At 40.4% G+C, this 136003-nt stretch overlaps 3 protein-coding genes and 1 long non-coding RNA gene across 37 annotated transcripts; 1 reads left to right on the forward strand and 3 right to left on the reverse strand.

Moving 5' to 3' along the window:
• Positions 1 to 4966: 4966 nt before the first annotated feature.
• Positions 4967 to 10926, reverse strand: LOC116723867 (uncharacterized). Its single transcript, XR_004340061.1, has 2 exons — positions 10630 to 10926; positions 4967 to 7055 (listed from the first exon to the last, which is right to left on the reverse strand). It is a non-coding gene; the product is annotated as an uncharacterized LOC116723867 (long non-coding RNA).
• Positions 10927 to 13166: 2240 nt separating this feature from the next.
• fnbp1b (formin binding protein 1b) lies at positions 13167 to 80248 on the reverse strand. Of its 31 annotated transcripts, XM_032568918.1 has the most exons (21): positions 59260 to 59423; positions 58066 to 58181; positions 51608 to 51664; positions 50547 to 50694; positions 44440 to 44502; positions 42077 to 42181; positions 39711 to 39725; positions 37596 to 37724; positions 37371 to 37517; positions 34473 to 34664; positions 31608 to 31796; positions 27826 to 27918; positions 25426 to 25440; positions 25100 to 25135; positions 20851 to 20960; positions 20622 to 20754; positions 20029 to 20150; positions 19719 to 19912; positions 17886 to 18044; positions 17013 to 17064; positions 13167 to 15831 (listed from the first exon to the last, which is right to left on the reverse strand). In XM_032568918.1, the coding sequence occupies exons 1-20, from the start codon at positions 59299 to 59301 to the stop codon at positions 17054 to 17056; spliced, it is 2076 nt and encodes a 691-aa protein (XP_032424809.1). In that variant the 5' UTR covers positions 59302 to 59423; the 3' UTR covers positions 13167 to 15831; positions 17013 to 17053. The 31 variants fall into 31 exon arrangements, with proteins under 31 accessions (XP_032424809.1, XP_032424807.1, XP_032424810.1 ...); XM_032568916.1 differs by having other exon boundaries at positions 13167 to 17064; XM_032568919.1 differs by lacking the exon at positions 17013 to 17064 and having other exon boundaries at positions 13281 to 15831; positions 59260 to 59421.
• Positions 80249 to 83849: 3601 nt separating this feature from the next.
• On the forward strand, positions 83850 to 100524 carry agpat2 (1-acylglycerol-3-phosphate O-acyltransferase 2 (lysophosphatidic acid acyltransferase, beta)). Of its 2 annotated transcripts, none has more exons than XM_032570631.1 (6): positions 83850 to 84277; positions 91740 to 91912; positions 95976 to 96151; positions 96275 to 96370; positions 97576 to 97648; positions 98006 to 100524. In XM_032570631.1, exons 1-6 carry the CDS (start codon positions 84105 to 84107, stop codon positions 98161 to 98163), a joined length of 849 nt encoding a protein of 282 aa, XP_032426522.1. In that variant the 5' UTR covers positions 83850 to 84104; the 3' UTR covers positions 98164 to 100524. The 2 variants fall into 2 exon arrangements, with proteins under 2 accessions (XP_032426522.1, XP_032426523.1); XM_032570632.1 differs by having other exon boundaries at positions 83853 to 84277; positions 91740 to 91873.
• Positions 100525 to 103940: 3416 nt separating this feature from the next.
• Positions 103941 to 118073, reverse strand: egfl7 (EGF-like-domain, multiple 7). 3 transcript variants are annotated; one of them, XM_032570409.1, is made up of 9 exons: positions 117833 to 118072; positions 113033 to 113211; positions 112436 to 112558; positions 111140 to 111252; positions 109862 to 109957; positions 109548 to 109736; positions 105866 to 105942; positions 105133 to 105295; positions 103941 to 104397 (listed from the first exon to the last, which is right to left on the reverse strand). In XM_032570409.1, the coding sequence occupies exons 2-9, from the start codon at positions 113110 to 113112 to the stop codon at positions 104378 to 104380; spliced, it is 861 nt and encodes a 286-aa protein (XP_032426300.1). In that variant the 5' UTR covers positions 113113 to 113211; positions 117833 to 118072; the 3' UTR covers positions 103941 to 104377. The 3 variants fall into 3 exon arrangements, with proteins under 3 accessions (XP_032426300.1, XP_032426298.1, XP_032426299.1); XM_032570407.1 differs by having other exon boundaries at positions 103941 to 105295; positions 117833 to 118073; XM_032570408.1 differs by lacking the exon at positions 117833 to 118072 and adding an exon at positions 116188 to 116345 and having other exon boundaries at positions 103941 to 105295.
• Positions 118074 to 136003: the final 17930 nt, after the last annotated feature.

Consider the following 136003-nt stretch of genomic DNA (forward strand, 5'->3'; position numbering starts at 1 on the left):
AACTGACTTTACATGTGAATGTTCCTATGGTGTGAATACTTTCGTGTATACTGTAGCTTTGTATTTACTAAAGAGGCTATAGCAATACAAGCCGTGAAATGTGTCTGATCGTCGGAAAAGAAATAGCTGCAAACCGGTTCAGAACTTAGCAGCTCTTTCCCTCATAAACTTTTAGCAGAGGGCCAGGATGTGTTTTGAAGCACATGGTGTTCAACAACTTCACCTCATTAGATGATGTCAGTGTTGCGCACTCAACATGTTTCCACTGCACATTAGCTTTTTTTTTTTTTTAAATAACAAACGTAGGTTTTAAGCATGTGACCTACATAATGCAGAAATGAAACTAGAGAGCTCCTGGCAGCTGAAAAACAAGGCAAACAGAGCTTTGAGTGGGAATTTAAAAAAAAAAAATTATCTCTGTCTCTCTGTGGGAATTTAATTTGTGATTTCACTGAAGCTGAACTTGCAAATGTTAGCGAGAAAATAGAAGAGAGCAAAAAAAAAAAAATGTTTTTAGCTCATTAAGTCGAACCAGGGCAAAGAGAGAGAGAGAGAGATGTTTTTCATGGCGGGCACTTAATGCCAAGTGATGTGACTGATGATATTAGAAACCACTACAGTATATTCAGGTGTTCTAGTTCCAGTGTGTAATTTTTTCTAAACAACCACCGTGCCCTTATAAAGTAGCAGATTACTACTGAATGAATATGTGCTCATAATGTCAAGAAAGGAAAATCCATCTTCAAATCCCCCCCCAAAAAATAAAAATAAAAAATACAAGTAGAAATGTTCCCAAATCCAAGACTTAAGAACATTAGAATAGATAGATAGATAGATAGATAGATAGCATTTATTGTCATTGAACAGAATTCAACGAAATTTCCATTGCAGCTCCCGTGCAAAAGGTCAAATATATACAGTATAAATAAGCAAACACACAATAATAATAATAACAATATATACAACTAAATTAACTAAAGGCACTCAACCACACCAAAGAAGTAGCAGCAGGTCCGATTATGGCAAAGTACAGATGATGTGACAGTGCAAAGTGCAGAACAATATGGCTGTGTGGGGGTGGGGGATATGTATGTGTGACTGCGAGGTTATGATATGTGTGGGAGGGGGGGGCGGCAGGGAGTAATGGCTCTGACGGCTGTGGGGAAGAAACTGTTTCTCAGTCTATTTGTTGTAGTCCGTATATTCCTGTACCGCTTGCCTGATGGCAGCGGCACAAACAGTCTGTGGCCCGGGTGGCTGGAATCCATGGCTATGGATCCAGCTCTCTTCTTGACCCGGTCTGTGTAAATGGAGTCCAGGTCTGGGAGGGGGCATCCCACAATGCCTTGTGCTGTTCTCACCACCCGTGTCAGTTGTTTCCTCTCCAGTGCTGTGCAGCTGCCATACCACACAGTCATGTTGAGGCAGAGGATGCTCTCCATCATCGCCCTGTAAAAGTTCACAAGCAGCCGTGAGGAAAGTCCAGCCCGTCTCAGTTTCCTGAGGAAGAAGAGCCTTTGTTGTGCTTTCTTCACCAGCACAACAAAGCGGGTCAGTTTGGGAATGTGTTGTTGGTTCTAAATAGATCGCGTCACTGTAGCCATTAAGCTAAGAACAACAACGGCTTACACACATAAAACAAATTACTTTGTGTCTCAGGCTGTCCTCGTCTCATTGTATAAGAATAAAATTATTTTGTAAGAATTCCTCATGTTGGAGTCGCTCTGTTACGTAAGTCCTGATTTGGTGTTTCTACAGACTTCTGTTCATCCTTTTTTTTCGGTTGAGGTGTTACATGTTTGGGAAAATGAATCCCTCTGGTTTTGGACGCCGTGCAGCCGGGAGGATTTTTGCTGTTACTTTTAGTGCTATTAGACAGTTGCTATGATGTGTAACTATGGTAACAAGGTATTTGGATTTTTATTGATTTATTTATTTACAACTGGGAGCAACTAATTGGTGTCTCAAAAGCTCACATAATACCTGAACAACGACCCAAAATCACAGAAGAGTTGAAAAAGAGGATTCATGCTTCACACATGCAAAAGCAGGACCAAATTGCAGAGAGAGAGGAAGAAGTTAAAACTATCTCTTTCATCGAACGCAACTGTGTAGGGTGACATCACAGACTCCAACGACTCTCGACTTTCCAATCATACAGCCAGATAGAGTTAAAGAAAGATAGAGAGAAGCGGCAAAAGCAAAAGAGGTGGATTTGCCAATAAATGATGGTGTCGTCTAGAGAACGGCACAATGGGGTATCGACTTGGCTTCCTGGTTATTGAGCTGTTAGCATGGCATTCCAATCATGCTAACAGCTCATACAGAAGCATTCTTCAGTCAGAGGCCTGTTTAGACTTCTTGCAAGACTGACTGCTACCAGGGATTCCTCCTACCCATTCACAAATACTCTTTGAAGATACTTAGATGATTTGAGTTACAATATTTAATTTCCCTTTGTGAGTAATAAAGATTTTTAGGATAGAATTTGAAATATATTTGTAAGGATATGAAACTCTGAGCAGATAGCTCTCCCAGAATATATATATATATAAAAAGCGTGATCCTCAGCTTTAGAAAATGAGCAGAGCTTGATTCTTCCTAATTCACCTTGATGATTGTGTTCCTACCGCAGTGAAATCACTAAAGATTCTTACTTGATGCTTCATGGTTACCTTTTAAGAGGAACAAACTATTAAGCAAAGCCAAAATAATTTTAAATCTGCTGCAGAAAAATGGTGAGAATCTCCCACACGGCTTTGGTTTTTTTTAAAACGCTGGAACATGAGGTCAAGAGCTTCCCAAAGTCTGCCTTTGAACTTCAAAGCTTATAGACTGGAGCTGTGAGAAATCCCTTCTACACTGGCTGTTGCATCACCCGCCAGGCCCTCCTTACAGCAGCGACATCAAATAACAGATTTCAAAATGTTTATTTATTTATTTTTATTCTCAAACTACGAGATTTCCTGAATTTCAGAGCAGAAAAAAAACGTGACGGAAGTTTGCACAGAAAGATTTAAACTCTTAATTACAGTCGTTCAGCGCGGTAACTATTAGCGTAACAATTGAAACCTGTCAGATGAAATCATACCAGTTTTGGACCGCTGCGATATCTGCACTCCTCCGGGTAACAAAGTCTGCCTTGTGGGACGGCAACGCTTTTACGGTCGTGTTTGTTCTCCTGGCGGAAATAACAAAAACGACAACAGCAGTTATTATCTAGAGCACGTGTTGTCAAACTCGAGGCCCGGGGGCCAAATCCGGCCCGCCACAGCTTTTTATGTGGACTTCTAAACCTTCAGGATAACAGTTGTGTGTTTAACATGTAGACTAAAATATATAAAGGCAATCCAACTGATCAGCATTAATGTAGGCTTATTAGCCCTGAGTAGCTTGTATTGTGTAATGTGCCAACTTTCAACTTCTTATGTGATAGCAACAACTAATGCTTCTTTCTGAGCATATCTCTGTGAAAACAGCAGAATATTAGTGTTTTTACTATACTTTTGTCAGAAGCTTTTTGCTTTTTAAACTCAAGAAATAATTCATAATAAACTTTTTTTTTTTTTTTAAACCCAAATGACCTTTTCACCCTGCATGCTCAAATACACAAAGTATTCCATTAACTTCGCCCGCAAAAACCTCTAAATATTTCTCCGGTCTCCTAATGTTTGCGTGAACATGTATGCTCATGTATGTTTGCCCACGTCTCAGCTGCTGAAACAGCGCAACGAGGCGGCCGAGCGAAGACGCTTCGCAGCCAGACGAAGGAGTAGCGCTGGCACGTGAGGTGGAGAAAAGTTGTTTTTTTTCTGATCCAGTGATGAAACGCGTCTTCGGTTCGGCAGTGGAAAAAATCTGTTTCAGCGCTTCCTGCTCTGGTAGCGTATCAAGGCAAGTAAATCTTGATGTTTCTGACGCAGAGGAGAGCTTAAGCCAGACGCCAGGATTATCCTGGAGGAAACAGAAATATAAATTCGGGGTTTTTTTGTTGTTTTTTTTTTTTCTGTGTGAGTGAAAAGGAGAGAAAATCCTCGAGATGCTTCCCTGGAAACACTTTATGCTGTTGGGTGGTTGGGCTTGCTGGTATACCACCTCTTATTGCAATGTGAGATTGAATTAAAGAGCCAGGGGAACCTGTGGGGAACAGACAAATTACTTGCCAACCAACGTTTGAATCTACTGACTTCCTTCATTTCTGAAACCGGTTCTTGCAGCGCTTGGTCTACTTGTGCAGCTAATATTGTTTCCGCGCTGATGTTTTCTGCACACAATTACTGACTATCAAACGCATATGGGCATCTTTAAAGCTAATGCATCAGGGGCCTGACAAGTAGCAGATGACTCACATAATGACCAACTGGTGAACAGGAATTTAAACAACCTGTTAAATTGAGGCTAGAAACGTGCACTGAAATATCTGATTTTCTTAAATGTTAATAAAACCTGCACCATACATTTTGATTCCTATAGTCTGGTTTGGGAGTATTTTGTTTATGTAATATAAAATACCCCCAAACACATTCTGATTTAATTAATTTTCTGTTGCATCTTAAGTAAACATCAATTTAACATATTCTTTTAGTTATTTGGTGGAAATACATATGAAGGAATCCTTTAAGTAATAAATCACTTGTAAATTAAATATTTCAAAATTCCTAATAAACCACATTTTGGCTAGAATCCATTTGGCTAGCATCTATTTAGCTCTTTAGCTAGTCCATGATGAAGTGACTTCCTTTACTTGGTCTGAAATCAGTCAAATTACAGTACCTTTTTGTAGAAGCACAGCCAATTCAATTTCAGTCAGCTGTGCAAGGAAAGAGACACTTTAAAGAAAGAAACAGAAACACTGGGCTGGCAGTACTTTCAGTGGTAAGACATATAGAGAGAGTACAGAAAGTTAAAAGGCTACAATCGTCTAGCCATATCTTGATCCAGGAAAGAAACACGGCTAAACAAGGAGCAGTGAGCCATGACTACATTTTATGGAAGGATTACAGCAATATCTTTATTCTTGCTAATCCAGAAAAAGAAAAAAAACATATGTCTCAGTCGAAGCTAATCAAATCTGATTCAGTTCAGTTTGCTTATGCTGTTCCAGTTCACTGCAATCAAAAGAAAGACAGGTCCAATTTTATTCCTATTATATAGCTATATGTAAATATTCTCTAAGCTAATCCTACATGTAACACAGAAGGTCATTTAAGATTCTACTGTCAATTGGTCAATGAAGGTCATTTATTTAAGACATTGAGTCAATGGCTTTGCAGCGATCCCTTTTCCTGAGCAAGAATGGGGGCAACAATGGGAGGGAACAGAAGAAAAAATAAATCAGAATAGGCTCAGTGTGAGCGGCCACCTTCCTTGGACAACTGAGGTTTGAGAGGATAGAAAACAAACATAGAATCACATAAAACACAGGTCTGGGTGCACTTTCTATGGAAAAGAAGATCTCAGTAGAGTTAAGTGCGACAATGACTCTGTCTTTGTCTTGGAAACAGAAAAGATAAACACAGAAGAAAGGAGCAAGGGATGCTTTCTGTGGAAAATAACTCACAACTTCAAACTCAATGATTCAAATCAAATAATGTTGTTAATGTTTATGTTATTGATCTGTGTGTCAACTGAACATAGAAAAAAAACCAAAAAACTTTGGCTCCATTTTATAGCTTTTGCTTTTTTTTTTTTTTTGCCAAGGCTGCAGATCAATATTATAGATATTTCACTTGAAATAAAGTTTGCTATTGGGATTTTACCTGATAAAAATGCTGCCCTGAGGAAAAGGGGAAAAAAGTGACCAAAACCTATAAATCAAGTCGAATCTGGCATGATAACTGACACGTTGTAGTTAGCATGATCTGTCTTTTGGCTGACATCGCAAAAAAAACTTGGGAGACTGTTTGTAGATTTAAGGACATTTTCATTAGTGAAGCCAAGAGACTTTTTCTTCTGATATCGTTGACTCCTAGAGCCGTTTAAGGAACTAGCTGAATAAATTAGATCCGCTCTCCTGTAGGCACCTGGAGATTTCTCCGGTAACGAGACCTTTCACTGAAAACACATTGTTGGGTGATTTAAGTTTCTTTCATTCACTCAGTTGTGGATGGATGCTTCCTGAGAAGATGGAAGTGAATCCTGATTTAGTGCATGTAGTATTCATTAGCAGTACTCATCCTCAAAATCACCTAATCAGACAGCCTTCTGTTTCCCTCTTATGCCCACAAACGTTTCCACATTTGGATATAATTGACGAATTAGCCTCGACCCCATTAACTTTCAGGGATTTTACTACCCCCTCTATATGACTGGTTTCAGCATCTCCGCTTGCTAGATGACTTCTCTGTGGTATCGCTGCTCGGAGTGAGAGTTGGCCTGGAGGTTTGCCACAGCTGCAGTCATAGCGGGTAAGAAAAAGACCTCATGAAATCGTCCAAAGATTACAAAGAGTGGCTGGAGCAACAGAAGTTCCTTTGTGCTGCGGTGGAGGCCCGTGGTATTCCCTGTGAGGACTCACCGTTTCTTTCCAAATGCCATTTTCTGCAACTGTACATGAGTGCACATGTGACTCACGATGGGATCGAAGAGAGGGGTGATGATCGAAGCGAGCCCAAAGGTAAAAATGAATTTTAAAAAAAGTCACTCTGCAATTTTAAGCGTGTGGCCCATGGCCACTGTGGAAACCAAATTACAACTCAGGGTGGAGAGGTCGGCGAAGGAATGTCATTGTTAGGGTTCTCATCAAAACCGCGCAGAAGGAAGATTTCAGCAACAATTAAAATGAAATATATAGAGGTAGGAATAGAAATCTGTGCATTTACTTGAGAGACTTTGTTTTCTGTCAGTGATATGATGCTGCTAAATTTTCAGAATTTTCAGAGATAAAAAATTTATGTGAGCACAACTGTAACAGGGCTGAACTTGCTCCCCCACCCCCACCAACCCTCTTTGCCTTGGGAGCTTTCCTTCACTCAACTTTTCCCCGACTCAATGCCAGCACATTTTCCACTTCTGTGCCAAAGAATAAACGGGATCCATCAGAATTCTGCTGATGCCTGGGGAGGAAAAGAAAGGGGTAAGAGAGAAAGGGGAAAAGGAAAGGAAATGAAAAAAGTAGTGTGCATGGGAAGCATAAGAGAGAAATCCTCCCAGACTGAGAGGTGTTTTATGTTCTTTGACCTGCAGTCGCATGTCTTTCTCTCTAATTAGCAGCAAGTAATTAGAGAGCGAAGCGGCAAGTGGGTCTTGCAGGCGGAGAAAGTGAAACGTATCTGCCGACACGCCCTCAGGTCTCGTGTAAACACGTAGGGCAGATCAATGGCGGACTAACCAACCCAGCTCCAGAAGCGATGACGGGACAAATTGTTCTGAATGTTTTTGAGAGCACGTTCGGAGCTAACTTTAGGCCAAGCGGTTTTTGCATGCACATTGTCTTAGAGGAGCATTAAAACCCCTCAACTCCATTTAAATGACTTCTAGCAGCATCTATAAATCTGGCGTTTTTGGTAAAGTGGCAAGAGCAGATACGATAGCGGAGGAATTCCCACTTGTGTTTTGCTTCAAGCCGTGTAAGGAACCCACCAAACATGTGGAAGATGGCGGTCTGATCAGACGAGATCAAATTTTAGGTTTGTGGCCAGCATGAAAAGATTGAGATCTGTTAGATCTGTGGATCATTACAAATTTCTTCTGAGTTGAAGCTGGTTTTATTTTAGGTTTAGATCTTAACCGCCTTGAAATTGTCATAAAATATGTCTGTAATGTCCACCAGCTGTCGGCTGTAATCTCTTTTTTTTCCTCCTTCCTTCCCCAGTCAGGAGTTGGAATCCGGTGGAGTTGATTAAAAATCCGTAGCTATTGGAGCACAGTTTGGACGTAGCCTGCCACCACGAATGATAAGGCTGGCAATGACAGCGGATAAGCTTTTACTTTTAAATTTTCATCTGTAAAATTTCACTCATAAAGAAGAAATCCGAACTGCTCAGCTAAATGTGGAGTCAAATCTTATACCTGTGCAATGCGAGACAGTCGGGTGTGATTAACTCCTGTATTCCCTAGCTATTTTTGGTTTGAAGCTGCACTATATATTTTTTTATATATATTTTCCATATTTTTTTTATCTGCTTATCAGAAGACAGTAGCCAAGTATTGGGTTGCTGTTATTGTAAAACAGAAAAGGTTGGCCAGCTGGAGCTTTGTAGAAAGGACACACCGAGTAGCTCCTGTAACCTGCTGTTTGCTCTGCTTTGTGTTTTTTTTTTTTTTTTGCAAAAATAAATATGTTGCACCGGAGATGAGTTGGCCCATCATTTTCAGCAGCGGAACATTTAGCAAAGCCAATCCATCTGTGGTTGTTGACAAAAACATAAAAAAGTTAACGGGGCATGAATAATTCTGCTAGGCTGAGGGACGCACAGCCATCAGGAGAATACTCAGCGCCGATTTAATCCTCATGAGAAAAATCCTGAGCATCAAAATGTGAACTCTTAACAATTTCCACTGCTCAGAACGTAACTTTTCCAGATGGAGGAACCAGTGGTTTTTCTCGCCTTTTACCAAATATTTCTTTTTGGGTGCAAAAAAATAAAATAAAATCTGATACTCTTACGTTGGTGAAATACCTGAGCTGGATGGTATTAATCTCACCCAGTTGCTGAAATCGTTTTCACATTCATTTGGCTTTTGGTCACAGGAGGAACCATTTGTAGAACGCTGATGTATTTTTCAGGGACGTTTTTCTTCTTCTCTTTTTCTCTCCCTACTCTATCCACACCAGCATGTGACTCAAACACCTATCAGGCACGAGGTGAGGAGCTTGATGTGTTTTGCAGACCAGTGCTTGGCAAACCCAACCCAACACCAGCGGCGGCTCAGACTGGACCACGTCTCCAGAGGTGTGCTTTCCTCATCAGGCGGCCAGCTCCTGTCGCCCCGGCCCAGACAGGAACTGCAGCCGTCACGGAACGGGCTGAAAGCAGCAGCAGGGTGAGATCACAGCCGGGGCAACCAGACAAAAATCTTTACAAAAATCTCTGCAAAGCAGAGGAGGCAAATTTAAACCACTGAAGGACCGTAAAATTCATTAGATTAAAAATGCAAAAAAAAAATCTGTTTTAGTGTCATTTCTTGTTTGTTTGTTTGTTTGTTACTTCTACCTGCTCAACAATAAACAAGATTTTTTTTAAAAGTTTGTATAAATTAAAGACCCAAAACATAAAAAATGACTTTGGACTGTTGCATAGATAAAAAAATAAAAAAATAAAATAAAATATTTTGGTTCATCAATTATTTTGACCATCCTTGGCTTATATTCATGGGCCGAACAAAATCAGTTCAAGGGCCACAAATGGCCCCGTGGCCACACTTTGAACACCCCTAATATAAAGCAAAAAGCAGCCCTGGACAGCAATGTTAAGTGTGGAGGATCACAACTGTTATTATTGAGGACACTGAGGTATTTTACCAAGGAAGATTAAACGTAAAAAAGTAATCTGGATATTTTTTCTAAAGCCGTTATTAGCATAAGTTCCCTTACCTCTAGCAGACAGATGTCATATTGCTCTGCGTTTGTAGAGAAGGTAAAATCCATCCTCACAGTGTGGAAGGCTATTGGTCAAAAGGATCAATTTAAACCATCTTCATGACTCAGTACCATTAAGATGCAACCTGTGCTCTTCTACTGCACCATGCTCGTCACAAGACTTTTTTTTTACTCTGTTAGACCACCGTGGATCTCAGTTTGACATTTTTATTTTTTGTAGATGTTATAGTTTCCTTGTGTACTAATTTTTCCATACATATTTGCATACTGTCTCATTTTACTAAGAGATCTTATTTCTTGTAAGGTTTCTATTTCTCTTTTTTTTTTCTGCACACTGGTCTAACTGCATCCTGTTGGGCCTAAAGTGATGCAGAGGCCGTCGTTAAAATCTGACCATGAAATCAGATGATGATGTCAGCTGGCTGAGCTGCTGTAGGTGTAACAATTCCTGTCTTTGTCATTTTTAACAAATTTTCAAACCTGACATGACAAACGCAGCCAAAGCTGAAGCTTGGTGAATAAAAACAATAGCGGTAACTTCACTAAAATTGTGATTTCACTTGATGTGTAAACAGCCTAAAATGACATTACTGCATCAGCAACACTTCCTAAAAAAAATTTAACCAAGCTAACTTTTTCAAATTTTTCCACCTTTCTAAGTTGATCAGTGTCTAGGAACTTTAATTTATAGGTCAAGAATTTCTTTCTTCCCTCTGGTATAAATGCAACGTGACACGGAGGATTAGTTCTTCTTACCGCTCCTCAAAATGGGCAAGACAGGTCAGGCATTTCAGTGGCACAGCTGGGTATTGATCAGCTACAAGGGCACAGCTACTCATCTGAGCTTGATTGTATAATCAGAGTAATAATTACAAACTAGGCTGAGTGAGACCCAGAGCTAAAGAAATGATCTCTACAGCTCGCTGACAGAAAACGACCGCCTCAGCCAGTTATTTCATTATGTTTTTATGCATAATTATAGCTGAGAAAACAACAACTCATCAATCTTAGCAATAATTCATCACTGTCCAGGGGATTTAGTTTAATTATAAAGTGGAAATGCGGCAGGAAAATCAGCATCGTCTGACCTGCTGAGGTTTTGATGTGTGCAGCAGTCGCTCCGTGCGCTCAGTCCAGTTCCTGACGCCCCGCGCCGCTCAACTGTGAGTGGAAATTGTTGTGCTGTCTCAGATGGGGCTCCTTCCTCTCACTGCGGGCAGGCCAGACTCCACAGACCTCTTTAACCCAACCGCTCACATCACCAGAAGCCCTCGGCCGTCCACTTCTGCACCGTCCGCTCAGACAAAACGGAGAGGTGACGGTGAGGTCAAGGTTCCCTGCTCATCGGTTTGCCCAAGTGTCACAAAAAAACACTACAATAAGAAGTCATTATATACAGTATATATATATATATATATATATATATATATATATATATATATATATATATATATATATATATATAAAAGCATGCAAAATTTAACAACGTAAACTTTAACAAGATGGATGTGATCAGAATCCAAGTGGCACAGATTGGCCCGTTGCAGTGATGTATTGTGAAATTATCCGTCTTTTGTGTGTTTTATCTGATTTGGGTTTCTTTCGGCACTTTTAAACTAAAGCGGCGCTCTAAAGGAAAAACGATCTCGCAAAGTTTTGTGCTGTAAAGTTTAAACGGGGTCTTTTAATCAAGCTGGCCCGAGGAGCGTTGATGAAAAGCTATTCTAAGGCAACGCCTGCAAGTAATGTTAATTGATGAGCAGGGCTTTCGCTGCCAAATAGACCAATTATGAGTGCAGAGTGGAAGTAGCTCTGAATCACGTTGGAGAGGGGAAGCTCTGTTTTGCTCCAGAGGATTTATTGGGACAATTTTATTATTTTATTTCAGCCATTTTGAGCCACTTTTCTCAGGTTTCAAAGGCCTTGATGAGCGTGGTGGGGGTTGTCGTATGTTGTAGAGAATATGTCAGAAAACGCTACTTGTATGCAGTTTGGAGAAAATGAATCGCTCATGCCATGATATGCCATTAAAATGCCTATTTCGTTCTATAAAACAACCATATGAAGAAACCGACACATCTACGGGTCACATCGGATTCTTATTTTCTTTTATATCAGATTCATGTTTTACACTGACGTTTCTGAACATACAACTTAATTTTTTTTTTTTTTTCAAACAGTTTTGTGGAACAACGTGTACTTTTCCACAACCTGTTCTCAAGTTGTTCAAAGTTAAGAGGGGTTTCGGGTGGAACAAGCCTCCACCCTGCTGGTCGCTCCATGAACTGCAGCCGAGGTTTGCCATTACATGCATTTTTTTTCCACCAGCTGTAAAACAACAAAGCCTGCTTTGATACAATAAGACGCTTTTGTGCATTAAAGTGAAGCACACTACTGTCTGCAGTAGACCCAGTCAGTTTATATGGCTACTGTATTCTGTCACATATTATGGAGCTCTATTCATTAAAATAAAAATTAAGAAAATGAACTATCTAATCTGGAGTAACGACTCAATTCAAATATTTAAAATTGCCTGTAAATAAAGCTACCTCCTTGACTAATTTATTAATTAAATGACACTTATTCACATAAATTACCTTTATTTTCTCAGAGCAGCTTATCAATATAATTATTATTGGCTGTTTCTCTGTACTGTGTTTCACCTTAAACTCATTATTTCTGAGATATCATTCCATAAATGAAGTTTTAAAAGAAGAAGCAGGCTCCTTGGAATAATCCTAGTTTTTTGGGGTTTTTGACATCATAAAGCCTAATAATCAAACTTGATCTACATATAAAAAAATGTGATTTCTCAAACACACAGTTGTAGATGCACATTGGCGCAGTAATGACCGACGGACGTATTCGCATCGCCAAGAGAAAGGAAAAACACGCACATCGTTCTTTCTTTTCAGGCATATTTAATTGGCACATAAAATTAAACACAATACAAATTATTCAGTGCTCCAAAACAACAAGCATGGGGCCACCAAATGGAACACAAATGAAAAAGTGCAAAAAACACACCATTTGGTAGGTCTCATAAAGGAAAAAAAAAAAGAAGTCTTACTAGTCGAAGCAAATAAATCCGCGGTAAGACTCTCCATATAGTTAAAATAGATGTTTTCCTTTTAAAACTTTTTTTTTTTTTCCTTTTTAATAAATTCATATATACTCTCTCTGATTCCATCATGTCACATCCTCTGTACAGGCAGGTGATTCTGAGGACTAAAAGACTTGTGGTGAGGCAGATTGCTGCCGTAAATCCGCCGCTTCGCTCTCGACTTTTATCACAGACACAAAATAAACTCGGAAAAAATCTTGACGTGATGAGATGGGGGAGGGTGGGAGCCTATTTATAGGTCTGCTTAATCACTCCTCCACGTGGGAAGTGTTTATGAAAACCTGCGGTAGGTGGACGCTGAACAGAACGCAGAACAGTGGGACTGTTTGCTTTATCTTTGCTGTTGAGAGGAGTCTCATTTAGGTGGAATGAGAAACAGAATATTCTAACAAACAAAAAGACACAAAGAGGAAGAATCTCAAAGAATATAAACAAATAATAATAATAAAAAAGTTGAAATCTTGTACACTATGTGCCGTTGAATGTGGGGAAAAAGTTGTAGTCTTCCAGTCTGAGAGTTAGGCATGGGTCGGTCTGAGTTTCTGATAGGATGTAACCAAAATGTATGGCATGATCTAATTGCTTTTATAAAAAACTCTTTTGTGCTCTTGTGTCTTCCTAATGAGCTTTTATTTCAGTGGAGTAAAATATACCTTACTGTGTATTTGACACTGAAAACACAACGGAGCTCTTGTGTGTTTTGCATATCCCACGTGTGACGCAGCTAAAGAATCACCTCGCCATGTCGAGTGCTTAAAAAAGTGAAATGAATTCAGAAAATACTTCTACGGCCACTTGGTTAGGCTCTCAGAAATTTGGGGGGTCAGCTAACCTGCAAATATGAATAAACGATCCTGATCTAACGGCAAAAGTAACGTACCCAGTCCTAAACCAGCAGAACACTGAGAATACCACATTCTTGACCCCAATGCACATGTACTAAAAACAACCAAAACAAATGCACAAGCCTAGCGATAGCGGGAGAAATGGCTTTTGGTCTTTTAGCAAAAACAGAAATGAACTTCAACCACTAAAATATGACGCCATTCCATTTTTATTTACATTTTGTGAAGGAGGTTTTGTTTTGTGACGCTCACGTCTTCAGAAGTTTTCGTGTAATTTCCTTCAGTGACTCGTGATGCAGCACCACCAAAGGTGAGGAGGTAAACAGGTTTGCTTCTTTCGACAGTGCAGTGTGAAGGCGAACTGCACCAGCAGAAAATTTAACAAATGTTCCAATTTTTGTCCCCATTCGAACCGAATCTACTTGACAAGTATGAGAAAAACAGCAGTAAAATTCTCCCAGTCAGATGAGCGACAGCCTGGAGGATATGGTGAAGAAGAGATGCTCGTCATATTTGGAGAAAACTTCAGCCACCTCAGTCTTTAAAAGGAGTTTAAACCATTGAAATATTGCTAAATGTTTACAGATTTCAAAAACCACGGCATCCCTTGACACCAGTAATCCGGCCCATGCCTACAGACACTTTCATCGTATTAAACAAATCCAACTACATCTTTTTCGTCCCACCCGGTTAAGGCTCAATTCAGGTGATGATCTGTATGTTGTCACACTTCAGTCTCAAGAAAATGTTCATCACAGTACATCTTCGTATACAGTAGAAGCGGGGATTTATTATTTTTTTTTTCTAAGTTGCCTAAACCAAGCAGAGACATTTCCCACAGGGTATTGGACTGTAAACTAGCCACAAGTCGCATTACGTTTTTACAAACAAATAGAAAAAGACAGAAACTCACAAGACGTAACCTATCTATGTGTAAGATCAGTCAGAAAACAACATTATGGCTCCCTAACGTCCTCATCTGTGATTACACTTTGGAGCACTGGGAGAAGGAGGCGGGAAAGATCACATATTTGCGGTTAAAAACAAGGAAAACATGCTTTTTGAACAAACAAAAAGGAAATGTACATAAATATATATATAAAAAGAAACGTTTTAGAAAAACCACAGGCACTGAACCCAAACAGTAGCATTCAGGTTAATTTAAACAGTGTGACCAGGCAATGAGGGTTAAACTGAACAGAAAGGCTCGAGGCAGTGGCAGCAGGACGGAGTGGGTGGGTGGGGGCGTAAGCCGCCTCTCCGAGCCGCCAGCAGAGGGGGGCGAGGAGGAAGACAGGGCAAGCATGCACCGCACCACACCACACGCCCCGAGCCTTGGCAAATTATAAAAATAACATAAAAAAAAAAAGTGAGACGGGGGAGGCTCGAAGCAGCTGTGAGACAGGTAGTCTGAGCTGCCTGATTGAGGGTAGTGGGGGGCAGGAAGGAGAGTGGGAACGAAAGGGTGTGGTCAGAGAGAGGAACAGACACAGAAGTGACGAGACATGAGTACTGTGGGTGAGAGTGACGGGCCTCCAGCCGATCCCAGGAACCTGAACGTGGTTTGACACAAAAACAAAGAAAGAAAGCAGAAATACAAAAAAAAAAAAAAAGGTGATCAGCACCTCCTGTTTCTGCTTGGATGAAACCTGCAAAATGAGTGGTTGAATTTAAAAAAAAAAAAAAGAAGACGTTTTTAAGGAGTGAAGGGTGAAGGCGATGAGACTGGGATGAGTTGTTTTAGGAACTTTACGGCTTCGTGTGGCTGTGTTTTAACGTTCCGCTTCGGGCTCCTGCTGCTCTTCCGTCCTGTTTCTGACCACACGCTTTCCCGTATTTGTGAGCGTCACAAGAAATTAGGCAGAAGAGAGAGAGAGAGAGAGAAAGAGAAAAAAAAGAGCCAGGCAAGGGGCAGCGAGGGGCGTTAGGAGCGAGGATGCCAAAAAAAAGCCTCTTCATGGCCGCAAGCAGAGTTAGTGACATTAAGAAGCAAAGCTCTGCTGTAAAACAAGGATCAAATTGTGTACTGTCGTCTGAGTCGTGGTAGGGGGGAGTTAAAATAGAAAATGTTATGAGAGCTAAAACCGATCTCTTTTGTTCAGCTGAGGAAGCTCGACGCTGCCGATAATAAAAAAAAAAGATGTTTTTGTCAAAATGTTTGTGTTGTGAATTTCAGCGGCATTCTTATCATCCATCGCTCTCTCTTTCTCAGATATTTTTGTTCTTTAAAGATTGAGCCCATCTTTCACTTTTTCACACCGTGGTTTTGTCCGCGGCTGCTTGCCCTGCCATTCCTCTGCCAGCCTCTCACTTTTAGGAATCTGCAATTTGAAAGGAGAATACACACAAACAAACAAAGAAACAAACAAAAAAAAAGACGACAAAAAAAAGAAGAAAGTTAGTCTTAAAGGAAAAACTCGAAGATCCCAAATATTTAAATATGGATAGAAGAGGCGTTGTGGTATATGTGAAACTGCTAAAAGTAATAATAGTGAGTTATAAGGTGTGGTGCGTTGCAAAATTATTCATACCCATTCAGCTTTTCCACATTTTACCATTTTACCACCACAAAGTGTAATATATTTTATTAATATGCAGATTTTGTGAACTGGATGAAAAAAATGTTAAGATAAAAAATTGTGGGTGGCATCCATTTACGTTCATCCCCCTTTAAACTGTTACCTTAAATGAAAGGATTTTTGGATAACATTGATAAAGAAAAAGAACCAGGAAGATCAGACAGCGCACTGGGTGGACTAAAAACTAAAACTAAAGTTACACAGTTTTAACTCGAATTAGACTGAAAAAAAGTCCCAAACTCACTCTACAATCTAAAAATGGCAGTGACCCTTGATCTGCTTGAAACTGAGCTATTTGACAGAGGAGACTACCTAAAAACGTTACTAGACTAGTCCCCAAAATGATCCAAACTGACTGCAAAAGACGTGCCTCAAGTGTTGTCAAGGGAGGTTGGATATAAATGCAAAAGCAATTTTGTAAACCATCATTTTCCTTCCACTTTCCATTTTTTCACTACTTTGTGTTTAAGGTTTAAATTCCCTGGTGATAACGTGATAAAATGCGAAACAGGATGAAAAAGTATGACTTGATTTTGAACAAGGCACTGAATATCTGTAGATCGACCAAAGACATGTCCATAAAGCTACAATCATCACCTTATTTAGCTTTTGTCTGACGTGAGGTTACGCTAGTAAGCAGCCATCGCACTTTGTCACAACATGCCAACTCCAAGTCATGACAAAACACTCACAGATGCTGCAGCATGCAACACTCTTCAAAAACTCTCTGGTAAAAAAAAAATGCTATAACAAACCCTGTGAAAGCAAAACTGAGGCCTTTGCATCAATCTGAGAAGGAGTCAGTCTGTTATGTTGCGCGAAATATTATGTGGCAGTGAAGTGGAATGACAGAAGGTGTTGCTAGAGGACCCATGCAAGACACCACAGAGCTTTAAAAAGTCGCAACCTCAGCTCAGTCTCACCATAGAGCTGAGAGCGTCTGATCTCTTTTTCCTTTATTCCTTTACCACTGGCCTGGAGAGAAAGATCCAGAGCAGGCCAGCAATACGGTTATCAAAAAGTGAATCGAGAATGTGGAAAAAGAGCAATAAAAAAAAAATGCAGGAAACTGGATTATTATTCTTATAAAATCATCCCTCATTGGGAACAATAATTGGTTTTACATTTCCTGATGTGCCAGCATCTATAATATTAAAGGCATGCAACATTTTTAGAGTTGAGGTCACGGATTTTATTGTGTTTCTATTACTTATCGGCCTACAAAAAGTAACTGAAGACATCAAATTAATACAGCAGAGCTCGACAGCGGTTTGTCTGATTGCACATTGAGCATGTTTGTCGTTTGGGTGCAGCGAGTTACAAAAACACATGATTCAGACGGTCTTTCAGGTGGTGGATCAGACCCCTTGAATAATATTATGATAATTCAAGTCCACATTCTAACATTTAAGATTCTAGCTCAAGTGTAATCAAGAGGTTTGTGTTTGAAATGTATCAGTGATCATTGTCAGCAGCTGATTTTGTCCCACAACTTTGACTGGAGGTGTCATGACTCGTGTTGTACGACCACTGGGTGGCACTGCAGTGAAAATGTGTGCCTTGTCCTCAGAGTCTTCACAGAATTAAAAGGCACGCTCCCTGCATAAACTGTCATGAGGCACAGCAGACAAATCTGATTGGTCCTTCCCTCTACGGAGACGGGAAGTGCATCTTTCCGAGTGGCTATTAACAATCTCTAATCTTTGACCCAGTCAATAGAAAGATATTAATTAAAGTAACAACAACAAAAATCTGTCACAGGGTGAGCTTGCCGAGTTAGATGTACGTCATAGCACCTTTGGCATTCGGTTCCAGATTGACCTCAATGTAGGACGTTGGGACGTATCCTTCTTCATCCTGGTTCCTCCGAACCCGCGTCCAGCCGTCTCCTTTGTCTTCTTCTATGACGTACAGAAGTTCGCCCTCGGCCACGGCGATGGTGCCTTCGTTATGACCTGCGCAAGGAGAGAAACAAAGTGGACGTCAGTTCCTTTAAGCCTGAGGAAAACGGCAAACTGTTTAGTTGAAAAGGCGGCCGAAAACATTAATAAACTAATCAACACAAAACGGCTCTCTGTGCATGAGATAGAGGACAACAAAACTGGCAGCAGTTTGCAATGGAATGGCATAACATCCACCAGTTCAGTTATGCAAGAGCTTCTGATTTATCTAGCATTAACATCGTGTTCCTTAAGAGTGTTTAAATAAAACTTTTAGTGATGAGACGAAGATTGAACTTTTTGGTGTCAATTCTAAGCGGTACAGTATAACAGTATATGTGGAGAAAACGAGGCACTGCTCGTCACCTGCCCAATACAATCCCAACAGTGAAACATGGTGGTGGCAGCATCATGCTATGGGGGTGTTTTTCAGCTGGAGAGATAGGACGACTGGTTGCAATTGAAGGAAAGATGAATGCAGTCAAAAACAGAGATATCCTGGTAGAAAACCTCTCCAGAGTGCTGAGGACCTCAGATTGGGCAGAAGGTTCACTTCCCAATGACATTTCTCATTAATGAAAATCTGAAAAGTGTGGGAACATACTGTAGGTCTGGACTTTGACTGGACCATTTTGCCATTTTAAATCTTCAACCCCACTTCACGTTTTCTGCAACTTTTAATAGGAAAAGCAATTCCCAAAACCTTCTTGGTCACCTCTCCAATTAATAATTAATTGATAGAATGCTCACATTTCAAACTTCATTTTCTAATCAGTTGAGTTATAAAGGAAATGATTTTATTTAGCGTTATCACAATCAAAGGAGGGTGAAAGCAAATGAAAGCCGCACTTTTTAAGATTTATTTATAATGCACTTTTATGCTTATGTCTAATTTTCCTCGTAATTTGTGGTGGTCTACCACATAAAAGTCCTATAAATACATGTGCATTGCGGAGAGGTTTGAAAGTTAGTAAGAACAGCTTAGCTAACAGCATTTCAGGCTTTTATGGAACTAAAACAGACAGAATTGTTCCAAATTGACTTCAATGTCTTTGAAAATAGATATTTATGGAGAAAGTTAAGCTTTAGTAACTTTATGTTATACCCATAAAACCGCAAAAAAGGCAATTTACTGCTGAAACGCTGGACTTGAATAAGAGAACACAATGAGACTTTGCACCAAGGCATGAAGGGTTAGAATTGGTTGCCACACACAAATGCAGGACATTTGAAACATAAAATAAAGGTAACCAATAATATGAACAGCAAAAAGTTTCTTTTTGATCTTATGTCAGCAGTCTATAATACAGACCAACTACAAGTAGATGCATCATTTTTTTCAGATGACTTAAGCTTCTTTTTCACTCTTAGGAAGAATTTAAGATTTGTCGTGAAAGGAAGCCAATAAAATTTCACCTTTACCAAGTGAGATTTTTGTACCAAACAACTCAGGACGGTTTGAAAAAGAGGAAGAGAAAAGTGTCTGTACTTTTTTTTCACATCCCTCCTCCACACATTTCCACAGAAATATCACACCCTCCGCCTCCTCGGTCGAAGGAATCGTGTTTGTCCACATCCTTCAAACTTAGATCATTTCCACAAATGGCAGGCCTTTCCCAGCATCTAGCCAATACCGGTCATGTGTGTGTATCCCCAAACTATATCTCATACTTCACGGCGGCGTGTTACCTTCGAAAGGGTACAACGCTTTGCAGGTGCCGATGGTGGCCAGCGGCTCGTCGTCGTCGTCGAATTCCTCGTCGTCCGGCATGGTGGTGGGGATGGGATTGGGGTTGGGGGTGGGGTTGGGGTTGATGTTGGCTTTGACCTGAGTTTCTGTATTCTGCTCCTCTGTGTAGCTGCCATCCGGGCTGCTCAGGGGCCAACACACACATTAAACATACAGTGAAAACATTTGCAGTTTCCTACCACACACAAAAAAGAGCTTCATCTGATTTTTGTAGGGCACAGAACTCATGTTTGTCTGAATATGCCATACCTCTCTCTGTCTTGTGCACAGTTGTTGCTCACTGCTACGCTGCTCTGAGTCTCGTAAAGTCCGCTTCTACGGTGCGAGTCGCTCTTCGAAGGCATCCTCTCCTCTACTTCCGCTAACCACCCCTGAAAAACAGATGTATTGACTCAAGGGCGCTATCCAGAAATTTTACACAAGTAAGAGTAGCGATACTTCATAAAAATATTATGTAGGTAAAAGCAGCAAGTACAGCGGAGTAAAACTACTTCTAAAAGTACAAGTTATTCAAGCAAATGTAACTGAATAAACTAGTCACTACCCAACTCTGCTAAATGTATAAAAGTTTCTGTTGGCGCAATGACAAGAGGTTGAAACAGTTATGCATACTCCTGCAAGGCAGTATGGTGATTTAAAATAACGAGCTCCCTTTTTAAATAAAGCTGTTGCCGACCGCTCAGTCTGCATCCACATCTTGTCCTAATATGGACAGGGTTAGCATTTGGACCAAAACCAGCTTTAGCGCCTCATTTTTTTACTGCTCTGAATGTACAAACATCCCTGCTCCACCAACATTAACACTGAAGAGAGCTGAGAGCTGCATCTGGCTCTGGACTAACCTCAAACTTCTGCACTTCAGACTGCAGCTTCTCGATGTTCTGGCCTATTTCCGTCAGCCGGGGGTCGACGCTGGCCGGGTCGCCCATCTGGGGGTTCTTTATGTACACGTCTTTCATTTTGGTCAGTGCATCCCTGGGAAGGAGGAAGCAAATTTAAGTCATTGTCGCACGGGTAAAAGACTCAAAATTCAAATGTTTTTCTTTTTAAAAAAAAATTAAAAACAAAAACCTCTGGTCCATCTCTTTGTGAATATCTTTATTGAGGTCATCAATCTTGCCCTGCAGCTTCTTCCTCCTTTGCTCTGGTGGCAGATGACTGAAATCCTCTGGTCCAGATCCCTAAAAGACAAGAAGAAGAAGGAAAAAAAGGGGGACAAAAAGATAAGGGGACATAAAATCTCGTAAGAAATTTTTCGTAAGAAATACGACAAATTGACAGCCTGCTATTTGTGAGCTGCTGTTTCCAGAGTGACCTTGTCTAGACGGATGCAGTGTGTCCATTTACCAAACCCCAGAAAAGGCAACGCTTTTAAGTTCTGGTCCAGTTACACGTCTCGGTAAAAGGAGATACTGCAGCCGCTCTTTAACACATTGAGAACTAAAGATTAAATGTTTGCCTGTGAAAAGGCTTTTGAGGCCGTTCACCTGTTCAGTCGCCACTTCTAATCTACCACTCTCTGAGAATGTTCCGGAAGTGTGAGTTGGCTATTGGGTTTCAAACTGTGTGATTGCTCTCTGACGGGACCGAATGCTCCTGATGTGGAGGTTAAGGGAGTGTAGAAGGTTTTATGATGTTTTCCAGTCTGAATTATTATTTTATTTTATTTTATTTTTTTTGCTGCAGAATGAGTCACAGTGGAGAACATTCTGTCAAACTATCCTGGATAGATTCATTTTGATCCATATATGAAGCTAATAAAACATTTAAAAATTAAAATGATATAAATGCTGGGAAATTTTTTTTATAATGGCATGTTCTCTGCTTTAGATCACTTAACTTTTCATAAATTAAAAGACCTCGTTTTTTTAAAAACAACTTATATTTTTTGATAACTATTAATTTCAGAAAATTCGTCATAATTTTTTAAAGAACCAAATTTCTATCTGTTTTAAAAAAATAAAAACAAACTTGCAGAAAAGAATACTTATGTCGAATGTTGAAATTTATGAAAAATGAAAGAAAGCACAGTTTCCAACTTGATGAAAAACTAGATTTAAAATAAATATCACCAGTATTTGTAGTGTCATTCTGTCATGGAAAATCAATTTATTACTTTAAAAACAAATAAAATCAGCATTTGTTATTAAATCTATATTTTGCAACATTAATTTCATGAATTGATTCTGTATAAATTCAAGCTAAAGTTAAGAGCCATTGTGGAAGACCCAATGAGCCACTTGGGGCCCATGGAGCCACAGGTTGAAGACTAGTGGCTTAGACCAGGCAGACTAAGGGGAAGAGAAGATAAAGATGCAGGTGGATCAAACAATTTAACATCGTCTACAGAGGAATAGCTAAAGTTCTGTCCATCCATCCATCCATCCATCTTCTTCCGCTTATCCGAGGTCGGGTCGCGGGGGTAGCAGCTTCAGAAGGGAGGCCCAGACTTCCCTCTCCCCAGCCACTTCTTCTAGCTCCTCCGGGGGAATCCCGAGGCGTTCCCAGGCCAGCCGAGAGACATAGTCCCTCCAGCGTGTCCTGGGTCTTCCCCGGGGCCTCCTCCCGGTGGGACGTGCCCGGAACACCTCACCAGGGAGGCGTCTAGGAGGCATCCTGACCAGATGCCCGAGCCACCTCAACTGGCTCCTCTCGATGTGAAGGAGCAGCGGCTCTACTCTGAGTCCCTCCCGGATGACTGAGCTTCTCACCCTATCTCTAAGGGAGAGCCCAGCCACCCTACGGAGAAAACCCATTTCGGCCGCTTGTATCCGCGATCTCGTTCTTTCGGTCATGACCCAAAGCTCATGACCATAGATGAGGGTGGGAACGTAGATCGACCGGTAAATCGAGAGCTTCGCTTTTTGGCTCAGCTCTCTCTTCACCACGACGGACCGGTACAGCGCCCGCTTGACAGCAGACGCTGCGCCAATCCGCCTGTCGATCTCCCGCTCCCTTCTTCCCCCATTCGTGAACAAGATCCCGAGATACTTAAACTCCTCCACTTGGGGCAGGACACCCCCCCTGACCCGGAGAAGGCACTCTACCCTTTTCCGGCTCAAGACCATGGCCTCGGATTTGGAGGCACTGATCCTCATCCCGGCCGCGTCACACTCGGCTGCGAACCGCTCCAGCGAGAGCTGCAGATCACGATCTGATGAAGCCAAAAGGACCACATCGTCTGCAAAAAGCAGAGATGAGATCCTAAGGCCACCAAATCGGATCCCCTCAACACCTTGGCTGCGCCTAGAAATTCTGTCCATGAAAGTGATGAACAGAATCGGTGACAAAGGGCAGCCCTGGCGGAGTCCAACTCTCACCGGAAACGAGCCCGACTTACTGCCGGCAATGCGGACCAGACTCTGACACCGGTCATACAGGGACCTGACAGCCCGTATCAAAGGGCCCGGTACCCCATACTCCCGGAGAACCCCCCACAGGGCTCCCCGAGGGACACGGTCGAACGCCTTCTCCAGGTCCACAAAACACATGTAGACTGGTTGGGCGAACTCCCATGCACCCTCCAGGACCCTGCCGAGGGTGTAGAGCTGGTCCAGCGTTCCACGACCAGGACGAAAACCACACTGCTCTTCCTGAATCCGAGGTTCGACTATCCGACGGACCCTCCTCTCCAGGACCCCTGAATAGACCTTGCCAGGGAGGCTTAAGAGTGTGACCCCTCTATAATTGGAGCACACCCTCCGGTCCCCCTTTTTGAACAGGGGGACCACCACCCCAGTCTGCCAATCCAGGGGAACTGCCCCCGATGTCCATGCGACATTGCAGAGTCGCGTCAACCAACACAACCCTACAACATCCAGAGCCTTAAGAGCTAAAGTTCTGTTTCTCTGTAAAATGTTATATAAAACAAGACTCAGAAGTGTCCTATAAGCAAAGGTGGGTTGCACAAGTGCTAAATAGTTCTGTCACTGTTGATTCCGTGTGGACTGAAGAGGTGAAGGCTTGTGGTGGGTCTCTCTGAGGCAGCTGGAGCTACACACCGTAGCTAGATCAATACAGGAACCTTACCCTTCCTCCCCGTATCACCATGCAACACTTAACCCGGCATGCAACATAACAAACATCCGTCAGTCATCATGCAGGGACGCCATGCGTCTTCATGAATTAGAGCTCACAAATCTTAAGGATGAAAATGCTAAGATGTGGTTTAACTCTATGTGCTAATTCTAAAGAGAGATATTTGGTGATTTTACATTTTCTTTGGACTGAATCTGTTGATTTGATCATTTTGCATGAAATCAAACAACCCAAAGCATTCACAGAAACTGGATTCCCTTTTGAAGTCAGCCTAAAGGAAGAGGTAACATTTTTTGGGGAAATACATTTTCTTTTCAATAGTCTTGTTCAAAACACTCACAACTCCCCAGTGTCATTTTTAGCATTCAGGTGTCCTGAATTTGAATGGATGCCTGTATGCCCATAATTGCTAATGGAACAATTATGGGACTTGTCCCATTAACAAAATTGGGGAAGTCATTACATTAAAATGATAGTTGTGACATCGGGTGTAGTTCAAGTTTGCATAACCATTGATTGCTTCCACTTCTTGTCATGTTACAACTGCGTGAGAGACCCACACAAAGTATTTCATCACTGAGAAGCGATGCTCAAATATTTATACTAATAAAAATCTGAAAAGTGTGGTTTGTCTGTTACCCCTTAGTCAAAAGTTTGTGGAATCACTCTCGGGTTTTACCATTTTATTAGTTTTTGTGGGCATAACTCGACCACTTTAGTCCATCTAGAAAATAGCAGCATTACTGTCTTGTGAAATATTCCGGAATATCGGATTTACGTCTGGCCTTCAACTAGGTCTATTTAATATAAAAATGCTATTGTAGCAACTAGGTAACCCTCCGCCTCAGTTTAAGGTCTTTTGCGGCCTTGAATCGGGTTTTTCTTTCGGGTTTGCAATAAATTTAGTTCCATAAATTCCGACTAGCTTCCCTGTATCTGTGCTTCTTGTCTGGAGTGACTTGTCAAATGGGAAGCATTGTCCCGAAGACGTTAAAAGTGAAATGAAAAAGTATTTCCCAAAACTGTTTTATTAAGCCAAGAAAGTAGCATCTCATTCACAGAAATATTATAATTAAGTTGATTTTCTTCATAAGCATGCCCACCATTCTTGTGTTAGAAACGAAATACTACAAAAGTACCGGCATGCAGTGTGAGAACATGAGACGACACCTTCTAATTTCAGTCGGATTAGTACTTGTTACGGAGATCTAGCGATTTGCTCCAGACAGTGAGGATTACAGGGGCAGACTAACGGGTAAAAACACAGAGTAAATGTGATCACCTCAATGAGACTCCGGACGTGGGAATTGAGTGTGATCTGCACCACAGACACACGTTTCAGGAGAGACAGGACGAGAACACAACCACAACGTAAACAAAACAAAAAAGCACAAAAACGATAAAAAAAATAAAAAATAGCACACAGATGACATAAATTTCAGGTTCACGGTTATGTGCAAATTAATTTCACAATTTACTCGTATTCAAAGCAAAAACAAAAGGAGCACAACAAAACGTAAATTATTAAATTGTTACAGGGCCGGGGAGGTGACATGCGTGCTTCGTTCATGCCTCTAACGGGACGTGCAGTTATACGGTCATGCTTACCAGCTTGAGAGAAAGCTTCATGGGAAGGGACAGGAGAGAGAAAAAAAATGGCGACAGCAGGAAGGGAGAAAGAGACAACAGATAAACGTCAGCACCAAGTGAAACATCACAGCCATTTGTTCTCCCAAAACAAACAAGCAAAAAAAAAACACTTTACCTTCATGTCATAATAATGCTGTATTGTGCCAGACTGCACCACACGAGGGAAAGAGAGCACTGAACGATTTGACTTTACTAAAAACACACTTGTGACATAAATAAGCCCTTTCAGAAATGATTCCACTTATAAAGCCTGTCCTCTCTTTTCCAAAGTGATGAAGTTTAACATTGATGTATTAATGGAACATGAGAGGTACAACAGCAGGGGGGGAACCTCACCTACAGCATAAAGCATGCACAGTGAGATCAATTTAAAGTGATGACAGATGAATGCAAACGCAGAGACGAGAAGTAAACAGAGGTGAAGGGATTCGTGTTTTTTTTTTTCTTTTACTTGTCTGTCACGACAGACTGTTGATGTAGTGACACAGAGGGGACGGCAGAGGGCGCCAAAAAGCCAGTGTTCACATTAGCAGGTCTGCGTGTTGACATGGAGGCAGAAAATGAACACAGACAGGCTGGAGAGACTTGGTCAAATTCACAGTTGTTGGGAAGAAAAATTAAATTACACATGAGAATAATTATGAACTGAAATTAACAGAAAAAAAAGAGAAAGGGTTTGACTCAAAGTTGTTTTGCTTTAATATGTATATATGATTGACTGAGTGATCTTTGGAGCAGGTACTGTTGGGGTTTTGCGGGGTAACATTGGCTGGTAGAGCTGGAGCAGATGACTTGTAATCCTGTTACAGGTTCATGTACTGATGAGGTCCACTCTCATTAGTCCTCTAATCAAGTCATCCAGCTGGAATGGCTTGTTATGATCCTCACTGCAAAGCCCTGGAAGACTCGCCTCTACCTTCACACGCATCAACTGCTCTCACATACTCCAAGAGATTTCTGGATGTCGTTAAATCTACGTTGTGTATGTCATATTTACAGTTTTAAAACGCCTGCGGTTCTGGTGAAATGTTTCAATGTCGTCACCATCGGCATGAATATATTATTTTAAGGCCTTTAAAGGCGCATTTGAATTGCAAATGAAAAGATTCAGACACAGACTACATTTAAAACATTTGCATGCTCAGATTCAAATTTGTTAAGTCAAAATTGTACATGACAGGGTTTACTCTAGGGTTTATTTTCAATCATAGTGGTGGGCTGATTGGGGGAATAGGTGATTAATATTAAAATCAGGGAGCCTTCACAGTACATCAGAAACATTACGCATGATGGCCAAACTATATTAATTAACTATGTTACTGTCGTTGAAATGTAACACACATTACATTTAAATTCCTGATTTAAGCTGCAATTTATGCCCATGATGCACATGAAACTTTTCAACGGCAATTGCTGCAACAGTATGTGCAACCAGATAAATTATGACCTCATTGGAAATGCAAAAGGCAAGTTGTTGACAGGCATTTTAAAATTTGGATGGATTACATGGATAAAAAGTGAAATTTAGCTTTCAGAGTGCATCTGTCTTGATTCCCGTGTTCAGTGACAACCTATTACATCCTTAAGCTTTACCGTAACTGATTATATAATAAGTGTTGCTAATATTAGCAATCAATGTGCAACCTAGCATAAATTTTAATTTTTATGTTAAACTCCAGACAGACACATATATACAAGTGTATCATGGCTTTTGCAGACAGACAGCATCGCTGTAATATGGGACACCGGCACACAGAAAGCCCTGGAGGGGTGAATTCTTGGCACTGCGTGCTGAACCCAGATCCAAAGTGTGACTAACACCTCGTCCAAACATGCGTCTCCACCGGACGTTTATTTAGCACACAGTTGGTGAATCCTGAGCGGGATGGTGGTAGCCACACATCCCCACATCCACAATCTCCGCACATCCTCAGGTGCTTGCGACACTTTGTGAATTGACCCCTTTTTACAGATACGGAGCAGGGGGGAAGCCCCCCGAGACAGCTGCAGGACACTTCAACACCCCAAGCTGATAACATGTGATGAGGGATGAGATCACCATCTTCTCCGATCATTCGTCTCGATCCCGACACGTGACACAGCCATGTGATGAACACGGAGCCAGATGCAGACACTAGCCTCCTTTGTGAGGTGGTTTTGCCTCATTAATTGGGACCAACGGTCTCCTCACATCACTTAAGAAAAAGAAAAAAAGAGGCTACTGCCTGCTTTTCGTGTGGCCTTACTAATCACACACACGCTCGCTCTCGATACTCATTCGCTCTCTCTGCAAGCATGTATAAACGTGGTGGGATACTCACTGTCTCCTAACGTAAAACTCAAAACACGCACACTTACAATATATTGCCTTGCTTCGAAAGCATATGTGGGTTGACCCAGAGTCCTCTTCATGAGCTCTTTGTGATAAATGAGCGAGCGTGGGGACTGCTGCTGTAGTGGCAGTCAGAGAGAGTAAAGCTTAAAGTCAGGAAAACAAGACCTTAATGACTGCTTGCCTTATGAGATGGTTCCTAAAGCACAAACCTGCTCTTTCTACTTCCGTAACAACAAACATGCAGTGACAACGGATGGATTAGATAGCTTAATATGCAGCACACAGAAGACTCTCCTGCAGGGGGTGCACATCTTTCCACTGTGCACAACTAGCACACCTCCACAGGCGCTTTAATCTCCAGTGTGACACTGTGTTCTCCTTGCAGGAAGCGGGTAGAGAAGCCAAATCGTTCCTATTGACTTTCATATAAACACTGAATAACACTAGAATTGGGGGTTGAAGCTAGATCTGTCTTTGATAAATTTCTCCACACAGGTTTCTTTATGAAAAAGATGTTTCTAATGGCATTGAAGGCAAGAAAAATAATATTTCTTATTTCATATAAACACTTAAATAAATGCGACATGTACAAGGCAGCAGCCCACAAAAGTGATGAATGGATTGACAAATGGCAACTGGCATCAGTGCTTCACAAAGGTTTTGCATGGATCTACACTGTCCCATCACACGGCTTATATGAAAAGCTATTATATTCATAAAATCGTATTAGAAACAAATTGTGCTTCACAGGGCTACATTTTGTTATTCCTAAATGAAATAATTAACAAAGACCTTGCTGAACTACCCTTCTAACAAGAAACATCAAGAGAAACATCCAGCACCTTATAAAAGTATTTATACTTCTATAACTTTATTCCTCAATTTTGTCACCTTATACCACATACCTGATTTTGTTTTACATTCAATTTTATGGGAAAATTACAAAAAGTATATTTGTGGTTTGTTAGAACAAAACTGCGATTTTCAAAACAGAGAAAACAAGTTTTGATTTAGTGGCATAGCTTAGATTTCTGCTGGCATATCTTACTGCTAAACTAAGTAGCAGCATATTACGGACTCAACTGGAAATTGTTATTCTTGCATTTGTTTCTTCAAATTGGAAAACTGACTCATTATTCACCTGCATACACAAAGCATGTAGCACAGTGAACTGCTAGTTTTCTCACGACACTCCACTATTTATCCTGCTCCACTGGCTTCGCAGTGTCCAGACTACACTTTAAGGTTAAATTATGGTTTGACAATATATTGAACTTGTCATTAATTTAACTACATAGATATAATAATTATATATACTGATATTATAATGTTTAACAAAAGTTTTTCAATATTGTGATTTTCTAATATCGTGGAACCCCCACTCAACATATGTACTAGTTGTAAAAAACGAAAAGTGGTTTAGATCAAAGTATAAGAATATGCAAGAATGGCCCAGTCACAGTCTATAACTAAATTCGCAATTTAAGATTCAAGACTTGACAAATTGAGGGTCATGGATGCTCTTTATTCCTTTTGATTGAGCTGTTTTGTGGCGAGCTTGGCAAAACCTTCACTCTTTATATGTACAAGCTCATAGACACAGATGTCTCTAAATTTAGCATACTGAACGTACTGTATATTTATATGAAAGGAACTAAACATACAAAAGCAAGTCCCCATTTACTTCCATGTCACAATAACACACTAATTTGTTTTTGTAGATCATAGCAGATCTCACTGAAATAAGCAGTAAACTTTGGGTGTAAGGTGATGACATTTGAAGAAGTTGGAGTATGAACACTTTTGCAGGATGCTGCAGCTAATTCTAAGTTAAGCTTGGAACAAGTAGTGTGCTCGTAGCTGTAGCTATAAAGAAATGTTAGCACAGATTCTGCCACTGAAATTTGTAAGGTGTCCTTCAAGAGTTAGTTTACACCTTTCCTTAATAGCTAATTTTCTCCCAAACAGAAGATCTTTAAGTTACAAAAAAAAGTCTAAATTCAACATGTAGCTACATATTGAACCTTGCCACTAGACGAGAAAATCTGAAAAACGTATTTCCTTTAACCACTCCTAGCATCCCCAGGAACCTTCAGCCTTCTACTTCGATCACTTAGAGGTCCGAAAACAATGCCTGCAATTTATCTCTGATCTTTTTCTTTTAAAATCTCTCTTCTTGAAACTTGTTGCAGCACTTCCGCTTTCGGAAGAACGTGCGCTTCCTGCTACATGCGCCCAGTGTCAGAAAAACTACACACTTCCCTCTTCTCTGCGCTCCCTACCGTCATTTCCTCCTCAGTGATATTCACAAACCGGCCTGTTGCCCCACGTTTGTTCTTTTCCAGGTCATGTTTGCATTTAGGTTTTTACTGTGGGTACACGCTGTCCTTTAAAGTCACGAACACATGCAAAGGAAAAAAAAAAAGACAATTGTTTGCCCGGAAGGAACATTAAAAACGACAACCTTGTTCCTGAGATCAGGGAGAGCTGGATATGGGAGGGAGTGGTCGCATGACAGGAAAGTATGCTCTGACCTTCCCCAGTGACCGTCACCCAGTATCTCCACTGCAGCTCCAGCTAGGACTGTAGAACAGGAACTGGTGGCGACATAAACCAGGACACCGGGTTGGTGCTGATAAAAACCACCCACCTAACAGCCTTTCCAAACCCCCTCTCCTGGCCCTTTTCCATCACTCCACTCTTATCATAAACTCACGTTCTTTGTTTTCTGTCTTTCATATCGCGTGCATCAAAGCAAAACTAAAACAATCTGTCTCCAACGTAGACTGCAGAGTGAGTAGCACAGAGGAGGTGGGGGGGAACCACTTCTGTCTCCATGCTACTGCCAGGAACGGCTCAGGCGTTTTGCATCTTTCTGTCAGAGGAGAAGGAGGGGCAGCGGAAAGGTGAGAGGGTCTGTCGCTGTGAGAGCAGTTAATATGAAATGTGAAGGGGACAAGATGAAGAGACTGTCGGTGAGTCAGATGAGTAACGGGGACTCGTAACTATGCACCACAGAAGCACGCAAGTGAAGCTGAGCACTGCATGAGAGAAGCTACTTACTCGATCTAAGTTCTTGTCAGATAGTTTCAAAAGTTGTTTTCAAATTATACATATTCAGCTTGCATTGTTTTCAAACTGGCATAATAAAGCTTGGGAAACATATTCAAACCCTTGTAATTTTCCACACATGAAAGAAATTTCATGTTATAACTGTTATAACTGAAGGTAGGGCTTAACTGTGAAACAGATGGTGCAAAATGTTTTGTTATAAGTGAAATAATCCAGTGGAACTAGTACTTTCGAAAATCAATATTAAGGAATTAATTACTTGAAACAAGTTCCTATATCTTGCTGAAAAGATGCATGTAAGTTTGTTTTTTGCTAAGATAATTACAATAGAAACTAGACCAAAAATAAGGTAATTGGTAAGAATTTGTGTTTTTGCAGTTTACTAAGTAGTTGATTTCTGATTTGACTTAATTTTATTTAGGGGTATTAGTATAAAGGAGGCTGAATACAAATTAAAAGCAGATTTCAAGTTCGTGGAATTTTTTTTTTTGAAATTTTAGGAACATTTTACTTCAGAAGCATCCATAACTTTTGTTTTTTTTAGTTAATTACGATAAACAAGCAAACAAAAAAAAAGCTGTAACGCAACAAAATGGGAGAAAGTTCAGCGGGTTTGAAAAAGGTTTGCATTGCTTCGCTCATGCAGTGCAGCAGGTGCAGAGCTCAGGTACAGGTGTGGACACACAACCACTCATATAAACACATGCACAAAGCTCGCTGGACACACACTTACCCCTCGCCTCAGGCTCCGGAGGCAGTGCATTTTGGGTTTGGAGGCCATGAAGTCGTTGAGGCGATGGGAGAGGGGCTCCTTGTGCTGCTTGGGAGACTGGGGGTCGTTGGGAACAGCAGAGGGTGAGGGCAGGGATGAGGCTGGGGGGGCAGGTGGGGGCTGACGGGGGGACGTTAACAGGGACATAAGCTACCAGTGTGAGAGGGAGCCGTTTCGAAAAGGAGAAGGAAGAAAAACATGGAAGAAGAAGAAGAAGAAGAAGGGGACGAGAATCCAACGAAAAACAGACAAAGGAGGAAAAGGAGGGAACACAAAACGAAATAAATAAGCCTCCTACAAATATTAAAAAATAAACGCACAACAACAAAAAAAGCCAAACAGAATGTAAAAGACAACCAAAGGAATGCCAAACCCAGTGTATGAGTGCTTATGTTGTGGGAACAAATTAACAGTTAAAACATAGAAAACCAAAAAAAGACAAACTGTTAAAAAGAACAAAACGATCAGCGTGAGTTCAGGGTGCAAAGCAAGCAGCTGCGACAAAGCAAAGAATTTGAATCAAAGCGCATGCCGGAATCCATTTTAGAGATCCTTTCTCTGCTTTTTTTTTTTCTTCTTCTATCAAGAAGGAGTAAATTACTACATCCCAGAGGAAATTCATCACTGAATTCATCAGGTCATCAGGAGACAGAGCTAATTGCCTTTTTCCATCCTCAAACCTCAGAACAACTGGTTCAGATGTGAGACGATGAAGCAGTGACAAGGCTCTAGACACGATAATGCACATGCAAAGACAGATTACGCAGAAAGACTGCTTTTGTTTCTTTACAATTAGAAGAAATTACAGCTCTTTTTGTGTGTCTGTTATGCCTGCATGCAGATATTTGTTGTGTTTAAATTAGAGATGCACCAAGAAATTGGTTTGTGATCAGAAAAGACTGATTTCTAGCTTGACTCGACCTATCAAACTCCAAAAGTCTACATTTTTTTGGTCGGTGAACGCGCCGTTGCTAAGAGCTAATAGGCTAAAAGAAAAAATCCCGTTACTGAGTGAAGAACAACCGGTGAATTTTCAGCATTATCGAGATTGTAACAAGCTATTTAATGAAAAAATATTTTTTTAAATGAAAGTTGTGCTGACCATTCACTTTTGATAAAGCAGGACTTTCAGCAAATTACAGGAAGACTGGTTGGTCTTTTCAGATTTCGATCACTCCATTTATGATACTGGATACTAGATTTAGAAATTATGGAATTAAGGTAACAAAGAACATTGTCTAAGAAATGTACAAAGTTTAGAGATACTGATGCTGACCACAAATATTTTGGTAAATGCAACTGTTCATTACTTTTTCAGGCCAATGGTGAGAAATCACCTCTGTTTCTATAAACAGTCAGTGCCTCCAAAATTTTATGATTATTTGTGCTTTTTTTTTTGCAATCAAAATGTGATTTTGCGATGCTACTTTAGAAATATTTGCAATTATTTTTTTCCTCATTAATCCCCAAACATTACTATTTTTTAGAACACTTGAATAGCTTGATATCAGGAGACTTTGCCCTAATGTATGACAGCAAATGTCACTTTTGTTTCTTGCCAAGTCTATAAAGAACTAAGTTGAGATCAAGTAAGACTGAGGACTCAGTGGTAGAAGTAAGAAATACTGTCACCTGCAGGAGGGAGTTAGCAGGTTTCTTTTGTTTTGTATTTACTGTTTGTACTTTTTGTGTTTATTGATACATTTGTTGTAGCTAGGTCATTTTAACCTTGTTTTTGTACAACCTTTGTTTCTAGCAAGAGAAATTATTCATTGTCCAGGGACGACAGATGAAAAATAGCATTTTGGTCAATTCTGGTACATTTACAGAAATGTTAATTAATGTTTTAGTGCAATGTTCCCCCAGGATAAATTACATTTCCAAATTAGTACCAATGTTTTTGATCATTTTTGCACAAAATTTTCAAATAGTTACGTATCTGTTGCTGTTACATGAATTTCCACGATTGTGCAGTCGTGAAAAACTGGAGGGACTGAATAGTTAATGACCACTTACTTATAGCTAGCTGGATGGCTAGAAAAAAATAAGAATCATATCTAAATTCTTCATAAGCAGGTCAAAGCTTTACAAAAACCAGACATTGCCCACAAAAACTCAGACTGGTGCATCTCTAGTTTAAATGTCTTTCCATAAGGTTACATGGAGTAGATTACACTAGTGCCTGCTATGATTTTTTTGGCCAAACACACTCACACACATACACTCAATTACTCAATTACCTTCTTGGCTACTTTAATATTAACAGTGCTACCAGCCCATTAGACAGCCAAAGGTCAGATTTAGAGTTCATAAGCCATAACCAGAGGAAAACTTCATGAAACTGATGACCAGTGGAAACGAAAAGGGTAAAAAGGAGAGTGTTACTTAAGATTGGACAGCGGGTTATCATCTGCCAGTTGAGTCCGCCCATTAAGCAAAGATAGAAATCCATTAGTGTGTGTTATATTTAAAAAAAAGGTTGGCCCCAACATCGGTGAGGGTGATTGAGTGGGAGGAGGAGACGGGTGGCAAATAATAACAACCAAAAATGGCAATAGTAACAAAGAACTAGAAAAGAAAATTCATGAGCTTAACATAGTGAACAAATATCGAAGAGCACTAAAGAAAAAAATGCAAGAAAATGATGCACTGCAATTAGTGTAGAAAGTCTAACTTATACTAATTAATTTTCAGGTAATGACAAAAAAATCTGAGCTGCCTCCAGCTTTTTGTTCCACAGTATGCTCCAAAAAGAGCAGGCTGCCCTCCCGGAGAGAACAATGCATCGAAACGAGTGAGGCTTTTGAGTGCAGCTCCGTGCGTTACCTTGTTCTTGTTCTTAATGAAAGGCCACAGTTTGGGCTTGCTCTTGCCGGCAGGCTTCTCTTTGCTCTCTTTGGAGTTGGACAGGCTGTTCTCGGACACCGTCCTCTTCATGGCCTGACCGTAGTCTTCAAACTCCACGTCGCTCGGGGGCTCAAAGCCAGACTTGAAGGACTCCACCACCTGCTGAGAATCCTAGAGGGAGAAAGCGGCCGCACTGGTCAGTGCAAAATGTTTTTATTTATTTTTATCTTCAGAAATATTCAGACGTCGCCATAATAACTACATTTTAAATCAAATATGAGCATACTCATTGCATTTTCTCCCACTGTCTTTTGTTAAGTCAAGCTAAACTTTAATGAGAGACTATTTTGGATACTTGCCATGCTTCCTTGGAAATCAGATGTTTGCATACATTTCCTGACTATTTGGTAGAATTATAAATTGCATGGCTTAGGTCAAATGTTTGTGGTTTCCTTCCTGAAACATCTCACAGTAGTTTGCTTGACGTCTGGCCCATTCCTCCTGACAGAACTAGCATAACTGAGTCAGGTTTGTGGGCGACTTTGACACACACACACACACACATTTTCATTAGTTAAACCCTATTTTTTGATAATATTGTTGGTCTTAAGCCACTTAGTAGCTAATTTGGCATTATTTTTAGGATTGTTGTCCATTTGGAAGACCTATTTTGCCAAAGCATCCACTTCCTAGCTGATGTCTATGGATGCTGCTTCAATATTTCCATATATTGTTCTTTCTTCGTGAAGCCATCTAGAAATTGTTCTCAGTGGACTTGTGGAGATCCACAGTTTTCTTTCTGTCTTGTCAGATTTGTTTTGATGCTTTTTCCATGATGTCAGATGAAGCGGTGTGTCTGAAGTGCTATTTTACACTAAACAAACAGGCATGTTTGTGTAAAATGTTGTGAATTAAACTTGCAAAGTCATAACATCACCATCTGGACTTTCCCAAATTTGTATAGCATAGTAACCAAAGTAGATTTAAACCTCTAAATTTAAAGGAAGTAAAGACATCTCTTAAAGATTCTAACTCAAAAATATCTGAATTAAATTGTATTTTTCTTGCTTAAAAAAACACACACGTACTGAAAAGGTTTTGGTGTTGTTTGTAAAAAAAATTTTAAAAAAAAGAAAGACCTCCTGGAACACCATCACTGGGAACCACAAACACAGGAAGAAGCTTGTGAATCAGTTGCAACAGACAATGAACTGTTGGAGCTGATAAGACAGTCTGCCTGGAGTTCAACGGGATCAAGGTTTGAAAATCTGCTATCTCCTTATACAGTATGACAGAAGAATAAGACCAGAGTGGAGGAGGAACAGACGAGGAAGCATGTGATATGTCATCCTCAGCCGTTGTTTACTTTAGCAGAACAGTTTCAGGCTGGAGTCGTCTCCCTGGAGCGTACTCACGATGGGATCTCTGGGAACAGTCACCTTTGTTTCCGTCATACACCAAGCAACTAGTATATGACATCCTAATTTATGGCACAATTATTATTTTTTTCAATATCCAAGTTCTAGAGACCACGAATTAGTGACAGATCTTCAGCTAACAAATGTGCTTTGGCCTCAAAGAGATATTAGAGCTGCGACACTTTCCGACAAGACGTGGTGACCAGAAGACAACGATGGCCTTGAATTTGACGCAGAGCAGATTTTACAAACTCAGCTGTAACATAACATCCATCAACTTCAGGCTCTGTTAAAAAGTTCTTAAATCTAAAATAAAATGTTAAATATGTCCCTATAAAAGTGCCATCTACTGCGGCTCGATACTGACTACTCTGTTCATAGAATCCAGCTTTCAAAAGATCCAAAGAGAGTGACTTCTAGAAATAAAGTTGCATTTTGCTGCCTTTGAATACATCTATCACCATATCTCTTTGAATATAATTCTAATTAAATACTTTGGCAAAAACAGCAACCACCGCATCTGATTCGGCTTCCAAAATAATCTAGATATTTTGGAGCAGATCTGTTCCATAACTAGAATTATTTCAAAAGCCGATCAAAAATTATGTGAAGGTTTCTTAGTCTTAGCTTTGTAGCATTTAGTTTCATAAGACATCAATCCCTCCTCTAAACAACTAATGTGAATTTAGGGCTTTGTTAAAAATTCCAAATCTAAAAGCCAAACCCAAGATAATCCTTCTGACATCATAAAGTCCTTTTTTTCAGTTCTTGGAAAGCTCTCCCCCTAAAGGCACAGAGGATGTTCCCACAACTCTTCTGCTACGATGTGAATCTCTCTTAATCACAAGTTCAGTGAACTTTTTCTGCATAATAACAAGTGACCGTTTAGCTGAGACCACTGAGTATAATTTTTAACATAGAGAATCAGGCAAGTTTTACATATGCACTGCAAAAACACAAGTCTTTTTGGCCTATTTTCTAGTGCAAATGTCTCAGAACACATGAAATAAAACAAAACTAACTTACAAGTAACTTTTCAGCAAAAAAATAGGAGTTTGTTTTAAGTCAATAATTCCTTAATATTTATGAAAAGTTACTTGTAAGTTAGTTTTGCCTTATTTCAAGTGTACCAAGATATTTTCACTAGAAACTGGACCAAAAATACGTTGAAAGGTTTTGTGCACAATCTATTTAAGTTGTTAGTTTTCTTTTAATAAAAACAAGAGTGTTTGTGTTTGCTCACCCACAAAAACCCCTTGAAAAGTCCCTAGTTACCTTGTAATTCATATTTTATTTCATTCTAAAACACCACCCACAGTCCCATTCCACTTGCACACTTCTTGTTTTAGTGCTACCCTAACAGACAGTGTGTGGGTTGTAACCGGCAGCCTGGTTGAGCGAGTAATATGTCCCACATGGGGGCGTCTGTGTGCACAGACAGATAACACCGTATACTCACAGTCTTGGGCTCGATGGACTCGGCGGCTGTAGTCATGCCGTCTAAACACTTCCCCACGATGGGCAGCACTTGGCGGTCCACCTCTGCGAACGTCTTCATGCACGCTCCTACTCTCTCGATCCTTTTCTCCTCCATGTCTTGAAGTTTCTGCAATTCAATGCAGGTGTGAGGTGACTTGCGCTTGCACACGGATGCGCGTTTATGCAGCCATCATGTCGTATTTACCTGAAATATGTTGGGAATTATTGTGTGGTAATGATCGTTCTGCTCCTGGTTGAACTTTTGCAGGTAGGACGAGTAATCGCCCTTGCTGTCAGAAGCCATCTGGTGCCTCATTTGAGCTTGCTGTCGTGCCTGCAGGATGGAAAAGAAAACATTACACACAGACGTGAATAGTGTGAATATCTCTTTGCTAAACCTGTGTGTTGACATGGATGTGTGGGTTAAACACAAACCAAATTTTAAAAAAACAAACTACATTTCTATTTGTGAGGCTGGGTCACTGACAAACACATAAACAGGAAGCAAATGGACCCACAGAGACAGGTGGAAATCCATGTCAGGAAGAGGCAACGGCCTTAATCGTATGTAGGCCAGAACAAAAAAAATATATATATATATATATATATATATATATATATATATATATATATATATATAAAGAAAAGATGGCAGAATTGGAGGATTTGGATTGATTTGACTGCCTGCCCTATTTGGCCATGATGTTGATTATTTTAGGCTAGTATACAGTAAGGGAAGCAGGCAGACAGTCAGAAACTCAGCAGGAGCAGGTTATTACTGACCAATAGCGAGCAGATGGAGATGAGATAATCTCTGCTAGACTGTGTGTGTGTGTGTGTGTACATGCTGCTAAGTACTCATATCTGTTTCCTCTTTCCGTCAGCTCTGGAGCCCATCCACACATAAATAGTAGCTGGTAGTCCATAGGAAGAGTTACCTTAGGAGCCTGTGATTATGACTAAGCTTGTCACAATAAGTAATTAATCGCATGATTAATTGAAGTTAGTTTGATAGTTTACATCTGATAATGAATATTTTGTTATGGCTTCGATTTCAAGTTGTCTTTATCTCCATTTTATTTATTGTTTTTGGTTGTGGTGTCTTATTTTTGGATAGCTAAAATATACTCCAGTTCCAGTGTGAAGTGATCTTCACAAAATTAAAGTTTATTTGTCTCTCAGAGGGAAAACTTGCTTAACTATACAATGCAATACATGACTTGAAAATGGTCTCAAACCAACAATATTATCGTTTATCACAATAATTACTGGGACAATTTATCGTCCATTAAAATTTGTTAATGTGACCGGTATTTGGTCTGTTAAATACTTGCATATATTTATGAAAAAAGGCTAGAAAGGCAAAAAAAGAAAAAATGCGCAAGACAGCTGCGGATACAGACATCAGAGATTAATCTTTTCCAGATATCTATGAGGAAAACTAGACATAAAAAACTGAAAGGAAAGTTTTTTTTAGTAATTATTAAATAATTTGTTTTACTTATTTAGTTTGAAGCTTAGCTTAGTTTCAGACACTTTGTGAAATACAATTTAAGACACTCAAGAGAAAACCTAAGTTAATTCATTTAAACATTTAACATTTCAACTTTGTCGATAAGCAGGGTCATTTTTCATACAGCAGGAGGTTAAAGTTACAGTTACATCCACTTTAGAGGGATATGAATACCTAATTTAATTTCTTGGCCCACCCTTCTACCACGTTGTGCTGTATATGCTTCAGTTTTCTTTGTGTGTGCCTTTGTAAATGAACATAAAAGCATTAAAAACAGGAGGGTAGCATATAACACTTAAGAGGAAAAGTAGAATCACAGATAAGTGAAATCTACAGAATAGAATATGTGATTTAAAAAAAAAACTGGGTACGGTTGCTAACTGTATATGCATGTGAAGCTGAGCTGATGTAGGTGCATGCAAACAGTGTAGATTGTGCTTAGCAACGATATTGTCATCACGGTAACAAGGCAGGTAGCATAACTCTGAAACCGGCTGCTGTGCTGCAGCCGCATCACATCCTGTTGTCACGTTCCGGAAATGGCTCGCTTTGCTCTCGTCTGTGTGCAAGTAATGGTTGAAGCCTCCATCCATCCCAACAGTGTTACCTTACACTACTGATTCGCCAAGACTTTATTCTGCTTTGCACATATAAAAGGCTTGCACGGACACAAAGTTCAGCAGAGGACGGCGTTCAAAGCCACTGACAGGACAGGACAGACCTGGCTCAAGCTGTGTAGGCCACAAAGTCGAGACAGTGTGTTTGTGTATTCGCCACAAACAGAAGTTCTCCGCGCGCCGGACCTACCTTGTTCAAGCCTCGCTTCAAGGCGTGGCATAGAATAAATACACAAACACAAACAGAAGGGTCGTTAGCCGTCTCCAGCTTAAACAAGGTGTTGCCATAGATGCGCATCCTGAATCACAAAGCTTGCCATCACTTTAAAGGGGAAGTTGACATGCAGTCATAGCAACCGCTCACAGTAAATACTGGCTTTATTAAACACAGATATGGACTTTTGGGGACTTTTACTCATATGTAATAAGGAGTATAACATGCTTCTTTTTTTTTTTTTAGTTAATAATTTGGGGTACTGTGTAAGAGTGTGAGAGGGCCAGAGTTGGTGATTGGGGGCGTTCCTGACAGACATTCAACAATCTATTAAATTGTCTGCGGTAGAAAAGCAAACCCCAAATCGAGATATTTGCTTTCCAGAGGTTGGAAGAAAACAGCAAGAGCCTCTTTCTCCAGCTCTGAACAAAACCTCAAAAACCTCAACTCAACAAACAGCAGCTCTTTTGCACAGAAGAAACCACATCGGATTTCAGGAAAAAAAAAAGAAGCTACTTCTGGAACATTAACCATCCATCTGTTTCCTGAACCTGCTATATCCTGTCAATTACCACAGGAACTATATATGTGTGTAAAGTTACACACATTTTCTAAAGACAAAAGATTTTGCAAGAAACCTAAAGTTTATCAATTCCATACTGGATTTAAATTGTACTTGCAGTACGACACAAAAATATTCATGCCCCTTGACATGGTTTTGCAGGTTTTACCAACTCAAATTAAGGCTTTTAAAGACCTAAGCGGCAAATTAAATGTAAGACCAGTACAAATACGCTAAAGAAAATCACACTTTTTATTTGTATTGCCAGCCTCTTTTGACGCATGTAGCATCTAACAGGTTGACAACAGAAGTCGGTGGCAAAGACGAACACTGGCCAGCCAGATTTACTTTGGCCTGCTTTGTTTATTAATGTTCTTTATTACTTCCTTCCCATTTGGCAGTTTTTTCCTGTTTGTTGGTCTACCTTATCAAATCCTAGCACATTAAATTGAGGGTTGGGGTTGTTACATGAAAAATTGTGGAAACAGTTCAAAAACGCTACAAATATTTTCCCAAAATTAAGCAAAGGATGAAATTTTTACATATTCAGCTGCATAATATTGTTTCCCTCTTTGTCTCCTTGAAACAAATAGCTGTTCTTTTAACCACAGATGTGCTCAAACACAAACTTTGTGGCTAACATCCAAACCCAAACTAGTAGCACATTTTGACATGCATTCCCTCCAATTACTAGTACTCTGTCAGCTCTCTAAAAAATGAAAAATATGTCTTTCAAAAAACAACAACACAAGATGATCTGTTCTTCATCAGTGTTAATAACAGTTAAGCTACTTGGCTTTCAGACTGTGCAGATTGTGGGAGTGACATCAATATTGTTTTGCATGGATGCAAAACAATGTCAGGATTTCTTTTGGGTTGGGCCGAACAGCACTGAGAAATGTAGCGCATAATATAGGTGTCAGGTTAGGGTGATAAATGGTAATTAAATGAAATGAAAATTAAAAACATTTAACTGCAATTTTCTTGGAATCCAAAACTACCAGGGACAGATAAGGCCAGCTTCTTGATGTGCTTTGCTGCATCTCTCCAGAAGAGTTCAGACTTCCCCAGCGTGTCCTGAGTGCAGAAAGCCTCTTTCTTCCCAACTATATTTGCATAATAATCACGTCTGAACCGTGTCAGCTCGGAGCCTGAGCCCTGTCTCAGCAGCTGATGGAAGCAGCAGGAGCACGCGCCGCTGACCCATGATGCCTTGCGGGCGTGGGAGCTGAGTGGGTTACGGGCAGAGATTCTTGAGGGCTCTTTTAATTGGTCATGACAACAGGAAATGACATCAGCTACAAACCCACGGGGGCCAAAAGGAAGGGATGGATCTGTGAGAACTGGATAGTGACGTTTCATAATATATCTGATACCATCGAACAGCACGTCGATTCAGTGCGACGAAAAAGCAAGTGCACAGGAGGAATCGACAATTTACCTTGCAACACACACACACACACACAAGTGTGGCATTAACACAGTTTTCTTTGTGACTAGGGCTCATGCAGCGCTGCAGAGTGTTTGGCTGCTTCTCTGCAATGATAATGAGCGCTGAGTTGTGCTACCAGCTTTGTTCGGCAGCAAATCTCTGTGCCGCTGAGACAATGCCAGCTTTGACACAGCATCCCTGGCATCAAATACACAGTCACTCAATCTTTTCGTTTTTGTCTTTCAGGCATGGTGGTATGACAAATTAGGGTTGGGAGGTCAAAATTGGCCACAAAAAAAAAAAAAATGAAGGGATCAGAGGGACCCAGCTTGACTTGATGACACATACCTTTTCCACATCAGCTTTAGTCACGTTAATGTCAGCATCCATCTTCTCAAAGTATTGCTGTGCTCTGTCTGCCTCTTTGCAGTCCCTCTCAAACCTTCTTTTACACTGAAATGAAAAGAAATTAAATTGAATCATCGTTAACACATGCTATATTAATACGAGGTGACCTTTACATGGGTATACAACGGGCGTCATAACTTCTACGCGTACGTCATGCATGTTTTATGTACTGCATTGTGCGCCGCGAAGGCTAACGTCCGCAGGCTGAAGAATAAACAAATATTCATGGCGGTCATTTGTGGAGAGAAAAAAAAACACAAGCATTCATCCAACCCTCTGACCGAACAGTCACTGTTTGTAGGGCCAGTGTGCACTCTGAACTGTGCCTCTCCGCCAAACACACAATGGTATCATTGAGCGCAGAGACAAGTTTGAGGAGGGCAAGGCAAGTTATGCATTTCTCTCGCACTGTTCCTCTCCCTCGTCAAAGGGGCCAGGCGGACATAAAAAGTGGTGTTCTGGGATTTTTCTCTTGTAAGTCCTTCACTTAGGCTAGAAGGACTATTAAAAAAAACTTGATTTTTTTTTTTCTCTTAATAGACATTCGTGTTTTAAGGAGAATCTAAAACTCTAGCTAAAAGAGAGTTACTGCTACAGTCCTGTATGGTGATTTGTCTTTTTCTTTCCTCAGTTATTACATGTTATTTGCTTGATAAACAGATTTTGATTTTAATACAGTAAATTTAATTTTTAAAGTAAAATCAGATTGAGAGATCACTATGATAGGAAAAATACTGACATCAAGTTGCATATCAGATTATGTTTTCTCACTTCTTCCTAACTATTTTTGTCACACAGGTCTAGATAGCATTTGTGAGGTGACATGTGTCATATGGTTTTTGATTAGGAATGTCTTCATCTGATCTCAGATATAAAAAAAAAAATTCTTCAAATGATTGGTGTTGGAGTCCTTGAAAAAATTCAACTCCCTATGCATGTTTTTTGTGGTTTTTCAACAGCTGTACCCACAGCAAGCCATCTGGCTGATGTATAGATTTTGTGTCTTTTCGCCCTTTACAAAGATGCTTACAATGAAAAAGAGACTGTAATGACTGGTGCAGCTCCCAGCAGGATAATGTGTTTGGGCTCCACTCTGTGCTAAGTTTCCTCAGTTGTCCCTGGAGAGCTGCAGCTAAAACGCTTGTTAGCTAAATTTGAGCCATTCGAAGCAGGAGAGCAACCTTTACTGTAAGTTATATCTGCATGAAATGAACAGGAACCAAACTGAAATATCCTAAGATAAGTATTTTACAAAAGTTGAACATACTAACATTAGTTTAGCACTTTAGAAAACTGTTCTGGTTGAAAACGAGCAAAATATTGTTTTGAATGTTTTGCTCTTGATGTTTGATATATATTTAGAAACAAATGATAGAGCTAAGCTCACTTTAGTTGATACATTGTCAAAAATTTATAGTAACTGTATTAGCCAAGCTAACCTGTAAAAACTCCTGTTGAGACAAAATATATTTTGCTGTGAAGATAAACAGATAATGCAGCATCTGCAACTTCTGGAAAACTATTTGTCAAGTGGGACACAATATTAGGCCATGTGATACTGATTAATCATAGCAAGTTTAGTTTTTTGGAATTTTTTTAGGATTATACATGGCACGGATTTTATTAACTTTACGTTGGGAGATGCCTAATCCTAAATGACTCAGCTGAAAAATAAAAAAAATCCCAATCAAGATCTCAGTAAAAATGTTTTAGTCAGAGTTGACTGTGGCTGTTTTTAATGTTAATAAGTATAGCATGTTTTAAGGGTTACTGATTGTATCCAGGACTGATGTTCTTAGGTTTGTATGGTAGCACAAAGTATTAGGCTCATGATACCACTCTGGTTCATATCAAACTCTGGCTGTGAACAGGATTAAGGTTTATTCATAAAAGTAAAGCAGACTTGAATCAATAAGACATTTAGCATAAATTTCAAATGCATTTTTCATAGTTTTTTGTTACGTGGACACAGAAAGTCCCATGGGTTCCCTCTCTGCTTGTGGACCTCGCTTGATGTTGCATCACATTAAGGAATATCTAGTTTAAAGGGTGTGAGCGATATGTAACCTACTGGGAGGTATTAATAAAAGAAAAATGAAAGTATCACATCAAGACATCAAGAAACATAACTTTAAGAGTTCAAGTGGGTTATTTAAACCAGATGTTTTGAAGCAGGCTTTACATTTCCTATTGGAGATTTGACTTTGTTTCTATATTAATTTTGCCAATTATATTTCATTCAGCCTCTTGCAATTGATGTTAACTTGTAAAGTAGAAGCTTCTGTGTTTTGTGAGCCACTTACCGATTCCAGCTGCTTCCACGAGCTTTCAATGTACTGCTGTGCTTTGCGTCCATCATGGAAATGCTGCGGTGGGACGGGGGGAGGAATTTAAGGAAATGATTAATGACATCATTCTAATGAGACACTCAAAGGAATTTTAAAAAGCAGGTGAGCCTGACCTTGACATACTAAGAACTAGAAATAGGAAACCATACAATACCACTTTGAATATTACTCATGACAAATTCAACATTCCTTTACAGACTCTGTATGACAAATTTAGGTCAGTTTAAAGCAATCAATCCTTTATATTAGAAGACAGTAACCATTTCAGAGCTGAAATAATGACAGCAGGGAACCAATAATTTTGGGAGGAAAGAGAAAGTAGCCAGTGATATCATAAAGCTTCAAAGTCATATGTTTGTTACAATGCCTGAAGCAAGGATTTTGCTGCTGAGCTGTTGTCTCTTCTCCCTGTCGGGAGGCTATTCATACTTCACATTCACAATGATTATTATAAACCCAGTGAAAGGCATGGACACACTTTTTTTCCTTTCTTTGTATGATCAAAAAATTTATCCATGAATACTTTTAAAGGAGTTCTGCAGCAGTGTCACTATCCCAAATGTTGCTGCTCACTGCCAGACAGGCTGGCTAAAAAATGCTACTAATTTGCTACTGTCTGGCAAATTGATTTAAGTCAAACCAATGAGATCATTTTTTTTCCTGTCTGAAATTGTGTTATTAATACCATGACATTATGAAACTATAGTAGTTTTATTCAAAGTTGCCATTACAAATGGCAACTTTTTTTTAAGTTTCACTTCTCCACTCATGCAATTTGATAAAGTCACCTAACTTACTTGTTTAGCTCACAGTGAGGTTGACGTTTGGGGTTTAGAAATTTCTAGAGCACAAACGTCAAACATCGGAAGAGAAACCAGCAACAGACATTTAAGTTTCCCCGTCTGAATTTATTTGAATAACCCTGGTGATTCCCCCAGAATTTGTGTGGGAATTTTGGTGAGTTTATCTGACCAAATTCAAGCAGATCAAATAACTATTTTACTCTTTTTTTAAACAATCCCCTGCCTCGGTAAAAGTTGATATGAAAAAATCATTTAAATATGTTAGTGTATATTATTTAGTACAGGTTATTTACAAACAACTAGAGTAGTCTGCGTTATGTGTTGAACTTGCTTATGGTGCGGTTCAAGCAATAGGAAAGTAGTGCTTCTTAATGAGATATCAGAATGATGAATAAATGAAATCAATAGTGGAGGAACCGGGTGGAGTAACGGCGGTGGACTCCTGGTGGATCTTGGCACTGCTAAATGTTGCCACACAGAAGCAGCTGCTGGCTTAAACTCCCACAGAACATATGCTGTGTTTCTTCACAAAGCCTCGCTTGGCTTATCTCAGCCCTCTTGTCCCAAAGGCAAACCACAACTATCTCCAGCTTTCTGTGTACTCTAGGAAAAAAATAAAAATAAAAATATGGAAACACAGACCATCCAGATCCAAATCTCAAAGTACTTGCTTTCGGATCAGTTTGTGATTACTTCTAAAGCGTATAAATGTTTCCTTCTTGTCTTAAGTTTGGCAAAGAATTCAAAAGCCTACACAGGCTCTAGGTTGTCAATGGCGTGTCCCTTGGTTACACACGCTGCGGTCGCTGAGCTCAGTAGCTGAGCTGAATGTCGATGTCTCTATTCAATAACTTACTCTGAGCTTGTGGTTGGGCTTCAGAAGGAAGTTGGTAAGAAACATGAAATCAAGTGAGGTGGTGGGGCAGTAGGAGTTTGGATTCTCACCTGATAAAATACTGGACATGAGAGAGGTTTGTGAGTTATGGTTTACCTCTACTAGTTATACTTCTCATTTCCCAAAGAGTTTAAGGGAAGTTTTACAAAAATGGGAAGTGATCCTGTGTTTCAGAGGAAGTTTGTGAAGGTCTACCAGAAACGAGACTTTTAGGCGTGGTTGAAGTCGTGAAGTCTCTGACCTTCATTTGAAACACCTTAGATAAAGGTGGTGCTCTCGGTGCTTTGAATTGATGTCTTACAAACTGATGAGTAGATAAAGAGAAGACGCAAAGACGTTCCTGTTAATGTGGAGCATTCTTTTGACTAAATATTTGTCTCCATAACAATGTCTGTCTATAACCTTCCACCATCTTATTTTGCTAAACAAAAAAAACTGTTTGTAGAAGGTCAAACTACGATGACAAACAGCAGCATCAGATTTGAAAATGTTCACCACACGAAGAGCAAACCAAACCGTGGATGATTGAGCTTACTTTCAATCCCATAAAACAGACCATCAACCATCTGGGCTGCAGGTGTTTTTTTGCGAAGGAAACACTCACTTATCTTCCAGATGTTCCGGGATGTTGGCTTCCTACATTCATAGACTCCTGAGATAAATTTGTCCTAACCTCTTGTGGCGAGTCACCCACTCATCTTGGTCGGAAACAGCACAGGACTGCTATCAGCCCCGCTGCTTTGAGCTACGTCAAGTAGCGAAATAACTCAGTAGCTGGAAACTATTCGACAATTTGAACCGGCAGCTTTGATCATAGCAAAACCCTCAATAACACTATCCTTGTAGGTATCTCAGGAAATAACCATGTTGAGCAAAAACAAAAAAAAAATAGAAAAATCTGATTATTTGCTTTTATTTAATATGTGATATGTGGCTTACCACCCAGGGCAGCATGACAACAGAAAACATAAAAATGTTGTCAGGTGGAAGTTTTCTACTACTGATGTGCATGTATATTTTCATAAAGATTTGACATAAACACTGAAAATATTGTTGTTTGTGACGCTAATAGTGTTCATTTTTAATAAAAGAATATTTTGGTGTTATTTTTCAGGAGTATGGACTGCATTTGATTAAATGTAGTACAAATTCTTAAATATTTTCACTGGGTAGGTCTGAACAGAATGGTTTTACACAGTGAATCTTTTTAATTTTATGTATTAAATCACAAAATGTGCATTTTTGGGGGCATTTGGATTACCATAGAGATATAAAAGCATAATATACTATAAATATACTGGTCAAACTTTGACAGAATAATTTCAGATTGGGTTTTTATGTTGTTTTTTTGCTCTTTCTGATAAGTAACAGAGTTATAGGATATTTTTTATTTTTCTACTCTGATTGTGATTGTGTATTTGGGTGTGTGTGAAGGGTTCTAGAAGGCGGTGCTCGCTGCACCTATAAACTGTGGAATGCACTTTGATCCAAACAAAAAGGGATGAGTTCAGTGACTTGTTCTGCAATCTTATGCATCTGAAGGTAAGGAATGCTTTCCTGTTGCACCATTTCTGGGTTTGCTTCTGTCAAGAGGTGACCATGTTAGTCAGTCATTAACCTGACTTGGTTCACAAGAAGTTGGGAACATCGAGCTGTCTCCAATAATGTGAATGTAGAAACTAAACAACTGTGTTTTCATCAACCTCAGTCTAAATTAAGGAGTGAAAGCAGACCCTATGTTAAGATTCAGAACGTTATCAGAACGTTCTAGTCATTTCAAATTAACTAAATGCTGGAACAAAATATTAAGGAGGACTTAGAAAAACTCTAGTTGGAGCAAAATATCAATGCAACTGTTGGAAAAAAAATAGAGGAGAACTGTGAATCAGCACATTCCTAGTCTTAAATGATTCAGGTCGGTATTGGGTGGGCAAAAAATCTTGAATGATCATCATAAAATATCAGAACCAATGAGAAGTGTCCGACTGTTCAATGGTCTTTATATGTCCTTATTAGAGAAGACAACTAAGCCCCGGCCAGGACAGCAACCTGCTGACCGAACAACTTATTATGATTCCTCAGCACAACACAGTCCAGTGGGACTTATGTTCTTCATCCCATATTAACCTCTGCAATAGTATTCATTCAGTTATTAGCCAATGCATTCCAAAGGCATACTGTTGTTATTGTTTAAAGCTCTTAATTTGCACTGTAAGTCTGAAGCAGGCCAAGCTATAAAGTTTACGAAAATGTTTCTCTGACTCACGAAAATGTTTCTCTGACTCACCTCCACCCTGAGATTAGCAAAAGGTTAACTTTGCGAAACATTCAAAAGGAAGCGGGAACAGTTACACAACAACCCTGCATGGGAAATTAAGTAGGTAATTTTTCTCCTTGTATGCTTGAGGTGCAGATTCTACCTGACCAATAAGGAGCCTGTAGAGGCAGCAGTGGGCAGGCCCTTGGCCCACAAATCCGACTGTCTGGGGCCTGGGCTGCACAGCTGCGTCCGACATGTACACGGATGAAAATACCAGTAGGTGCTTCATCACACTTGAACATCAGTGGGAGGAGAAAAAGGAAACCAGTGAAATGAAGGGAAGCTGGCGATACAAAGCATGACTGTTTTACAGCCACCATTCAGGGTATCATTACCACTTTCTCTGCAGTACCATGAATGCACTTACTGTAAAGCCAATGTTTTCTTTATGACTTTTAATCAAGCAAGGCCTTTTACTAATAACAGCAACTTCCTATTCTAATAGACTTTTCTACATGATACCGTTCATTGGTGGTCTTTAAAATGCCAGGGCCTATGTTTTCTCTGTAAGGACACTGTTCTGAGTGTGACTGAGAAATTATGCGCTTAATGTCTCCAGATGGAACAACTCTGTATTCAGGGAAACACTGGCTAGCTGAATGGATACAGCTGAGACAAGACACATGACACTATCAACAGTATCAGCTGTGAGAAAACATGGTGTTCCGATTTTAGGAAAACAGGAAGTAGGACTGGTTTTGAAATGTTATAGTTTCAAAACTGTAAGAATCTTCCATCATCCCATTACAATTGTTCTCCTTTGTAAGGTCCTTTCAAATAGATTCCTGAGAATGAACTAAAGTGACCAAAGTTTTTTCTGGCTATATGCTGCATAGGGTAACTCTGCTAACTCTTCACCCAGTTACACATGTTGCTGAGCACTGCCAGTCAGTTGTTAATAAAAAAAAATAATTAAATTGTATACACAACTGCTCATGAGGTGGAAATTAAAGGTGCAAAACCCATTACCTTTAATATGCTAAGTTGTATGCTAACCAACCAATTGCAAGCTAACCTACAGCTTATATTCATAGTTTATTGCCGTATCAAGCTAATGATAGCTTGTTTAGCTACCAAAAAACACAAAGGCAAAAGGGCATAATATTTTGCGAGATAAGCACATAAAAAGTTTATTGAGAGTTTAAGATTAAGACTAAATTAATAAAGTTATAATTTCCAGAGAATATCATACAGGTCAATGCCTAGCTAGCTAGTAAGAAGAGAAGATCCCAAAAAAGAGTAAAATAAGATAAAAGAGCAGGAGAATCATCAGCAGAGATGAGGAGGAAAATTCCCAATAAAGTGACATCCTGCAGCGTGAGAGCATCAAAGCTCTATCAAAGGATTGTCTGTGATATGAATGTGAACACAGTATCAGATTATAGATGTGCCAGGCTAATCTAAGCCAGGAGGATTCCCCCCCATGTGCTGGAAATCCCCTTTTGCTTTTGCACCAGCTGCATCTAAAATGAATCTAAAAAAAAAGGGGGGTCTTCGTAGTTTTCCATATGAAGAAAGAGCAACTGCATCAGCCTTGATGCAAATTAGTGTGTATGCTAAAAAAAACCATCCACATCAACATGCCTTTGAGCAACATTCAGGTTTTCCACTCTAGTTCCCTGAACTGTTCCTCAAAGATAAAGAGCTTATGACAGATTGTTTTTAGAACTGACTTTTTCCACATGGCTGCCTCTCTATCTTACATAGTTCCACTATTAATCTGGCTGTTTTTAGTGGTTGTCTCAGTGTTGACTGTCCACCAATTGTAAAATGTATCTAATGGAGTATAAAAGAAGAGACACTTCCGTAAAAGTTGGTTTAAAAAAGCAAAATGTCGCTATATTGTTAGATAAAAGTCTGGTTCTATAAGAAGGACTATCAGTCACATTTCACGCTTCTGCTAAGCCCTTAGGTGCATCTATATTTACACAGCAATGACCTCAGCTCACAGAGAAGTAAGCATTGAGGGGGAGGGGCTGTTTAATTTCTCATCCCTGCAATGTCAACCTTCACGTCAAGAGAAACTAACTGCAAAAATTCTCACCGTTTTTCTCTCAGCCTTGAGCTCCTGCAGGTAGCGCGTAAGCTCAATGAAGATTTGGGAGGTCAAGTTCTCCGCTATGACCTCGTGCTGACCTGCATAGTCATTCAGCTCATTAAGGGTCGTGAAGAAGGCTCGACAGAAGGTGTACCTGGTGAGAAATAAGAAAGGATGTCAGAGGCAAAATGGTGGTCGAACACAGGAAAGTGGAGTAGGAGTTTGGATTTCATCAGAAAGACATTTCTGCTTTGAAAAAAAGGAACAGTTTAATATTAAAGGAAATGAGTTTAACTTTCTAGATGAGAACTCTACAGAGTAGTGAAATCAGGACTACCGTAAGAGTTTCCATGTCACAATCACGCTTTCACCATTCTACATGTAGCTCAAGAAACTGATATATCACCCTTATCTTTTCTCTTCATTTTACTAAACAGTGTTAACCAGCCGAGTGCTTTCATATCTCACAAAGGTTTGAGCTGATATGTTATTCACAGCGCCTTTAAAAAGCATTCAAGTCTCTCATAGTTTGTGACAAAGTTGAAGAACATAATTTTGAAGTGGGGAGTTTTTTTAGAGTCTGACGAGTCTGTGGTTTATAATATCTTTTGGATCGCTCTCATCTTTCCACACCTAGATATTGATTTTGCTCTTTCTTCTTTGAATTATCTATACCTGGATACAGAATGCTTGGGAACCTAAGACTAAATCATGCCACAGATTTAGATGTTTTGGTCATTCTAACACATATTGCTATACTTTCATCTAAACCCTTCAGTTGTCCTGTAGTGTCTAATAAGCTCTCTTTAGGGTTGCATTTAGCTTTATCTGTCTTCTATACACACACCACAATGTTTCAGTGAGGACAGTGAGTTTATGTTGATTTCTTAGTCATATTTTTCCACTAAGCATATCGCTTTACATTTAGGTCATAGAGTTCACATTTTGGCATCATTTGACCAGGGAACCCTCTTTCGAAGTATCCACGACTTGCATTGAGTCGGCACCGAGGGTGTCAATACGTCTCCGAGGTACAATGCTTTTTGTTCCACAATTCTTTGACTTACTTGCTCTCTTCTTCTTCCCTTGAGTTCTTCTTGGGTTGATATTTCTTTGAAAGATTCCTGCAAAGACAAACAGATCAGGCTTGTCAGATGTTTCTCACTATAGTGTGCAGACACCATTCCCAACGTGTTTCCCCGACACCGCCCTTATGGACCCGCCAGAGCACCCAGCGGTTCACCATTAAATCCTTCTGAGTGCTCTCAACTCCTTCCTCCTCATTTCGTTTTCTCTCTTCGCGTCATAAATCGTCGCCGCCGACGGGGTGGATGGAGAGCAAGTCACCAGAAAACTAGCGGTGTGCTTCTCTTAAGCAGCCACTGCCCCTGTTTTCACTGTGGCTGCACATTTGTAAAATGAGATGGGAGCAAGGAGGACGTACAAAATGAAATGTAGAGTAAGCCAGCTTGGATATGGATTAAAGTAATATGGCACTGTGCCATCGTTGGTGAAACAAAGCTATCTGGATTAGTCTGTCGTCGCGGTGATGTCTCTCAGTACCCTTTTTTTAACCTCCACACAACGTTGAAATCTAGGCTACATCATATTATCCCCCCCTGATCTATCAGCAAAGCATAATACTGTATTCTGGGCTCTGACAGATGAGGATGTATAGTCAAAATAGCCCCCCAAGTTAGAATGCTGCTATCGAATACAAAATGGACAGATCTAAACAATGCAGCACCCGCTACATTCATTGACTCAAAAAAATAGAAAGAAACTCCACATTTATCTTTGGGAAACATTCATTCAGGAAAGAAAAACTCCATTCGTCAGTTTCCTATGCCTTCTAATTTTGTCAGTGTACTTAGGTAAGGCAAGGACTACACCCATGACAGGTCACCAGTTTATCACAGGTCTCCAGTTTTTGCACGTTACTTCTAAAAGACCGAAAGATGACCTGTTTTCAGTTTTTTCTTACTTCAGTTTCAGGAAATCTCAAAGAAAACTCTGGCATCTACCAGGTTTTTATGAAAAATGTCTTGGTATTTCAAGGGCTACATGATGCAAAGAGAGTTAACAAGGTTTCTAGGGGATTTAGATGAGAAGCAGGCCAACAGGATGGAGGCAAAATGCTTTTCTAGACTTTTATCTTTTCTTTTTTACCAGCTCCTCCTTGTTTGCTATGTTAACTAGGGATGCACCAATTGATTGATACTGGCCGAACATTGATTTTTAAAAGCTTGACGTGCCGATACCAATTTTTTTTTTTGTCTGAAAAAATACTGAATATAGAAACAAATTTACTAAGTTGGCAACATTGGGGTGATTATTGCTAACCGGCCATGTGCAGACATGACCTGGTGGGAGGGTTGGTCATCAGCCCTCTTGTCACGGCAGACCGAAAGGGGACAGTGGCTTTTCAAACCTTTGTGGAGGTAGATGGTATCAGTGGATAAGATTGGTTTCATATCTAAGTATCGGCCAGTCACCCAAAATTAAAGAAATCTGTGCACGCTTAATAGTGATACCACAGAAAAACAAAATGTCGCAAATTATTATAGACAGTCTGATCTACTAAAAACATTAAGCGTAGCTTGCAAAAATGTTTCATTTAGTTAGATTTTATAGAAACAATCACTGGGAATTTTGTAAAAACAACAAGTATATCTTAGTATTTATGTCCCCAGTGACAGAATATACGGTACTCAAATCTAAGAGGGCTTTGTGCAGATCAAATAAATGTTTTTCAATCACACTCCTCCTAACATTGCACATCTACATTTTGTATCCACAGCATGCAGAGACCTGATAAAATTAATTGCTATCTCTGTGTAGTAAGATTATTGCACCTTAATCAATGATGAAATATAAACACTTCTGCTTTGGTGTTCCCAAAAAGGACTCACAATTCCTACTTTAATAAAAGATGCATGTGCTGGGAACACTACATGTTGTGCAGAGCACTCGTTCTGCATCCCCCCACGCTTTGACTCCCAGGTGGTGCTTGGACTGTTGCTAGGCAGATTTATCTCTGTGTCTTGCACGCTCTGTCCTTCTCACCTCCTGTATCTAATTATAGCGCCAGTTCCTATTCGTCCGTGCATGTCATATTAACACGTGAACTCATATGTGGGTTAAACTGTAGCTCCCTGCTGACATCTTTTACACATTCAACAATTCTCTGAAAATGAAAACTGTACCATTCTTGATTTTTACATGTGTACTTTTTTCAAGGATGGCGCAATATTACTTAAAAAAAAAAATTATATACACTATATGTATAAACACCGGCTTATTGTTTGACCATGTAAGCAATCACTCCTTTTATCACACTTGCACAGCAGTTCCTTTGTTGGCAGGACGTTATTCCTGCTTTATTATGGATTACGCCAGACTAGCATTTGGGGGAGGAGGAGGCATAAATGCACTGATCTGCACAGACTAGACTGAAGTATTGTGCCCGTTTACACTGATGCAATGGAAGAGAATTAATCATGGATTAGAGGAGTATGTAGTTGGTATGGAAATGGCAAGGAGGGTGCAAAGTAGTGTAGTAGAGCCTTCATTGATGGGATTTTTCAACATGTTTTTAATTTGCAAAGCATATTTGCAAAGTAGTACAGACCTCACTTAATAGAACTACTGATCGATATTCAGTGCATCATAAGTGAACCAGCTTTGTTGGCCTTTTGCATTATTGATCAGTCAAATGTTTCCTGAGTGTCTCTATTGCTTCTTTTTTATGATTTTTCTTTCTATTTTTCCTTTGCAACAAAACAAACACCACCGATTATTCAATTTCTAGCTATTTGGCTGACTTAGTGAGTGAAAGCAACTGGAACTTTGCAGAAGTGTGTCTAAATATTCATATAATACAAATATTATCTAGCTCATATGGAGATATGCCAGAATGTCAGCTGTGGAAACAAAGTTCACCTCTGAGTCAAGGAAAATCTGCCCAACGACACAGCCCAGAGACAAAAGAATAACATCAAAGGCCCAGCTCCATTAGTTTATTAGATCTAAGAGCTCTGTGTTTCTTTTGGTGCGAGTTGTGGCCGATAGATTAAACAGGATCTCACGAGCTAAGTTGATTATAAGGGATGATTACACCGTGTTCCAAATTATTCTGCAAATTGGATATAAGTGTCATAAAGATTACATTTTTTTGTTGTGTTATTAAATTTATAGATGGTATTCTGTGTCAGGGCTCTTTGAATCACTATAATTAATTTCAGAGAGCTGGTTGATTAGTTTGTCTGGTGAGCTCAATTAAAGAAAATCTACTTAAGAAGGATGTTCCACATTATTAAGCAGGCCACAGGTTTCGAGCAATATGGGAAAGAGAGGATCTCTGCTGACAAAAATCATCAGATAGTGTAGAGCCGTATGACAAGGTATGAAAACATTAATATTTAATAAAAACTGTTGCATTATAGTACTGCGAAGAGATTTGTGGCTGATTCAGAACAAAGATGGGTTTGTACAGGTAAAGGCAAAATGAGGAAGGTTTCTGTTAGATACATTCATTGGATTAAGAGAGCAGCTGTTAAAATGCCCTTACAAAGCAGCAAACAGTTATTTGAAGCTGCTGGAGCCTCTGGAACCTTAAGGTAGAGGATCCTCCAGAGGGTTGCACCATTTCATGCTGCAAGGAATACCACTGTGTCATTGGCTGCTGTGGGCATAAAAGGGGAGAAACTCATGGTGTGGTCACCATCCTCCTCTGACCTCAACCCTATTGAGAACCTCTGGAGTTTCCTCAAGCAGAAGATCTGAGGATGGAAAGCAGTTCATATCAAACCAGCAGCTCTGGGAAGATATTCTGACATCCTGCAAAGAAATCCAAGCAGAAACTTTCCACAAACTCACAAGTTCAATGGATCAAGAATTGTGCAGGTGATATCAAAGAAGGTTCTATGTTAACATGTAACTTGGTCTATTAAGATGTTTTTGATTGAAACAACTTTTAACTTTACTACATGTGACCACTTAATGCTGCACATTCAAAGAATGACCGTTTGCAGTTCTTTATAATCCATAAAATGTTTAGAAAATCTGCTGTGCATAATAATTTGGAACATTGCATTTTGAGTTTTTTTATTCTTGAAATCAATACTGTTCTCATGGGGAGCTTTGTTCAGTAAAATTTGATTTATACTGTAATAGTTCATGACTTGAAAATTATACTGACCATCATTTGCATTGACCATTTAAGAAAATTTGACAAAATATCAATTGCATAATAATTTGAAACACGGTGTAGTTCTTAGGTATGGCGAAGCGGCGCCAGAAGACAAGAGACAATGTGTTGAGCGCACCTGGAAACTCTGTCTCAAGCTATCCTCTATCCCTGTAAAAAATATTCCTGGAGTTAGCCTCATCCGATAGTGTGTGTCTATGTGAGAATGCGCTTAATAACAGACATGGTTAGGCAGCAGGCCTCTTTGTGTAAGCACGAAGGGGCGAAAACATCCGCTCCATCTGTGGTGGAGCAAGTTTAATAAACCTACAATGGTGAGATGAGCTCAACATGCTGCAGGCACATGCTGACTGATTGAATTATGTCCCATCTATGTTTGCTCAAACATGCAGCTGCTATATATAAATGTGTGGTTTTGTTGCGACACACAATGTTCATTTTTTCACATTACAGCCAACAATTGTGATTGTTATTAAGAATTTATTTCATGATATTGCTAGGAAACTTGTGACAGGCTGCAGACTGGGGAGGAGATTCACTTTGTGAATCACACTGACGCTAAACTTGCAGCCAGAGCTACAAGGAACATGATCAAAACATATTTAAGAATGACCCAGTCAAAGAGAATCCACTGTGGTCCTTTTGCAAAGGTTAATAAATACAAAATGTGATCTTTAGATGTGGAAAGCCACATACCCCATATCACGTATTATTCTTGTTTCACTTCACAGTTACGTACTACTTTGTACTGGCCTATAAGATCTATTGAGGTTGTGAGAATATGTGAAAAATAAATGTGACTATTTTTGCAAGGCGCTCTAATCATATGAGAAACATCATGGGGAAAGTTTTTTCTTTTGAATCTGTATTAGAAATCAATAAATGCTCTTTAGAATATAAATGTTCAAACAGATTTACAACAAAAACTAAATCCTAAAGACAACCAAATACTGACAATCTATTAAAAACAATCTAATTGCAGAAAGTTACAGAGGGTTTACTGAAGCAAGCTTTATACGAATCCTGTCATAGTATTAGTTATTCATTCTGAAACAGGACAGTTACAGAATATTTAGGGCAGTAGCCGTATTGACCATCCTCTTTGGAACGTGATGGGGGGACGAAGATGCGGATTTGGGGGAATATCTTCTTCTGTTGCTGACTAATGAGCGGCAGGAGGCCTGAGGAGACGGATCCTCTCTGCTCCAAAAACTGCCTTTGAAAATCAGCGACTGTATCACAACACAGTGTGTGTGAGAGGAGGGGAAGAGAGGAGGAAGAGGAAGAGGAGGAGCCGACACATGTGGTTGGTGGAATAAAAAAAAAATCTGGGTCAGACCTGGGGTTGATAATGCTGATACCTTGTCATCTCTATGGAAACACAAGCCCCGCCCCCATAACCCCTCACAACCTGACTTCCTTTCTGTCTGAAGCTCAGACCAGTGACAAAAACACACAGCTTCACATGCAAGGAGGAAAGAGGCAGACAGAGAAACAGCTAGACGGGGAAAAAAAGGATGGAGAGGGGAGTCGAGCAGACGTCCACTTTTGACTTATTTCACTGGCTGAAACCAGACATTGGGGTTGCATGGAAATGTGCTACTTTGTCATAGAGATGCACTTCAGACACGAATTCATTCAAGTACTTACATTTTTTTTTATCTTTGCATATTGGAACACTTTTGACTTAGTTTACTATCGAGGAAACAGACAATACCTTTTAATGTTTTAAGGCCAATTAGCTTATTTAGTAGCTAATTAGCTTACTTAGCAACATGAGTGCTTTTATTAAAAAGAAGATTGACTCATCAGATCTATTCTATGCCTGAATGATTTTATCTGCCAAGCAAGGCAGCCACTAAAATGTCCCATAAATTTTTCGAATGAAACTTAAACTTCCTGTGACGCTCACATGGCCTCTCATTAATGGGGAAAGGAGAAAGCTGGCTGCAGGTCAACATCACTGGCCCCAAATTCAGAGGCATCTCATTAGACCTGATTCAGGGATCAGCTTAATCTGTTGACAAAGTCTGACATGAATATGATAGAAAGGAAATGCTACTGTTCCCTCTAAAGTAATCACGTCATGTGGTAATGCAAGATAAAACTGCGGTGAAAAAGAAAAAACAAACACACCCTGCTTGATGCCATCCAGCCTTATTTAAACTTTGACAATTTGAGCACGATAGAAATAACAAAACTGGATCAGAAGTGTGTTTTCAAAATGTGACATTCAGATTCCCCGCATAATATGAAGTACACCCACTTTTTTTGCCCCGACTGCAACATCAAATACGGGTCAGCTAAAGCACTCACCTAATTTGTTTTGCATAGTTGATTTCGATCTCCGATCGCTCCTTCACAAATTTGTTGTACTTCTCCACAAACTCGATCCCCCACTGCGTGTGCTTCTCCAAGTTATCAAACTGATCCTGTAAAGAACAGGAGGCGAAAATGATTAGGTTGCATGATTAGCATAGAACATTTTATGGAGTGAAGAACAGATATGCACCACAAAATCAGCTGTTGTTCATTTTTAGCTGCACCGGTATTACTGTGACCACGATCTTTTTCAGCCAAGTCATTGAACTCACAATGCTGTTTGTTGTGAGCAGTGTGCTGTTCTTATAGACTGACAACCTTATGTCAATTTTAGAGTTATGGATTGACATTCTCAAGGGAAGGCACATGGAGACCACAATTAGTAATGCTGGTTTCAAACATCATTTTGCCTTTAATTTAAAACAGTATAACCTTATTTTACAGCGAATGCTCTCTATCACATGCATCACACACAGTGTGACGTCCCCTCTTCCCTTAAAATAAATAGCAACTACTCAAAAAAGAAAGCTGAAGAAAGAAAGAAAGCTGATGAAGAGCTGTTATATGCTGATAATAATAGAAACCGCAAACAGCTAAAGCTAGCTTTCCGTCTTGACCTACGGAGCTGTTCAAACTGCTTTAATCATCTAAAAGGTTATGTAAGGGCAAATCTACCCCTTCTTTAGATGGTCATATTGAGTATATGTAAATACTCGCATTACTTTTAGAATGGATTTTGAGGTAAAACCCCCATATGCATGGGGTGACCTTTTCGTTCACATCTGCGCAATGCATTCCCCAGTGAAAGGCGTCTCACCAGAAACACGACACTCGTCTTTCTCCATAAGCAATTAATCAGCGCTACCAGTTTCACCAGCGACTTCTCCTTCAGATCCAAATATGATTTAAAAAGTGTGGGATGTTCCAGAGCCTTATAGTAAATCCAGACCCCAGCAGTCTATAGCACTGATAACCAAACACAGCTGCTCAGACTGAAGTCATTATTTAAGACTCGCTTGTGACTTGTGGGGGAAAGTATGAGCCTTGACTTGGCTAAGGTCACGTCGGCAAAGTTGTCAAATGAGGAAAGAGAGCGAATAATTCATCTGGCAAATCAGCACATACGTCACATCTAAATCCAGACAATATTACCTAATCTAAACAACCAAAAAAAACATAAAATGCGACCTTGGTGTGGCTCCAACAGTCTCCCATCCTCTCCTCCACCATGTCTTTTGTCTTCTTTGCGTCCGACTAATACGGGGAGAATCTTAGATGTCAGCACCAGAAAAAAAGAAAACCCTATGTGATTTTTAAGCAAACCGTGCAGAATGATACAGCAATGCTTCAAGCATCCTGCACTGAAAGCATAAGTGACACGGGAAGTGGTTGTGGTGATGAAAAAGATGAAGAGGTGTGCTTCAGTCTGCAGCTCTGTGAAACAATGTCAGGTTGTTGTAGAGGAAAGCCAAATGTTTTTTTTAATAACGCCTAGATTTGTGCAGAACGGTAAAGTTTCATCGCTTTACTTCAGTAAAATTTCATCACATGAGGCGTGATAAAATCACTTCAACACCCCTGAATGAAAACACTCAGGAACTGAACGACTCTCAATTGAAGCACTCAAAGAAAACAATAGAATGAGAAGTGGGGGAGAGGACTTTCCAGACTGCATCGTCAGCCAATTTCAATGACAAATCCCTCATCAACAGTCAGGAAAATCAATGGATAAAACCCAAACAATAAGACTTTCTCTGCTTTGGGTGAAGAATCTTCCTTTGGAATTTCTGTTTATGCTTCTCCTAAATCCCCAAATGCTTTCTTTGAAGTTTGCTCCAATTGAAGTATCAAAACTTAATTTACTTTATCTCAACCACAAAGCGAGAATTCAGAACAAAATAAAAGACAACATGCAGCCCACGTCAGAGCAGCTAAATCATGCACGATAAAAACCTCCTCTCCTCCTCCTCCTCCTCCGCACACATTTCTCAGATTACCCTTTTCTGTAGGGGCACCATCTTATCCGGTGGCTCTCAGCATGGAAACATCCAAACTCTGGAAAATGCCCATTCAATTCACCGCCCTCCGAGTGAATGCGGTGAAAAGCTACAGTTAGTTTGGAGAGGTCATCCGCGGGACCTTTGTCTGGGTATCCCAAGTGGGAGCAAGTGCAGATCAGCAGAAGTGTGCCGAGGTTGGGAACAAAGTCTCCTGACCCCCTCACCACCCCACAACCTTCCACACACAGTAAAAAAGGAGCTGGTTCAAGTAATTCCCGATTTTCTGGAAGGAGTGAAAGGAAAAAAAAATGTGAGTGAAGGGAAAGATCCAAAGCCTGGCTGGTTCACTCAACAACCAAATGAATATGAGTCCCTGGCTGCCAGCAGCGTTCAGGCTTAATGCTCCATCAGGCGTAAGGTGGAATAAGTGGGATGAGAGAAGAGGACAGAGAGGGAGAGAGAGAGAGCTGCAAAACAAAGGGAGGGAGCTTGAAAGGACTAGGAATGACACAAGAGGCGGGATTACTCAAGAGGAGATTACATATGGTTGGGGGTTGGGAGTCTCTTTAAGTTTGAAAACCTCTCCAAAGTGTGAAAATTGAATAAACTATACAGCAAACCAATAAAAAAAAAACAATAGTACAAAGCTTTGTTTTTTTTCTCCCCTCCAGGGGGTCTTTTTGTGGGCTCTAATGTCCCTTATATGAAAGTAGGCTGACAGGAAAGGAGGAAAGACATGCAGCAAATATCGCCGGGTCCGGGAATCGAACCAGTGACGGCCACGTCGAGGACTCAAGGCCTATAAACCTGGGTCACGCTATCCCCTACGCCACCACAGCACGCCCAGTGCAAAGCTTCTTGATCAGGTCGTGATGAGTCACTGGGAGGTGATGCTCTTGCCAGAGTAAAATGGAAAAGCCATCAGTGGCGCAATTTCCAAGCTACACTAGAAATATCAGATTAATAATTTATTATTCTCAGGCAGGGAACTGTTAAGAAAACACACACATTATGAGAAACGATTGTGGTGTATACTGTTATAGCCTTCCTCCTTATCACATCAAACTCCTGCCATTCCAGCCAGTAAAGTATTTAAACCCATCCAAAGTATCACATCTCCATGACAAGATGGAGCAGATCTAATAACAAAAATCTATTTAAAAAAAGAAAAAAAAGTGCAAAGGACAGCACAAGAGCATTAGGAAGTTTTCCTTCATTATATGTATGTTTAAGCTTTGTTTTTGTCAATAGTATAATACATTTCCAGGTCATATGTTTACAAAATTATAACAAAAAAATTAATAAAATAACCAACCACGCTTTAATCAGCAAGTAGCGATTTTTGTCTAACCTATTCTTTCTAATTTTCACCAGATTTGATTGTTTTATTTCAATTAATGTAGCGCAAGAAAAAAAATTGATTATCCTCAGGTATACCGCAATACATATGTGTTTATGTATTGTGTAAACTGAAAACATAATGTAACGATTCTGTGTTTTAGTTCTGCTGGGGTTCATATGGTTATTTGTATTTGCTATAAGTTGCAATGTGATCCTTTTTGTTATATGTAGTGTTATGGGCTTCCCCTGTCTGACTCTGCTGGCTCCCTCTCACATGTGATAGGCCTGTCATGTGGGCGGGGGATCGGTGGAGCGGGAGTACCAGGACCGGAAGTGGGGAGAGTTCAGAGGGGAGTTAGCAGTGAAGCTAACAGTTGAGTGTGCCCGTTTGTTAAGAGGCGCGAGCTGCAGCCTCAGAAATAGCAGCTTGTACTTATTTCTAATAAACCCTGTTGGCGTCATTACAGTAAAAAAAGGGGTTGGTGTGTTTTTTAAGCTGTGAATGGCTTACAGTTCTCAGTTTTGATGCATTTAATTAATAGAGCCTCCAGATTAGCTGGAGGCTAAAGTTACCGGCTAGTCAGAGAAGGGTTAAAACCACACAACAGCAACTGCTGTTGTGTTTTGTCAATAACAAAACACAGTTAAACACAGTTAGTACAAATGCAATTTTATGAGCCTTTAAGCCAGCGGTCCCCAACCTTTTTAGTCGCGCCGACCGGTCAGCCCTTTGCGGACCGGAGGGGGGGGGGGGGGGTGGCGTCGGAAGTATCGAGTCCGATGCTGTCGTTCGGGTGGGGGTGCGCGCGCAGTACTGCGATGTTCTTTTGTTACTCATTCTGCTGCAAATCTTGACGTGCAAGACGTAACCGGTAAAATCCGGTTTAGGATTTTCAAAATAAAAGATCCGGAAGTAGTTCATTATTTCTTGCGCGGCCCGGTACCAATTGGTCCAATTGGCCCGGTGGTTGGGGACCACTGCTTTGAGCCATCATCGTGTTTGTGTTGAACAATTGTTTTTATTGAATCCACTGATTGATCACACAAGAAACTGAGTTTGGAGGTGGTGTGTCACCAGTGATTTTCCTGAGTGAAACAAATACTTGTGCAACACGTAAAATGGTTCCTGTCAGAGTAATGGTCTGATATAGAAGCAAAGTGGTATGAAAATTACAACTACATATGCACTTTTGAGTGAAGGCTGATTTATAGATTTTTACATGGACTTATTTTATTGTTGGGTAATTACTCTGAACTAATCATTTGGAAATTATTCAACAATGTTTCATAGCACAGCTGCACTGCTTAGGAAAAATGATGTCATGAAAGACCCATTATTTGACAATATGTATTATTTTTAGAGCAGCCTTTTGTTTTCATATGGGTTTGACTGTGTTAAGTGATAGATTTAAAGACAAAAATTATTAGGAATTTGATCTACTTTTTACTTTAAAAAAATATATATATAATGTCATAATATTTTAAGTATAATTTGCCAATCCAAAAATTTTCCTAAAGGTCAGATATTAACTGCTTACAAACTTACAAACCAGAACCTCACTTCAAACATCGTCAGCTATTACTTTAAATAATAGGGTAACATTTCAGTTTTATTATTTTTAAACCTGCATCCCCCCGCTGAAAATGTAAAGCACTAGTGTCCCAATGATGTGTATGGTTACAAATATTTTGACTACAAATGCAAAATGAACAAACTTCTCTTTTACTCAAAGTTCACTCTTGGGCTATGTATGCAAATTATACACTGTTACCAACTCTGTCATGGTTGGCTGCGTTAGGGTCAAACCTGCACACAGAATCTAGTGAATTTTCTTCCTTCTCTCCTACTAAATCCCTGTCCTGACCTTTACCTGCTTCCATTTTTTCATCTGCCAGCCTCTGACGCCTAACCTTGTTCCCAGATCAAGGAATACACAATGTAAGCGATCCCTTCCAGAAACACTCAGCTTGTTATTTCAGGCCACAGCCCCAACTCACTGTGTTTCGCGTACTATTGTAGTAGAACATGAACTGAAAATAAATAGAACTCTGCTACTAACAAATACTTAGCAGCATGCAGGAAATTAGAAAAAAGGGTCAAAAATAGAAGATATTTTAGCAGTTCCTAAATACATAGGTTCCTCATTGGTGGTAAGAAATGAAAACAAGTGCATGTTTGTTTTATAGGCACGGTCTTCTGACCCTGCAAAATCCCTCCTAAGTAGAGAGCTGGGGATTATGGTGCAGGTTAACGTATCAGACTAGTGGTTAATCTAAACTAATGCACATTATTTAGCAACCTGTTCAGTCCAAATTATTCAATCACAGCCATAAGGGGATAAGGGGACACTTTATTAGTGTCCAGCACAGACACAGAATTCATAAAGCAACAAACAATGGGGAGTGTGTGTAGGCGTGTGTGTGTGTAAGTGAGTCTGCTCAGTGTATGGTTTGCTATGCGCGCTTCTTCTAAGGGTGGATATAAAGATAAGCCTTCATGCTTACTTCATTTATTAACAGGGAAAAAGTGATGTGTAATGTATAAAATAATCCCGTAGTGGTTGTAATTCCCTTATCTAACATAGATGGCAGTAGAGAGTAAAGTCATCAAACAAAAACCCTCAAATGTAAATATTTACATAAAAGACCTGGGTCTCACTGAAAATTGAGCATTTTTAAAAAATCCACATAAAAATGTAATCTAATATTAGATATTCCTTTTTTAAATCCTAAAACAAAGCTGATAAAGAAATGGAAAGAAAAGAGGGCCAGTAAAGGCCCTCTTGCGCCACATCATAAAAGGGAATAGAGTGAATTTACAACATAATGGTAAAATAAATTTACTGATTTTAAACTCCCTGAGCAAACATTTCTGGGGACATCTTCGTTTAACAGGTTATAGCCATCTCCACGTAGGGCACCGTGCTACTCTGGCGGTCACAGCTGAAATCAATAAGCTAATAAAAAGACAAGAAAAGAGGGCAAAGACAGAGCTGCTTGTTGGCTAACAAAATTTAAAAAACGGACAACGCAAACAGGAATTGGCAAACTAGCAAGCTGGAGAAGAAGCAAATGTACCAAAACAGTATTTCGTTATTTAGCAAGTCGGTCGCAAACGCACTGTTGCAGTTTTCTGACCCCGAGCTGCACAAATTATAGAGGGAAAGAAAAGTCCAAATAAACAAATCTGAACCTGGAAGGGCGACATGGAGGATATTTTAGATGAATATTATCAAGGAGAATGGTGGAGACCTCAGTACTTTTCCCTGCCTGTCAGTGGGCGAAAAGAGAAAGACAACATGCTGGGATCAGCAGGGCTTGACAAGACAGATGTTCAGCTGGATGGAGAACAATGAGAAAAGAAGCCTTTTTTTCTTTTTCATTTGTTCAGCATATTGACTGGGGAGTAAAGACTGGTAGGTGGGTTTGGGTTAGTCATGCTGAAAACAACTGCTAACCCCCAAAACCTTTTGCAACGGAGGAGCTAAGTTCTGTTTTAAGACAATGACTTTTTATTCCAATTTTGTCACATCACAACCACAAATTTCAATAAGATTTTCTGCTACAGACCAGCAATGAGTAGAGTCTTGATGTGAAGTGGAAGAAAAGGATATATAATTTTAAAAAATCCATACTGAACATTTACTTAAGCCTGTTTTATTTTGATAACTCTAAATCTAGAGCTAGAAATTGCATCCAGATGTCATTGGAAAGCAGTCAACCCTCACATCCTCACAGTGAAACATGGTGGCGGCAATCTAAAGCTGTGGGGAGGCTTTTCAGTGAATCAGTAGTGAGAAGAGAAGAGTTGATGGGAAAGTGTGCAGCAGGAAAATATTAGAGGCTGCAAAAGACTTGAGATGGGGGCAAAGGTTTACCTTGCATCAGGACCTTAGCTTACAGCCATAACTATAATGTCATGGTTTAGAACAGAGAATTTTCTTTGAGTTAGAATAGCTAAATCTAAGCTAGAATCTGTGGCAATGCTTGACAGGTTATGTTTAAATACAAAGTTCTACCAATCTCACTAAGCTTGAGCTATTTTGCAAGGGAAATATCCTGAAGGGTTTGGTTTTCTACAAACTATTGTTTCAGGAGGGCTGAATATACAGTAAGTGTAGGTTACAGGTTTCTCCAGGCTCCACCCACTCAAATTTAAGACTTTTTAAGACCACTATGAAAGGAATTTGAGACATTTATCTCCACAGAAATCTGCAAACTTTGTCCAGTCAAATGGTGAATAAATTTGCACTTACCCAAGATGGACGCAAAAAAGTTATCAAGTTAGTCGACTAGATAAGATATGCTAGCAGTGAGTTACTGGTAGCCTCAACTGTCTCGAGTAGCAGAACTCAATGAAAATGTCTGAGTGTGACTCAAACATTTGTCTGACAGAAAAGACCCGCAAGAAAGAAAATACACTGAATAGACAATATTAAATAGTTCTGACAAGACAAAATTTAAGACCTTTGGTTAACATGTTAAAGGCGAACTTCCATTTTTAAATGAATTAGGCCCTTAATTTAAGATTTTTTTAAGGATGCGCAGACACCACCACAAATTAAGTCTATCACAAAAAATACCAATACAAGTTTGAAATTGTAATGTGGTAGAGGAGTTTTGGAAGGCCCTGTAGTGTAACTTACTTAAATACAAGAAGAGCTTGATGTCGAAATAAAAGAAATACGAAATGTTTAATTCTGTATTTGTCAGGTAGTCTCATTAGCTGATAAACCCACACCTGCAGAAATAATGAGTATGAACAGAAAGAAACAGCATCCATCCAGATCTGTTCAGTGGGCTGTTAGAGTCCAACCAATTAAAATAACCAACAAACGACTGAATTGTTCCAGCAAAAGCCCTCCTGGCCTTGGTGGGAAAAAAATAAAAAAGTACACAAAATGTTGGAAAATCTGGACTTGTCCTTTCACTAATTATTCATAACCTCAAAGAACACAGAGGAACCAACAGAGTGGACCCGACCGCACACTTCACAGACTCAAAGCGAGGCTGTATCTGTTCGACCAGAACCGCTCGCCATACATGAGCCGACTGCTGCAGGCAGCCACAGGGCTTCATGATGGTGGGCGTCCTGCAGCAAGAACAAATATTTAACGGAGATGCCAAGCCCCCTCTCGAACACACATTGTGCTTTGTCCGAGAAAGCGGGGTCTTTCTCGGACAAAAGATCGCGGCCCTGTACAGCTACAGTATCAGAGAGGATTCACAGGAAAACATGCAAACTCGCACAAATAAAAACAGATGATGATCATATGAGTGTCCACAGCAGATGTCATCTGATATTTTAGTTCTGGTTATCAGAGTGGTCATGAGCTGCCTGTGACCTCAGCAGAAATGAGGGCCTTTTAATACGGAAATGCAAAGAAATATGATCAGGCACAAACAAAACAGTCTTGGGTAACGTTTCCTCATCATATTTTTGAATTTATTTGTAAAATTCTAATAATTAAGGGTATGGATGACTTTAATATTGCTAATTAGAGGCTTTTAATGCATACAAATTGTTGTTCTTACTATTTATCTTCAATCACTGACAGTCAGAAAAAGTTTTTCCCTCTTAAAGATTTCTTCTATTTATGTGTTTTGTGTCATTGACATTGACTTTACACAACTATAGAGCAAAAATGTATTTTTTTTAGACTGCAATGCACTTCCTTTTCCAAAGTTGAATGAAAAATAGGAGAAGATGATACACATTTGGAGGCAAATGATCACACATGACTGAGCAGCTGGTTGGTCCAGAGAGGACACCTTCTGTTTGAACGCTATCAAGGTATTTATAGAAGCAACACCTCAGTTTCTCAGAAACGATAAGAGAAGCTCCCACTGGTACATGTAACACTTCCTGTATGTCTTTCAAACTTCCTACCTATCCGTGTTGACAGCACAGAGAGACGTGACTTCCAAGTCGGCGCCTTCCTGTGATTAGTAACTATGTTTACTTAAAATGACCCGAAGTGCTCCAGAATTAAAACTCTAGACGTCAGATCGATCCAGTTGGAAAACCCACAGTAGCTTTGAGCGCAGTCTATATGTCTGAAATGAGAATTTCCTCACTCTTCCGCTCACTTACAGCACTGGTCGTCTTCAAGTGGAGGAGTGTCTGCAGATACTCCTCAAAAGGGCTCGCTGTGGGCTCCTCTTCCTTTTGCTCCTCTTCTTTTTCCGCTTTCACAGAAAGAGCGTTGTCAATGAGCACAAAAAACTGGCTTCTTCTTCGCAACATGGCGTGAGGTTTTCTTGTAAGGACAGCGCAGAAATCGGACGTCCTGGACGAAGTTAATCCATCTCAAGCGAAAAGCAGGTTTTGGTTGAATCTAAAAATCTTGATTGGTTCGATTTCCATAAAACTGTAGTGTAGTGTTAAAGTTAGTCAATGTAAGGTAATAAAATAAGAATATTTTTATCTCACAAGGCTGAACAGAAGCTCACCATGCCGAGGTAAAAAAACAGTGAGAGAAAGAACCAGTAGAGAACTTAATTAAATGACCCTGTTATTAATCTGATTACTGAACCTCCCTTGTACCTTTAACACCCATTAGGCTGCTCTGTGGATTAAGCCTACTAGGCCAGCCTGAACACACATTAGCCATTGTTCCCCCTGACCTGTTTTTGTTCCATTTGGTACGGCTAAGGCTCTTTAATTCTTATAAAATATATTCCTAGGAATGAAGCAAGCTTTGAACTTTAACATTAACCCAATATCAATGAACTGCAACAACACCTACAACCACAAACTACTTGAAATGTATGTAGACTTCCCTAGAGAACAAATTTGCAGAACCACTTATTTGCTGTGCTTAGAGCTGCTAGTCTTTTGGGGTATGTGTTGGCATTCGTGGACATCCATTTTCCAAATTCTCATTTGGATCTTGGTCTAGACTTTACCTTTTTGATCTATACTTTGACTGGGCCACTCTAACACACTGATATGCTGTTATCTATGTTTCATCACAAGTATGACGTGTTACCCTGGGTCTCTTGGCTCGGATTTCTTTTAAATAAATGCACGTGATTTTTTAAGAACCACAATTACATTTTTTAAACCAAAGGACAGATACATTCACTTCCTTATTTCTATTCTTGAGGGTACACCCAATCAGCATCAAAGAATATAATTTTCCTACTTTGATTAACTTCCTAAGCTGATTTTTAAAATTAGAATACTTTAAATATGCTCAAGGAAAAAATTGTGAATTTTACACATTATTTAGTCACATTCCACAGAAAAATACTGAACCACGACTGGATGGGGATCCACTGTAGTTCGTTTTAGCCAAAGTTTTACAAGAGCCATTGCAGAAGGTCTAAAGAGCCACTTTCGAGTTTCCACACTTCCAGAGTTTGCAGACATCTAGCTTAGGTGAACGGAAGCGCCACATGCTACTTCAAACCGCAAGAGGCATCACGATGTCAGAGTTTGCAATATCAAAAAGGGCAACTTGAATGCAAACTTGGCCAGATCTTGTAATTCAAGTGCTATACGTTAGTCCTCTGAATGTCATCCTTATATTTGGCCATTTGGAGTCCCCTTGATTTGCACAGAAGATGTATATGTTTAGTGGACAAAATCCTAAAACTCAGATGTGGAGAAAATATAACAAAAAGGGGATTGAATACAGCACACCAAACAATTCATGGTTTTATTTTAGAAGTGTTTTTTTTTCCTTCACAATTTTGCCCTACTTTACCACATAAAATCCCAATAAAACACAACTGACAGTGATGGACATTACTGTCTTTTTTCTGCATACTGCATCCTCTTACTGTGTAATACTGTAGTTAAAGCCCGGAACATGAAATGAAACAAGCTGGAGGCACATAGGGAGGAGCTAAAACATAATTCAGCAGGCTGAACTTCCTAGTTGCAGTACCGTTGCTTCATAGATCTTAGGTGAAACTTCTTGTCAAAGCAGCCATGCTGTTGTGACATGTTTCACTTCTAACTGCACTAAAAAAAAATTAGAATGGCAAGTTTCTCTGCAGAGCCAAAATATATCCTTTATGATTAAGAGTTGTTTTGAAATCAAACCGTGACTGCAGCAGAGATTTTGCAACTTGGAGGAAAAAAAACTCATAAAAAAACTAGTTATACTAGATTATAATTAAGTCAGCTGGCAAACACTGTGGATGTAAATGAGAGACTTCATAAAACATGTTCCTTATGCACTTTACTCTAAGGCCTCACTCCGGTGCTTGTGCACAGTTTCAGTTCATAAATAGATCAGTCAAATACTTTTTCTGTCTGTCAGGTCAGACGCTGCTTACATGCAGGGACTGTTTACTGACTTACTTACTCGAGTCAGAACTCAGTCCGAGAAAATGCAGTCACAGTTCACAGTTTACAATTACTCAACCCAGTTCTGAGTAATATATTTAAAATTTTCCTTTCAGTCTTAACAGCTTTGTTGTTTTAAAAGTTTCTAACATTCACAAAAAACGAGGGACTACAATCAAACACACATATTGTCTTAACACCTCACCACTCAGAGGCCTGAAGACTATTTCTAAATATTACCTTAAAAAATAAAAGATAATTTGACTCATTTTTTGGGGAACATTACAGAAGGTTACAGAACTTTTAAGTTATTAATATGCTCCACGCTGTCTGTTTTTGTTTGTTTTTTGGGGGGGGGGTTCATTTAACTGTTGACTCATCGAACTTTGCACAAAAGTTCCAGTGTGACTGGACTGAAGATTTCAGGCACAAAAGGCAAATAAAGAACCTTGAACTTAATATCTTGTTACACTGTGAAGATGGTTCGTCTGCACTGGTGAGGATTCCCTCACGTCGGCATGCTGAAGGCTTGGAGTGACTGGCATATCATGGGAGTTGGCCTTGTCTTGAGTAATTTACTCTGACTGGGGGAGCTCACTACATCTATGTAGAGAATTGAATTTTCAGCTAAACAAGGTGAAGTAATTGATAAGTATAACACCATGCCAAAAATTAACTTGCATTGTAGCACACTGTAAATTGTGTATCTTTTACCCCAATACACACATCAGTGCTTAATTTCTTCACGTGGACCCATATAGAATTCATTTTTAGATACGTCAATATATGAAGCAAGATACTACGGCACTGTAGAGTGCCAAAATTTAGACTGTTGCACATCAGCAGTGGCTATGTACTTGTCGTAGGAGGCTATATCCACTCCGAAGCCAACTACTGATCTGAATAATGACAGGCCTGCACAGATAACTGAGCAGTGGATGTTGGAAATAAGTAGGGGACTACATAATTGAGTTATCATTGAAGAGGCTAGTAACTAGCATGCATAAGCTGCTCAGCACCCAGTTAAATAGGCTGGCCACTCAGTTACCTGGTGGTGGCCTGTCATTATTTAAAGTTGTAGATCTGAATGGATATAGTCTCCTGCAACAAGGATGTAGAAAAGAATAGCTTTAGGATAGTACAAATTATACTGCTGTGATGCAACAGTTCATATAAAGAAAAGAGTGGTTGCTTTAAAGTTTGTCATAAAACATTAAATGTGTGGTATTTTTGGATCTATTACCAGATCCAAAAATAAGTTTTCATTAAAAAAAAAATTTTTTGATGCATGGTAGCTCTAGAAATATGACAGGGAACCATACATCATCATTTCTTCCTCAGTTTTTCAATAATGTAAACAAAATCTGTCTTTCCATTCAAGATGGGGTTATTAACTTGAGAAATGTATAATACATGGTTCCCTGCAACTAAATTAGCAAAATCTCTGCTGGAGTTTCCCAGGCTTTCTCTAAATTACGTGGCAGCCTTTTCACTCCACCCATGCATGCCTCGTTTCAGGATATGAGAAGAGATTGCACTTATATGAGACTGCCTGACACAAGGAGGATGTTTTTTCTTCCTCGCAGTATGTTTTACTTGATGTTGTACATGACACATCTCATGCTAGGCGGTGTACCGAGGGGAAAACACTGATTCAGAAACAGAATTTGATTATGAATGAAACAATAAGTGATTACAACAGTGGAATCAGATCCTAATCTAATTATGTCTGTTGCTTAGCATAACTTACATTTCATGCACCGAATGTACCAGTTTTGTACAATTCGGTTAAAAGAAGAATAAGAGGTAGTTATCTCTCATGATTCACATGCACAAGAAGAAACTGGACAAAATCTGAACTCTACTTAACAATGTAAGTAGAGTTTTAAAAGAAATGAGGAAAATTCCCAAAGTGGTGTCCATTAGGAGAATGACTCAGCCAGATGAGAGGAAAGAAAAGCAGAGGAGGCAATATGAAGAGATTCAAGAGGGGTCAAGAGTGAGTGCTGGAATCATTTTCAGCAGTTCCACTGTTTTGAGGTAGCGAGAGACCACAGTGACATCCTTCAGTTTTCAACACAGCTTTGGGTCATTTCGGATTAAGCCAAAAAAAAAAAAAAAAACTGTGGTAAAAGTGTTTGCACATGAACTGACCACATGTGGCACCTCCTGGAAACAGAGGGATTTTAAGGAAGCACAGTGACTCCGATTTGGCTACAGAAGCATCAAACTCACCGATGCGTGGCCTCAAACCACGAATATGCACAGATGGAGAACTGAGACCACAACTCTTTGCTGTCGTGTTTGCCCACACAAAAGTAGGAGTTTAAAATGTATTAAGATGGATTCAACAGACATCATTGCTGCTGTATTTTCCTCCATCTTTCCGGGACGGTAACGAAGCAGTAGAAAAAAGAAATAAGTGATCTTGAGTCTGTTATACTTATAAGCTATGGTTTCAAACTACACTGAAGGATAGCATAAAACAGTGGGTAATTTTAGACTAAAGGTCAACAACCTGAGAAAGTTGTTTGTTCACAATCATCCACCTTGACTTGCTATAAATAGCTAACAATGCTCTCTGCTGCCACTGTTGAGGAAACTTGACACAGTCGCCACCTAAAGACCAAATCACATCGACAGTATGTAGAACAATATAGCAGTACTTAGCAGAACACGGACGACTGCAAGGCTCAATCAGTGGCTTCAGGACAATGGCTGATTTACAGTATGACAGCAGTGCTTAGAGACTGACTGTGCAAACAACACGAAGGAAAAAAAGGCAGTGATGAAACATTAGAGGCTGCAACAAACGGTGCTGGGAAGGGATTGAGTCACTGTTCTAAAGACAAGATGACCAATCGGTTCCAGCAACGGTTATCGTTCAGTTTTGAGGGGAGACAACAGCTCCACTTACATAAGATATCCTTATGTAATCCAAGAGGAGCACCTGATTAATCGTTTTTGTATGAATAAACCTCCCCTATTATAACATTTAGCTCATTCACCAGGTGTTTGCTATACCATCTGCTTTTTACAACTTTTATATACTTTTTAAATCATTTTACTTGTTTTATAATTCATTGTTTGATAAAAAAAAATGAATGAGACAATCCAGATGTACTTGTAATTATGGGTGACATGGGCGTTAGTTCGGGGCAGCACTTGAAAGTGTAGACAAACAAGTATAATATAAAAACACAACTCATTTATTTGTCCCTGAAAAGTTTTCTATTGCTTTTATACATGTGCACGCAATAGGGAGTTGATGCCACCTGCTTGCTGGTGAAAATAGAGAGGTCAAGGTATGGTTGCTGTCAATCATTGAGAATCTGTGTGGTGTGAGGCCCAAGTTAGTCTGTCGTCTCCTTTAGTAGAAGTGGTTGGGTGCAACACCTAAAACAATAAATTAACAATTAACAATTTATACTGAAAACACAGGAAAATATGTCCTCTAAGAGTTCAGCTTTTAGATAATGAGATATGCAGATAAACAGTCTTTTAGTAAAAGTCTAATTATTTTTAATTTTTGTGCCCATTTTTACATTAGGCCATTGTTAGGATATCTGCTTCATGTCAGGTGTTTCATCAAAATTTAAATCAATGTTTTATCTTCCAGCATTCACACTGTTGTTTGGCAGGAAATGTAGTTCTTTCTAGTTTTGCTGGCGCTGCTTTACAAAAAGCAGAATAGCAAAAAGGTACAATAATCTGTGCAACACACAACTGAAAGCTAGAGCTAAATTTAATAAGTGCTACGTCTTTATTTTTGCTCAAATCTAGCAAAAATAGATTTGAGCACAACAAAAAACGACAAGAATAGGAGTTGAGTGATTAATTATGACACATTTTTATGAAATACAGTGAATCGGTGGTGTATTTACTCAAGGTTATTATAAAGTAAGAATCTCATCAGTCTATTCTTATTCCACACACATAGCTTACAAGTTGATAAAACAGTAGCTAAAAGACTTTAAATGAACAACTTAAAAGACAAAGTCCAAAATCAATGTACAATACATTTCCTTTAATAAAAGCTTGGTTTAAATCTATTATCGCCACCTGTTTATCTGCATATCTCATTTTTCTAATTAAATCCTTCTTCATTCTACCCTCCACTCTCAAGACTGAACTCAGATCAAATGCGGACGCGTTCATCATCATTTCAGCGTCACGTTGTTTCGAAGGGGCCTGAGGTAGTATCACTGAGCCTGCAGGTGTGTGGTGATGAGTGTAAGATTTAACGAGGAGCCCCGCTGTAGGCGGGCCCAGCTCTCAGGCTTTGATGGAAACAAGGTAGCTCATATTTCAAGTCCTGCGATGTCGAGTGAGCAGCAGGGGGGATGCAACTGAACCCAAAGCGGGGAGTTCAGGGTGACTCATGATGATATATAGGGAGAAGAAGAGACTGAGGAAATCTCAGCCTAACAACAGGCTGCTTCAAAGTCTAAATAACACTTCAAGAAAATCAGCTGAGACATCTCAGAGCTGGGAATGCACAACCAAAACAAGTCTAGACCCCTTTGGCGAAGTGTATTGAATGTCCCTTGTCTTTCCAGACAATCCTTGGCACAAAATTTAATCGAGAACGACAAGCAAGCTGCAAATTCCTAAACAGCGTAACCGAGCAACCCTGCAGCGTTCGACTCACCTTAAGCTGCTGCTCTTTGATCAGAGTTTCAACCTTGTCCATGCTGCCGCATCAATACGTTGTGATCTGCAGAGAAATCCGCCTTCATTCCACGCAGTTGGAAGACAACTGCATGCATCGGTATGAAAGGTAACGTACATCTACTTCCCAAATGAATCACATGTGGGAAGTGAGAAGTTAAAGGTGCAGAGGTGTGACAGCTGGACGGTTTTCCGCTTTACACTTTGGTTGCGAAGCCCCTTTGACACAGTTCCAGTTTTAGATCTGAGAAGTCTCTTGTCTTTTTATAAAGCAGATCTAGCACGGCGTTGAAGGGTCACTGAATTAATGTAGCTGCAGAATATTCTTGCATTATTTCATGTTTTCTTGTTTTCACTATGGTTTCACTGCAAACCGGTCACATGCGCTACCAGATTTTACTTCCTTCTTTGGTTGGATTTGTACATTATCCCTATTGAGGAAAAGTTGCATGCATGTGATTCATGTCAATTTCTCAATTCTCTCTGCTTGCACAAAACATTTTAAAACACTGCCAACTGCCTGTGCATTTCAACTAGGAGTGTCAGCACAGCTCAGTTAGTGAGCTGAATTCTGTCTAAATTTCGTCCTTCTAGCCAAAAGCTGCAGTAGGGTTACAACAATTCCTGAGCTATCTAGTTGGTAATTTTTCAAGGACAGGATGGTGACGACAACAAACACTCCCAGGCTGTGTTTATAGAGCTGATGAATACTATAATCACTGCTGTGATGTTGCACTGAAGGCATTCAACGTTTTGGAGCTGAGTGACAGCTGTTTTACCTGAGGCGAGTCGCAAAAGCTGAAAACAAACGGCAACTGTCACAATCAGCTCTGCTTCCATTCCCTCAATTACATCAGCATCATAAGTGCTGATGCAATCGTCACAAAGTTTTTAAACCATTTCCGCTAAGATTTCGTCTTCTTCAGCCTTAATGTGAGTAACATTTCACTTAGATGTGAAAGTTTTTAATAAAACGGCAAGCGGACGGCATATCACAGTCCGACGCGCGCGCAGCCTCACCGCAGTCATGATGGTGAGAGGTTAAGCAACCCTGCTCTAGTTTAACTTCACTTCCTATCGCTTGCTTTCCTGTTCGCAGCACAGGAACAACAGGATGAGTGCATCAAAATGTGTCATGCATGTGATGAAGACAGAGCGCTTGATCGCTGTTTTAATAAATGCAAGAATTAGTTCATGCGAAGAGCTGCAGCTAGCTAAATGAGCAACTTTTTACTTTTAGCCAAGCTGTTCTAATGCGATAAGCTTGTTATCACATTACCAAGCTCGTACTAAAAATATCTATTTTATCTAAGAGACTAAAAGGAACGACAAAACAGATAAAAAGCTGGAGAGTCCACCATGGATTCGAATTTAGTTCCCTTAAAAAATCCAGTTTAAGGCTTCCCAAAAGCCAAGCAGGGGACGCAGTTCTACTTGTTAGAATGGAATAGTCAAAGTCCATACCTTACCCCAATTTGTTTTTAAGGATTTTCTATCCATTCTGACTCTGTTATTTTGACAAAACTTTGCAAAATTTAGTCTTTAATTGTGCAAAGCTAGTAGAAATATGCCCCCAAAGAACCAATGGTGCTACTCCAACTGGGCTGAACATAAATGCAAGCCACACTTTCAGATGCTTTTTTTTTGTAAAAGATTTTGAAAACCTGTTCTCATTTTTCTTTCTCCTTCCAATTACAAAGCTTTGTTAGTCTGTATAATCCTAAGTTTGTGATTTGAGCATGTCAAAATGTGGGAAACTTCACCTGGTGTGATTCCTTCTGCAAGTGTACTGTACATTTAGAGTTGCTAAATGACCAAAGCAAAGCAATTTGTCATCTTATTGTGATATTCTTGTCTTGTATTACAAATAAAATACAGACACTTACTAGGTGACCTGTTTACATGACAAGGTGCTTAGCTGCACCCCTGTGCATAATGACTAGGCTTAATTTTAGCCTTCGGTACTACAGACTAGTTCTGATTTGCATATCAGCATGGCTGCTGCCAGAGACAGGAAGGTTGCATGTTTTGCTACTCTGACACAACATGTCAAGCTGTGCACACTTTCCAATACCACGAGCCACCTGCGGAGATGTGCCGAGCGCTCTCTGCTTCCTTGCTGAACATATTGAGATTAAAGGAAAAACTGTCTGGACTCCACTGAGTGTGCCGTGGAAACAAAGCTTTGAGAAAGAAAAAAAAAAGAAGAACAAGAAAAAAAACTCACCCACATTTTCTCAGAGTCAACTTGTACGTGTGTAAGCCTGTGAAACACCTTTGGGCTATACTGGCTTTTCTGTGTGTGACTAAGCAATACTAGTGACTCTCACATTGTAAATGTGAGTTAATCCAAGAGTTCCATGTTTTTCCCCCCAAAAAATGTACTACAACTTCATAAATTTCAATATCTTGAGTATTATTCTTCCTCATAAAAACTCCAAAAGAATAATAATACAACTCGCCTGATATGGACCTACCAGTTTTATATAAAGTACAATGTTCGCAAAACACCAACAACAAAAAATAATAATAAATAAAATAAAATAAAAGTATTTGGGCCACCCCAAAAAGTGCAGCCCTGGGCTTTTGCCCTTGTAAGTCATTTCTAGAGTCTGGCCCCTTCTTCACTGAACCTGTATCAGAAATCCCTTAATGTAGTAGTAATGCTAATCATCAATAATGAGGAATTTTTATTATATGACTCCAATAAATTTAATCCATCAGCAAGTTGCTCAAAGTTATTTTGGTTTGAAGCCTTATAATCTGTCATACTGGCCATCTGGCTGAAACGGTGCTCAGAAACTGAACAAAACCTAACTAGGGTGAAATATAAAATCTTTAGAATATACATGGTTAAATTATAATCTAGATTTGAGCATTTTTAATAATATTTGTCTTCAGATTACATTAAAAACCTTAACTAAGACATGGGTAAGACATGGCTTGTTTAGAGGTTTGAAATGGAAGTAGTAATTGGTTAAAGAGACCCAAAGTCATTTCCCCTTTTGAGGAATTCATCTGCCAGATACAACAAGGACACAGAAACTCCATTTATATCTAGATGAGAGGCCACTTTATTCTTTGTTTTTACTCATTTTATTCTAACTGAACAAATGGATTTACAGACAAGCTAATTATCACCACGATAGAGATTTACCATTTAGAAAAACGTTTATAAAGTTGTCTTTTTTTAAGCAATTCTTTTTACAACGTTTTGCCAAAAACAAGCCAACGAAGGACAGTTTTCTTAATTAGCCCAGATAGCAACTCTAACAGCTACTCAACCACATTTGGACATCATCAGATATTGACAGAGGATTCAATTTAATCCAAGTACACATTTGGAAAAAGGCAAAAGCAACCTTTCTATTTTTTTTTTTAGGAGATTTTACCCTTTCCACTCTACCATTGTTGATAAAATGAACATTACTGCCAAATATTGAGCTCAAGTCACAACATAAAGTTCAGAGGTGCTTCAGGCTTTTAGGTCAGGTGTTTCAAGAAGATACATATCAAACCAAGTCGTATGAAGGTCTATTTCTTAAAAGAAAACATTTCACATAAAATCTCACCGTCATTTATTCAAAAATGAGTAAAGAATCGTGCCAAACGGCAGACTCGGCCAATAAAATTACATGAGCCGTAATATATTTAAAGAAATCCCAGACAAAAGGAATTCCACTCCCCAGAGCTGCTTGTTATCACCTCATAAAAACGGTTGGACACAGGGCTGTTTTCATCATTTTCTGTTTGTCTCTTCCCACCCCTTACATCTAAATACGGCAAAATACTGTAACAGCGACAGAGAGGCAGGCCTGATAAAGGCCTACCTGCCTCCTTGAAAGTCGATTTGAGAGGGACGAAACGTGACATCACAGCAGAGGAATGCATTGCAGTGAGGTCACTGAGGCTGCTGCTTTGTCTCCTCCTGCTGCTGTGCACCGCACAAAGGTTCGGAAAAATGTTGAGCCAACATGAACACGAGGAATATTAGATGCCACGCAAGGTCAGCCTTGAGTTTGTAGACACCAGAGGTGGATTTTGGTAATTTAGGCCAAAATATGGCCTAAATCTGAGCTTCAGATAAGGTGCTAAAAAGCTGAGACTAAAATAAAAGGTTTTAGATATCTTTCTTGATTGATGTTAAACAAACGAATTTGCCAAAGTATTTGCGTCTCTTCAACCTTTCCACATTCACACCCCAAACTTCAATATATTTCATCAGGATTTTCAATGACCAATCACAACTTAAGTTGAATTTGTACATGACCCCCGCAACGCCTTTTACTCTAACACACCTAAATAAAATCATGCTTAACCGGAATCAGTAACCAAAGTTCAAATCTCTGTAACTTATACAGCTGTATCAATACACTTGTTCTGCAAAAGAGCCAAATAGGTGCAACATCGTGCTGCGGAAATTTTTATTTTATTTTTTCTTGACTTTGAGGGACAGGAATATGGATGGAGGGTAAGTACTGGCCTGGTGACACCCAGGGCAGCATCACAGCAGGTTTAGAATGCAAAGCATGTGTATTTGTTGCAATGGGCCTAATCAAAGTCTAGACCTACACCTACCTAAGAATCTGTGGCAAAAATGGAAAACTGCTGTTCACGTAGGTTCTCCAGTCAACCTGACTGAGCTTGACCTATAAAGTTAAGGCAAACATTTACATATTTACATTTGGAAAGCAGAGAAAGTTGCTTCCATCAACTCAAGAGGGCTGAATACAAATACACGGCACATTCAGATCTGTATTTGTAAAAGAAATTAAATCTTTTCTTTTGCTTTGCAGTAATGTGATTTGTGTATCACATGTAAAACCCCTAAAATACATGGAAGTGGGTGGTTGTGAGGTGACAAAAAAAATGTAAACACTGTTTTGTTAAACAGGCTAAAACTTAGCAGTATTGCGTGCGGTAACTCCGAAGCAGCCTGCGACATTGAGTACTGATGAAAGGAAGAACCATGTGTACTTCCTCTAGTTACAGCGAACATACTTCCTGTGAAAAGCAGGGTACATGTGCACAATATTTACCTGCTTTGGTACATGTCCATCACACTGTAACAACACACAAGCAGTGCGAGGAGACAGCCTGCAACAACCGCCCCGCGTCCTTACACTGATCTGTTACATTGAAATTGTGAGGGGGTGTGTGCGAAGCGTGATTTGAAACGCACAAATGTGAACTAAAATGGATGGTGAGCTAGCTTTAGCTGCGGGCTTTTTTAGGGTTTGATTCCTGCCCGTACCTTCCTGCCGTAACCGTGACACATGGAGGGAGAAAACACATTAGCCCCGGTGAACATCGCGACAAATTAGCCTTAATGTCCCCGAGGCTGTGGACGTGCGCAGAGCGGCGCATGCTAATAAAAGCGTTGCAATAGCGGTAAAAGAAAAGAGGAAAAAAAAATGGGGGCATGCTTATTTTTATCTCCGAACCGTTATAGCCTCCCCAGCTGAATAACTAAAGAGTACATGTGTGGCTGAGACTCACCCATAGCTCCGTCCCCCAGCTCATGGTTTCAGCGCGGTGTCCTCTGAATAATCCACAACTGCTACGGAGGTGGTTTTTTTCCTCAACACGCGCATACAGAGAAAACAGCGGCAGGCAGACGGGGTGGTTTTTTTTTTTTTGGTTTTTTTTCCTGTCTCTGATATATTCGCCTGTCACCAGCTCTTAGCAGTGGGAAACGTATCACCGCTCTCAGATTTTTTTTTTTTCTTTTAGTGCCTCATCGTGTCTGAATCACGCCGGATGGTTAGACGCTCCTGCGTAATAATCTTCAAAGTGGATAGGCTCGCTATACGCCGCGCGCTACTCAATGACAGCTGTTCCTGCGCGTGCACTAGCAGCAGAGAGAGAGAGAGAGAGAGAGAGAGGGAAGCATGGCGGGGGGTGTCACTGCGGGGGCTGTCCAATAAAGCCTCAACCACCAATACTTTGCTCACTCACTATCTCCTGCGCAACCGAACAGGGGAGAGGCCCTGTTTAGAAATGCGGGAGAGACGGTGAGGGGTGCTGGGAGGCTCAGGGAGAGGTCACCACCCGTGGCAGATGTTTAATTGAATACTCCCAGTGGGTTGCATGCTAACCTCTGGCGAGCAACCCCACTTTCTCTAGACTTTCGCTCTATAGCTGCTCAATAACCTTATGTAAAGTTGCGCGGCGTTCGCCCTGCAGCAAGCAGCTTTGCCGTCCCGAACTGCGCGCACACAGGATGTTGCATTCAAGTTGCACAATTTTCGACGACAGACTGGCGCAGAGTCGACAGTGATCGTAATCTGCCTTCTCCATTGCCATGACTTTATTCAAAACTTCAGACCTCCTGGCCTGTGGTTGTTTGCATATAGTCAGCTCTCTCTTTGCACACATTTTGTCACGTTGTAACCACAAACCTCAGTGTGTTTTATTGGGATATCATGAGATAGAGCAACACAAATAGTTGGGTGCGTAATTGAATTGGGAAGTGAAAATAAATTCTACGTGGTTTCAAAAATAAAACCCTTAAAAAGTGAGCATGCAGGATGTCTCTCCTTGTAAGGCCAATCGGTCCAACGAATACTACATTGTGAGGACCAACTACTTCTAATGGGACTCAAAGCCCAGGCCATTTAAAAAGAGGTGCTGTTTTTGTGTTAGGGCCTAGGTTTAGGAATAGGGTGTGAATTGAGTTTAGGCCAAACAGGGATAAAACTCACTAAAAACGTCTCAAGGAGGAGTATTGCCAAAACTCAAGGAGGAGTTATGCCAAAACTAGTATAGAGTATAGTACAAAATAAATCTGTCAAGACATGACTGTCCACTAACTCGGCCATAATGAAAAAGTGGCTAGAGGAATGGCATTCTGGTATGTTTTAGACACCCGACACAGGCACTGAGAGTTCTGGTTCACTGATGCCTTCCTAAAACCCGTCACACGCAAGCAAAGAAGCTTAGTAGCCCTTGAAGAGATGAGGCATTAAAACATCCTCTTGTTTATCATAAAGAATCCTCTTACTTCTCTGTAGATTGTTCTTTAAGCAGCTAATAGTCAGGTGTCAGCGGTGTAGTCCTTGTATCTGCAACAGCGCTGCCATCTGGTGGTGAAAAATAGCAAAAACACCCGTTTCTATCACGTTGCCCACGTTGCTATCAACGTAACTAATAAACTTATCCCGCCTGTGACTGGAACTGCGCGTGGCTTATTAAATTATACAGGAAACAGAGTCTAGATTAATTTGTTTCTCCAGGGTGTAATGAAGAAACGTCTGCAGTTCAATGTTTCTATGATACAAACATGTTTTATTATATGAATTTGACTGTGTAATGTGGAAAAAATATTTACAACTGGATGTCTTTAAGCCTAAGAGACTGCTTGTTTCATGTGAAAAAATAATTCGAACAACACAATACGCAGGCACATATATTATGCCTTGTGAAATCAAATACATGTTGAGCAAGTGTCCTTTCATTTAATTGTTTTGTCCAGATTCATTATTATTAAGCATGTGCAGACCTTTATGGGATATACTGTGATACAATAAGAGTTTTGGTTTAAGTTAAAAAAAAAAACTATGCATTTATTAACTATCATATCATAACTGCAGTAATATTGTACACCATCAGGTGGAGCTCAAAGGCTTTTTTTATGTCAAACAAGTGGTATGCACTCTGGTTATTTGTGCTTAACAACTCAAAGATGCACGAACCAAAGGTTATTTATTTATTTATAGGGTAATTTTAAAAAAACCCCAACTTATTCTGGAAAATAATTGGTTGCTTTGTGGTTCTTGATTTGTTTATTTGTCAGTCAATAAAACCAAAATACATTTACAGCACAGAACACAACGTACCGTAGGAAAGCAGTAATATTTGTATTCATTTTGGTGTTTTTCAGCATTCTATTTTTTGTTTTTTTTGTTTTAATACTGCAGTTTTTGTGGAAGTACATTGATAGAAATAAGTGCTAGAATATTTCACTCATGGCCGCAGTTTGTTGACTCACACTTCCTTCGCAAACATTAACTCGCCCCACCAGGCCAACTCCACACTTCTTGTTGACTGTGCGTATTTAGTCAAATTTGAACAGTCTAACATTAACAACGGAGTTTACTCTGACACTGAGCCAGGTAAACGTATTCACAACCCATTTTCTCATTCTCTGACCGCCAACTTCAGTGTACAATCCTGAGTTTCACTGCAAGTTACACACATGTGGGGATGTCTTTACTAATTCAGGGCGTTGCACTGGAATTAATTTAGCCAAATCAGAGAAAAGAAGGTGCACAAAAAAAAATCTGAAAGTCTGAAATTATGCAATCTTGTTGATAAAAACATTTTTGAAAATCATCAATAATGCATGCTTTTCTTTTCACTTCATAATTATGGACTATTTTGTGTTGATTGATCATCCCGAATTGCAAAGAAATACTTTAAAGTGTTTGATTTTAATGCAATAAAGTGTGGAGAGGTTTACTAAGTATGATTCAAAATAATAACAAAAATTAAATCTTGAGGATGTTTTTTTTATTTTTCTTATGTGCATCTAAGATGTATTTAAATGGAGGTCAGTAACAGTAACAGTATCTCTACACACATTAGATTAGGATTATCTGCCACTTCATCATAATCCTCCAAATCATGTCAAGTAGAGCTCCTCGACGTAGCCGAAACGTCTTTGTCAGGGCGACTGGACGGTGTCAGATTATGGCCCGGGACTGGATTATTACCACTAATCCAATTGAACATCTGCTTTAATCCGCAGCCAAACTAGTCTGATGCCGAGGGGTAACAGCAAACACCTAGAGATCATCACAATGGTAATTTTGGATGGTGAACCACATAGAAGGGTAATAAAGAATCCTCCAACAGGGCCAGTCAAAGCTATGGATTTACTTTGCGGCTTTTTAGAGGCCCGTGGTGGCACCAAGACAACTTGGATTTACAGTTTGATGAATGCAGTGCACCAGTTGTAGGGAAACCTCCATTACTGAGACGTTATGCTTGCAGAGTTATAATGTAAGCTTACTGTTGGTATTGTATTGTGAGATGAACACGAGAGAAAGCAATAACAGTTACACGTTGTGGCATTTGGTTTTAAGAAGCAGATTAACTTGATGCGTAAGGATACATTTCAGAAGGATGGACAGAGCCGGGGCCCTCCTTGTTAGCGCTAATGTTACATTTGTGAAAGGTAAATGTAACATATGAGTATATAAAGGGGAACATTTATGGTGAACTTTAGTAGAAGTGGGACCCTTAAGTGACATTTTGCCCAGGATCTTAATAATAATAATAATAATAATAATAAACATTAAGCAGGTGCTCTGCTGCCTGCAGTTTTTGTGATTTCGAATAAACCAGCTGAAAGTTAAGAATGTGCTGACGGACGTCCAGCTGTCTCTGCGCTGTAAATCACTAATTATGTAGCTCGTGACATCTGACCCGTCCGCCGTGAACCAACCGGAAATAGAAAAGCAAGCAAAACCGATGACGATTTGACTCCACCTCATGATGCCATTTAGCAACAGATGAGCCGCGGTGCTTGTTCATTCCGTGCTGCCCACGGTCTCAGCATCTCTTTCACTCTTGCGCATTAAAGGGAGCCCTACCCGGTTGTGTAATGTCCGTCGGGGTCGCGGTGCGCCCCTTCTCCCTTCTTGGACCGTAACTGGGCGGCTTCCTCATCCGACCTGCGAGCGCTTTCGGCTGGCCGCGAGTCTCTCCAGTGCATCGCTATGGATGTGGTGTGGATGCTGCTGCTGCTGTTTCCACTCCTGATGTGGACCAGCAGCACGTTTGTGTTCTATTTCAAAAAGTTCTTCTACGTGGCCTGGATGATGTTCCTGGCCATACTGGGGATTCCCGTATGTTTACTTAAAAGCGGAGGGAGAGACGTGGAAAACATGAGGTGAGTTGGAAATGTCTGACAGTTAGCAGCCGTTAGCCTGCTAGCTGTTTAGCAGCAGCAGTTGTTGATATGAAACATTCAGATGAGGCTGGCTGCGCTCTTATTGTAGCCAAAACTTTTGTGAAAATATAAAAATTAGCCAGCGTGTAGGACGAGGAGAGAGTCTAATATACGAAAAATATTCAACTTTTCTGTCGGAGAAGAAAACCGAAAAAAACCCCCTAAAAAAAAAACCAACTAATTTTTAAACCTGTGCTATATTAGCCCCGCTCACACGCTGGCAGCAGGAATGTGTTACTGTTAGCTAACGTTGCTAACTCCGGTTGATGTTTGTTTTAGTATCAGGCAAGAATGATTATCCTGTTTATGCTTGTCAGCAACAATCTCAGTCAGTTGTGTAATATTTATAGCATTAGTTAAGAAAGCAAAGTTTGTTTTCCCAAAAACAAGAACCCCTAGCCTAGCCAAACCAATTAGGAAAATTATACAACTTTTATATGTACTCAGATAGAGATAAATCTTTACTGTCATTGTCACAAGGACAACGAAATTTAAAAGGTGCCATCAGTATCAATATCCTCCAGCATAATTAATTAAAATCTTTTCACTTAATATGCATACTTTTTCCATTGAATTTTGAGTTTCAAAATAAGAGTATTGGAATTTAATTCCTAGAGAACCTCTGCATGGTTCTGATGAGTTATTTAAAGCTGTACAATCTATCCAGTCGTGTCATTGCATGGGGAAGTGACTGATTGGATTCAATACTTGCGGGCTATTTAGTTTGCAGTGTCATGCATTTATAATCTTAATGTTAATAATGTATGTTGACAGTTGCATGTACCTTGCTTGTATTTAATTTCCAGAACTGATGTAGATTTCAGTGAATGAGAAGCTAAAAATCAGTGAAAGTGATGAACACTAGGCACCGATCATAAATTTGTGGCCAATTTTTGATGTCAGTTTTGTTATATTTAAACTCTGACCATCCGATTCTGGTTTATTTTTAAGAATTGTGAATAAGTGTTTCAGATATATATTTTTTCTAGCATTCCTGTCATTGATGTTTAATATTGGGATGTGTGTGACGTCGCACAGAATGCGCACAAAAACAAGCTAAAATGGTTAGCATCAACTGTGAACAGCAGTGTCTGAGAATTTAGACACTATTTCTAGGGGTGCACTGATATCAAAATTTGGGCCGACATTAACGTTACTGATATAGTTGACAACTGATACTTACTGATATCACATTTGTTATTCCGTTATATATACTAGACGTATTTTCCTATGCTTTTGACACAGTAAAACAACGACCACACCACTGACGGTGCTTCCATGACAGCTCATATTTATAAGTCGTGGGGAAAATATTGGCAAGCATAGACCAAACTTACAAAATGGCAAAGGTGCAAAAACGATAAGCACCCATTGAATTCTGGCTTTCTGTTGTCGATGTCCCTGTGTAAAAAAAATAGTTGTCTTGCATAGTTTTGCTTCTCCAGACTTTAATTTAAAACACTTTGCTCAAACAGAAAATCACTAACTTTGAGTCTTCGTCCTGCAGTAACGGCTACCAAAGCAACACATTTTGTAGGGAGCAAAAGGGATGTGTTCACTAGATTTTTTATTTATTTATTTTTTTTAGTTTATGGATTGTTGATCACTGGTCAGTTGAAAATTGACAAATTTCATTCACCTTCTTGGTGTATCTCTTCTGGGAACCTACTGGTGACTGAACCAAAGATTGAAAAGAGTCATTGCAGTACCCAACAATAATCCGTCATTTGCTTGTTTCTGCTAATATCCTAATGCTGCTTTGTATTTGAATTTCTCAAATCTTGACTTTGCATGTTTTCATCTAGATCTCATACATTCAGAAGTATACCTCATTCCCGACGACGGAAAGAATCAGTTATTTTATTTTTAGCCAACAAAGTGTTTGGATATACTGACCAGGGGTTTTTCTGATGGACTGCTGCACACATTCCAGTAATTACCTTGAAGAGACAGATGCCAGAAGATGAATTTTTCCTGATTAGGCTTGGGTTACTGAATAGTCATGAGGCAGATCTTCCTCGTAACCTCATCGGGTGCCGACTGCAGACCCCAAGAGTTGCCTCAATGCACTAGGAATAACTGTTTCACAGTCTGGTGGTGTCATGTTGCACCAGTGTACCGTGCTTGCCCACTCAAAGGTTATCTGGACTTGTTGACTGTGACAAAGCAACTCAGTTGGGGTCATACCTTGAACGGAGGGGTGAACAGATTTTGGTGGGTACACGTTTGGCACTCGTGCGCAAAATGGTCAGAGCGACTCGACAGGATAAATGGGGACTGTCAGACATTTTGCTGCCACACAAACGCCCGAATTCTGGGCCTGACTATGGACTCTGCAGCTGACTTGGAGCCCTGGAATGCATTCAGTCGACTCACTGGGCAAAACAGACTCACATCTGTTCAGTCTGTTCAATGCACCCACAAAAGCTACATTTAATTTAGTGGTTGTGTTTTTGTTTGCGTGCTGTTCTCCAGGGAATCGCCTTGAATTGCTGCTACATTCTGGGTACAGTCCAGTCTTCATTATCATGGCTGGTTCTCATGATAACAATTAAAGATAGACTTTTTTAAAATTTCTTTTTCTCACTCATCACTGCTTGAGCTCCGGTTACACCTTGTGCAACTGTACTACAGTCAGTGGGAGACAAGTCTTTGTCTTCATGGCGGTTGTATGTTTGCTCAAACAGGAGGATTACAGAGGAAGTCGGTGTACACGATCAGACATGCATTGCCTTGCAGAAGTATTCAGTCTCTTGAAGACTTCCATATTTTGCCATGCTGTGTGTTTTGGGGGATATGTTGTTTTAGACCGACACAAAGTAGCGTGTGTATAATTAGAAACCTACAGGAAAATGATGCATTGATGTCATTTAGGTTTATGAATAAAATCTAAAGAAAATAAATTTGTATTCAGCCTCCTCATGCGAATACTTTTTAGAATCAGCTACCACACCAGTTACTGCTGCAAATATTTTGGGATAGGTTTTCAGTTGGGATGCATGATGTGCCCACATTAACATCGGTATTAACCAATATTAGTAATTTTTTTTTACATATTGGCATCGGTCCGCTAAGTAAAACTGGACTGATTTTGACAACCGACAACTGTTTATTTTAAACTTGTTTCCCTTTGCGTTTCTGAAATAGTAGGGGATTGGCCATGCGGTATTTGTTTGGTCACTTGACCGTGATAGTGATGCAGCGCAAAGGCTGTAGGATGTTGAATCGAAGCGATGTGGTCTATTTTGTCGCCGTCGAAAGGGTAGGGAGATGTATAAAATCGGTTAGCGGCCTTAAAAGCAAAAATAATATTAGATATTGGCCTAAATTTCATATAGGTGCATCCCCAGTTTTCACCAGGTTTGATCATGTACAGTTTGACATCTTTGCCTTCTCCTCTTCAAAAAACCACTTTAAGCTGGAGACCATCTTTGAACACCAACTTTCAAGTCCTGCCACCGATTCTCAATTAAATTCAGGTCTGGACTTTGTTTAAGCAATCAGAACACATGAATATGCTTCGGTGTGAATCACTACGTTTTAGATATTTTGCCAGCTAAAGGAGAACCTTCACCTCAGTCTCAAGTCCCAACAATCGTGTAACGGACTACTAGCTTTTAGATGTGGGTATACTTAAGGGTTGACGACAATATTTCAATGTATTTATTACGATAACTTTAAAGGAGATGACGAAATCTATTTAAAAACCCATTACTGTTTCTTTGTCTTCAATTTTTCGGTAGTCGATTGTTTTGGCAGGGAGAGCGTGTCAAATCCTCACTAACACAAATACTCCTCAAGAAACAACTTGTAGATTTCCAAATACGCTACGTCAAGACACCAGATACATCTGTTAGTACAGTGTAACTAAACAATTACAAATATTACAAATATTTATTGCTGCTCCAGTGAGGAACAGATGAAGACTAACAGTCTTAATGATACTTTTAGTTATTAGTTTGCAAACATTATAGTGTAAAGTTTATCATTGTTATTAGAAAAAAACAATTATAGGATAATTGGCTGCCGTGCCTACTTTTTTTTTCCTAAAGTGGGTGAGATCTGACCTGTAACCACATGATTTAGGAAAAAAAATTCACTTATTACCCAAATCCCAGTGAAACTGCTTTATCTATGTGAATTCATTCATTTCTGATGAAGTAATTGTTTGTTCAGTCCCCTCCTCCCTTATGATCACGGCCCTGCCCTAGACAAGCTTGACCTTTAACTTGTAAAAAAAAAAAAGGCTGACTAAGTTGAGCTGTGGTGTGTCGATTCAGTAGTTTTGTGGATTGCAGGCCAGATTTACTCTTAGTTGTGGACTTTGGTTCTTGCTTAAACATGATCACGCCAGATAAGTTCAAAGGATCTGACTTTTGGACTGATAATGAAATTTGCCCTAATGAAATCTGGTTGGGTTGATTGTAAAACTCTGGACTGGTGTTGCAGTCATTGCAACAGCGAGTGATTGCGTGTCGGTGCCTTTTGCACCGGACTGAGCACTTTATCACCACAAGGTCTTGTTGAAAGGTTACCTTTAAAGCCAGGGTGTGATTTACCAAACCTCGGGAAAAGCGAGGTTTGATCCTCCCAGTAAAGGCTGTTTGAAGTTTATCAGATGAATGTGTGTAGTATTATTTTTCATGCCCCGTCAAAAAGTCTATAAATGTTTATATTCTCAAGATGAGACCTATTAGTCTTTCTATTCCACATTCCAGAACAAAAGACAGTTTAATTCCATATGGGCTTTGTTTGAGATTAGTTTTGCTCTGTTGGTAGAGTTTGTTGTGCTCATTGGCTTTTTTTTTGTTGTTGTTGTTGTTGGCGACATCCGACTTCTGAAATTAATTTTTTATACATACCCGAAGGACTGCTGAAGTGGATGGATGGTAGAGATTACATTCAAACAAGAAAACATTTGGGATGAAAAGACTTAACGTCGAGTGCCTATAGGTTGCAGTTCACTATAGGGGTGACGTGCAGTGACGGTCTTTCTCCACACATTCTGTTTTGCAAGTTATGTTTAAACAAAAATCAGATTTGTTAAGTGCACTAATAATAGATTTCTGCAGCTTCAACTAGAGCTGTGGATTTCTGTTTAGCCCAGATTTCCTTAATTTTGAGTGATCTGTGATTGGCCGATACTTGTACGTGAAACCGATTTTATCTAACGCCACAAAGGTCTGAAAATCACTAAAAGAACTCCCTCATGAAGTCAGAATGTGTTTGTATTGTTTCATGGGTATTGTACAATATATATATATATATATAAAATGAAAACTAGGAAAATGAAAGGTTTATTGTGACTTTGTAACATCTTACAGTGTTGGTTATATATAAAAAGAAATCGGTATTGGCCAAAATCGACAAGTCAAGCTTTTTGAAGATCTGTGATCGGCCTGAAAGCTTCAATCGGTGCACCACTAGATATAAACATAATAAAAAGTAAAAGGACAGATTTACATGCCAGCTACAATTTAGCAGATGTGTGATTAAGTTTGGGAACAAGGTAAGTTTACATTAGGTTTGCATGTGTGTGCTTGTTTTTTTTAAAGGTAATTCTCTTCTTTCTCTGAAGACAAAGTTTAATTTCCAAGCTAGACCAGTCAAGGAAAACGATAAGTGAAAACCGCTACTATGAGATTCTCCATTGCTTGTTTGTAAACAGACTTTTATGGGGCTTCCCTTCCTGGTCTTTTTACATCCTAAAATAAACACATTTTGACCTGAGGGTGGAGACATGAGTGACATCTGAGACCAGATTGAGCAAAAATACAAACTGCACATGATGCTGCGTCTTCTTTTAGAAAACACTCCCTCTGCTTTATTTGCAGCCCTCGGGCTTATGTCAGTGCAACTGTGTAATAACAAAACCACAAAATGCAATCACAGCATAGGAGTTACAAATGTGCCTTTTTGCAATTTGTTTACACTGAAACCAGGATGAGTTGCTGTTCAGTCACAAGGAAAAAGAGCAAAGGTCGAGCACCAAGGAATAAAAAAAATTAAAATTAAAATCAATGGAGTAGTTGGTGCTTTTCAAACCCGGCTGCTTGTGGGCATTCATGTAGCGTGAGGCTACAGAAAGTGATTCCAGAGAAAGCAGGACCACCAAATTCAGCAGTGAAAGTTGAAGACTGTGAAAAGAAACTCCACAAACGATCAAAATCAGACCTGGAGTCTTGTAATTCTTGTGTGCACAGATGGCTTCTGATACATTGTTTTAATTCCTATATCAACCTTTCAATCTTATTACATAAAGACTTCACAGGAGCTTATTTTAGTTTGAAGGAAATTTAAAACCTTTGATATAAATAGTGTTTTTCAGGAAGGAAGTTGTGTAGTCAAGCAATGAGAGAATGAAGATGATGATTTTCAGAAATTTGACAGTGTGAGCTATAATTCTGTTTTTTTTTTTTGTTTTGTTTTTTTTAAGAGAATATTGAAAAACAATTGCTGAAAACCGGCGGCTCATCAAGAGATCGACTGTTGACTAGAACCAGATGATTTTTATACACTTGACCAGCTCTGATTGGAGACCAACCAATCAGAAAACAACAAAATTTGACCTATATCAGCAGATGTACTACCAGTTCACACTAACACTGCTGGCTATATTGGTCCGATTTTAGGCAAAACATGAGTTTATGATTATATTGGTGCTATCTAAAATCTGATCAAAGAATTTCCCAGCAGTGCTTGAATCCTGAATGAAGACCCATTTGTTAATAATAAATGGTTCAGTTGTTCTCCTCCATATAATATCACTTGATGAAGCCTTTTCTAACACTAAACACTACAAAATAATTAATAAGTATGTATGATTCATGGTGATATCGTATCGGGTCAATATCGATATTGGCAAATACTCAAAGCTGTGATATTGGTATCGTATTGAAAGTGAAAACCGTATTCGAACACTCTCACTGCCTACTGTGGAAGTTGTTAATAAGGGAAGGAAATTTAACTATCCAGTTAGATTAAACACAAGAGGTGCAAGAAACTTCTAAAAAGTAATCTGTACTTCTCACAGAAGCTTGTCAGCTGTTCCTAAAAGAAACATCCAAGGCGAGGGTTGTACAAAATTTAAATATATAACTACGTTTTAGTCATTTTGAAGAGTGCAGTTGTCTCTAGTGGGAGTTGATACAAAGGAGTGATGGTGTGAGCCACAAAAAGCAGAAGAGTGAGCCGGCTGAGCAGCCACCTGAGTTATCATTTGTGTTATTTTACCTACGGTGCAAGTTGTTTTGTAACTTAACATGAATGTGCTGAGAATATCTGCTGAATAAACTTGATGACATGTCTGTCTGAGCAGAGCATGATGGTAGTTTAACTCTAAAACCAACAATTTTCAGCACTGTCATAACTTTCTTTCCCCCCACCCCTTTTTCCTGTCCAGGATTATCCGTTCTATGGTCCGTCATGTCAAGTACTTGTTTGGGCTTCGAATTGAAGTGAGCGGCTGGGAGCACCTGCAGACAGAAGGGCCTTATGTCATCATCTCTAACCACCAGAGCTCCCTGGATGTTCTGGGTAGGCGTCGTGGTTCCTGTCATGTCACCCCTGAACCAGGTTTTGAGTTTATTTTCAACCAACACGATCATTTATTTTTTAGCACCGACTGAAAGATTTGAAGAGTCGTCCAAGATGGTTGAGCAGATGGTAGTTTCTCCTTAGCTTTTTTAAAAATAAGATCCGTTTTATGGTAGAAACCAATGCTTGTTTTTTTGGGGGTGGAGGGTTTCATTAGCAACAGAACCCCAATTTGAGCACACACACACGCACTCATACACACACACACAATTAGTCCCAGATGGAAGAATTGTGCCACTGAGCTTGTAAAGGGGGGTTCTAAATATAAATCTGCTGAATCCAATCTCTCTGGCAAATGTACAGAAAAAAACGCTCCTGCTTAATGGGAGCAATATGGATTTGTTTTTTTCACCCTCTGCTCTGCAAATCAGTAAAAATGAGCAATCCAGCGTTTCAAAGAAGGTAGAAGCCATGATTACGCTTTCAAATGCATAACTTTCTGAATTGCTACAATGTCTGGACCTCATCTCTTACTGATTGGTAGATGAATTTTATTCCTTCAAGCCAACACTACACAGTGATTTGGGTTCTTATCTATCAGATTATGATAACGTAATGTAAAGATGCCCCAGTTTCATGGTATTTAAATATGGATCACAATGTAATTTCTATTATTTAAGTCAGAAAAGGAAAAAGTCAGATGGATATTATGCTATCAAAAATCAATATTACTTTTGCTTGATTTTTGAATCATCAAATGGAAATACTTGCTAAATTTGGCCTTTTTCAGCTAGATTTGCTCTGAATTTTTGCATTCCTTAAATATGTCCAAGTTTTCCACACCGTTCTTAAATTGGTACCTTGGTTCATTCATTGCTTAATATATAACTTAATGTAATTTAATTTTGGTAAATAGTTGTGGTTGCATTCATTATTTGTATTGCAGTTCTTTCCAGAGAATGTGGAAATTGTTATTGCTTGACAAAACCGTAAAGCTCTTTTTCATTTAGTTATTTCCTCAAAAAATCCTGCTTATTTTGCATTCATTAAGTAATTGAAATGAAAAATTTCTATTTAATTATCTAAGTATGAGCTCCTTTGCTATGAAAGCATTTACATCTAATAAGATTTGGCTTAAAAACTAGTGTTTCAGAAGTTGGCTGTCAAGAGTAAGCTGTGAAACTTTAGAAAGACTGCATAGGAAGGCATCAAAGTTGGGTAATGATTAGTGGTCAAAACACTCGAGCCAGCCCCCAGCTAAAATAAACATAAGTGAATAAAAGATTTTTTTATATATGTATATATAATTTTTTTTAGATATATATATATATATATATATATCAAATGTATGTCTCTCACTGCTGTGTGTGATAGAGATGTCAATTTCTCTGCAGGAATCTTCCAGAGGGGTTTATAAGTCTAATCTAACTATTGAAGCTGCTTAATATATAAAGTTGGTTAGAGCCCTTCACACTACATTCAGTCATTCACATGCTGACAGATGACCATTTGTGTCAATTTATGGTTTATTTGCCTCAGCGTTTGTCTGTCTCTAAAACAAGTCAATCAATGACAGCTTCCCTGTAGTTTTTCTTGCTGTAGAAAACCTTTGTGGTCCGAGACACCGAGGCTGTCTGCTGTAGATCTGGAGTTCAACCCATCCTGATCCTGTGGACGCCGGCCAGCCGTCACAGTCTTCTTTAAATCTCTGACCAAACAGTATCAAAGTGCACTTTATAAGGTGGAGGACTGCTGGATGCATCAGTTCCTATGGCCATCCAAGATTTAATATGTCTGTCGGTTCATTCAGAGAAACGCAGAGCAGACCATGACTTCATGAGTCCACCGTTGAGGCCCGGTGCCAAGTATATTACTTTCAAACTTTAGACCTCTGCTTTTTTTTTTTTTAGTAACAATTCCCCCCTTCCTCATTCTTCCTGAGGATGGATTTGTAGAGTTGGTTTTGCTAAAATTAGAACGAATAACAACCCAGCATTTCACTAGAACGCCTGGCAATGGATTTCATCACCATCGTCGGTTGAGTTCTTGGCCACTCTGCTGTGTTTGTTGTCAGTTTTAGTGCCTTTTTTAAATTTTTTTACTTTCAACTTAGTCCTAAATCTAGAGTGTGAAGTGACACATTTAGGTTAGGTGTGTTTACTTCCCGTTATTGGCCCAGGAGGAGTGTTTCTCTGTGTCGGTGAGTGATGAGCGCAGGCTCCTGGCCAGCGTGATGACAGCATGAGGAGAGCCAGGCATCTCATTAGTGTAGGAAAAAGCTCAGCGGGAGGTTGACTCGGCGTCCAAGTCGCCATGCCAACAGCTGCACTCGGCCATTAATACCAGAGCTCTTTCTAGAGCAGATGTAATTTTCTCTCTCGGTGTTCAGTTTTCCGTTTTTCTCTACGCTGGTAGAAGTTCACTCACCCTTCACTTTTCTGTCCTTTCTTCACCCGACGTCGTCTTCCTTTCTCTTGAGTTTTATGGCTCTGGCATATCACTCACTACAGAGAGGTTGTTAAAGCAGGCAGGATAACTCCCACCAATAAAGATATGTGGTGTGTTTTCACATTCAGCATATACCTGATATCAGGGATTTAAACTTCAGCAAATCCGACTCCAAGTAGAAGAAGTCAAAGTTCGTCCCAGACTCCTAGATGTTATTTCTTAATAGGATCTTTGTACTTGCTGTACTTGAATGCAACGTAATCTTTCATTGGGGAAGAACTGTGTAAAATGTATATGGACTTGAACAGTATCTTTTTCTTTTTGATTGAACATTTGAATATTTTGTCTAGGATTCCAATCAAAATCCTTATGTTTGGATGACCGTCCAATTCTTGCATGAGAAACCGTCCGTCTTATAAACCAATGCAAAGCTCTAAAAATCAGTTGCTACCATCTTTTGCTCAGACAGACCCGCCTACCAGGTCACAGATGCATGTGCACGATTAACAATAGTCACCCCACTGTTGCCAACTTGGCGACTTTTCAGACAAAAAAATCGGTATCGGCCAATATCGGAATCTGCAGATTGGACTTTTTAAAGATCAGAAATCAGCCTGAAAACTGAGAATGGTGCACCCATAATTTCATCACTTTACAATCAAAACGTTTGGAGTATTTAACCGGTGTTTTATCCGGAATAGATAAAAACCAGGGGCATCTGATAGACCGGGGGCAACTGAGTTCAAAGGGAGTGAATACTTTTGATGACGACGTATGTGACGCTAAAAGTCTAATTCTGCAGCAGTACATGTAAAATTAGTGAACCACATGATTTGAAGGAAAATGTTTGCCGAGGTAATAAACAAAGTGCCCACTCATCCTTAAAAAGCCTTACATTCATGTATCTAAAGTTAAGTCCTTTAAAATGTCTTAAATTTATTAGAAAAAAATGAAGTTTGGTTGGCCTTAAATCATAGTCACAGGTTGTAAATTTAGTTGTGGCAGGAATATTTAATCTTGTATATTCTATGTAGTTTATTTTTCTTGAGACATTTTTGTCAGGTGGAAGTTCAAGCTGCACACACACATCTTCGCTACGTTCTGTGACTCGAGGTGGTTGAGGCGACCGCTAATTAGCTGCTAATAAACCCTTGCTACCTAGCTAGCTAGCTTTTTTTGCATCTGTCGTTGATGAGTGTAAATTATCGCCTGTTGGCCGGACGACGTTCATATTCACCACCGGTTCACCTCTGTTGCAACTCATACAATCTTATTTTGTACAAAAAAAGAATGGGACTGCTACATAAAACATGGAAGTTTCTTTTGTATATTTTTGTTGTAATACAGATTTTAAATTTCTTTTATATTGATTTTAAATTGGAGTTGGGGAGACGTGCAGAAATGAGTTAAATTAAGTTTGGGTTTTGATTGGAAGTCACACCAGTCGCCCTCTGCTGGCTGATTTGAAACGTTTCCCAGTTGGCCTAACACTACAGCTTGTGATCATGCACACGTATAAAGTTAAATGTTTGTTCATAATCAGATCATTTCTTCTCCTAACCAAGTTACATTTTGCACAGCGCTGAATGTAAATAAACCGTGACATTTAGCGTTTCTGTCCTTTTAACGCCGTAATAACCTGCGTGTCTCTCAGGGATGATGGAGATCCTACCCGACCGCTGCACCACGATAGCCAAGAAGGAGCTGGTTTACGCCGGCACGGTCGGCCTCATCTGCTGGCTCGCCGGCATCGTTTTCATCAACCGCAAAAAGACGAGCGACGCCAAGAGCGTCATGGCCGACGCTGCCAAAACCATGCTCGACGAGCAGGTAATCAAAGTGTTTAGGAAACACGGGGGCACGTCTATATCTTGAGGTTGTTTTTGGCAGAGATTTTTGGTTCTAAATCACCCTCCTTCCTTCGACCCTCTGTTTCCCTCTCCCCCTCGATAGATTCGATTGTGGGTCTTCCCAGAGGGAACGCGCAACCAGAACGGCGACTTGCTGCCCTTTAAAAAAGGGGCTTTCCACCTGGCTGTGCAGGCACAAGTAAGTGTGTTTGACTTATCGTCATTTGGCTGCGCTGTGCCGAGTGTGTGTGTGTTCTCTCACGCTGACTGGAGTCGGTCTGTTTGTGCTGCTATTCACACCCTCATCCTGCTTGTTCCGCCGACTTTGACTGAAGGGACTGAGACAGACTTGGCCGAATTCCAGAAAACTTCTCTCAAACTTTGACTCACCGACACACGGGGGAGCCAGAAGTCTTGCATGGAGCGCAGCCAAGTTATAATGCAGCCTTACTGACTACATAGATTACAGTATCTGCATCCTGAATGATTAAAAAATAAATAAATTTGTAGCATGTTTGTCAAGGAATCCTAGCTTTGATCCTCGTGCACATTGTTTTCTATTGTTTTATTGCCTCAGATGTTTAGAGCAAAGGTGAACGGAGCTCTCCGCACAGATTGACTGCTGTGTAATTCACGGCTCAGCTGCGCGCGCTTACGATCTTTAATCTCCGCATGCCTGCAGGTGGGAGGTCTCCGTTCTGTCGGTGGCGTTTCGTGGCGCACATGCAGATGGAACGAATTAAAAAACACGTTGTGGTCTGAAAGCACAGCTTTCTTCACCCTTGAAAACAAATGTTAAGCTAATAGGTTCGTAACTTTCTGCTAAAGATTCGTATCAGTTGACTTCACATGTACATCAGGACTGAGGCGTATATATGTCTATACAAGTACGGTACCTTACATTTTCATATTTTCTCACCACCACAAACTTTTATTGAGATTTTATTTGATTATGTGTAAGCACAAAGTGACGCGTGACTGTGGATGGAGAAAGATGCATGGTTTTATTTTATTTATTTATTTTACTAATAAAAATCTGAAATGCGGCACACGTTCATATCCTGCCTTGAGCGAAAACTGCAGTTATGGCTGGAAGACGTCTGATGGTAAGTTAAACACCTGGAGGATGAGAATTTTACCTTGCATAGTAGATGAACCTCATTTATTCTCTCTTTTAATCGGTATTTTTGAGTTCTGTAGATATTTTCTGTTGGATCTGGACTTTGATTGGGTCATTCTAACACAATTTTGCTTCGCTTTGATTCATTTCACTGATTACAGTCCCATACATTTAAAAACAATAAATGGTTGTAATAAAGGCATGGATGGTCTTTTCAATACAGGATATTTCTATTCTGATATTTTGACTTCTTTGTCTCCCTTTTTTTATTTTGATTTTTTTAGGTTCCCATCGTACCTGTAGTCTTCTCCTCCTACAGCAGTTTCTACCTTCGGAAAGAAAAGCAGTTCAAATCAGGTATAAATGTTGCACAGTACTTATTCGGAGTGTCCCGATGCAACTTTTTCACTTCCGATACGATACCGATGTCACAGCTTTGAGCGCTGGCCGATACCGATATTGACCCGATGCGACATCCGCACAAATTGTACATACGTTTCTTACTTATTTTGTAGTGTGGAGTGTTAGAAAAGTCTTGATCAAGTGATGTTAGAGAACAGTAGTCAACACGAATAGGTATGAGAACAACTGAGCCATTTATCAGACCGATTTCCGATATCGGTATCGGATTGGGACGTCCCTAGTATGTAGGCACATGTTTTTGAGGAGTAAGATGATGTTTGATGGTTTTTATTGTTTGTTTTTTTTACACAGGAGTCATCAGGTTGAGGATCCTTCCAAAGATTGAGACAAAGGGACTGACCTCAGACGACGTGTCTTGTCTGTCTGACCAATCGCACAGCCTGATGCGTACCGCTTTCCTGGAAATCTCCGACTTGGTAGCCAAGAGCAACGGGCCCCTAAAGCACTGAAATATCGGCAAATACAGCCTCTTGTTTTTTCTTTTTCCAACCCGTGTCGGAGACCTCCCAGCCCCTCAAACCTCTCTGCTTTCTCCCGGAAGGCCCCGTGGCCTGACCGGGAGACGAGACGAGGACGTCTCTGTCCTCTGACCCGATCGGAAGAGCTCAGTCAGTCCTGACCCTCGGCGGCGCTCGCCGCGGCGCGAGCGGAGTGACGGACGGCAAGCCGAACAGTACGGATGTGTGTCATTCATGCATGCCTTCTGGATGACTTTGTCCGCCTTCATTGTTGCTTTGTACTTTGGCTTTATTTCCCCGATCTTGAACAATTTTTGCTTTCCTTTCGCCTTTCTCCCTTCCCCCATTTTTTATTTTTTTTTCTTTGTTGCCTTTTGTTTATTGGACAAACTTTGACGGGGGTTTTTTTTCATAACGTCTCTAGATATTTATGTGCTCCTCTCATATTGCCTTGAGTTTATTTTTTGGCTTTATAGATATACTCACAGCACCCCATCTTTGTCCTTCCTTTGCTTTTTAGTGTTTTCTGACTTTTCTGCATTCCAGACTCTTTGCTCAAATGGCCAGCGGAGCGGGATCTCCACCAGAAGTTGGAGGAAACGCTATGAATTCAACTCTTTTACGTTCACATTGGCTCAGTGGCGTGACGCCCCATCAACGAACCGATCGGTGTCTTGTGTTTGTGTTCTTTTTCCAGAGCAGCAGAAATAACCGCCGTGCAGCAATCAGCAGCAAGTTTCCTCTCACGGTCTTCTGTGTATTTTTTTTTTTTTTTTTTGCTCTATTTATTATTTCCACATAGGATTAGATTTGTTTTCCTGCTTTTTAAAAGCGAATCACATGTTTTAGCTCCTTAGGAACAACTATATATTTGAAATGTGTCAGAAGGCGACTGACTTTGTGTCTTGAAGTGATGCCGTTTTAGCATTACAGTTCCAAAGTGCAAGCTACCTGCTGTGCCATGACATTTCCTATAAAAACGTCTAAGGAATGCTGACTGATTTACCTTTTACCAATAATATGAAGCCGATCTAATGGGCGTGTCACTAATTCTTATCTCACTCGATTAGTAAACCTGTACCCAATAGGAGTTTAAGTTAAAAAATCTATTTTTGGGTGACTGAACTGAAGTTTTTGTTGTTGTTCATCTTTAAAAAAAAGTTTTTTAGTTTTGATTAAGTTAAGACTTCTTCTCCAGAGGAATTACTGCATTATTTGAAATAAATAGTGAAGATTTTTGGCCTTATTTTTGATTGGTTGCTGTTGCACTTTGACATTTCGGTATTTTGTTTTTCTTTATGTTGTGTATTATGTTCTAGCATTAACTTATATTAACCACATCAGACTGACTGACTTCCTGTTATTTTTGCCTGCAGGTTTTACTCACTGCCTTTACACTGTCACCTGTTTTGCCCATCAAACACCGTTTAAGAATGTACTGCAGTGTTCAAGATCTTGTTTTTGTTCTTTACTTTATTATTATTATTTTTAGCTACAGCAGCCTCCATTTATTGGTAACCCCTAAAAAATTGGTTGAAAATCCTTAAAAATGTTTGTTTTTTCTCCTCAGTAGCAGATTTTACACTGAAATGTCTGCGATGCATTCAAACTATGCAAATTTGGAGAACTTGCATATTGCGTAGACAGACCTCTGACTTAATTTAAAGACATGTTCTCTCGTCTTCCCTGTTTTGAAACGTGGCAGAATAGAAATGTGTCGCATATTACTTATGTACCAGGGAAACAGAACATTGTTGATTGCTAATGAAAAGTTCCTCAGCAATCTGATCATCTTAAACAAGTGAATAGAAATAATTTTGTTGCACATACGTTGTAGGAACTTCTCTAATGTTTTAAAAGGTTGAAGCATTCATAGCAAGGAAGCATACTTCTCGGGGAATCGTCTCTAGATTGACCAGAATTCTGTCCTTTTGCAGATTTTCTGTTGGTTTTAGGTCTAGAGGGTGAAATGCAAGATGGTTGGTATTGTGTCTGAAGACTTTGACCAAATACTTTGGTCCATTATCCTACCAAAATACCCCAATTCCCAATTTCAAAAAGTGAATGATCGCTTGGACACTTTAAAGGCGCACTGGCTGGAAAACGTGCCCGCAGCATCACAGGTCCTCCAACGTACTTCACAATAAGAGTGACTGGTGCCAAAAAAGAAAAAAAATCAGGTTTAATTTGACCAAAGCACTTTGTTCCATTTAAACTCCCAAGTAGAGTTTAACTAATAGTCTTTAAGTCAGAAAAAGTTTTTTTTTCTCTCTTTTCTTTTGACCATGTAGGTACTGTCACCTAAATGTCAAAGTTTCATTAGGTGCTGATCAACCTTTTTTTTTTTTTTTTTTTTTTTTAAAGAAAGCATAGAAATAAATCAAACTAATACATTTATGTTATAGGTACCACTAGGGGTTAAAATAACAAAATGTACTCAAATTAAAAGTTAGGTTTTTCTGAAGTATTTTTGCACGTCTCTCATCAGGAGGCCGTACCTGTTCTGTTCTGTAGCGTACAGCAGGTTTAAGCACCTAGAAGTTTTTCCTTTGAGCTGCAAATTTTCTCCCAGCTTGTTATGAACACAGTCCTTCAGAGTAATGGATTCGTTCATCTAGACCAGTGGTTCTTAACCTGGGTTCGATCGAACCCCAGGGGTTCGATGAGTCGGTCTCAGGGGTTCGGCGCAGCCTCTGCCGCGGGAGGTAAAGACACACTTGTGTAAAGTCGTGATGACGCGCCCCGCTTGGCCATCACTTGCTGCAGAGGATCATGTTACATTGCTCGGCCAATCAGTGCTGCGGGGAATTTAGTGCACGCAGTGTCGGCGGCTGTCGTAGTTGTACGTCGCGTGGTTTCTTTCTTAATATTTTAATCCATACAAAAAAGAAGTAAATGAACAGACTTTGCTCTGAAGATGCACTTGCCAAGGTGAAGCCACGCCTCTCTGAACTGGTCTCCCAAAGACAAACAACAGGAGTCACACTGATTTGCAGGCATGTAATTTGTGCAAAACTTTATTCTGGCCCCAAAAAAGTATTTTGTGGATTCAAAATGACAAAAAACAAATTAAATTTAAAATAAAAAAAAATTAAGTTATTAAAAAAAATGTAATTCTTTGAAAAAATCCAAATTTATTTTTAATTAGTAAAATAGTAAAAAAAAATATTTTGGGGGGCTGAAATTCTTTTATGGGGCCAAAATATTTTTTGGGGGCCAGAATGAAGTAACACTGTAACTTGCTGTGAGTTCATGGTTTTGTTCTTTGAGCAAAGATGACGTTCATGCACGGCTCATTTTGTGCACCAGCAAAAAAAACATATACCTACAGTACAGACCAAAAGTTTGGACACACCTTCTAATTCAATGGGTTTTCTTTATTTTTATGACTATTTATAAGGCAAGAAATCCCACTTATTAACCTGACAGGGCTCACCTATGAAGTGAAAACCATTTCAGGTGACTACCTCTTGAAGCTCATCAAGAAAATGCAGAGTGTGTGCAAAGCAGTAATCACAGCAAAAGGTTGCTACTTTGAAGAAACTAGAATATAAGGGGTATTTTCAGTTGTTTTACACTTTTTTGTTTAGTGCAAATTTCCACATGTGTTATTCATAGTTTTGATGCCTTCAGTGTGAATCTACAATGTCAATAGTCATGAAAATAAAGGAAACTCATTGAATTAAAAGGTGTGTCCAAAACTTTTGGTCTGTACTGTATGTCTTGAATTTGGAAAAAATATATATTTATTTATCACTAAAGAAGGGTTCGGTGAATGCGCATATGAAACTGATGGGTTCGGTACCTCAAAAAAGGTTAAGAACCACTGATCTAGACGTACATATTCAATCTGTACCCTACTGTTTGTACTCGGTAGTTTTAGGGATTCCCACTTCTAATACACAAGAGAGCCTAGATGGTATCCGAATATACTTAAGTACTACTAATAACTAAACGGGGGTTTTTTTGTTGTTTTTCTAGGTTAGATCAGATTGTTGCCTTTTTTTTTTTTTCTTTTTATTTTAAAGAAATATTTGAACTCTACAGCAACTTGTCCAAATGTTTAAAAGCACTCTACCAAACTGGATTGTTCCAAAAATACAAAGTGTACATTATACATTCTGTTATTTTTCTGGTTTTATTCTACTACTACTACTATTTTTTTTTTTGTATTGTATTGTTATTTCTATTGATGCAACCGGCTCTAGAGCAATCATTACTGTTAAGTTTTGGGCGCTTCTTTAACATGTAGGAAATAATTTTAAGATATTAAAAGTATCTGTTTCTCCCGCCCTTTTTTTTTTTTTTTTCTTAAGCCAAAGTGAAATTTGGATGCATAGGAGCAATAGAGCCGAGCCTTGTGTGAGTGACGTATGTATGAATGTATATTCTGCTGTCCTATTCTTGGTAAAGGTGAATGCTTTGCATTGGAGGAAAATAAACTGTTTTTTTTTTTTTCTTAAGTGGCTCTATGGAAGTTCTTGTTTTGTATAAAAGTTTCTAAACGAGACAGTAATATTACATTTACATGCACCTGTTAAAAACTGTCGGCACCACATGCTGTAAGAAAGCCCACAACATAACTTTCCCACGTGTCGGTTTCAGTTTTCCCGTGTTTCTCCAAACGTGGTTTGCACAATGACATTGTGCCTCATCTGACCAGACCATATCTGTCCTGGTGCTTCCCTGGATTGTTCAAATCAAACAAGCACCGACACTCTTTTGCTCGAAAGTGAAGTCTTGCGTAGTGATTGTGCATTAGATGCCATTGTGGCAGGTACAAGTATCCCGCAACTCTTTTAAAAAAAAAAAAAAAAAAGATCCTCTCAATCATTTTACCGAACACACCACTCTGTGTAATAGTTTGTTAATCAGAACCTTTTTTTTTAATAGGTCATTGGTTAATATTCCACCAGCTGATATTGGTTTGTCTGTAGTAGCGTTGATACTTTCTAAATACTAGAGAGAAAAAAGAAGATGACTTCTTGGGTTTCTACGCCTTTTTGAGCATGTTTCAATACTAGTTCCCTGCTTCATTCCACTACTTTACTACAAGTGTTTACGGGCTGAGTGTAGAAACGGCTCCTATTTAGTGCAGAAGCTGTTTCCACTCGTCTAAGAAAAGAAATTGTAAAAGTAGCAGCCATGTTAAAACGTCTTAAACTCAGGATTCACTGACTTGAACGTCCATCAGCATTCATTTCAAAGCAGATGGTTTGGCAGCTTGCTTCTCATGGAAAAAAACCAAAAAGATCAGGTATTTTTTTTTGTGTGCGTTTTGTTATCGCAGCATATTTCTGACAACAGTTCAGGCACCTATTGCTTCAGGCTTTAATCCTCTTCTTATCTGACTTCTGACTCAAATGCAACCTTTTTTTAAAGTCAGGGTCACGGTCACCTTAACCAGCCACTCTGTTATTATTGGAGCAATCATACCCACTGCCATAACCCCATCTGACAAAACCTTGTTATAGGGCTTGAAGAGATTCATTAGAAAGAAAAAATCCAACCATAACTTCTCCCCCTCCTCACAAAGTTTTAAAATAATTTTTACACCCTAAAACATCTCACAAGGATATCTGCTACTGCTCTTTATGGAAACTCTTTTAGCAGTGTCGCTCCAGAAAGTTTTGTTTTTTTTAATCGCTGGCCTGTCCCGTATTTACTTCCATCCTACAGCATTTCATTGAAAACATACAAAAATGATGTTTTTGCAAAGCAATTCATTTATGTGTTTGATACTGATTGAACACACATACACAAGTTTGTTTTTTTTATTCACACTTTTATTACAAAAAAACGTTACAAAACTAGATCAAAACTAAGAGCACTTAGGAATGCCTACAGGTGACCATAACTTAAATACATAAATACAGATGTGTGCAAAAGGCCCCGGGACCAGGGTGGAGCTCTGACACAGGAGAACACAGCTGCACTGATGCGAGTGGCTATACGTCAAGCTTCGACCGACGCAGGGCGGCGAGGCCGACCCGCTGCTGCAGGTACCGTTGCAAAAAAAAAAATCAAGACCCCATACGGAGAGACTCAACTTAGAAAACCAAAAATAACAACAAAAAAACTAATTTCACTGAATTTTTCTTTGTGGAATGGTGGGGGAAAAAAATCAAACATTTGTCCGGGTGCATGCGTCACAGCGTCACAAAAGCTCCGAGATGGCTTCTGACGATTTTTTCCTTCTTGTCCGCTAATCCTCCTGACAAGAGCCTGGAGGAGAGAATGTGGAGAGAGTTACGACAGCATGAACACGAATGGAAAAGGAGCAGAGAAAAAAAAAAGAAAAAGATGTCAGATTTTTAACGTGCTGTTCAAGATGAAACAGAATCTGGTGCCGTTCCAGAGTGAGGATCCTTCCCGCCTCTAGAGGCGTTTGAACGAACGAGGAGCCTTCAAGGTTGGAGTTTTGTAATTATTTTTTTTATTTTTTTTTTTAAAAGCATTAAAAACTGTTATTTGGATAGCCTCAGGCTGATTGTTGGAAATATCTGCGGCATTTATAATTCGATGCTAATTTTTTTATCTCTCCAGATGAGATTTTCTTGGCCAGGAAACTCGTCTGGAGACGCTTTACTCCACTCTTTCTTAATTAGATTATAATTTAAGAGCAAATATATCACTTTGTTTGTGTCTTTTGTTTTATATTTAAGCTATCATTACACAGCCAGGGACATTATGATGTTACACGCTAAAGATTTAATCATGTTATTTCATTTTATTAATAATAATACATTTATTAACTGTATTACATTATAGACAGTCGTCTTATCTGCACTTTTAGCTGCTATCTGGAGCTCTTCTTTCATGGAAAATAACTTTCCCTGTAACTTTGGACTAAATCCAGTGATTTTTTTTTTTTTTAACTTCTTTTTATTTATTTATTTTTTTCCCCCTTCTTCTTCTGAGAGCAACAAGGAATCCAATGCCAAGCGCTCGGCTGCTCACATGTGCCGAGGCGCTCCTCCAGGAAGCCGATCTGCTCGCTGAGGGAGTCGATGCGGTCCAGCTGCCGGAAGGAGTGGGACAGTAGGGTGGTCTTCTCCGGGAAGCTGTCGTCCAGCGGCGGCGGGAAGATGCTGCTGAATGGCGCCAACACCAGCTGCAGCTTCTGCGGGAAGCGAAAGGTGAAAAGGTGCAAAGGTTTAATCAATCAATCAATCAATCAATCAAATTTTATTTGTATAGCACATTTCAGCAGCAAGGCATTTCAAAGTGCTTTACATCATTACAGACACAGAAACACAAAGCAACATAGAATCAACAATCAAAACACAGCATTAAGTCAAGTTCCATCAATAAATGTGTAATTGATTACGTTTCAAATACAATCCTAAACAGGTGGGGTTTTTAGTCGAGATTTAAAAGAAGTCAGTGTTTCAGCTGTTTTACAGTTTTCTGGAAGTTTGTTCCAAATTTGTGGTGCATAGATGTTGAATTCTGCTTCTCCTCGTTTGGTTTCGCCTTACAAGGTTTAGCTACCTTGTAAAGCGAAATAATGTTGTTTTGTTTCAGGGTAGGCTATTAGGAACAACAATAATTCAGGTGTTTTTTGTTCTTTTTTTTCCCCCCTACAACACAAGACCAAGAAAGGTTCCCGTGGAGCCAGGCCGGACGGGTGTGTGGGAGGGGGTCTCTATTTAACGCCAACACGTGTTCAGGAGTTCGCTCACTCGTCTACCTTTTCCAGCAGCTCCACTCTGTTCCTCAGGCTCTGGACCTCCTCTGTGACGTTCTCCGCCAGGCCGAAGCTTCCTCCTGGAAGGAGACACGCAGACAAACGCACACGCGTCACGATTTGTGGGCGACCGCGCATGAGCGGCCACGGAAGGAACGAGTGACTGAAACGCTTCAGACACCAAAAATAAGAATAATAATGGTTAAAAAAAAAAACAACAAAAAAAAAAACTGGATTGTGAAGCTGCAAAAGCAAACGTGTGAATTTAGGGCAAAGAAATCAATAACAAACGTCAGCGTGTTTTGTTGGGATTTTATGTGTCGGACCAACACAACTTAGTGGGAGTTTATGACGTGCAAGGAAAAGATACATCATATCCAACCTATTGTTTTGTTTTTTTTACAAATTAAAATCTAAAATCTGTACATTTTAGTTCACCTGGATATTTATCGACTGAATTTTCTGCCAGTCATTTTTGGTGCTGCCAGAGATTCTCCATTGGTTTTAAGGTCATTTAGGCCAATCTGACTGTCGCTACCGGCTTCCATCCAAAGTTTCAGGTTTAAAGCACTTTTGGGTCACAAAAGTGTTTTTTTTTTTTGTCTTTTATTGATAACAATAAATTTGCTACTTGCTTATTAAAGCCAAACATGTGGTTAATAAAAGACAATCACTTAAAAGTTATATTTTCCAGTTTGAGAAGAACATCTCTTGTTTGGGAGAATCAACCCCTAAAAAAACAAAAGTAAAATAAATCATTAGCTCTGTACCGTTCTTGGACTATACAAAATCTTTCCAAGGGCCACAAATAGAAAATAAAATGACTAACACAAACACCTTTTTTTTGTACTAATCTCTAACAAACTACCGACTCTTTCATAGAACAACTGCATTTACGCTGAACTTAAGTTACACACTTTTTCCACTAATAAAGCAACTTCTGGAGGTCATTTTGTTGCGCTGGACTGCACTTAGTGATTTCAGAGTGAGCAGGGTTCAATTCAAAGGTGACACTTTTATTCAAAATGATTATTTAAAACCACTTTTTTTTTTCTCTCCCCTTCAACTTCACCATTATTCACAACTTTCTGTGAACAAGAAGTGAAAAATGCTTTTTTTTTTTTTTTTTTTGCAAGGCAGTGAAGCCATGGGAACAGCCAGCGGGGGGGGGGGGGGGGGGGGGGGGGGGACACACGAAATGACCAGAAATAGACGAGGAAAACGCTCAAACCCTCCTGTGAATCGGTAGCGTCTGGCTCAGAGCCCCTCGAAGGGGGGAATGTTCCTTCCAGAGACGGGGACTCTGACCAGGATGCGGATTTAAGAACAACCCTCCCACCACCACCACCACCACCCGGCCTCTCCTTCCACTTCTCTGGTTGCACCTCCGCAGACAGACGGGGAGATGTTCAATCTCTCCCAGATGTGGTCCACACTGGAGTGGAATAAGCTAAGGAGGAGGTGCAAAAGGGAAAAGATTGGGAGACGAGGGGGTGAGGGGAGGGGAACAAACTGAGGTGCATGACCCCCAGCAGACAGAGTTGATGGAGCTGGAATGAGAACACAAGCCCCGGCCAAGAACAGAGTGGAAGAAAAAAAAATTAAAAAAGGCGGGAGGCTGAAAAGCTTAGACGCGATCCAATGCATCTTGGCAGAGCGAGAGTCGGCTCCCCGAGACTCTGTTTACACTCGTGATCTCCATCAACATCCCTCCGACATGTGTATATGAGCAGATAATAGAAAGACGTCTCTCGAGCGAAACGGCTCGCAGAAGCCCGTCTGCAGGCACGCGCTCGCAAAAACCCCCCCCCCAAAAAATAAAAATAAAATCCCTAAATTCTCTGTCATGTTTTCCGCTCTTCTGTGCGTTTCTCGCCGACTCAGCCGATCCATCACGGTCGCCTTCGGAGCTTGTGGTCAGTTTCCAGGAGAAACTCTGATAGATGGAGGGGAGTTTGGAGGAAGAGGAGGAGGAGGAAGGCCTGGGAGATTTGGCAATCTCTCGTTTATGCACAGATATTTCTTTTACTCTGAGTGCAGGATATAGCATCCCCCCCCCCCCCCCCCCCCCCCCCCCAATCGTCCAAATCTCCCCCTTTTGATTTCACAGTTAGGTGACTCACCAAAAAAAGAAAAGAGAGAAAGAAAAAAATCCCCCAGGCTGGAAAGAGTTGAAGAAATCAGGAAGAGCTACGTCTACTTCAATTTTTTATTTTTTATTTTTGTTGTTGTTGCACAATTTCCCAAAAGAGCAATAACGCGGACTCGGAATGGGACTTGAAAGGAAAATCTTGGGGTCAAGAACATTTGGAGACATAAAGCAGAGTCAGAGGCGGGGGCGGTTGTGTATTGTTTTGAGGCTACATTGCCTAGCAAAAGACTTGGAACTTTTTCACATTTTTGTCACGATAAAAAAAAAACACACAAACTGACATGTACTTTACTGAGATTTTATGCGAGCCACCAACACAAACCGGAGCACAGCTGCGATGTGGAAATGCTTTCCAGTTGGTTTTCCAGACATAGTTTATCTATAGAAGTGTGACATTAGGGGCGTGCCGTGGTGGCGGAGGGGTTAGCGCGACCCACATTCAGAGGCAACGTGGCCTCGACGCGGCTGTCGAGGGTTCGACTCAAAAGCAAGATTTTTTTTACTGACGCAAATCATGGCACACTTATAGGTAGATCTTTACGCTCCACTTTGTTTCTGAAACGATGTACAATAATTTCAGAATTTTCAAGTACTTGACTAGTGTTTATATTTAGAAAAATCCAAAAATATTAGTACAGCTTACCTGATTTGGGCCAGTGAGTTTTAAGCAAAGCACAACATTTTCAAAACATGCATTAGGTTATATATATATGTATATATATATTTTGGGCCCTTGTAAGTTCTTTCTAAAGTCTTTCTAAATACTCCTAATAAAACTGCTGCACCTTTCCATTGTCTTTAGAAGTCACCTCGGTTAAGGCTGAAGTATGTTCATGTGTAAGACTGGTCCAGTCAAAGTCCAGACTTTAACCTGTTTGAGAATTTGTTGGAAAACTTGAATATTGATCTTAACAGAAGAAGCTTGCAGCTGTAACTGCAGGTAAAGGTGGTTCTGACTGACAACAACAACAAAAAAATGACGGCATATTTTAGATTTTTGAATTAAGTTTTTTTTTGGTAAAGATTTTTGAAAACCACACATAATTTTCCTTCCACTATATAATTGTGCTCCACTCTGTGTTGGTCTGTCACATAAAACCCCAATAAAGCACACTTCAGTTTGCAAAATTAACGTGAGGAACTGAAAAACGAGAAGAATGCACAAATACTTTAAAGGCTTTTGCCTGCAAAGAGATAAAAATCTAACATTTCTAATGGAGAACTAATGGAGTGTGTGAGGTGAAAACATGTGTGCATTAGCTCGGGAGCCGGATTAAATGCAGATGTTTACTTCAGCGACGGGACATGCAGTCATTATCAAAGTCCAAATGATCCCAGTCTCACCGCATGGAGCCAGCCGCGCATAACATCAGTCTGGAGTCGGCACCAGTCGCAGTGCATTATTACTCACGGTACGAGTTGAGAGTGGCATAGCGCGTACCAAAAGTAATAATGGACCGCGAAGCTGGTCATGTTTTCTTCCACCGTCCTGCTGCAGAACATGAAAATATGCAGTTCGCGGCGCTCGTTTACCCGCGTCGGCGTGGCCACCCACTGCTGCCCGGCTGCCCTGGGTGGGTGTCGGAGACGGAGGTGGAAGCTGGTGACAGGACCGTCCGTCTCCCGCAAGCGTGAAGCCGTCTCTGCAGGCGCATCTGTAGCTCCCAGCTGTGTTCACGCACAGCTGGGCGCACGGCTGCCGCCCGCCGCACTCGTCCGCATCTGACAGCCGGGAAAAAAAGGAATAAAAAAGAAGAAGAAGAAGGAAAGAAAGAAAGTAAGTCCTGAGTATGCATATGGATTTAAGTACAGCTCCTCAGGTGAATCTGAATGTGATCTCTGCATACCCGTTTGGCACCGGTGTCCCGTCCAGCCGGGGGGGCACGCGCACTTATTGGGTTTCAAACAGGTGCCACCATTAGCACAGGGTTCTGCACACAGAGCTGGGGAGCACATCCGAACATATTCATTAAAAAAAACAAAAACACAACTGATTCGTGATTATTACTTTAAATCGACTCGGCAAACAATATTGTGGTGAAATGAATGTGTTTTCTTTCCGTTATGAGCCAAATTGGTTGGCATAAAACTGGATCAGCCAGAGGGACACGAAACGTGGCATCGCATGAAAATGGCCCGTTAAAGTGAAGAAATCTAATGCGGACCTGTTTACGTTTTTGTTTTCGTTCAGCAAACTGTGAATCAAGACAAGAAAAAATTCAGAGTTCTGTATAGGAAATTAAACCTTATAATCATATTTATTATAACATTGCAATCTACAGTATATTTTCTTGTGAATACTATGTGAACCGTTACACCATCCTCATGTTTGCATTGTACTGTACACTGTATTTACACAAAAAAGGTTGTTTTCATTTTGTAGAATAGAGACGGTGCGCCACCAATTGTCTTCCTGTGTGAAACACATCTAGAACACGGAACATGTTTCTGGTTAGAGTAACTGCATAATGGAAAATAATAACAATAATAATAATCGTGTATAAAAATATAAATCTAAAATAACATTTTACTGCAGTGAAGCAGCAGTGTGTTCTGATGTTGGGGACCACAGCTGTCTGAGAAGAACTAACATCTGCAAACGCAAGAGATCCCCTTTTAAAAGACGCCTGTAATTGCCTGTTTTAATAGTTCACACAACAAATATACTTTAACATATATTAAAGTATACAGTATATATACTTTAATATATACATTAAATATTATTGTAGTGCTAAGACGTGGAAATCGTCTTAGCACCAGCTGATATAAAGATACAGACTGTTGTTCTGACCAGAACCTTTTGAATATCCAATTTTCAGAAGCGGTTTCGCACAGGAAGATCTTTGGTGGTGCACCGCCTCCGTTCTCCATTTCCTGTGTAAACACTCATCAGGTTGTTGGTAAATACCTACCCAATGCAAATCTAACTATACATATAGTTTTGGTAATATTTTCTTTTTGAAATAGAAGTTGCTAAAAGTTGCTAAAAGTCTCTGCTGTCTTGGCCCGTTTCAGGCTACTTGTCAGCTAAAGCCTTCAGGACCAGCTAATCTGGAGGTAGGCTAAATAAAGATGGCAGCAGAGTTCAACCATTAAACACAGCCTCGATTAAAACCGTCTTTCACCTTGGTTGCAGCTGTGTGAGTGAAATCTCCGCCAACCGGGGCAGCAGTCTGGGTAGAAATGCGAGGCCGACGCTATCCTGCTCACCTGCCGGTAAGCTAACGAGTACGTTGTTCTGTGAAGACAAGCGAAATCCCAGAGGTTACGGATCATTTGAGGTGCAGCAGAGCCTACTCTGTGATGAGACTGTGTGACCATAGGTGAGTTTTAGTAACTTGGTGGAACAGTCAAGCCACGGGTTCAGAAGAGAAGAGGCTGGCAGCAGTCAGATCTATAATCAGCTATTTTGGCTGCAGCCTGCTGAGAACCCGGTGTGTTTAGCTCGCCAGAGAAGGGGGTGGGAGGGAATTAAGAGCAATAAATTGAGGCTAAAACTAGAGACTGGAGACATGTTTGCATGAGGACCCAAGAAAACAGACCAAAAGCGAAAGTGAGCTTTGGTGAGAGAAAAGCTAACAGGGATTAAAAAAACGTGGAGAAGGTAAACTGGGAGGGTGCTAGCGTGGAGTCCAAGATAAACAAAGCACTGGTCTCTGCGGGCAGGCAGCTCATTTCCTGTCGTTACACAAAGTGCTCGATATTTAGATTCCACTCAAACTATGTGCCATCGTGACCCACTGCTGTGTGCAGTTACGGTTTGTGAGCATGGGTGTCCTTTTGTGAAAGAAAGTGAAGATGTGTTGCTCCGTCTCTATACTTAGCCACGTCAGATGTTATTTACGTGTGCAGATGCCTTGATTAAAACTCTGTTTTGACAGCGCTGTGACCGGGTGAAGATTTTTTATTTTTTTCCCCCCCTCATTGTTACAGAGGTGCACCTAAATTTGGACCAGGAGGGGCCATGGCCCCCTCTTGAAAAATGTTGGCCAACCTTCAGGACCCCACCGCCCCCCTCAGAGAATCCTGTTTGTTTAGTAGAAAGGCATACAGAGTCATCTTCTTCAGTTGAATTGAACTGAAGAATTTATTTCAGACATTCCACCAAGAAAAAAAAATAATGAAAAATAAAAGTAGCACTTCCATATTCCCAAACACTCTATTACCAGCCATACATACACAATTGCATGCAAATACGTTGCTTATTTTGGTGACTATGTCTGAAAAGACATGAATGTAAAACCCAAACAAACAAGTACAAAATGAATACATACATTTTTTTTTTTATTCTCTGCCCCACTAAAATTTTAACTGACCTGGTCTGCCCCCCTCCATCTCCGGCCCTCTATGTTTTCTGCCATTTTCAAGCTTTGTGTGAGTACTAAGAAAAACAAAAGAAAACAAAAGTCTGAGCGTCTTACTTGTATGTGCTGCAGAGGCGATGGCCTTGACACAGGGTGATGTAGGGCTTGTGCACCGGCTGGGCGTAGGACTCTGTTGCCAGGATGACATTGTGTCGGAGGTCGCCGCTGCACGCCCTCCTTCTGGAAAGCAGACAAAAGAAATGACACGTTAAAGCCAACTTTCTTGCCTATTTACCTTTCTCTTCAGCCAGCTTAGTGGCAGTGTGCAGCAACAGGCGAGTGCTGTACGACAGCAGGAAAAAAACGTCCTCATCTCATACGGGCTTAAAATGGATACTTTCGACATGTTTTCTTACCTCGATATCAGTATCGGTGTCTATTTAAAACCCCCCGACTTGTACAATTGCTCCTGATTGTGCCCTGGTTAAAAGCTGACCTTTGACCTGCCTGTCTGCGCTCAACCCTTCGTTGAGTTTATTTTTGTCCACCCCCACCCCACCCAAATCAGCTCTAAAAAGGACAGCAAATCTACTCTCTTCTTAATCGCCTGATCTTTGGCCCCTGGGAGACTGACCACCTGAATGTTTGCAATTTGGGAACATCCCAAATGACAAGCGGTGATAAACGCAGACAGAGAGTTACGAGTGCCGTTACCCATGATGCCCGAAGAACTGGGGAGTGCCCATCACATGGAGGAAGAGGAGGGCGGAGGAGAGGAGCAGCTCTTGGTACATCTTCTTCCTCTTTCCCACGTTTCCCTCGCCGGGGCTCTCACACTCTTTCTTGGAGGGAAGAGGAGGATGACGGAGGAAGTCTGCGACGGCCCCAGCTACCTGTGTAAAAAGAAAAAAAAAGACATTTTAGATCACGGCATGTTAAACATGACATTTCCTTCTGCACAATCTGGATGGGAAATTGGGGAAAAAGTTCAGCGGAGAGAAAAACGGCTTCATTCCTGCGAAGCCACAGGTCATCTTTATCCGCAGACTCGAAGAGGGACGGGACTAATTTCAGCGCGCGTCAGCTGCGTCGTGTCTCAGAGAGCCGGACCGGCTTCAGAGCAGAACACTAGCCTTTAAATCAGTGCAGACAGCAGTGGGAATCTGTGTAAGCTTGTCATTTAGCATTGGATAAGGAGGAGGGGAGGGGGAAAAAAAGGTGAGGAAGAGCAGCTTTTAGACGCTAAAACTCAAGGGCAGGAAGTCGTCAAGTGAGATCAAGTGAAGAGCGGATTGTAGAAGAGTTATTGATGTGTGTTGAGAACCAGTGGGAGAAGAAAAGCGTGTTTTAGTTGAGGATGCTTCTCTGTCGTGGTGGGGGTAGGTTAAATAGGAGGTATGGAAGGCTTGGTGTGCCAAAAAAATTCAAAAAAATCAGGATGCAATTGTTTTTAAAAAACTGTAGCAAAAACTGATACAAAATAATAGTAATAAATTACTACTAGGAAACAAAATACATTAATTAGAATATTTTACAAAATGAATGGAGACACACCTAGTTTTTTCTTATGTGTTTTGTGATGTCTGTTTTGCATTTTTGTGTGTGTGTGAATTTCCATTTGTGCTGCTTTTCTGTGTTTTTTATGCTCTTCAGTTGAAAATTGTCAGCAACTTCATGTTTTTAATTCAGCTTGTTTTGGGGGAAAAAAGTGACAAAATCTAGTTTTGGATTTCATTTTCAGGTCATTTTCTTTAATCAAATGTTCAAAAATCTCACTTTGTTCTGTTTTTATAGTTATTTTTCACTTTTTATTTTATAACATTTTTTTTATTTTAGTGATAGCTCATAATAATTTTACAAATAGCAAGGAAAACTTGTATAGTTTTGAGAGTCATACATGCAAAGTCTTAATTTATAATCTTTTTTTTCTTTTTATAAATGAACTTACTTTTAACACAATATCAAATTTGGCAAATGATGTAGAATAAAGAATGCACACAAAAAAAACAACACCCAATATGGATACACAGGAAGTGCTCTCAACTAAAGGCCCCCCCTCTACTGTACCCCTGTTTAGGACCTCATAAAAGCTTGGACCGGCCCTGCCCACACCTTCTCTGACTCTAAGAAGATCCAGGCAGGAGAGACAAACACCTCTCACACAGATTACTACATACTGCACAAGATTACAAAAAAAAGAGGAAAAAAACCCCAGATCACCTGTGAAACCCAGCTGACCTGGGAACAGCTTCCGCCAGCCTATGGGTCGAGTTTTAACACAGATACTAAACCCCTGGGAAATCTCTCCCAGCACATTAAAGCCTTCCGAGTGCAATTGCAGGTTATAACACAGTGCAGCCTGTCGGAGAAGCGGAGTTATCTTGAAGGCGACGGTAATCCTCGGATGACAGCATGCGTGTCTGTGTGACCCCTCCCCGCTGGCCACGGGCCCAGAGATCCGTCGTAAAGCCTGTGTTCATTCATAAACCACAGCGGGCCAGCAGAGGGGCCTACTTTGAAACGACCAGTGCATGTGAGTTTTGCGTGTGTGTCTGCACACAAGAAGGGAGAAATTTACAGCGGGAGGCGGAATGCAAAAAAGAGTGGAACAGTAAACCATTTCACAAGTGCATTTCATTTAAAACGATTCATGATAAACATCACGTGTTTGAGACAAACAGAGAATCGGAGCATGGCCCAAAGTTCTACGGGGCTCTAAGGAGAATTTGATGAGGGGATTCACTTCCAGTTAAGAGTCCACAAGCAACACAACTCATTTACATCATTCATGCTGGACAACCTGTTGTGGGGCTAACTAGTGAGCATATAAACGTCTTAAATGAGCTATACATCAGCTTGGTTTTGTTTGACAACCGCATAGTCATTCCATATTACTTATGTATAAAGCAGACCTTGGATTCCATATAAATTTATGAAATCTGTATCTGTTTGTTTTTCCAAAAATGTCACATCCAATAGTGAACGCCTCTGATCTGAAGATTAAATTTGAGAAACATTAGACACAGATGCCACAGTGCTAATTTATTTTTAGCAAATTTGTCAAACTGTGAATAAACAGAGTTGTTTATCACTGGCGGGTTTTGATTACTGGGAAATATGGCTCTCTGCCCAGGACGCCCTTCCACCAGTGGGTGGCAAAAGGCAAAAGAACCCAAGAGGAAAGAAAAGGGAAGTAAAAGTCATTGTGACCACATTTTTATTTGCTTATTTGAATGACGGGTCAGTACAACCCTTGTGTGGTGCACAGTGTAAGCACTGTAACAAAGATGTTTGGCAGTAAACGAAAGGGATTTTTTTTTGTTGTTGCTGCTGCAATCTTTCATCTCTTTTGGTCAAATTTAAAACGGAAAATAACAAACTGATCAAATATTTTTCAAAACGCAATTTGAAAGTCATAAAACGATATTCTGTTCGAGAAAACTGCTCCCCCACCCCCTACTTTTTGTCTCAAAATAACCTTAGAAGCAGACAAGAGTGTAAACCAAGGTCAAAAACAGACTTAGTAATTCTAAACTGATGGGTTATTCCCCAAAATAACAAAAATAATATATAATATTAAAACTCAAACAAACTCCAAGCAATTCGGTTGTATTGTTCACATCTGCCACCGGGTGGTGCTGTTTCACAACATCAATGTTAAGATACGAGCGCCAAGACCCACGTCCATCATTTCTACGCTTCCCCGTAACATTAACCCGCACCTTGAAGTGACGCTAAAGATTCTTAGAAATAAAACTGAGCGGACAGAGAAAGGGGGTATGTCCCTTTAGGCGAAAAACACAGATGCTGCGGACGAACACACACAGACTAAGGACGTGCACGGATAGGGAAACAAATCAACTACAAACCGTTCAGCAAAAAACAATCAGCCTTCCCACAGTCTGTCCAGTCAAAACACAGTCCTTCAGTGACGACGACTGAAACCAAACTGGCTTCTGTAAAACCGCTCTACTTGTTCAGGTGAAAGTCCGGGGATAACGCTCCGCCAGCAGTCAGGTTTCTCCCGGAGCTCAGACTGTCAGAGAGGAGCGCATGGGGGGGTGATGGGAGGACCTCCTCCCACTCCTCCAGCTGGGTGTCCCGCTGCGATTTGGAGGGGATCCGCGGTGACGTCACGCCACACGCTGTGCTAACTTTTTTTTTATTTTATTTTTTCCTCCCTTTCCCTCTTGTCGTTCAGAACCCACTGTTAAAACTTCACAAGCTGACGACAGGCAGCTGGTTAGTAGAGAAGAGCCAGTCAGTCGCTTTCAGGCTGAGACTTAATTGACTGAGTGACGTAATATTGACCAAAAGATCAAAGATGTCTTCATGTGTTTGTCTCAATTGCGAAACACTTGCGAAATAAAGCTATTTTTATTCATTTTATTAGGAATAATCATTTTTAATCTCCTAAAATAAATAATAAAAGAGTTAAACTAAATAAATTCATAAAAACAGACAATGGTATAATTTTTTTGATATGTGCGTCTTAAAAATAATTAGCTAGCTTAGCTGATTATTAAACTAGCTAAACTAGCCCTTAGCTAGTTTAATAATTGGAATGCCATACCTAATAAAAAATACGTCCCTATAGTTGTGCAATTCGTAATTTGTTTTGTTTTAATCTTCCAAATGTTTCCCTTACATCTTAAAGAAGTTTATGTTATTTCATTATTTATTTTATTAAAATATCTCGGTGTCCTGTGTTATTTTAACTCCCAGTCTCACCCAGCAGTCAGTGGACATGGCCAACATGTTTAGGATCTAATTGACAGCAGAAATAATAAACTTTGAGTTTTTTTTTTTTTTTATGTCTGATGCATTCAAGTTTAATTTCATTTAGGTATTTTATAAAGCCTTGACGGCTTGTTTATTTATTAAGTACATTTATGAAAATTTGTTTAAAATATTACACGTGTGAATAGTTATTATTAACTACACATTTACAAATAAATAAATGTTTTTATCATTAACTTACCGGACTAAGACACTTTTGGTCTTGGATGATATATTTACATCGAAGACCATATATGCTTATGCAATATTGACTTTATGACCTCGTTATGCTGTGCAAATGCAAAACTTTGCATGGGAAGCAATTTAATTCCTACTGACAATTATCCGAAAAGACAAGAAAACAATTATTCTGTTGGTTCTCCAATAGGAGTTATAGTTTCTATTGAAGGAACTGCAAGATCATTTCCATTGATGCCTTGAAGCACACACCCCTAACCTTTATCTGCTTTTTATTGAACTCAAAGAAGTGCGTGAAATCCCATGTCGTTTGCAGATGCGTTTATAGGTTTTAAGATGCTTTTTTGTGTTTTAGCTTTGATGCATCCAATGAACGGGAATAATGTCTGATTCTTCAGTATTTGACTAAATCAGAGTTACTTTTAACACTGTGAAAACGAAAAACCTGTAATACTTTTGAAAATGAACGTCCACGACAGACTAATGCAAAAAGAACATTGTTAGAATGCAGGTGTGTGAGCTGTGTGCTGATCTTACCCAGGCAGTATGTGTTCACCGGGTGTGTGTGCGCGCGCAGGCTGACAGGCGGCCCCGGGCGCGAGCCGCCGGACCCGTGGCTCAGAGGACCTCCTCATGCTCCCAGTTTCTTTTTATGGCTTGACTTTCGTTGGGCTCTGAAAATGCAGATTTTGTTTTTTTTTCTTAAACCCACCCCTGCGACCAATTTGAGGTGCTCCTTGCGAGCCGGCTGGCGACAAATGAAATGTCTTTGGGCGTGTTTCAGTTGCTTTTATGCTGAGCTTCCTGTGGAACGCAGGAATTGGACGGACAATCCCCAAACCGGACTTCCTGTGAGTGTTTGCCGCTGATAAAAGCCTTCTCCTGCACAAACACTCTCCATCCTGCTGGAATCTGATTTTGAAGCACTTTTCGGACTCCCATTGTGGAGCACCGCAATCTTGAAGGGGGCAAAGTGCCCTCAGCCTCCTCACCTCTTGCCGTTGTGCTGCCTTGGCAGCTCAGCAGAAAGCAGCTGTTACTCGTAGCGATTTATTGAGCCAGGTCGCTCTATGCCACTCCGCCGAAGGCTGGGTGGCTCACACAAGCTCATGTTTACAACCATTTGAGATCAAATCTGGGAAATTGCAGCTTGAAGCCAAAGAGCGGCACGATAAGGAGTTTCTTTTCCCTTCCCTTCCATTCTGTGCTCCAGTGCAAACCTCTTTAATCCTTGAAGTCGCCTATAGTTTGAAGAACAGCAAAAACATTAAAAGGTCGGTGCAGCGCAAGCCGAAACGTTATGGTAGATGTATAAGATTTCCCACATGTAAAAAAAAACCCTGAATATTTTAAGTAACAATTTAGCAAAAAGACTCCTGGAACTCTTTTCCAGAAGCCTTGACGTGACTTGGTTTTTGTTGGTGTTTCATAAGTAAAGGCCCATAAAATAAAATTAAAGGAAAAAGAAAAAAAAAAAAAGATCCAAAATCGGTTCTCTGACTCGTCAGGACAAGAAAAAAAGAAATGGCCCTCTGTTCCTCTAAGAAGCGGCCTCTCCCTGTATGAAGATTAAAATAACCGGTGCCCCCAACACAGCAGGATGAAGCCATATGAAGGCTGCGAAAGATTTTCAGGAGCCCGTTTCCTCTGTTTGTGTTGCAATTAAGGAATGGAAGCTTGAGTAATGGTAAAGGTTGGGGTAAATTCAGGAAGACCAAGAGCTGTTTCGGGATTTCATAAAAGAAAAAGAAAATAGTCGAAATTTTGATTATCTGGTGCTCAAAAGAATTATGGGAACAAGCCACTGTAGATGGATGAATTTAATTGAAATCACTATGAAAAAAAGCAGTACAAAGTAACAAAGTATGGCGCTATTACAGATTAGCATTTTTTTTTTTCTTCCAGCATGGTGGGGGTGGATGGTCATGGTTGGAGCACGAAAAAATATCCACAAATTCAGAAATCAGAACTAAAACAGTTTCTTCAAAATGGCTTAAAATGAAACCAAGACAAATGGTTAATATGGAAACACTTTAGGTAACGTCCACCAAATGACAATAGAAAGCCAAAAGGGCAAAAAGTGTGAACAAGCAGCCATTCTTTGACGCCAGGTGAATTGTTTTCTTGTGCTGGAGACGATCAAAGGCATTAATTAAACTTCGCGTGCCATTGGAAGAGTCTGTCAGCGTCGGTGTTTTCACATTTTGTCACTTTGTGACACCAAACATCTATGCAGTTTAATTCGTCTGGTTTGAATACGAAAGAAGATCATCACAAAGCAGCACATATGTTGTCAACTTGAAAGAAAACAATAGAGGGCTCCTACCTAAAATGTTTTGATCTGAAAAATATTGTGTGCAGATGGCCTCCCCTGTACTCTAATACCCCTAACTAAAAAAAAAAACAACCAAAAAAACAATGCAACCCAACACATTTAGAGGCTACCTACATGGAATCAAGATGTGTGTCATTTATTTTCAGATGCTTTGTGGAGTTCTTCACAGCAGGGAGATCATGGATAGTTTTTTTTTTTTTTTTTTTGGTCAGAGTGAGGTAAAAGAAAATATATATATATATATATATATATATGTAATCTTAAACTGATCATCCAAACATGGAAACATGGTGACGGCAGTATCATGCCATTGGGAAGTCTTTCTTGAGAAAAGTTTAAATAAGTTTTGTAAAACCGAATGGCCTTTAAAGGATTTAATGGAATCTGAAAGACAATTACTACAGGATTTCTGGTTAGTTTCTGCTTGTCCAAACGACGTCTTATGCAGGCCTTTCTTGCGGCCCCAGAGCTGCATTCGGACAGGCCCTACAGCCCTGTTTAGGGGTGCAGCTGTCAGAGTGTGTGAATAGAGACAAATGCCGCTCCTCCTCTGCCTTTACCCAGACTGAGAGATGTCAGACAACAAGGACGCGTTTGTCATTCTGACTATGTGGCGAACTGATCTTGGTATGCGTGCCGAAACAACTTTTATATGTATGGCATCATCCGGGACGCTTCACAGTGTGTGCAATCTGGCAACTTTTTATTTTATTTTACTTTTTTAAAACTTTTTTTGTATTTTCCTTTTTAGTTTTCCTTATAAAACTAAAAAGTTTTATAACTTTGTGAACTTCTAGCAATCTTAGAAGTTCACAAAGAGCAAGAATAATAGAAATCTCATAAACGATGGTCTGTGATCAACTACATACAGCATGGAGCAGACGTTTCAAACCATAATACGTTTGAAAAAGGGAATGTTTTAATAATTAAAGAGTTCATAAAACAGTTTAAAAATACCAGTGATGTAGGATATATGAATTATGTAACCAAAAGTTTAACAGAAACAAAAAAAAATACTGTAATTCTTTGCAGTTTGCTCAGTATTCAGAAATATTTGACCTATTTTTGCCTGTATTTTCTTTTTTTTCTGTATTTTTTGTTATATTTCTCTATTCCTATATTTTCTTTCCTTTACATTTTCAGTTTTTACTTGTATTTTCGTTTTCTTCTCTTTTCCTATCTTTTTATTTTTCTGTATTTTTCCTCATATTTTCCTTTTTTCTTGTAATTTTTTTCTGTTATATTTCTCTAATGTTTTCTTTTTTTCCTTTACATTTTCATTTTTTTACTTGTATTCTTTTTTCTTCAGTTATTTTTTCTTCTTCTTTTCTGTCTTATTTTGTTACGTTGATCTGCACACTGAGTTCCCCTTTTCGGGATAAATAAAGTCGTTTATTTGATTCCATCTGATAACTTGAACTGCCTTTTTACCTGGATTATTGTTTAGAAACGACTAAAATACTGACTCAAGTATATGTTTTTTTGTTCTAAACTTAGTTTTACTGCTGACGGTTGTTTGGTCTTTTATTAGTGGGCCTACCATGACTGAATGCTCGATCTGGCACTCGCTGCGCACAAAGAGCTATTTTCTGAGCGATAACAAAGAGCCTACGTGCTGAGGCACCATGGGAACTTTCTACTTCAGGGATGCAGGTGAGCACACACCTTCCAGGGTTACGGCTCAGATGGGAGCTGTTAGACTGGAGGATGTGAAGCATCATGGGGGTTTTTTCAGAGTACGCTCCTCTTTACGTCCATTTTCTTAATGCAACAGCTTGTGTAACAAAGACCAAAAGTGGGAAGGGTGTGTTTCTTTAAAGAACTCTTTTCATTCTTTGAAATCAAGGCTTGGCCACGCAACAAGCTATGTTCTGCAGCTCCAAGCATTCCAGATTTGTCCCAGAGAAGACGCGGGATGGAAATGAGCCGAAGCCGAGCGGCGCTTCCTCTTTTGGAGGAAACAGGAAAAGACTGGACGAGCGAGATTTGGCAGGCTGCACCCTTGGAACAATAAAAATCTCACCCCGACAGGAAAAGGATCTGCGTCAAAGAGGACCTGACAGATTTTACTAAAGGGCAGTAGCTGTGACCCTGGATGGGGGCATGAACAGGAGGGTGCCCCGCAATAAATCTGGAGAAGGTAAAATATGCAAAATGTGCGGAACGGACAGATTGCAGTGTGGCTCTGCTGCACTTCGAAAATATGCGTTTGCTGACTGGCGATATCTTTATTTTTCAGTCTGGTTGTGCTGCACAAAAGCAACACAATAATCCAGTTCACCTCACTTAAGGGAGTAAATGCGATTCTGGGCATCATTTGCTAATTTAGATTTAGACTGGATTGCATGTTTAGCATCGTTGTCCTGCTGGAAGGTTTACGTCTTTTGCTTTCTTTAGAAAAACATCCCAGAGCATAGTGCTGCCTCCGCCATATGTTAGTTTTCTTTCAAGAATTGCTTTTATTCTTGCGCTTGTTCTACGCTTCACTTCGTACAGAGAGTCTGGAGCCTCAGCTTTGAGAAACCACTGCGTGATGGAGGTGTGGATTCAGTTGAAGTTTTACATGTAAAAGCTTTTAAAAGTTTGCCGTTTTACCCAATCCAACATTTTGTCGTTGGGTATGCATTTCGATGCTACAAAGCTCACCGGAAATTGTGAACACCCATCTTTCGCAACTTCTCTTTCTGGTCGCTGATTGGCCGGGTTGAAGTTCTGTTGCACAAATCGAAGTCTGCGGGAGAAATCCCAGACGGAGTTGTGAACAGAGATTAGAATCTCATGGAATTGCGTAGGAAGGCAAAACCCAGGCTAGTGGCAGACTGCAAACAGGACTTGCTTTGAGCTTTTTTTTTCCCTCCAATATCTTCATTCTTGCCTTTACCTGTTCTGTAAATCAGCCTGGCAGCTGATGCAGGAATCCGCAATATCTTCCCAACAATTACTTAATGGAGGTAAACTTCAAAGCTGCTAACAACTGGCTGCAATTCATTTGGGCAGCACAACTCACTGTCAGCAATGTTCCAATATTCTGCTCTACACTTTTCCTGTTATCACTAAAAAGTGAATTTTTTTTGTTGACAAACTCACGATCATAAGGCCAGTCGAACATATGAATTTCTATATTAACATCTTGAGTTTGTTGAATTAGAAGCGAAATGTGTTCAGGTAGAAGCTACAGGTTTTTTTTCCCCCCTCTCCCTGAGAGAATCAGAGCTCCAGCCTGTGTCTCTGCTCCGATTGTGAAGCGGAGCAGCCAAACAGGACATCCTGCCCTCCGAGCCCTGCCACCACCACCATGTCTTCCTCGAGCTGGAGCCGTCCACTCCTGTAGATCCATCCTGGAAATAACCAGAGCTGTCCCGGCGCTTCCTGTGCTCCGGCAGTCAGGATGTGGCTGAAAAGACGCAGCTTAATCTTGTCGACTTGGAACTGATTGCAACGTTCACCTGTGCTTTTCACAGCACTCAAAAGTCCGTACGGCATTAAAGATACAAACTCGTGGAGAACTCCAAGTGTCATTTTATCGCATTTTTTTAATGAAAAAAATATATATATATACAGTATATATATAAAATCTCTCCACGTTTCACACATTTTTTGCAGTCAAGCTCACATTTCCCTTTTATTTGCGCAGTTTTGTGTTTGTATATGAAATTGACAGTGGCAGCTTTTGATATGGGCTCTTTGCCTAGGGCGGCACAGCCTTGCGGGTGCTCCAATAAAGTTTTCTGTACTTTTGTAGATTTCCTATACCGTCTCCAAGTGTTGGGCACCGCAGAAGCATAAACATATTCCATGGCTAGTTAAATCTGCTATCTGATGTCCGTCGTCTGATTTGGAGTCTCAATAAAATGACTATCTCACAGTTTTTCATAGGGTCACTTTTACCTCAATACCTGACTGACTGGTCAAACTTGTACTGAATTATCCTGACAATTCATAGAGATTCTTCATCAATATCACAGTTTGTGGTTTTAAAAAAAAAAATCACACAAATCTTTGTGTGTTTTTTAGTTGTAAAAACACACAAAGATGGATTTTTAACAATTTAGCAGAACATCGGGAATTCCTCAATCTGTTGTTGAGTTGTCCAGAGTGCCACTCAAACAAGAACCACCACTGGCGGGAGGCGTGGGGGAGGACATGGCTCCTCATTGTATTTCTAATACAAACCCGATGAGCCTGTCTTTTGCAACCGCTGCCAGAAAAAAAAAAAACCGTCTTGATGATCTCCTTTTGTCTGAAGCCTCAAAAAAGAGGTCACTGCTCTTCAGTTTAGGCTTTGACCGTTCAAACAAAAATTCACCAGTTCACTTGGCTTTCTGAATGACATTCTGTTCCGTGATGACGTAAAAAAAAAAAAAAAGAAAATGCTAGTTTCTTCATGTCTTTCCTCAAGAAAGCTATTTCAGAATATTTAAGAGATTTTCTCACAAACTTGCTAAAGCATCAGAGAGACAGTTTGACCTTATTCAGTCTTGACAATAGTGTCACTGTTGGGAGGATTTAGGATTTGGTTCAGATTGAGCTTTTATTGACTTTTTTCACAAAATTTCTGCCAAGGTTTTGACATAAAAAGTAAAAAAAGATTCAGTTTGAAAAACATTTATACAGCTTTGATCCTGTGGACTTGTTTTTCTTTCACAAGCAATTAAAACTTATTGAAATAGATCACAACATAAACTGAAAAATTTAAATTATGTTTATTAAAATAGTAAGTGTTTAATAAACACCTAATATTTTAAGTAAGTTAGAAAAAAAAAAGCTAAAACACACATTACAATAAAACCCCAAACATTTCATTTTAAAGCTCTATCATCTGGGAAAAAAAGGATTTAGGGTTTTATAAAGATTCTGATATAAAAGTTTAGTGTTCAAGCTCAAGGACAAGAAGTTCAAAGGCATTAAGATTGAATGTTTCAATCTCAATGAAACTTTCTATGTACAGTAAACTTTGTTGGTGTGAAAGTAGCAAAATATAAATTCTTAAATAATATTTTTTTATAGTGTTTCAGCTTCATGTGACTTGAAATAATAAATCCTGTGCTAAAACCTGGGAAAACATGAATCAGCAAAATTCGTTTTTGTGTTTATTTTCTTAATTTGACTTCAGACAGTTAAATAATGGGCAGACTGAATTAAATTTTTTTATTTTATAAGAACAAATGTTGGATTAATTGGAGTTTAAAACTAAACCGTGCTTTAATATGTACATCGTCAATTGCCTTTTGGTCCATAAAAGTATATTAGACATTTTATTTTCTATTTCTATCGTTATTATTGCACTTTATAGGATTGCACTTGCACTATATGCACTATGTGATGACACCCAAATATAACTTACTTGTTATGACAATAAATATTGAATTGAATTAAAGCCTCAGTTGTCAAAATCAACTGCATTTACACTAATAAACTGCAAACATATATATATATATATACCATATATATATATATATATATATAAACACTGGCAGTGAAATATTTAACTGATAAGTTAAAAATATTAAATGTGGTATGGACAAATGCAATGAGCTCACCGAAAAGGTCAAGCATCATTTGTTAGCAACAAAAGGCCACTCTGTTAAGCAGATCCCTTAAAAAAATCCATCTCCTACTTTGCACAATTGGCCATATTGTGTAGAGGTTAATAAATGGAGCTGTTGGAACAGCAGCACCCAACTGGACTGAATAAGTGTGAGTAAAATGAGGATGACGGACAAAGGGGGATTTGCCTCAGTGATTAACTGGAGATACCAATGAGACACGTTTAAAACTGAAGAAATTCATGAGGCAGATCAACGCAATAAGCAAAAAAATAACTCTTAATGCTGATATTTTGTCCAATATGGTCAAAAAGCAGCAGTGCTCCAACTTCAAAGCACTCTGGGACAAAAATGCTAAGCTGAAAGTAACCCTGACAAGGTTTTTTTTTTATATTTTCATTGATAAATGCGACATAATTTTACAGTAAATGTTTTATCTACTTGTTTTATTTTAATAAAACAAGTAGATAAGAATAAATTATTGCATATCTGAAAAGGGGTTTTAGATGTTTGCCTTAATAAAAGAAATCTCTACAGTCTCCTTACCTTTCGAGTCTTATATTTTGTTGGTCTACAAATAGTTTTTAGTCTGTCTCCACCAACAAAAACGGGAACTTTTTTTTTAGCCACGTTTAATTAATGAGCGTGCCAAATGCATATTTTACATAAAAAGCTGGTGAATCTTTGTAGACTGACTCACTATGACACTGAAGTAAAATTATAAAATTATGGTCAGTAAATTAAAATACGTAGTGTTGTGGCTTTTATCTTCCATTTAAAAGTTCACAGATTTCTTATTAGAAATCTCACCCTTGGTGGCGCAGGGGCAAAGCACGACCCATATATTGAGGCCATAATCCTCGTGGCGGTGGTTGCGGGTTTGATTCCTGGCCTGGTGACGTTTGCGACATGTCTTTCAAATAAAGGCCACTAGAGCCAACAAAACCTTTAAAAAAAGAAGCATGTTTTAAAGAGAGAAGAAAAAAGAAATCTCACCCTTGAAATTGTACAAAAGGTATTTGATGGAGGAGCAAATTTGTGGCATTCATGAACAGCCAGCAGCCGGCGCACAAAATCATTCCAAGTGTCACAAACGCTCCGCTGGTCACTCTCTGAACACCCCTGCTTTCAAGACATTGAGCGCCTAGATTTTTTATAAAGGTTTTGTTGGCTCTAGTGGCCTTTATTTGACAGTCAATTGGGCAATGAGGGAAGGGAAAGATGTGGCAAAGGTCGCCAGGCCGGGAATCGAACCTGCGATGGCCGCATCGAGGACTAAGGCCTCCATATATATGGGTTGCCCCCGAGCGCCTAGATTTAAGAATTTTTGCTGTTGCATAATATCAAAAACAACGGAGGTAAAAACGGACTCGTTTTCAGCCGCAAACAGTTGAATTCAGTCTCCACGCTCCCCACCAGACCACATCTGTGCCTGGAACAGCGAAGCAATCCACTTCCTGGTCAGAGTGATGGATGAACTTTTCCACGGAGTTCATGCTGGCTTAAAACTGCTTGAGCAGATGACCATAATACCTTCAGACGCCTAGGAACTGTACCCAAGGATGCGCAGTTATGCATGAGGTGCTCTGCTACTGGATGAACTAAACTCTATTTCTTCATCCACATCCATTCAACTACAATGACATTTTTTTTTCCTTTGAACCAATTTTGCTTTGGAATTATTCAAATAAGAATAATAGCTTGAACAAATCAAGTTTTTTAAAGTTAGTTGAATAAAACATGTTTTTCAGTGTATGGTGTTAAAATGCAAAATGCTCTTTGATTAAGATGAATGTAACTTTTCTTGTCTAAGATACTCAGCCAAAGAATGCTAAATTTGTTGTGATGTCCTTAATCAATTCTATAGATGTAGAGGAAAATATGATTTGGTCAGACAAGTATATGCTATTTAATGAAAGGACAGATTGCTACAACCACATTATTTCTTCTTTTTTGTTTGTTTTACCTAAAACACATGGAGAAACACATTTTCACAGACTCGGTTTGCATTATGTTGAGTCTGAGTGACAGAGACATCCACTCGGAGCGAAATGTGTTGCTTTTTTTTGTTTTTCCCTTCGGAGATGGACAACTGGGAGTCACATCAAATCATAATTTTGCCATGTGGTAAACCTGCTGAAGGTGCACGCGTGCCGCGCAACCTCACACATCCAAACATGCTCCTCACAGAAACGCACGGATAGACGAGACGTTGCCTGCAGATCCGGTCAGCTGCGCGAAAGGTCTGCATGGGGAATGGTGATGACAGTCCATGTCTCAACTGAAGGGCCATACACAAGAATGGTTTGTTTAAAGAAGAAAGGAAAGTTTGACGTTTGGCGCTCCCTGATGAAAACCGAGGGTGGCCCGACTCCGCGGCCGGCGGCAACAATAGCGACAATTGGAGAGTTTAACTGAGTTGGATTTATGACTTCTTGACAAAATCTGACATATTTACTTATCAGGAGGAAATTAATTATGCTGGTTGGTTGTGAATTTATTTTTGTTTTTTATTGTGCAATATCGCTGTTAAAGTATTTATCCCTTAAGAGAATTTTTCTGCTTTTAGTGTTATTTTGTCACAATGAAATATTTCAGACCATTACATTTATTTTAACAACAGACATTCTTTCTGTAAAAAAATTAAGAGACCACTTACAATGATCAGTTTCTCTGATTTTACTTTTTATAGTGTTTGTTTGAGTCAAATGAACATTGTTCTTTTGTTCGATGAACTATTGACAACATTTCTCCAAACTTCCAAGCCAAAATTTTGTATTTGTTTGCAGAAAATGAGAATAATCAAATCAGGACAAGGGTTGAGGGTTAGTGTTAGGGTAACAAAATCTAACCCTAATCAAAGCTAATCAAAATAACGAAAAAGATGCAGTGTTTTCAAACCTCTCCTCCATGGGCTGCCACCTTATCGTGGTGGAGGGGTTTGAGTGCCCCAGTGACCCTAGGAGCTATGCTGTCTGGGGCTTCATGCCCCTGGTAGGGTCACCCAAGGCAGACAGGTCCTAGGTGAGGGACCAGACAAAGAGCAGCCCGAAGACCCCAATGATGAAGGAAAACTTTGGACTTGGTGTTCCCTCGCCCGGACGCGGGTCACCGGGGCCCCACTCTGGAGCCAGGCCTGGAGGGGGGGCACGATGGCGAGCGTCTGGTGGCCGGGCTTTTACCCATGGAGCCCGGCCGGGCTCAGCCCGAAGAGGAAACATGGGCCCCCCCTCCCATGGGCCCACCACCCGTGGGAGGGGCCAAAGGGGTCGGGTGCAGTGTGGGATGGGTGGCAGCAGAGGGAGGGGACCCTGGCGGTCCGATCCTCGGTTGCAGAAACTGGCTCTTGGGACGTGGAATGTCACCTCTCTGGTGGGGAAGGAGCCGGAGCTAGTGCGTGAGGTCGAGAGGTTCCGGCTAGAAATAGTCGGTCTCACCTCGACGCACGGCTCTGGTTCTGGAACCAGTCTCCTTGAGAGGGGCTGGACATACTTCCACTCTGGAGTTGCCCAAGGTGAGAGGCGTCGGGCAGGAGTGGGCATACTTGTTGCTCCCCATCTCGGCGCCTGTACGTTGGGGTTTACCCCGGTGAACGAGAGGGTAGCATCCCTCCGCCTACGGGTGGGGGGACGGGTTCTGACTGTCGTTTGTGCTTACGGGCCGAACGACAGTTCAGATTACCCACCCTTTTTGGAGTCCTTAGAGGGGGTACTGGAGAGTGCTCCTCCTGGGGACTCCCTTGTTCTGCTGGGGGACTTCAACGCTCACGTGGGCAATGACAGTGAGACCTGGAGGGGCGTGGTTGGGAGGAACGGCCCGCCCGACCTGAACTCGAGCGGTGTTCTGTTGCTGGACTTCTGTGCTCGCCATGGATTGTCCATAACGAACACCATGTTCAAGCATAAGGGTGTCCATATGTGCACTTGGCACCAGGACACCCTAGGCCGCAGTTCGATGATCGACTTTGTCATCGTTTCATCGGATCTGCGGCCGTATGTCTTGGACACTCGGGTGAAAAGAGGTGCGGAGCTGTCCACTGACCACTACCTGGTGGTGAGTTGGCTCCGGTGGTGGGGGCGAAAGCCGGTCAGACCTGGCAGGCCCAAACGTGTTGTGAGGGTCTGCTGGGAACGTCTGGCGGAATCCCCTGTGAGACGGAGCTTTAACTCCCATCTCCGGCAAAACTTCGAACACGTCCCGGGGGAGGTGGGGGACATGGAGTCTGAGTGGACCGTGTTCCGTGCCTCCATTGTCGAGGCGGCCGATCGGAGCTGTGGCCGCAAGGTTGTCGGTGCCTGTCGCGGCGGCAACCCTCGAACCCGCTGGTGGACACCTTCGGTGAGGGATGCCGTCAGGCTGAAGAAGGAGTCCTATCGGGCCTTTTTGGCCTGTGGGACTCCGGAAGCAGCTGATGGGTACCGGCGGGCGAAGCGGCATGCGGCTCGGGCGGTTGCTGAGGCAAAAACTCGGGCGTGGGAGGAGTTTGGAGAGGCCATGGAGAAAGACTTCCGTACGGCTTCGAGGCGATTCTGGTCCACCATCCGGCGTCTCAGGGGGGGGAAGCGGTGCAGCACCAACACTGTTTATAGTGGGGATGGTGTGCTGCTGACCTCTACTCGGGACGTTGTGGGCCGGTGGGCAGAGTACTTCGAAGACCTCCTCAATCCCACCAACACGCCTTCCACTGAGGAAGCGGAGCCTGGGGACTCTGGGTTGGGCTCTCCAATCTCTGGGGGCGAGGTCGCCGAGGTGGTTAAAAAGCTCCTCGGTGGCAGGGCCCCGGGGGTGGATGAGATCCGCCCGGAGTTCCTTAAGGCTCTGGATGTTGTAGGGTTGTGTTGGTTGACGCGACTCTGCAATGTCGCATGGACATCGGGGGCAGTTCCCCTGGATTGGCAGACTGGGGTGGTGGTCCCCCTGTTCAAAAAGGGGGACCGGAGGGTGTGCTCCAATTATAGAGGGGTCACACTCTTAAGCCTCCCTGGCAAGGTCTATTCAGGGGTCCTGGAGAGGAGGGTCCGTCGGATAGTCGAACCTCGGATTCAGGAAGAGCAGTGTGGTTTTCGTCCTGGTCGTGGAACGCTGGACCAGCTCTACACCCTCGGCAGGGTCCTGGAGGGTGCATGGGAGTTCGCCCAACCAGTCTACATGTGTTTTGTGGACTTGGAGAAGGCGTTCGACCGTGTCCCTCGGGGAGCCCTGTGGGGGGTTCTCCGGGAGTATGGGGTACTGGGCCCTTTGATACGGGCTGTCAGGTCCCTGTATGACCGGTGTCAGAGTCTGGTCCGCATTGCCGGCAGTAAGTCGGGCTCGTTTCCGGTGAGAGTTGGACTCCGCCAGGGCTGCCCTTTGTCACCGATTCTGTTCATCACTTTCATGGACAGAATTTCTAGGCGCAGCCAAGGTGTTGAGGGGATCCGATTTGGTGGCCTTAGGATCTCATCTCTGCTTTTCGCAGACGATGTGGTCCTTTTGGCTTCATCAGATCGTGATCTGCAGCTCTCGCTGGAGCGGTTCGCAGCCGAGTGTGAAGCGGCCGGGATGGGGATCAGTGCCTCCAAATCCGAGGCCATGGTCTTGAGCCGGAAAAGGGTAGAGTGCCTTCTCCGGGTCAGGGGGGGTGTCCTGCCCCAAGTGGAGGAGTTTAAGTATCTCGGGATCTTGTTCACGAATGGGGGAAGAAGGGAGCGGGAGATCGACAGGCGGATTGGCGCAGCGTCTGCTGTCAAGCGGGCGCTGTACCGGTCCGTCGTGGTGAAGAGAGAGCTGAGCCAAAAAGCGAAGCTCTCGATTTACCGGTCGATCTACGTTCCCACCCTCATCTATGGTCATGAGCTTTGGGTCATGACCGAAAGAACGAGATCGCGGATACAAGCGGCCGAAATGGGTTTTCTCCGTAGGGTGGCTGGACTCTCCCTTAGAGATAGGGTGAGAAGCTCAGTCATCCGGGAGGGACTCAGAGTAGAGCCGCTGCTTCTTCACATCGAGAGGAGCCAGTTGAGGTGGCTCGGGCATCTGGTCAGGATGCCTCCTGGACGCCTCCCTGGTGAGGTGTTCCGGGCCCGTCCCACCGGGAGGAGGCCCCGGGGAAGACCCAGGACACGCTGGAGGGACTATGTCTCTCGGCTGGCCTGGGAACGCCTCGGGATTCCCCCGGAAGAGCTGGAAGAAGTGGCTGGGGAGAGGGAAGTCTGGGCCTCCCTTCTGAAGCTGCTACCCCCGCGACCCGACCTCGGATAAGCGGAAGAAGATGGATGGATGGATGGATGGGTTTTCAAACCTCAAATAATGCAAAGAAAATAAGTTCATATTCATTTAGAAACAACAATTCTAATGTTTGGACCCAGGTAGAGTTCAGAAATCAATACTTGGTGGAATAACCACGAGGTTTTTAATGGCGTTCAGGTCAGTGGGCTCTTCATTTTTTCTAGAGCTGTATACAACGTGAGCAAACACGTCCATCTCTCTGGAAAGGTTTGCAAAGTCGCTTCTCATGCTTCCTGCTGCAGGGGAACCACAGTGAGAGACATCATCGAAACTGGAGACGGTTGGGGGACATTCCAAGGAGTGGCCTTGAGCACATCGACAAGTCGTCCAAGGAGGTCCCAAAGCATCCCACACAATTTAAGAAACCTTTGATTCATGATCTATAGCAAAACCAGAACTTTCCAGTCAAGTAAAGGCATTTTGTGTTATCAGGCGTTACTTTTGAATTAAGGAGACCTGTCATTCATAAAACATTTTAATTTAGAAAGCACAGGACGACATTTTGCCTCCTCTAACATTATGACTTCTTGTGTTTGGCTCGTCTGCAACACCGCGCCGCTCTTTCTGTCTGCTTGTGGCGTCATTGATGTTGATGTTGGTCGCACGGCTTGCGCCGGGAACAGCTTTATAATGAGCGCAGACCTGTTTGAATTTGCAGGAGACGGCAGAAAACCACAGGGAGAAAACCGGCCTGGTGTCGTTACCTCCCGATGATGGGTTCATTAAAAAGGTATCTTGCTCCGTAACTAAGCACAGATGGCGCAGAGGCAGTGCATTATATCAGATAGAGACTCTGGAGGATATATTTATGTCGAACCACGGCTGAACCCCGGGAACCTTCTGCAGCAGTCTCAACATTACAGCCATTTGATCTCATGCCTGCGCGTCTATGGTTTTTACATACCGTCCAGAGCGGCGCTGTCCATGCCGCCGGTTCAGCATGAGCACAATCATTCACTCCAGCCAGTGGAGACGAATCCGAACCGGCAGTTTTTTCGGTGCTTCTTTACATTGTGCCTGTTGAGCTTTAGAGCACCGCGTGGGACATCCATTAAACCTTCTCGTATTAAACCTTCTCGTATTAAAACGTATAGAAGCAGGATCACCTCTTGAACTCTGGAGCCCGGCATGCACAGCGGAGAAATCCCTTCCCAATCGAGACAAATGGGCTTCCCTTACGGCTTCTTCATGAGGCGGTTATGAGACGTTGCACTCTCATAACCTCCTTAGGCAGAGGCAAAGGGAGCAGAGGGAGCCCCCACAAAGTGTGAGTGAAAATCTCCAGTTGAGCGGTACTGATGGCAACGACGGCTTCTGGAGATAAAATGTCTTCCCCGCCACATGTTGAGTGTGGCCTAGTCGATTGGCCGCCTATTTTGAGCACAGTCCTGTTATCTCTTCTCTACTGATGAAAACCCTCTCTGTCAAGAGCATGTACCACTTCTAAGCATCACAAATACTCTTATGAGCTTTAGCTGAAACATATGTCTGACTCAATAAAACCTATTAGTCATGTAGCTGTACAGACACACAGACAAACAGTCATCAAATAAGCCCTGTTTGCTTCCGCCCGATGATTTTCCTGATTGATTTTGGGACAAACAAGCCAGTCCGTAGGTGATGGTGGGTGCAGACGCCTTCACCCGTCACAGTGCTTTCCGATGCTGACAAAGCACCGTGTTGAAAAGTTTGGCTACATGAAGACAATCCAGAGTGCTAACAAAGAGAAGAGACACGCTGCAAGCCAAATCATCCATCATCTCATAAAAAAGCTTTGTAAAAAAATGACTCTTTTTAAGAATATTTTTGTTTGTTGTTGTTTGTACGGAGCTAAATTGGGGCCATAAAATTTGTCCAAAAATAAATAAGTAAAATTGAAACAAAACCAAAAATCTCGAGTTGAAAAAAATCTTGAATCTGAAAAGTAGTTCTGAACAATTTTTTTTCAGTTGCAAATCTTTATTTTCAGTTTTAAATTGTTTCTTCATTTTGAAGTTTTCTTTTTCAGTTGCAACTTTTTTTTTGTTGCCATGTTTCAAAATAATTTTTCAGGTTCAGATCATTTTCTGTGGAACGAACTTTATAGTCCCAATTTACCTCCATGTGCTTTTTACACATTTTCTGCACCCTTTCCTTTTTATTGTTTCTAGTATAACATGTTGATGTCATAAACAGACAACTTAAAAGATACACATTTTAAATTACATTTTCCAAAACAGTTATGCAGTGAAACATAACTCAAAACTGATTTGTGGAAGGCGTAAATATTCAAAGATTTTTCCTTGGAGCTTAACTAAAATATTATTTAAAAAAAAAATAGAGGTTCAGAAGTTGAAATGCCTAGGCACAGTGCTATTTAACATGCTGTTTCCTGCCTTTTGCAAAACTATCTATCTTCCGGGGTGTTAACGTAAACCCAAGAGCAACAATAAAGTTCACTTCTGGAGAAAAAAGGGGCACAAAGAGGGACAATTCTAGCTAAAGTCCATGAATATTTGAAACCCCCTCTAAAAATGCCTACAACTGCATATTTTAATAGTTCAAACACCAAACACACCATAATATGCACATTGGAAACCATCTTGGCACCACTGCTGAAGCTAAAATCTACAGTCTTCCTGATTTCCAACCAGATAAATTAGTGTCTGCGCCTAGCAAAGCTGCTACTTCCCTTAGCAACATTTTTTTTGTTTTAGTGGCGTCATCTTAATTTACCAAATGAAAGGCTGCTGAAGCTTTTAGCCATGCTACATGTTCCCATTGGACCAGGTTACAGTAGCACTGCATGTTACCTGGAACGTGTGGAAACACATTTTAGCAACTCAGCTGCCAAATGTGGACTGGCATTTAGCGCAGAGCTAGCTGTCTTCTCACCTGACTCTTACGGGGAGAACAAATATCCGACACGTCAAATTATTCCCGTGATGATGGATGTGTGTTAGCAGAACCCCTTACCCGGGAAATAAAAACATTACAATACTTTACGCTGGGGAATCTCTGCACTATTCCCCTCTTTTAGACTACTGTGATTGCCTCTCGAAGAGCCAGAGAAAGAGAACAAAAACTCGCACGTTCCTCGACTCCCACTCTTTCGTTTCAAGCTGGCACACACAGTGGGGTTGACGATGGTAAGCACACATCGGTGCCTATCGAGGGATTTTAATGTCCAAAAATAGCGGGAACTCATGCACCCATTACTGCCAAACTGGATTTGGGAGGGGAGAAAAAAAAAGAAGGATTTGCTGTATTTCGGTTGAAATCCCTCTGCTGCTGACTGCAGTTTCCTGGAGAGTCATTAGAGGGACTTCGGAGTGGAGATGAGGGGGAAGTTCTGGAGAAAAGAGGTGGATTTCCGCTTGTCTGTGTGTGCAGAGCTGGGCATCGCTGACAGTTCCCGGGAGACAGATGCCCATCAGCTAATAATAGCCTGTGGACCCGCTGTAGGTGAGGACAGCATGACTGATGGCCCAGCGTCACCATGACACAGTCAGATGGAGGTGCTGGAAGCTGTGGGAATGAGCTGATCGGCTGAACCGAAGGCGGTTTATCGTTGGGGCGAAAGACTGTCTGCAAGCAGGCAAATTTATGCCCACAAGTACACACACTTCCTTTTGAAAGACCAGGATTTATGTTGGAACGAGAGGGTTTTTGGCGCGTCTCTGGATGGCGGCCATGAGACACATCCACAAGGACAAACCTGCCACAGGATGTGAAGCGGGCGTGGTAACCCTGTTTTCTCCGTCTCCCACAAACCCTTTGATATACACACACAAGACACTCAACGGTGCTATGGAACCGGGTACTTCTACTAGCTTAAAAAAAAACAAAACACATTTAGTATTTGCAGCACATTTGCAGCCAGTGAATCTTGTCCGTTTTAATAATTCACGCAGAAGCATCCCAACTCGTTTCTCTCCCCGTCGCTCCTCTACGCAGAGGTTAATGGTGTTGTTTTGAATTCCTTCACCTCTTTAACAGGAACTGCATTCCGAGCCTCGGAAAAAAGCGGCTCAAACAAAGACGGGAAGTGATGTGAGAGCACTTCCCATCTACTCCCTTCTGAATTTATCTCGGCGCTGCAGGCCCGTTCGCCCCAAGCCTCCCGCTTGGCCCCACCCGAGAGAAAAGGAAAAAAAAAGAAAAAGAAGAAGCGCACATCTGCACCTTTGACCTTTTATACAAATGCATCCGCTTGGTTGACCTCACCGTTTTGAAACAAAGCAAAGCGAAAACCTTGCGATTGTTGACTTGTCTTTGATGTTCTTGATCTGAGCCTTCGCTCATTCCATCAGTCAGAACCAGTTTGGGTTGCTGATTCTCGACCCGGACTTTACATTTCTGTATGTCACCCTCCCCCCCTTGATGTAAATGTAGATGTATTGGCGGTGAGGAGTGCAGGTTACATTTGTACCGTGTTTCAGGGTGGATTTTTTTTTTTTTTCCGATGCAAACCTTCTGTGACCTTTGACTCCTGATTAATATGGCATTCTGCTGCAGGGAAAGCCAACATCCACGAGGGCTGGTAGAGTGTGTTTTACTTGTGTGTACATCGTAATTCAT

Source organism: Xiphophorus hellerii, chromosome 8, assembly GCF_003331165.1.
Source record: "Xiphophorus hellerii strain 12219 chromosome 8, Xiphophorus_hellerii-4.1, whole genome shotgun sequence".
Taxonomy (NCBI): Eukaryota; Metazoa; Chordata; class Actinopteri; order Cyprinodontiformes; family Poeciliidae; genus Xiphophorus; species Xiphophorus hellerii.

What these genes read in the sequence shown, in the direction of transcription:
- fnbp1b (XM_032568915.1), bottom strand. Translation starts at nt 74,404, where the DNA reads ATGGACAAGGTTGAAACTCTGATCAAAGAGCAGCAGCTTAAG. An exon ending in AACTATGCAAAACAAATTAG is followed by an intron (nt 51,665 to 58,065) that starts GTGAGTGCTTTA and finishes TTGTCTTTGCAG; the next exon opens with GAATCTTTCAAAGAAATATC. An exon ending in CACAAAGAGATGGACCAGAG is followed by an intron (nt 20,755 to 20,850) that starts GTTTTTGTTTTT and finishes CCTCCTTCCCAG; the next exon opens with GGATGCACTGACCAAAATGA.
- agpat2 (XM_032570631.1), top strand. Translation starts at nt 84,105, where the DNA reads ATGGATGTGGTGTGGATGCTGCTGCTGCTGTTTCCACTCCTGATGTGG. An exon ending in TCATGTCACCCCTGAACCAG is followed by an intron (nt 91,913 to 95,975) that starts GTTTTGAGTTTA and finishes CGTGTCTCTCAG; the next exon opens with GGATGATGGAGATCCTACCC. An exon ending in AGAAAAGCAGTTCAAATCAG is followed by an intron (nt 97,649 to 98,005) that starts GTATAAATGTTG and finishes TTTTTTACACAG; the next exon opens with GAGTCATCAGGTTGAGGATC.
- egfl7 (XM_032570407.1), bottom strand. Translation starts at nt 113,112, where the DNA reads ATGTACCAAGAGCTGCTCCTCTCCTCCGCCCTCCTCTTCCTCCATGTG. An exon ending in CAGTTCTTCGGGCATCATGG is followed by an intron (nt 112,559 to 113,032) that starts GTAACGGCACTC and finishes TCTGCTTTCCAG; the next exon opens with AAGGAGGGCGTGCAGCGGCG. An exon ending in GGGACACCGGTGCCAAACGG is followed by an intron (nt 109,737 to 109,861) that starts GTATGCAGAGAT and finishes CCCGGCTGTCAG; the next exon opens with ATGCGGACGAGTGCGGCGGG.